The 136,415-nt window shown below is 37.8% G+C and overlaps 3 protein-coding genes across 3 annotated transcripts; 2 read left to right on the top strand and 1 right to left on the bottom strand.

The window, feature by feature from the left end:
* The first annotated feature begins 26,061 nt into the window (after window positions 1-26,061).
* Window positions 26,062-49,395, top strand: RpL13 (ribosomal protein L13). Its single transcript, XM_090383729.1, has 4 exons — window positions 26,062-26,163; window positions 31,453-31,706; window positions 45,907-46,080; window positions 49,118-49,395. Exons 2-4 carry the CDS (start codon window positions 31,461-31,463, stop codon window positions 49,343-49,345), a joined length of 648 nt encoding a protein of 215 aa, XP_090239855.1. The 5' UTR covers window positions 26,062-26,163; window positions 31,453-31,460; the 3' UTR covers window positions 49,346-49,395.
* Window positions 49,396-55,860: 6,465 nt separating this feature from the next.
* Window positions 55,861-96,016, bottom strand: LOC150078613 (phenylalanine--tRNA ligase, mitochondrial-like). Its single transcript, XM_090382735.1, has 5 exons — window positions 95,323-96,016; window positions 85,055-85,214; window positions 64,398-64,529; window positions 63,651-63,811; window positions 55,861-56,186 (listed from the first exon to the last, which is right to left on the bottom strand). Exons 1-5 carry the CDS (start codon window positions 95,923-95,925, stop codon window positions 55,902-55,904), a joined length of 1,341 nt encoding a protein of 446 aa, XP_090238861.1. The 5' UTR covers window positions 95,926-96,016; the 3' UTR covers window positions 55,861-55,901.
* Window positions 96,017-99,650: 3,634 nt separating this feature from the next.
* Window positions 99,651-120,880, top strand: bcn92 (LYR motif-containing protein bcn92). Its single transcript, XM_090384075.1, has 3 exons — window positions 99,651-99,831; window positions 115,793-115,920; window positions 120,783-120,880. Exons 1-3 carry the CDS (start codon window positions 99,752-99,754, stop codon window positions 120,878-120,880), a joined length of 306 nt encoding a protein of 101 aa, XP_090240201.1. The 5' UTR covers window positions 99,651-99,751.
* Window positions 120,881-136,415: the final 15,535 nt, after the last annotated feature.

Raw genomic sequence — 136,415 nt, 5'->3', positions numbered from 1 at the left:
CCATCCCTAGTTCAAGCAGGAATAAGTAGAGTTTTTTGCTCGATAATGTGATCTGCGAACCAAAAAAATTTGAGAAATACTAGTAGCACATCTGCTTCTCAAAATAAATTCAAATATAGTGAAAAATAACTGCAAGGACAGATGCAAAATAAGTGGAAAAAATTTGATGGTTCTGATAGAAAAGGTGGTTGTTATTTGGTTTTTTGGAGCATTAGCAACTAAGGCCACATTGCTCTGGGATATGTGGTGGTCATTCCCTGACCTTTCCGCATCCTCCGTATTTGGTGGTTAAGGGCTCGAACCCCGGTCTAATCAAGAAGCGTGTGCTACGCACTGCTGCTCCTGCCCACCTGGCTACAGAGGCACCGATAGAAAAGGTATGGAATCTTGTACATGACAAACTTGGTTGTAGTAACCACTTTTCAATTGGGTAGCATGATTACTTTGAATGGATTGTTCTGGTTTTCCAAATTGCTAGAGTTAGAAATCTATTGGAGAATTTAAATGTTATTTATTTATTATTATTTTTGTTTTATTTTATACTTGCCCATTTTTGAGATAAGTAATAATATTAATTACTTGTATTTTACCTTTTGCATTGGCTATATTCTGGGGCTCTACAACTGCCTTAGTTAGGAAGTTGCGGAATATCAATAAAATACAGGTAATTAAATATTTAAGTGTCTTTATTTGACTGACAATGAAGCATTGAAACAATTATTGGAAAGTACTTTTCTCTACCAGCCGCTCCACTTCTTCTACCCTTAATCCCTTTTACCTTCTACCCTTTTCTAAATTATTCAAAATTTCTTTTGTAAGTTCGGCAGCAGTCTTTCTAACAATGGGGAAGAAGCCTAAAAATGACTCAACTTCAACCTTGTCACCTACAATGTCAACATATCTAATTACTTTCCACACATTTGGTCAGTGTGGGGTACGTCTGCTATACTGTCAAATGGAATTCTAAAATATTTCACTTGTTTTATATTATCAGCTACTATGTATTCTCTTGCATAATTTCTTAAAATGTTAAACTCATTTTGAATCTCTGCGATAAATATGAAGGTTCTTACCTATCATATGAACGTTAACTTTATAAAGTACTGTTTTTTCAAAACAGGAGATCATACTTTGATAGCAACTGTACCATTTCTCTAAAATTTCCTTTATTTGTAGAAAATATGGATTCATCATGTCCATCAAAAGGAAGAGTCTGACGAGCCAGAAAGAAGATTACATCTAAAAGCCTATGTAAAACCTCTCCATTTCTTTATCTGATGAATGTGGAAAATAGTTTGTTGAAACTTCAACCCTGCACTTAGGGTTTTCCACTTCATTAAGCAGGAGAGATGCTGTCCACTATTTTCTTGGTCAGAAACCTTTGGGTTTAATTTCCACCAAGTTTTAAATCCCGTGATAAAGTTTGATGTTTTGATTTCTTTAATCTCTAGTGAAAATAGTTTGCAGCAAAAACAAAATAAATTTCATGATAATGGTGAATAAATCATCCAGACTTAACTTTTTCTCTACTTGGCAGTGTCTTATAAAACCAGGAAGTTGTTAGCTGTCTGCATTTCCCTTTAATTTTTTTCTCCTACTCTTTCAACAGTGTCAAAAGGTCCGTCCTTATTTTGAAAATATTCACTGCCTTTCTTAATAAAAGGCCTCTGTAGCCGAGTGGTCAGGAGTGGGAGTGCAGTAGCACACTCTCCTTGAGTAGACCAAGGTTCAAGCCCCTGACTGCTAAATACGGTCAATCTGCACTGGACCAGCATGGCAGATTATGGTCCATTTCCGTCAGCATGAATTGTTGAGGAGGCTTCCACCCTACAGTGGGTTGATAATGGCTGCAGTTTACCTTTTTTTTTTTTTTTTTTTTTTTTTTTAATAAAATAAATTCTCAAGTTATCTGGTACCAGGATAGTGATGTCGGGATACTTAAAAGTATGTTTATCTCCTCTTCCTTTTCAGAATCTTTCTATCTGTTCATGTGTATTTTCACTAGATTCTTCATCTAGTGGATGAATAACTTTCTCTGTTAGATCCTCTTGGGAAGATGACTCTTGTACTTGTTGTTCTGTTTCTCATGCTGAATATCTCTTACATTAGATGTTGAAGGTGTAACCTACTTAAACAATGATGTAGACATTGCTTGAATAACTTCTCTGTTGAAATCCGCTGAGTCGATTTCTCTTCATTTTGTACCTTTGTGTAGAGACTTATATAAAGTTCATTAGAAAACCTGAAAATATCTGTAAAATAAGTAGAAATCAAAATGAAAAATGAGTTTTCTGGAAATAAAGGCAGGTCTTGCCTGACCAATATAAGGGCAAATATAAGGGCAGGTCTTGCCTGACCAATTTGATTGGATACTATGATGTAGTCACAAAAGAACTGGATGCAGGGAATAACTTTGATATTATATATTTGGATCTTAGAAAGGCTTTTGATACTGTTGCACATGGAAGACTGCTGCACAAATTGGAGCAGTGTGGCATTGGAGGCAAATTGCTGCTATGGATAAGGGGATGGTTGAGTGGCAGAAGACAGAGTGGTAATCAATGGACACTGCTCAACCTGTACTAATGTTATTAGTGGAGTTCCTCAAGGTTCAGTGTTGGGTCCGTTGTTGTTTTCGGTGTTTATGAATGATATTGATGATGGGATATCAAGTTTAATGTCCAAGTTTGCAGATGATACAAAGGTTGGCAGGGTCGTTAAGGAGAATACTGACGCTATGCTGCTGCAACAGGATCTGGAAAGGTTGAACAGATGGGCTGAGAGGTGGCAAATGAGGTTTAACATCGACAAATGTAAAGTGCTGCATATGGGAAACAGTAACCCCAGAGCAACGTATCAACTCTGCGGTGCTACACTGACAGTGGTGGAGAATGAAAAGGACCTGGGGGTAATTGTGCAGGCAGATATGAAGTTCTCTGAGCAGTGCAGACGAGCTGCAAGAGTAGCTCATGGTGTCTTGTCAATGATATACAGGAATTTTTCTAGCAGGGATAAGGAGGTAATTATTCCCTTGTATAAGGCAATGGTAAGGCCACATCTTGAGTACTGTATACAGGTCTGGAGGCCTCATTTCAAGAAGGATGTAGAGCTGCTGGAACGGGTACAGAGAAGGGCAACAAGATTAGTAAATGGAACAAAGGGTTGCTCTTACAAAGAAAGGCTTAAGTTTTGCAAATTACAGAGTTTGGAGACTAGGCACCGGCGAGGTGATCTGATAGAGGTGTATAAGGCTTTGAATGGTTTGAGCATGCTCAATGCCAATGGGATTCTTCATCTTTCTCAGAATAATCACCTCAGAGGGCATAAATTCAAATTGAGGAAGGACGGATGTCGGATAGATGTGCGGAAATTTGCCTTTGTCCAGCGGGTGGTTGGTTGGTGGAACCGACTTCCATCACTTGTTGTTGAAGTTGATAGCCTAAACAAATTTAAAGCTCAACTGGACAGGCATTTCGAACAAACGGAGGGGTGAAATGGGAGTGGGTTTTTTTTTTTTTTTTGGCTGATGCTGAATAAGCTTGCTTTCTTGCATCATATGCCTATGCTAATGCTAAAGGCTCGCCTGTATGCTTTGTATAAATCCGCTCACCAAAAATATGGTGCTAACTTAAGGATTTATAAGACGAACTTTGCAAAAAAAATGTGGTTAAACTAAATGCGTTTGTAAAGCCTGAATATTGTTTTGATCCCCAGTTTTATGAGCCTTAATAACATACCAAAAATTCAATCCAAGTATTACAATCAAAGTCGAATATAAAAATCAAAGTATTGTCGTTAATTAAATTGTGACAAATATAAATTTCAACTAACAACTATAAATTGAAGTGGAGAAAGCTAAATTTTAAAAAAAGTTTGAAATTATTTTGTTAAAGTTAATACTTCTTGTATTTTCAAGTGAAGGCAATCCCTTTCTGGCTGGCACCCAGGATGGACCACCCCGCTGCCTCCTCCTTGTTATGTCACTGCTGTCTATGCCTGAGACTGACTAACTTGGCCACAGAGTGAAAAAAGCCCATAAGAAGGGTGGACGGTGATGATACCACTGCTTAACCGCAAAGGGAAAAAATTGGCTAAGTACTAAAAGATTAAAAAACAAAGAAAACTGCCGCAGCAGTATAGTTCATTGCTGATTACATTGTACATGTAATCTCTGCAAACTATGCTGTGTCATTGTGGAAAAACTGCAGTGGCTACATGGTGAATTTCTGAATTGCAAGGTTTTCCTTATGCAAATTTCGGTAACCTAACCTTAATATAAAAACACCTGTATATGGTATGGAAATTAGCTAAAGTATGAAATTAAAATAAACCGAAATTAGTTAAATAAACGCCTGCCGAAAAGTTCAGAATCACAGCATATTGACAACAGTTTTCTTTAATTTTTTTTGAATTTAATTGTGACTAAGGTTTAATATAAAAAAACCAATAACCTACAAAGTATTTTGAGATTTTTATTAAGTATTGAAAAATTTACAGGGAAAAAAATGAAATCATTAATATTAACTAACTATACTGGTTTTTCATCAAAATATCCACAACATTTTATCACTGCCTTGATGTGGCATCCTTGTGATTAACAATGTCTCTGCTTAGTGTCTAATAGTATTTTTACTAACATTCCAAGCGATCTATAGTTTCATAAATTTTATGAAGATGGGCAGACTTGTTGGTCTAGCTGATGCCATAAAAGCTCTATTGGTTTTAAAACAGGCGATTTGTGTGGTCACATCATAATTTGCGATACCCTCCTGTTATTTAGTTGTTTGAAAGTCCCTGCACTGCTTAGTCATCTTGTTCTAATATTAAATTTTTTTCCATAAAGTCGAATTCCAGCGGATATTGCATTGTTATACCTTTTTTTTAAAAACATTATTACTAGCCATATATGCAAGGAAGCCTGAGGCTTATGCTGCACCAGCTAAAAAAAAAAATATTTCTGCTTTTTTTTTTATGAAAACCCCAAACACGAAAGGTATCAAAACCTATAGTACTTAGTACCGTGCATGGGTTGAAGGAGAAGTATGGGCGGGGGAAACTTTGCTCTAGAGACTAAACATGGGTTTCACCACTTCAAGCCTCCAATAAGCAAAGTGGTTTTATTTCACCGGTTGATGAAAGTCATCTACCACCTCCAAGAGGTGGTAGATGACTTTCATCAACCGGTGAAGCTTCTCTCTGAGAGAGAGAGGGGGGGGGGAAATCACCAAGAAAGAGAAGAATGATGATATCCAGCTCAGGACCCTGGGTGTGCCAAGCCTACAGTTCTGACAATCTCACCCATTCTAAATAAACAAGCAACTCCAGATTATGACTGAACCGCTGCCATGCTCAACTAGGCACTATACGATGTCGCATCATTTTTGATTCAGTTGAGTGTCAAATTCTATGGATGGATACAGAAATTTCAAATACGGGTTTTCTTCAGTTTTCCAGTGTTCGTGGCTCTTAGCCCAAACCAACTGTTTCAATTTTCCAGTTTAATAAGGACTGCTACACGATAATGAAGTTCTGTTTATTTAATACAAAGTTTTACAGATGTAGATAAGGGAGTTTCTTTGTTAGTATTTGACTGAGCTTGTATTTCAAGTGCAATAAAATATTGCAATTGTATTTAGAAATCAATATTATAGTCTTACTTGTGATTCCACTCATGCGTGTGCATCCTGATCATGGATTGTCCTTCAAATTGCCAGTCTCCTTGAATCATCGGATAGTAGTATGTGCTCCTTTTAAATGAAACATAGATTTTTGCAAATACTTCTCGTGGAATAACTTTCTTTATACAGTTATAATTGCACCTCTTTTTTTCAACACTCATTTCCTTATTTTTTGTCATGTTTATCACGAAACACGCCAAACACCTTTCTGAATGACGGGTGCTTAATGTCATAAGTTATAACTCTTACTTCTCAATTTACACTGGTGTGCAAAACTTAAGGGCCAATACTATATCTAAAGGTTACAACCACAAAAATCAAATGAAATAGCCTGTGGTGATTTGCATAACTGTGGCTGTTCAGTAGAAAGCTGGTGCACATGCAAAAAAATTAATCGTGATGAGAGGGCTTTCATAAACATAAAAGCAGCAGTTATGTGCAAATTACTGAATGGTGAGCACGATTGTTACAGATTTCCGATTGGTTTCATACAGTACTACAGACAACGAAATGGCCAATATACAGGGTGTCTCAAAAATATTGGTACAGACGTTTAGGGGAGGTAGGGAACATCTAAAGGAATGTGAATCGCATAGGAACCCATAACCGGAAACGTCGCGGGAAAGTAGTAGCAGAGGCACAAAAGCAGAAATGACACAAGACAGTAATTAATGGCAAACATTTATTTGACAATATTAACAATGGAGTATGAAATGGGAGCATTTCATGATGTTGCAACAGATGTTCCACCATGAGATGGGATGCATATGTGGCACCGACGCAGCAAGATGGCGGACATGGCAAACACTTGGAGTTTCTTTGACAGTTGCAGTAGCGCAGACGAGTCTCTCCACAAGATCCATTTCCGTCTCCACAGGCGATTCATACATGATAGATTTGAGGGGCCCCCCCACAGAAAGAAATCAAGGCTTGATAAATCAGGTGTGCGTGGGGGCCAGGCAATGGGTACACCACGGCCAATCCATCTACACCCAAAACACCTGTTCAAATGGTCATGAACACACCTTCCATAATGGCCAGATGCCCTGTCACGTTGACAACAAATGTTGCGTCTCACATTTGCTGGAACATTGTCAAGTAACCCTGGTAGAACTTGTTCAAGAAAGATCCGATATTTAGCGGAGTTCATGCGGAATAGTAAGAGGTATGGGCCGACTAAGCAGTCACTGACCATACCTGCCCGCACATTTATTGAGAAGCGATGTTGTGCTACATGGGGGTGCACACAGTGTGGGCCCTCTGCTAATCCATACACTAGGTGCATGTCTGCCAGCTCACAGTTCGTATATCCATGTCTTATATCGATGCATGCTCTTTGTGCGGAAACTACTGCTTGAATGAGTAAACCAGAAATTTTCCCTCTTGCCAACTGATAAACGGCGGCGTGTATCGACTTACGGTGACGTTTCCGGTTATGGGTTCCTATGCAATTCGCATTCCTTTAGGTGTTACCTACCTCCCCTAAACGTTTGTACTAATATTTTTCAGACACCCTGTATAACATCTGGATGATATTACCTGGGGTCGAATAATTGGGAAGGTCGAAGTGCGAGGATTGTGGCTGCAGAGTTCGGTTTTGCCCATAGCATTGTCTCACATGCTATGGGTGAAACAGAGTGGTCGGTCTTTGGAACGACAGGTACAGCTATTCGAAGGACCGGTGGTGGTCCTCGAAAAACAACGCCCAATGATGACCGCTGTATACTCCTACATGCCAAGAGGGACCGAAGCCAGACAACGGGATCCATTGGAAACCAGCTGCACAGGACGTAGGATATCGTGGGTTATTGTGGCCAGGTGACTCCACAAAGATGGACTGCTTGCCCGACGGACCGTATGCTGTGTCCGTTTAACACCTGCCCATCAGAGACACTGTTCAGTGGTGAATCGAAGGACTGGACAGCAGCGCAATGTTGTAAGGTTCTCTTTACTGATTAGAGTAGATTGTCTCAGCAGTGATTCTGGACGCTAATCTGGCGAGGAGTCGGCACACAGTATCACCCCACAAACGTCACTGAAAGGGGTCGATTTGTTCTCATCTGGGGAGGTGTTATCTTGGATGGACATATACAGCTCCAGAAACTGAAAGGTGGTACTGTAACTGGTGCACGTTACTGTACTGAGATAATCTTTCTTATGGATTATAACGCCACACCCCATCACACTGCTACTGTTGATATGCTTTTGGAAAGTGACATTGTTCATATGGATTGGCTTGCCCATTCTTCCGCTGATCTAAATCCCATCGAACACATGGGATCCTCTATGAAGATGCCTAGCGGCACATCCACACTCATCAGGAAATGTTACCACAAGAACTTATCAACAACATTGTTCTAAGTATGAACAGGTGGTGCAAAGCCTGCATCGACATTAGGGGTGGCCATATCTCCTACTGATCCTCTTCCCTTTGTTCCATCTTTGGTAGTGATGCATCTGTATCATGGCAGCCAGTGCTATGTTGCCATTTTTGAATAAAGTTCCTCTGTACTGTTTTGTTTCCGTTGTGTCGGTGTTTCCTTCATCATTTCTGTACCTCATGAGGTTCCTTTGTTATTCTTTTCCCATATTCAGGCCACTCCTATGAGAAGCTACAGGTGAAAACCTGACTGGTCCTTAATTTGCACACCATGTATATTATTTCAAGACACTCTGGAATCATCTACATTCTTCTATAATAATACTCCCAATTTCTAGAATATTGTATAATCATCTACACTGCTTGACAAACTTAACAGAAAATGTAGACAATGTAACTTGTGCAGTTTGTGATGAAGCCAGACAAAATTTGGTATGGTGATGTACCGAGCAACTTCAGATAGGTATAAGGGATATTTATAGGGGTTGTATAGGAATTATCGAAGAGATTACATTACGGAAGTCGGTACAAGGTGCTCGAGGCGCCTCCGTAGCGAGGTTGGAAGGAGCAGCAGTGTGTAGCGCACGCTTCTTGATTAGACCGCGATTCGAGCCCAACACCACCAAATACGGAGAATGCGGAAATGTCAGGGAATGAGCACAGCATATCCCGGAGCAATACTTGCTAATCCTCCTAAAAAAAAAAAAAGCTGCTCGAAAATATGGTTACATGACATCAGTACAGTGTATGTTATTGCCTCCAAAGGCAAAACAGGACTGACAGTGGACTGACTATGTTTGATATAAGGGAGTTTATAAGATTCTGGAGCAAGAAATCCCACCATTTTATCAGTGCAAAACTTGGCTTACCAAGTGACCAAGAAATTGGCTGACGGTATTTATAGGGACTATCCCACGCACATTTGATCGGATTTTAAATCAGCCGATCGTGCTGGCCATGGCAGTCGTTGGATATCTTCAGTTTTAAGGTATTTCTCTACCACTTGACCTCTGGGCAGTGGCGTTTTCGTGCATGAAAAAGAAAACCAGCGCCAACTGCACTCACATAAAAGTCTCACATCGGGTTTGAGGATCTGTTCTCGGTGCCTCTGCACAGTTATGGTAACTCTGACAAAAACATCTTGAGAGGTGCGGCTGTTGATCTTTATTCTCCTTCATCCGAGAACACCGCCTCCAATATAAGTGTTCCTTTCTCTGATGTTGGAGGTATGGTACCATATTCCTTTTGTCTCCGGATGAAATTACGTCTAGAGAATGTTTGTAGGCTCAAACGAGTCTTATCAAAGAACAGAACTGTACCCCATTTGCCACGGCTCTAAGTCACATGTTCATGTCACCAGTTTCGAGAAACTCTGTGGTGGTTTGGTTTTAATGGGACACTTTTTTTTTTTTTTTACATTTTTACATTTTTATTTTATTCATTTATACAAACACTTTCTTTGTACAGTGATGGGATTCTGTGTAAGAAACTCAATTATAAAGCTTCACTTACAAACTGAAACAATAAAACATATACCATGCCTGTATGTGTACTTGTTTTGGTTGGCACCTTGACGTTTAGTCTAACTACACCTTAAAAAATCTGTTAAACTAACACTCTTCAGGCCTGAATATGTTGTGTGATGCGTAGGTTTATGTTGTTTCAGGTCTTTTTGCCACCAGTGAGTGATCAGCACCCGTTTGATCGCGGTCTAGTGCCCATTCCTATGCACGAGGAGGTGTGCATGGATCTAGTGCTGCTGCACAAATTTGTCGTCTAGCGGAAGGAGTTCAGGAGCCCTCAGGCTACCCAAACAGAAAAATTAAATAAAATCGTAATAATGATTAAATTCTTGTCAAATCTGTACAGGTCTGCAAGTCTCAAAATAAATTATATAGGGTTGATCAGTTCATCCACAACTGTACAAACAACAGACAAACACTGCCAAACTATCAGAATGATCTCTTTTTATGACATTCACTGTGACAAGATGTGGCCTATAACAAATTGGGTATAGACGCAGTCAAGGAAGTTAACTTAAATCCTAGTGATTGATTTCCAGAAGCTTCGATCTCCTAAGCCAATAATACATTACAGGAAAATTAATTTAAAATATTTACAGTATATAGAATTTCCTCTTCAATTCGTATTCAATAACTAGGAGCCACAGTGATTCAATCAGGCACTAAAAAGTTAATCTTCAGCTTGAGATCGAACTATCAAACTATATTCTTTTTTTTTTTTTTTTTTATGAAAACCCCAAACACGAGAGGTATTAGAACCTATAATACTTAGTACCCTGCTTGGGTAGGAGATTGAGAAGACGAAAGAAGATATTTGTTGACATTAGACTGGAACTTCTGTAGACTAATTTTCAGGAAATACGTTTGAAGGAAGGTTGTTCCACAAGACGGCAGTTGAATGAATAAACGAGGAAGATGAAAAGTTGGTTCTGTGAGTGAAGTTGGACAGTAAGTGGATGTTGGCTAGTGGCGGCACGTGTTCAGACAGTTTTGAAAGAGAGAGCGGGAATTATAAAAGCCAATTCAGAAGAACAGTGTCCACGAAAGTATCTGTAGAAAAGGCATGCAGCAGTATGGCTATAAGATAGCGAGTGGAGAGACTGATGCCATTAATTAACTAACTCCCCTCTTCTGAATGGAAACCAGAAGCCTGAACGAGGTTTTGGGGAAACTGCCCCGGATGTTGGAACAATATTCCATGGTAGGACGGATTTGCAATTTGTACAGAGTGAACAGCTGTTTGTAAGAAAAGTAACGCCGAGCGCGAAAGAGAAAACCAAGTTTTTTAGATACAGAGGAAGAAATGTGTTCTCATGTGCTTGTGCCAAGAGAGATTAAAAGTCAGGGTAATCCCCAAAGGAAATATATCGTTTTGCTTAGAAATCGGAGTGTCACCAAAGATAAGAATAGGAGCAGAAAAATTCTTTTTGCGAGATATAAGACAAGACTGAGTTTTAGAAGGATTGAAATCAACTAAGTTGTCTTTGCCCCACTGCAGAATTACCTGGAGATCGGCATTTAAGGAATTGGTGGCAGATATTCGAGAAGTTGAAGCTGATTCAGCAGGGCAAAGTTTCTCAAAATGGAAATCTATGGATAGGATTTCCAGTCAATAGAAGGTCATTAACACAAGAGGAAAAGAGTCGGGGAAAAACTGAACCTTGTGAAACACCAGCATTAGTGCAGACGTTAGGCCAAAGAGAGCCATCTGCCATCACCGTCAGTGAGCGGTCAGAGAGAAAACTGATAAACAATAACAAAAAACAGTTGAAAACCATAAGATGGAAGCTTGTTTAGAAGATCTTTATGCCAAATAAGATTGAAAGCCTTTGAGATATCAAGAGTAACTGCTTGTGCTTCACAGAACTTATCCATTGAATTTGTCAATAAATGGGTAACGTTAGCCAGAATATAACAAGTGGATCGACACTGATGGAATCCATACTCGTGATCGTTGATCAGACGGAAGGTTTCGAAGTAGTTCATGAGTTGGCGGTTGATTGATTCCTCCATTACTTTAGAAAGAGTAGAAGTAATTGAATGGGAGAGATTTTTTACCCTTTTTAGGAACTGTCTGGACGTGAGTAAATTTCCAAGCAAAAGGAAAAACACCTTTGGATTATGAAATTGAAAAAAGGCGGCAAAGAATAGGAGTAAGTTTAGGAGCACAGGTTTTGAGTACAAGTGGAGAAACACCATCAGAACTTGGAGCTTTCTTAGCATCAAGATTCGTCAAAATCCTCACGAAAAACCACAGGAGGCATTGAATGGAGCATGATGGGAATGGTGGGAGGTGTTTTTCCAAGGTACTAGTAGTAGTAGTGGCATATGATGCAAGAAAACAAGTGTATGAGCTTATGCAGCATCAGCCAAAAAAAAAAAAATAATAATAAAATATCACACCATTCCATCCAAATTCTTGTCCAGTTCCTCCTTTAATTTATTCAACCTATCAACTCCACAACGACAGATGGAAGTTTGTTCCAGCAATTAACCACCCGCTGGCTAAAGGCAAATTTCCGCACAACTATCCAACATCTGTCCTTTCTTAATTTGAATTTGTGCCCCCTTAGGTTCGTAATCTCAACAAGTGGAAGGATCCCATCAGAATTCAACGTGCTCAACTCATTCAAGGCCTTATACACCCCAATCAGATCACCGCGCAGGTGCCTAGTCTCCAGCCACTGCAATTTGTAGAACTTAACCTTCTCTTGGCAAGAGGATCCCTTCATTCCTCTCGCTAATCTTGTTGCCCTTCTCTGTACACGCTCAAGTAAATCTACATCCTTCCTAAAATGAGGCCTCCAGACCTGTACGCAGTACTCAAGGCGTGGCCTGACCATTGCCTTATACAGAGGCACAGTCACCTCCTATTCCCTGCTAGCAAATTTCCTATATATCATTGACAAAACCCCATGACCTGCCCTGGCAGCCTGTCTGCATTGCTCAGAACACTTCATATCTGACTGCACAATTACTAGATATTTTTCATTTTCTACCACCTTAATGTGTAGTACCATACAGTTGGTATGTTTCTCTGGGGTTACTTCTACCCATATGCAGTACTTTGCATTTGTCAAGGTTAAACTTCAGTTGCCACTTCTTAGCCTATCTGCCCGAATTATATAGATCCTGTTGCAGTAGCACACTGTCATTAACAACCCTGCCAACTTTTCTGTCATCTGCAAACTTCGACATTAAGCCTGATATACCTTCATCAATATCATTGATAAATATACAAAACAGCAGTCTACCCAACACCGAACCCTGTGGGACTCCACTAATAACAGTCCACGAAGAGCAGCACCCATTGATCACCACCCTCTGTCTTCTCTCACTTAACCATCCTTTTATCCATTGTAGCAACTTCCCCTTAATACCATTCTGCTCCAATTTGTACAATAGCCTTCCATGCGCAACAGTGTCAAAAGCTTTCTTTAAATCCAAATATATGATATCAAAATTATTTTTTGCATACAGTTCCTTTGTAACCACATCATAATACCTATCAAATTTGTCAGACAAGACTTTCGCTTAACAAATCCATACTCTGTCTGAATTATTGCTGCAGTCATGTCTAGATGATCCTGCAATGCATCTTTAACCAGTTACTCCATTATTTTACCTGGAACAGAAGTTAAACTAACTGGTCTGTAATTACTCGTGTCACCCTTAGATTCCCCTTTGTGAATTAGGGATACATTTGCACATCTCCAGTCCGTGGGAACCTCCCCTGAGTCCAAGGATGCTCTCATAATTATGGCTAAGGGTTTGCTTAGTTGCCGTCTCCTTTAATATAACTGGATAGATCCCATCCGCCCCAGGTGATTTTCTTAAGTTTAACTTCAACAATTTCTCCTCCACTTTGCTCTCAGTTATTACAAAATCGTTAAGTACCCTGCTACAATTTGATAACCTTCTGCCATTTTCATACCTTAATAATTCCTCATGTGTAAATGTAGATGCAAAATACTCATTCAGTTTGTTTGCTATCTGAGCAGGATCATCAACAGTCGAATCATCCATGTCAAGTGGACCAATCAGATTCATCCCCTTCCTTTTAGAGTTTATATAAGTAAAGGATTCCTTGCTATTTTTCTTGGCATCTTTTGCCAAGGATTTCTCGTAATCTGCCTTTGCCTGCCTAACCTCCTTTGTGACATGATTACAGACTAGTTTATATCTGCCATAGGAGTCTGAGACGCTTGATAATTTATATGCATCCCTTGCATTTTTCTTCTCTGTTACGGGTCTCATTAGTTCATTAGATAACCATTTAGGCCTAAACCTTGAACAATATTTCTTAATAGGTATGAAACTTTTAGTAGCATCCACGATTAATTCCTTGAATGCTTCCCACTTAGAACTTGCTGTTGGTAACATCATCAGTTGATCCCACTGTACAGAATTTAAAAACTTTCTGAGACCACTGTACTCACCTTTGCGGAAGCAAAAACCCTTTCCTTTACTCCTGATGGTAATTAAATCTTTTAAGTAAATCCCACATCAGTACACTGTGATCACTGCTACCTATTGGTTCCTTTATCTGCAAATTATTAATACACGAATGATCACTGCTGATAACCAGATCAAGAGTATGACTCTCTGTGGTTGCCATTAATACATGAGTTGGAAGAAAAATGGGATGCTAGAAGTCAGCTGTATCTTTAACTGAAGTGACAATAGAACCATCTGGATTTGATAGATTTGGGAGCAGAGATGGCAAACTCTGCGGCCAATAGCTTTGGCTAGAGACCAAAATACTCCACTACCATTAGAGCAAGTAGCAAATTTCAACTCAGCCTGTTCAAAATCTTGTTTGGACTCTTTTATAACTGCTTCAAAATTGTTGCGAGCTTTGGTGTACGCAGAAAATGAAAACGGAGAATTGGAAACAAGCCATTTACGATATGCATCGTTCTTCTCTTGAACAGCCTTAGCTTATTCATTGGAAAATCAAAGTTTAGATAAATGACGAAATTTTAAAGTGCAGTGTAGAATAAAGGATTCCATTCCTACAAGAATAATTTCACTGACACGATCTGAGCAAACATTGACATCGGAAGGTTTGAAACAGTAATCCAGCCAAGGAAAAGAAATTTCGCAGATCATCCCATTTTGCATTCTTGTAATGCCAAACAATACGAGGTTGGGAATAGCCATGAGATAAAGACTCCATGGAAGAAGATACAATCACCAAGTTGTGATCTGAGGTGCCTAAAGGATCACTCTCTTCGACCGTGTAATTGGAAGGGTTTTTTGTAAGAAAAAGATCAAGCGTGTTGGCTGTGTTTAGTAGTATTCGGATTCTGGTAGGTAAATGAACAATCTGTGCAAGGTCATTAGTAATTGCAAAAGCCCTAGCATCTCGATCAGCTTGGTCGTTGTGCCTAGAAAACGGAAGCCAGCTGGAGTTGTGAAAATTAAAATCACCAAGGAAAATTACCTCACTGTTAGGAAAGTTGGACTGGAGAAAGTCAATTTGCAAAAGAGAGGAAGTCAAAGAGCAAGTGATTAGTGGAGTTGAGAGAACGGTGGAGACAACAGATGAATTGAACAGAATGAGGTAGAGAGATTTTAAGCCAGAGAAGATCAAAAAGAGGAGATTCCAAATTATCATGTCTCTTATGGAATATTAAAAGTTGTATATTAGCATTAGCATTAGTAGAGGCATTTGATGCAAGAAAGCAAGCTTATGCAGCATCAGCCAAAAAAAAAAAAAAAAAAACCACTTCCACTTCACCCCTCTGTTCGTTCAAAATACCTGTCCAGCTGAGCCTTAAACTTATTTAGGCTATCAACCTCCACCACAAGGGATGGAAGTCTGTTCCACCAACCAACCACCCGCTGGCTAAAGGCAAATTTCCGCACGTCTATCCTACATCTGTCTTTCCTCAATTTGAATTTATGCCCTCTCAGGTGATTATTCTGAGCTAGAGGAAGAATCCCATCAGCATTGAGCATGCTTAAACCATTCAAGGCTTTATACACCTCTATCAGATCACCTCGCTGGTGCCTAGTCTCCAGACACTGTAATTTGCAAAACTTAAGACTTTCTTCGTAAGAGCACCCCTTTGTTCCATTCACTAATCTTGTTGCCCTTCTCTGTACTCGTTCCAGCAGCTCTACATCCTTCTTGAAATGAGGCCTCCAGACCTGTATACAGTACTCTAGGTGTGGCCTGACCATCGCCTTATACAATGGAATAATCACCTCCTTATCCCTGCTGGAAAACTTCCTGTATATCATTGACAATACTCCATGAGCTACTCTTGCAGCCCGTCTGCACTACTCAGAGAACTTCATATCTGCCTGCACAACCACCCCCAAGTCCCTTTCATTCTCTACCACTGTCAGTGTTGTACCACAGAGTTGATACGTTGCTCTGGGGTTGCTGTTTCCCATGTGTAGTACTTTACATTTGTCAATGTTAAACTTCATTTGCCACCTCTCAGCCCATCTGCTCAACCTTTCCAGATCCTGTTGCAGCAGCATATTGTCAGTAGTGTCCTTGACAACCTTGCCAACCTTTGTATCATCTGCAAACTTGGACATTAATCCCGATATACCATCATCAATATCATTTATAAATACAGAAAACAATAATGGACCCAACACTGAGCCCTGAGAGACTCCACTAATAACATCAGTCCACGATGAGCAGTGTCCATTGATTACCACTCTCTGTCTTCTCCCCCTCAACCACCCCTTTACCCATAGCAACAATTTGCCTCCAACGTCACACTGCTCCAATTTGTGTAGCAGTCTTCCATGTGCAACAGTATCAAAAGCCTTTCTAAGATCCAAGTATATAATATCAAAGTTATTCCCTGCATCCAGTTCTTTTGTGACTGCATCATAGTATCCAATCAAGTTGGTCAGGCAAGACTTCCCCTTAACAAAACCATGCTGTGTCTGAGCTATAACTGAGTCTTGTCTAAATGATCCTGCAGTGCTTCTTTAACCAGTGCCTCCATTAATTTTCCTGGAACAGAAGTTAAGCTCACAGGTCTATAATTACTTGTGTCAGCCTTTGATCCTCCTTTGTGAATTGGGGTCACATTTGCACATTTCCAGTCTATGGGTACCTCCCCTGAGTCCAAGGAAGCTCTCATAATTATGGCTAAGGGTTTGCTTACTTTCTTTGCTGCCTCCTTTAATATAACTGGATAGATCCCATCCACCCCAGGTGCCTTTCTTGTGTTTATCTTCAACAGTTTCTCCTCCACTTTACTCCCAGTTATTTCAAGATTCTGTAGCTTACTGCTAGAGTTGAATACACCTCTGGCATTCCCCTCGCTGAATAACTCCTCATGTGTGAATGTCGATGCAAAATATTCATTTAGTTTGTTAGCTACCTGAGCAGGATCATCAACACTTGACCCATCAATATCAAGTGGAGCAATCTGATTCATCCCTTTCCTTCTAGAGTTTACATAAGTAAAGAACTCTTTGCTGTTTTTCTTTGCATCCCTTGCCAAGGATTTCTCGTAATCTGCCTTCGCCTGCCTAACCTCCTTTGTAACTTGGTTGCATATCAACTTGTCTCTATCATAGGCTTCTGTGTCATGTGTTAATTTGTAAGTATCCCATGCATTTTTCTTCTCTGCCATATGCCTCATTAGTTCATCTGACATCCATTTTGGCCTAAACCTTGAACAATATTTCTTAGTTGGTATGTAAAGCCTAGTAGCTTCCAAGATAAGTTCTTTGAATGCTTCCCATTTTGAATTTGCTGTTGGTAACATCATCAGTTGGTCCCACTGTATAGAATTTAAATAGTCTCAGTCCCTCGTAGTCGCCTTTACGGAAGCAATAACCCTTCCCTTTACCTCTAATGGTAGTTACCTCTTTGAGTAAATCCCACTTCAGCACACTGTGATCACTGCCACCTAGTGGTTCATTTATCTGCAGATTCTTAATGCATGAAGAATCACTGCTGATAATCAAATCAAGAGTATTACACCCTCTAGTTGCCTCCCGAACATGCTGATGTAGAAAACAATCATCCAATAAATCCACAAAAGCCCTGCTAGTGTGTGAGTATCCAGCCCCCAAATTCCAGTCAATATCTGGGAAATTAAAATCTCCCATTATAAGACACTCTGATTTACTGGCCCACTCTATTTCCCTGTACAGTTCCTTATTATACTCATCAGATATAGCACACTCCTACTCTCAATTTTGATCTCCCAATGTTTATGTCACACCAAACTGACTCCACACTGCTCTGTCCAGCGATGTCGACTGGCTTCACTTCCTTGGTTTTTATGTGTTTCTTAACTAATAGCATAACACCTCCCCCCTTCCTATCCTGTCTCTCCTTTCTGTAGACGTTGTACTCCCCAAATTGCAGTTCCGCATCCCTTATATCTGTGTGACACCATGTCTCTGATATCCCAACAATATCTGCCTTCGATGTTTTGAGCAATACCTCAAATTCATCAAATTTATTTACTAAACTCCTAGCATTGGTGTACACGCAAGTATACCTGCACCTGTTTCTATTCTTAGCTACCCTAACACAACCCATGTGTTTACTTGTACCGCAATGGCTCCCAGCAGTCTCTGAAATACCATGCATCTTGTTTTTCAGGCTTCTGCTCATTCTAATAGAAGCAGTGCAAGAATCTCTTTCACCTCTGCCAGTGGCTACTGTCAATCTATTGGTCTTTGTCTCCCCCCAAGCTAGCAGTTTTCCGACCCAGCTAACACTGCCTCGATAGCATCAGCAAATATTCTTGCACCCTTTCTATTTAAGTGTATCCCATCCCTGTAGAAGCAATCTCTCCTGTTAACAAGTACAGTCCAGGCTGAAAAAAATTCTACTCCTTGAGCCTTGCACAATCTTTCCAGGGCCGAATTGATCGACAAGGCTCTCATCATATAATCCCTCCTATCGTGTCTGTGCAGAATTGCAGACACTTTCAAATTCAACCCTAATTCTCGGCTTTTGTTCAACAGTGACCTGTACTTGTTAAGTAATTCTGCCGGTCTCCTACTCTTAATATTATTAGTTGCCAACGTGTACAACTATATCACCTTTTGTGCCCTTAAAAGATGATATTCGCTCTACAACGTCATCAACCTTTGCCCCTGGCAGACATACCCTGGTCCTCTTCCACCTATCTTTTTTACAAAGCATGTTCCCCGTTTCCCTGACAATAGAGTCACCAACAACTACTAGTTCCTCGGGACCAGCGCATTCTGCCTTGGGGGTTGTCTCTGTGTCACGCGATGCCCAAGTGCAAGCTCTGGCGTTGATGTGGGCAGCTGAGAGCCTGATGGGCCCCTCAATTTAGTTTCTTCGAGGGCATCCAGCCTGTCCTTCAAGCTCTCATATAGGCCCATAAGAACGCCGAGTTGTTGCCTGATATCGATACACTCCTTGCATCGCGCACACACAAAGACATCCCCCTTGGCAGTATCATGTCCCGTACCCGATTGCTCTGCAAACATCAAGCAAACAGTGCATCAAGCAAACAGTGCATATATTCGCCTTCGGCCATGCTGATCACTATAAATATTCATGAAAACATTTAGCTTTGTTAATTTTTTAAAGTGGTCTACAACATTCTACCACATCCAGGAATGCACTATATCTTTTTCCCCCCTCTGGAATGGGGCCCCAGAGGATACTGGCCTACCTTCTGACAACAGCAGGTGGGTCAGATTCTCTCTGGAGACAGTACGTGCTTTACATGGACTGGCCCACCTTCCCGCGGTGTGGACGAGTACCCAGAATCATCCGTCCAGGTGACTGATGCTTCTGTGTAGCCAAGAGGTCAGAACATAACAACAGAACACACACAGAATACACACAAACCGACGTCACATACATATCTGGCCCATTTGTAGCGATACTTCTTCGCAGAGATACTAGGCGGAGTTGAACAAACGTTCTAGGAGCCGCCCTTTACATATACACATGTCCACATGTCCATACTCTATATCTTTCAGGAATATTCTAGACATTTCTTAAATATTTAAGTTTTTTGATATTTTTATGCATACTATTTTAAAATATTTTAATAAAATTAGTCAACAAGTCAGTAGTGTTTTAATAAAAATTTTGGAAATTAATCAAAAATGAAACACGATTTCAAAATTTTAGATGTGAGTGTATATAGTGTCTAAATTACTTCGCGGAAAGATCGTCTAGGATAACCTATATACCGAGAGGTACCGGTGACGGTACCGGGATAATTTTTTCACTTTCGTAATCGTCTGTAGTAGCGACCTCTATTCGATTTTTATCTTTATTTTGACCTTCTGGCCACTTCAAAGGAAATATTTCCACGATAGTATGATGAAAAGGAATGAAAAAAAAAAAAAAAAAAATAATAAATAAATAATAATAATAAATAAATAATAATTAAAAACGCAATTACCACAGCTTTTGAATTTGTAAAAGGCCTGAGTTAGAACTGCGTTCTTGCCAAGAGGACCTTTCGGAAACTTTTTTGTAACCGAGTTATTCTATCTCGTGTGAGGTTGCATAAATTTATGTTTCCTGAACTCGGGATTTTCATCTACCAAACAGTAAATCGATTGAAGAATTCGCGCTATTACGGGCATGATATACTGACACAAAAAAAGGAAAGTTTCAAAATTTCTACCTTCAAAGGGAAATTTAGCAGGAAGTGAAACTATAATACTGGATATGTCCGTGCACAGTGGTTATAATGTCCGCCCGCGGTACATCAGGTAAAAAAAAAGGATTCGGAGGAATTTTTATGAATTTTTCCCTAATTTGGCTGAGCTAATCGTTCTCAGGAGAGAGTAACATAGTATTTTTTTCTCCCGAAAACTTGGGTGTTTCGTCAAACACAAATAAACCACAGAGTACACGCAATTTAGTGATATTATGCACGGCGCATGATGGCCTAATTTCATGATGCACCTGAAAGCATGCAACAACAACTTACAGCATTCAACCACCCACTGGCTAAAGGATGTTCCGCCCATCTATCCTGCAACTATCCTTCCTCGATTTGAATTTATGACCCTGCATGTGAGTAGTCTGAGCAAGAGGAAGAATCCCATCAGCACGGAGCCTATTTAATCTTTTCAAATCTATAAACACCTCAATCAGATCACCTCGCAGGTGCCTAGATCCTAGATGGTGCAGTTTGCAGAAAAGCCTTTCTTGGTAAGAGGACCCTTTCGTTACCCTTCTCTGCACCCGTTACAGCAGTTCCAAATCCTTCATATAATGTGGCCTCCAGAACTCAAGATGCAACCTAGCCATGGTCGATAGCTTTGATGGGATCCTTCCTCTTTCTCAGACTAAACTCACATGAGGGGCGCAAATTTAAATTGGGGAAGTATGGCGACAGAATAGGTGTGCAGTTGTTTGCCTTTAGCTAGCAGGTGGTTGATTCCTGGAACAAATTTGCATCTGTTGTTGTGAAAGTTGATAGCTAAAATAAATTCAAGGAAGAACTAGGGAGTTTAAGAACAAGGGTAGCTTGTGCGGACGTGGCTTATTGCCGCTCCTGGAACAGAGAACTTTTTCCTGATTTATTTTCTGTTTTATTAGCTTAAATTGGCATATTAACTTATTTTCTAGAGTAGCTTTATATTCCTATTTACGATACTTAGTTCAAAGTAACTTAGATAGAGATTTTGTAGGTATTACTTAGTATCGGTAAGGGAATCAAATCCACGTGTTACAAGTTGCAGCTCCGTTGAACGAGAGGTTTTTTTAACATAATTAGCCGATTTATTAACCAATTGTTATATCAAATTATTTTCTATAAGTAGCTAGTCAGGATCCTTAGTTTATTCTGAATTGAGACAGCGAGATTTGGAAGTTAATCGATACATAAGTGTCCGTAGATTTACCGTTCGAAATTTGCCGACATTGTTACGCGATACAAAATATCTCGAACTAGATAGATTAAGCTTAGTATAGCAGAGTACATAATATAATATTGTCAATTAATCAGTAAATCTATTAATCTTGTTGAACTTCATTGTCAATTAAATAATACTTTTAACTATATACATATAACGACTTAGATTACGTAACATAAATAATTAGCAAAAATAAATAATTAATACTTAACTTGATACGGAAGTTATATAAAGGGATTTCGTAGATAACACTCGATACTGAAACATAAGTATAGCGTTATAACTGTGTTGGGATACAAGTTTAGGGTTTTAATTTTCTACTAGAATTGAAATTTTATAGAAATTAAATCGAAATCGTGACTCAGACCACAGCAGCAAAGCAAAAGGCTCAAGCTAATGGGAGTGCTGTGGCTCAGGGGAGAACCGTTGGGGGCAGTTGCCCTCTGAATCACAGCCTTTTAAAATGCACTATTTGCTTGATGTTTGTGGATCAGTCAGGTACCGGACATGATACTGCCATGGGGGATGTCTTTATGTGTGCGCGATGCAAGGAGTGTAAGGAAATCATGCGAGACCTCAGCGTGGTTATGGGCCTATTTGAGAGCTTGAAGGACAGGGTGGATGACCTCGAAGGATTAAAAGTGAGGGGCCCATCAAGCTCTCAGCTGCCCACACCAAAGCCAGAGCTTGCACTTGGTCATCACGCAACACAGCGGGAACCCCCAAGGCCGAATACGCTGGTCCCAAAGGAACTAGTAGTTGTTGGTGACTCTATTGTCTGGGAAACGGGAAACATGCTTTGTAAAATGGATAGGTGGAACAGAACCAGGGTATGTCTGCCAGGGGCAAAGGTTGATGACGTTGTAGAGCGGATATCATCTTTTAAGGGCACAAAAGTTGATATAGTTGTACACGTTGTCACTAATGATATTAAGAGTAGGAGACCAGCAGAATTACTTAACAAGTACAGGTCACTGTTGAAAAAAAGCCGCGAATTAGGGTTCAATTTGAAAGTGTCTGCAATTCTGCCCAGACACGATAGGAGGGAGTATATGATGAGAGCCCTGTCGATCAATTCGGCCCTGGAAAGATTGTGCAAGGCTCAAGGAGTAGAATTTTTTTCAGCCTGGCCTGTACGTGTTAACAGGAGAGACTGCTTGTACAGGGATGGGATACACTTAAATAGAAAGGGTGCAAGAATGTTTGCTGATGCTATCGTGGCAGTGTTAGGTGGGTCCGAAAACTGATAGAGTGGGGGGATACAAAGACTAATAGATTAACAGTAGCCACTGGCAGAGGTGAAATTGATTCTTGTACTGCTTCTATTGGAATGAGCAGCAGCCTGGAAAATAAGATGCAGGATATTTCAAAGACTGCTGGGAATAATTGGGGTACAAGTAAACACATGCGGTGTGTTAGGGTAGCTAAGAAAAAGACAGGTGCATGTATACTTGCGTGTACACCAATGTTAGGAGTTTGGTAAATAAATTTGATGAATTTGAGTTATTGCTCAAAGCATCAAAGGCGGATATTGTTGGGATATCAGAGACGTGGTGTCACACAGAAATAAGTAATGCAGAACTGGAATTTGGGGAGTACAACGTCTACAGAAAGGATAGACAGGATAGGAAGGGTGCAGGTGTTATGATACAAAAAGTTTGTATTAGTTAGGAAACACATAAAATCCAAGGAAGTGAAGCCAGTGGACATCGCTGGACAGTGCAGTGTCGAGTCAGTTTGGTGTGACATAAGGATTGGGAGATCAAAATTGAGAGTAGCAGTATGCTATAGGCCTAATGACTCTGATGAGTATAATAAGAAACTGTACAGGGAAATAGAGTGGGCCAGTAAATCAGAGAGTCTTATAATGGGGGATTTTAATTTCCCAGATATTGACTGGAATTTGTGGATTGGTCACTCACACACTAGCAAGGCTTTTGTGGATTTATTGGATGATTGTTTTCTAAATCAGCATGTTCGGGAGGTAACCAGAGGGAACAATACTCTTGATTTCATTATCAGTAGTGATTTTTCATGCATTAAGAATCTGCAGATACAGGAACCACTAGGTGGCAGTGATCACAGTGTGCTGAAGTGGGATTTACTCAAGGAGGTAACTACCATCAGGGGTAAAGGGAAGGGATATTGCTTTCGTAAAGGCGACTACTATGGTCTGAGACAGTATTTAAGTTCTATACAGTGGGACCAACTGATGATATTACCAAGAGCAAACTCAAAATGGGAAGCATTCAAAGAACTTATCTTGGAAGCTACTAGGCTATACATACCAACTAAGAAATATTGTTCAAGGTTCAGGCCTAAATGGATGTCAGATGAACTAATGAGACGTATGGCAGAGAAGAAAAATGCATGGGATACATATAATTTAACACACGACACAAAAGCCTATGATAGATATAAGTTGATCTGTAACAAAGTTACAAAGCGGTTAGGCAGACGAAGGCGGATTACGAGAAATCTTTGGCAAGGGATGCAAAGAAAAACAGCAAGGTTGGATGAATCAGATTGGTCTACTTGATATCGATGGTTCAACTGTTCATGATCCTGCTCAGGTAGCTAACAAACTAAATCAATATTTTGCACCTACATTCATACATGAGGAGTTATTCTGGAAGGGGAATGCCATAGATGAAGTAAACACTGGCAGTGAGCTAGATGATCTTGGAATAATTGAGAGTCAAGTGGAGGAGAAATTGTTGAAGATAAATACAAGAAAGGCACCTGGGGCGGGTGGGATCTATCCAGTTGTATTCAAGGAGGCGTCAAATGAAGTAAGCAATCCGTTAGCCGTAATTATGAGAGCTTCCTTGTTCTCAGGGAAGGTACCCATAGACTGGAGATGTGCAAATGTAACCCCAATTCACAAAGGAGGATCAAAGGCCGCCACCGGTAATTATAGACCTGTTAGTTTAACTTCTGTTCCAGGGAAATTAATAGAGGCACTGGTTAAAGAAGCACTGCAGGATCATCTTGACAAGACTTCAGTTATAGCTCAGACACAGCATGGTTTTGTTAAGGTAAGGTCTTGCTTTATCAATTTGATTGGATACTATGATGTGGTCACAAAAGAATTGGATTCAGGGATTATCTTTGATATTATATATTTGGATCTTAGAAAGGCTTTTGATACTGTTGCACATGGAAGACTGCTGAACAAATTGGAGCAGTGTGGCATTGGTGGCAAATTGTTGCTATGGATAAAGGGATGTTTTTTTTTTTTTTTTGGTAGTTGTTGGCGCATCGGTTTCTGTTGCCATAATGCACCTCCCAGAGTTTTTGTAGTACTCTGATCCAAGCCCGAGGCGGGATTCGAACCCGCGACCTTTGGGTTGCTAGGCAGCATAAAGGGATGGTTGAGTGGCAGAAGACAGAGAGTGGTAATCAGTGGACACTGCTCATCGTGGACTAATGTTATTAGTGGAGTCCCTCAGGGCTCAGTGTTGCGTCCATTATTGTTTTCTGTATTTATAAATGATATTGATGATGGTATATCAAGCTTAATGTCCAAGTTTGCAGACGATACAAAGGTTGGCAGGGTTGTCAAGGACACTACTGACACTATGCTGCTGCAACAGGATCTGGAAAGGTTGAGCAGATGGGCTGAGAGGTGGCAAATGAAGTTTAACATTGACAAATGTAAAATCCTACACATGGGAAACAGCAACCCCAGAGCAACGTATCAACTCTGTGGTACTACATTGACAGTGGTAGAGAATGAAAGGGACCTGGGGGTGGTTGTGCAGGCAGGTATGAAGTTCTCTGAGCAGTGCAGACGGGCTGCAAGAGTAGCTCATGGAGTATTGTCAGTGATATACAGGAATTTTTCCAGTAGGGTTAAGGAGGTGATTATTCCCTTGTATAAGGCAATGGTCAGGCCACACCTAGAGTACTGTATACAAGTCTGGAGGCCTCATTTCAAGAAGGATGTAGAGCTGCTGGAACGAGTACAGAGAAGGGCAACAAGATTAGTGAATGGAACAAAGGGGTACTCTTACGAAGAAAGGCTTAAGTTTTGCAAATTACAGTGTCTGGAGACTAGGCACCAGTGAGGTGATCTGATAGAGGTGTACAAAGCCTTGAATTGTTTGAGCATGCTCAATGCTGATGGGATACTGCCTCTTGTTCAGAATAATTACCTGAGAGGGCATAATTCAAATTGAGGAAAGACATGTAGGATAGATGTGCGGAAATTTGCCTTTAGCCAGCGGGTAGTTGGTTGGTGGAACAGACTTCCATCCCTTGTTGTGGAGGTTGATAGCCTAAATAAATTTAAGGCTCAGCTGGACAGGTATTTCGATCGAATGGAGGGATGAAGTGGAAGGTGTTTTTTTTTTTTTTTTAGCTGATGCTGCATAAGCTTGCTTTCTTGGATCATATGCCTCTACTAATGCTTAATGCTAATGCTAGACAAACTATTGGGGAGAATAAATAGGTGAAATGGGAGGTGTATTTTTTTTTAATTTTTGGCTGTTGTTGTATAAGCTTGCTTTCTTCATCGCATCTTTTGTTACTTCTAATGCTTATTTCTTTTTGTAAGTCGGTTCCCCCTCTCTTTATTATACATTTCACGTCCCAAACTTTATATTAATAGTTATATTTAGCGCCCTCTATTCTAAATTACCTCTAAAATAACACCATCTTTTGAAACCCCTATTGGCGTATGTCGTAAATCGTTTGCGGTTACAAGGTAGAAAGAAATAAGGTAAGGTTTGCTAAATGGTAATCTCCTTAATCTTGAATTAAGATTGTTGAGTTAATCATAAATATGATACTGAGATATTAATTATGACGATCGAATATGTGTAACGGTGGTATTTTGTGGCAACCTATAATGATTCGTATGTAGTGATGTGTCAGTCATGTATGTTATTATTGGTTACATGGCTCTCAGAAAGTAATGTTTAGTTAAATTTTTACGACAGTGAATTACGGATGAATTAAAGAACGTAAGTAATGTTTCGCTGCTGATTTACACACATTTCCTAGTAAAGCTGCTCCTTTTTTACCCATTTAGTAGTTGAGGAAATTGTTATGCACGTGACTTGCTTCCACTTGGGAATGCATTTGAGCACCCAGTTAAAATTCAATTATTTTTGTAAATAATCGAAAATATAGTGATTGAAAATTTTATGCAATTTTTGGTTATATACACACAAAAAAATTCCTAGGGTAAAAAAGTTACTAGATGAAAAGTTGCTTTTACAGTTGTGAAAAAAAAAAAATGGTAGTTCGCGCAAAAAAAAAAAAAAAAAAAACTGGATGAAACTTAAATTACGTTTAAAACACAATGGATGATACAGAATTTTGCCTAATATATTAGCTTATGTATCCTAGATATTGATGCACCCATTAAAAAAGAACATCTGACTGGAAATGTGCCATTAAAAATAAGGTTAATCAACTCTGATTGGACTTTTGTGCTATATTTTCTTTCTTTGTAATTTTGACCTTTCTCTTTTCATTTCCAAATTTTGTGATGCACTGTTAATTAAACTTTGTTTTATTCATTTTGCTGAAATTTGTTTTGGTTTCTTAATGGAATTTAATATTTTCCTGTATGAAGTGTATAAATAATGGGAGGCATCACAACCTCAAAAGTCATCAATCATACTGCATGATGGAAGAGATGGGGAAGGGTTACCGGAACTTAGCTCTAGAGACTAAACATGGGTTCCACCACTTCAAGCCCCCAATAAGCAAAGTGGTGGTATTGCACCGGTTGATGAGAGTCATCTACTGCCTGGTAACATAGAGGGGCGGCATTCCTCCCTGTGGTGTGGGTGCCACATCTCAACCCCTGCTTACGTTGGTTCACACCTGGATGGTCACCCACCATGTACTTGTGCATGGAGGTTATACCCAGGATTACTAACAGTCCCACCATCGTGAAGGTGCAAGCAGAGGATTTGGCTGTCACAGACTGTCCGGACTTCGCCGAAATTGGGTCCACATGACTTGAGTGTTACCCGAATATCAGTTCCATCAGCATTTTAGACTCACAGGTAGCAAGTACAGCTTGTCTGGCCTATCTGAGAGAATGTCTGTGACAACCTCAAGGACCAAATATTCTTTTACCGTGAAATATTTGCCATTTCATAAATGTGTTCATATTTTGTAAATAGTGATTTAGGTTATATTTAAATAACATTTGTTTTCTTTAGATTTTGTAGTAAAATATACTCTTTACCATCTTCAATGTTTATCTGATTCTAATCAAAACTTGAACATTATGAAATCTCATGGACAATAATATAATTTTGTCATTATTTTGTAAATTTATTGTGTGTTTAAACACCAGTTCATATGTTAGACTGACTGGACATTAATTATTGGACTGGATATTTATTAGCTTTAATGGTTAATTCCTTTATTTATTTTTTTTGAATATGTAATAATTCTGTATATTTTTGTAATATTTTGTATCTATATAATTCCTATTGTTTCAAACAGTTGTGGTGCCTTTGTTTAACTATTTCCGGTTATCTATCTCTAAATGGTTCTCCTAGTTTTAAAGAAAATCTGACTAAACAAAATTTCCTTCAAATTGAATTCTTAATTTAACCTGCAGTAGTTTATTTCATTCAGTAGCAAATTTAAAATTGAGAAAGTTTGGCATGGAGACAATATCTGAATTTGTTTACTGCTGCCCTTGAGGAAGCTTTCAGAAGATTGGACTGGTCACAGAAAGGAGTCAATGTGAATGGAGAATATCTAAACTATTTACGATTTGCAGATGACATTGTGATCATAAGCCACAACCCCAAAGAATTAGAAGAAAACCTTAATCAGTTAGGCAGAGTTAGTAAGGATTTCATACTAAAGTATATGGCTAAAACAAAAGTAATGATGAACAAGTATGCTGCAGGAAAGGATAGAATCGTTGGAGTAGAAATTGAAAAGGTGGATTCATATATTTATCTTGGATAAGTCATTAGCTGTAACAATGATAAATGGCTGGAAGTCAAGAGAAGAATAAATTTTGGATGGATAGCATTCAGGAAATATAGTCACTTAGTGAGGAGCAATATCCCAATTTGTCTGAAACGTAAAATAGTGAACCAGTGTCTCCCCACGATGATGACTTCTAGAAGTGAAACTTGGGCACTCATCAAAAGAATGGAAGAGAAGCTGAAAACTACGTGGCAAAGAATGGAACGAATTATATTAGGAATCAGACTGTTGGATAAGAAGAGAAACACATGGATTAGGCAGCAAACACGAGTAAAGGACATTCTTATCAAAACTAGAGTGGAAATGGACTTTGGCAGAAAACAACTCAAAGACATGATGACAGATGGACTAAGAAAATAACAGAATGGTATCCAAGAGGAGCTAAAAGAAAACGTGGACAACAACGGAGATGGACAGATGAAATTCAAGAGTTTGCGGGTAGTAGATGTTATGGCCACTGCACAAAACAGAAGAGACTCCAGCAAAACAGAGTTGAATGACGTTCCAGGTGCCACTGTTCAGACTGCTATGCTATACCCTCCCCTGGTGGTTCTGTTGCCACTTCAGCCAGAGGTAAGCTGAAGTGGTGACAGAACATCCTAGAACCTGCTGGCATTCTACCTTTGGTGCTACAATAGTGTCTGGTAGACTGGACGCTATAGTATCAGAATATACAACTGCATGCAGGCTACTGGCAGTATAGCATGTGGTCTACCGGATGCTAAAAATATGATATATGAATAAATAGGAATGTGATAAAAACACAAAATTGTGTACTAAATGATTTTTTTATGAAGACTAAATATTAAATTATGTTAAATAGTATACTTTATGAATGATACACCAGCAGGTTAAATTTAAATTAATGACTTGCACTTCTTATACTTTTTAACTATATATACTTTGAATATTGTTTAAAAATGTCACAAATAAGGCACTTTTCAGCAAAAGTGATCGGGGTGAGATTGAAAAGGCTTTCTGTTAACGCCTCTGATTTTCTTTAAATACATGTTTTGGAATCCAGCCATGACCATTCAGTTGCTTCCTATCACTAAATCCACATAATTTTCTTGATGGATAAAATGGAAGTAACCTATGGTATATAGACTGGTATATGCAGGCCATTCATTGGAATGAATTACTGAACCAGGTTCACATTCCTGTTCAATGATGGGGGTGAAAGTGCCTCTGTCACGGCATTGCACATAAAAATACTGACAATCAGAGCCTTGCTTTATACCAAAACCCAAGGCCCATCAATTCTTGGTCTATAGTTACTGTTGTTTTGTACAACTGCATTATTACTATCCTTGGAGAGAGGAGCTTGGTCACCATTTAGCATTTTCCCGTGATTATATTTCTGTCAACCAGCCAATCTTGTTTTGTCAATTTGAAGGGTTAAGCTCTGTGCATTGTGAGAAACAGTGGCTTCATACACTTCTGCACATGTTATACCAGTCAGTTATAGTATTGTAAGACTTTCCCGTTACTGCTATTTCCAGTATGAAAAAGAACACTAGTTCTAAAGTTTTGCACTAACTTTGATTGCAGGGAATTTGTTGTTCGTGTCCGTTTACTGGAAGCTTGCATTGACTTTCTGGACAGAATGCGAAGTTTGCCACCCTTTATGCAGACAACGAAGTATAGGCCTATATTCTCCACCTCCATCACTTTTTTTTCTTGCATGATTCTACCACACTGATGATAAGGCCCTACATCTTAGGGTTCGTCCAGAAGATGGTATTTACGCAGAAATGCAACCGCAGTGTCTTCTGTCAAAATGACTCTTCTGTAGAAATCTTCCAACAGCATTGCCGAGGGTAAAATTTTTAGACTTCTATTCTCAAACTTCAGGAGGATGCTAATGTTTGTCTTCATTGATCCTCCTTTTATAATGTCAGTTAGTGTACTGGTTAGGTTCAGGGATTAAAAGGATTAGTATGATTAATTGGTCAGCGATTTCCTTCCCTCCCAGTTTTGTGTTTTTATTAAAAATCATTTAACACATGATTTTGTTTTTATCGCATTCATATATCATAAACTGCATGCTGTAGTGCCGGGCTGCCGTGTTTGTGTAATTGGGTATCCAGTTTTCTCTCTGACTGCTCACTGTAGGTGCTGGTAGATGGCTCTGTCAGCTTTTCCACCAATGTAGGTGTTCCTCAAGGTTCAGTTTCTTTCTTCCACTCTTTTCCTCTCGTATATTAATGTCCTTTCATTGACCAGAAATCCTATGCATGATTTTGATGATGATCGTTGCATTGCACCTTCCAGTTTGAGAAATCTTGCCATGCACAAACAGCTTAAATTTTTTGAATATCCACCACTAGTTCCTTAAATGCTGATCTCCGGGTAATTGTCTAGTCGGGCAAAAATAACTTAGTTGATTCAAATCCTTCTAGAAGTCAGTCCTCTCATATATCAAGGAAAGGGGGGAGGTTGCAAATATGAAGCAAACTCAGTGTGAATTGATTTTTTAGAGCATTTCATATTTATCATTTATGCTTACAATTGTAATAGCTGATTCCTCCCCCCAAATGTAACAAACCAGATTTGCATAAAGACTTTCCATAGTACTTGTTTGGTTTTTTGTTTTTTTTTTTATTAACCATCTCTCTTAATTTTGGCAATAGCATCTCGTTTGACAATATTATTGCCTTGTTCTTCTAAGTGGTGAGTGTATTGTACAGTCTATGCCATTAGTAACCAGTATTCATCACAAATGGAATTAATGTGAATATTACTGTAATAACACATGCATATTACCAGCAGTGAACATTGTTGATCCCAAATATTACCCTTGAAAGAATCTAATTATCCCATCCAGTGATATTGAAATACAAAAAGGATACCTATTAAAGTATCCAATTCCATAATTGAGAGGTTTAACGTTTAATTTCTAATACTCTTCTGGCTGGGATCCAAGCATGAGGTGTACATATAGAAAGTTATATTTGGGAGGGATCGGAATAATTTTCTGATCCATTGATACCTTTATTACTGTATTATTTATTCATTTTTATTTATTGGTCACTTTTAGTCACTGGGATGGCACCAAAACGAAACAACATGGTGCCCAATGGGCACTTTCACAAGGACTGGCAGAGGTATGTTAAGACATGGTTTAATCAACCAATGCGCAAGAAAAGGCGCCATATGAAGAGGATAAAGAAGGCTCATTTCATTGCACCCATGCCCGTTGGTGGCCCCGTTCGTCCCATTGTCCGTTGTCCCACATTTCGATACAACACTAAAGTGCGATTAGGCAGGGGCTTCAGTTTGGAAGAACTTAAGGTGATGTTAAATTTATTTAATATTTTTATCATTGTTTTCTTTAATTTAGTTTAATTTTTCTAGTAATGTATTTCTTTATCAGATTATTTTATAACATTCTTATAGAAAGGGTATTTTGTAGCTATTACATTTGTTTGTGCATTCTGTTTGTTCCTCAGTTATAAACAAATGTAATTTGTACAGGTTGAAGTGCTTATTTTCCATTTCATGAGCAGAACATACTAAACTTATAATTAGGAGTCTCCAAGACATGTGATGCTAGGGGTGACATCTTTGTGGTAAAAAAAATATGCAATTACACAGAGGCCTTGCTTGATATTGAGTCATCTCTGTAAAATCTAATGTTAACTGAATTTATGCTTACATTTATTCCTATGCATGATTTTGATGATGATCATTGCATTGCACCTTCCAGTTTGAAAAAATCAAATCGTGAATACTGTGTTGCAAGAATTACATTGTCTGTCAATAAGTAAAAAGGCCCCCTATTTAAAGAGTGCTCATGGAGGTAGTGAACATCAATTTAACCCCTCTATCATACCTGTACTTAAGACGTGGCATTTAGTGATTTTTGGGAAAGGTGGCTCAGCTTAGTTCAAAAGTAGCAGTCAGTGGGGGGGGGGGTCTAACGGTAGGAGATGAAAAGGTTCCGTGGTAAGGGAAACAAAAGTTGGTGTTAGTAATGTATGAGAAGAATAAGTTTAAAAAATAATATAGTGATTGGGTCTATACAAATTAGTTAGGCAGAGATATGCAAATAAGAGGGAATTAGTAGGGTTTTCATGTGGAAAAACACCCCTCTCATAAGTTCAATTGCTGTCAACTTTTGTTTCTCAAATTGTAAGTTGTATTTTTAAAATACAGTATAAATTTAAAGAAAAGTCTGAAACTTCAAAAAAACAGCAGAAGTTTACTATAGAAGAAAATATTGTTGCACTTGTCAGAATCAAATCTAGAATCCAGCAAATTCAAGTGGCTAGAGACCTTGGAGTGAATGAATCTAGAGTGTGTGTGTGTGTGTGGATGGAAGAAAGAGGAGAAACTTTGTGATGCAGCCAAGTCTATGGAAACAAGCAATGGGCTGCAATGAAAATGCCTGCCTCAAAATGAACAATTAGATCAAGTTGTGTTTCAGTGGTTTGTTAAATAATAATCTGAAGGCACACCTCTATCTGGACCCCATCTTGCAGACCCAAGCTAAAAAATGACCTTGGAAATGAATCCACAGCATTCACTGCAAGTAATGGATAGTTAACACGTTTTAAAAAGTGGCGTGGCGCACTATGGCCACATTAAATTTTTTCCATTTATAATATTAATACATGCAGTTTACATACGTTCATATATATACAAAATTTACATAGATTTATATACAGTTATATATACACATTTCCATTCACATCATCCAGGGAATGTGTGTTTGTGTATCATGGTGGCTCCAAGGCAGTAGCCCATCTCCACCTTTGTTCTCTGTGATGCCATAGAAACTCTAGGCCACTTCGCCACCAGGGAGCAGCTAACACCTGGTGCCTGTCCCCAGGCACAATGAAACCGGCCTGGGTACTATCCTATATGTGCTTATGTAACGGAAAGGAGTTTTGCTTCCGTAAAGGTGACTACAGTGGTCTCAGACAGTTTTTAAATTCTGTACAATGGAACCAACTGATGTTACCAACGGCAAATTCTAAGTGGGAAGCATTCAAGGAATTATTTGTGGAAGCTACTAGACATTTCATACCTGTTAAGAAATATTGTTCAAGGTTTAGGCCTAAATTGTCAAATGAACTAATCGGACTTGTGGCTGAGAAGAAAAATGCAAGTGATGCATATAAATTATTAGCCGACACAGATGCCTATGGCAGATATAAGCTAGTCTGTAATCAAGTCACAAAGGAGATTAGGCAAGCGAAGGCAGATTACGAGAAATCCTTGGCAAGGCATGCGAAGGAAAACAGGAAAGATTTCTTTACTTATATAAACTCTAAAAGGAAAGGGATTAATCAGATTGGTTCTGCTCAGGTAGCAAACAAACCGAATGAGTATTTTGCATCTACATTCACACATGAGGAGTTATTAAGGAAGGAAAATGCTAGAAGGTTATCAAATTGTAGCAGGGTGTTTAATGATTTTGTAATAACTGAGAGCAAAGTGGAGGAGAAATTGTTGAAGTTAAAACATAAAGGCAGCTGGGGTGGATGGGATCTAACCAGTTACATTAAAGGAGGTGGCAAGGGAACTAAGCAACCCCTTAGCCATAATTATGAGAGCATTATTGGACTCGGGGAAGGTCCCCATGGACTGGAGATGTGCACATTTTTCCCTAATTCACAAAGGGGAATTGAAGGGTGACACGAGTAATTACAAACTGGTTAGTTTAAGAAGGTGCATTGCAGGATCATCTAGACAAGACTGCAGCAATAAATAGACACAGCATGGGTTTGTTAAGGGAAAGTCTTGTATGAAAAATTTGATGGGATACTGTTATTTGGTTACGAAGGAACTGAATGCAAAAAATAATTTTGATTTCATATACTTGGATTTTAGGAAGGCTTTTGACACTGTTGTGCATAGAAGACTACTGTACAAATTGGGGCAGAATGCTTTTAAGGGTAAGTTGCTACAGTGGATAAAAGGATGGTTGGGTGGGAGAAGACAGAGGGTGGTAATCAACGGATGCTGCTCTTTGTGTACTAATGTTATTAGCCTAGTTCCACAGGGTTCAGTGTTGGGCCCACTGTTGTTTTGTATATTTATCAATGATATTGATGAAGGTATATATATCAGGCTTAGTGTCGAAGCTTGCAGTGATACAAAGGTTGGCAGTGTTGTTAATGACAGTAATGGCAGTGTGCTACTGCAACAGGATCTAGAAAATTTGGGCAGATGGGCTGAGAAGTGGCGACTGAAATTTAACATTGACAAATGCAAAGTACTGCATATGGGTAGAAGTAACCCCAGAGAAACGTAACAACTGTGTGGTACTACACTTATTTGTAGACCTGGGTGTAATTGTGCAGTCAGATATGAAGTTTTCTGATCAATGCAGACAGGCTGCAAGAGCAGATCATGGGATTTTTCAATGATATACAGGAATTTTGCTAGTAGGGAAAAGGAGGAGATTATCCCTTTGTATAAGGCAATGGTCGTGCCATGCCTTTAGTACTGCATACAGGTGGAGGCCTCATTTTAGGAAGGATGATGATTTGTTTGAGCGTGTGTAGAGAAGGGCAACACGATTGGTGAGGGGAATGAAAGGATCATCTTACCAAGAGAAGCTTAAGTTCTGCAAATTGCAGCAGCTGGAGACCAAGCACCTGCAAGGTGATCTGATTGAGGTGTATAAGGCCTTTAGTGGGTTGAGCGTGCTGAAATCTAATGGGATTCTTCCATTGCTCAGATTACAAACATAGGGAGGCATAAACTCAAATTGAGGAAAGACAGTTGTAGAATAATGTGTAAAAATTTGCCTTTAGCCAGCAGTTGGAACAAACTTCCATCTGTTGTGGAAGTTGATAGCTTAAATAAATTCAAGGAGTAACTGGACAAACATTTAGAGGGAATGGTTGTGTGAATTATTATTTTTTTTATTATTTTTTTTTTTAGCTGATGCTACATAAGTTCATATGCTTGCTTTCTTTCATCACGTATCTATTACTATTATGTGCACAAAATCCTGTGCCCATCAGAGGTAGTGCAATACTGGTGGGTGCACAGATGCTACTGCACCTAATAAATCCCCAAACAAACAACAAGCAGCATGGAATAACCAAAATTGTGGCAGGTGAGATATGTTCAGCTGATAATGAAGCTGCATGCTCTTACCCTGCCTAGTTTCAGAAAATAATTGAAGATTGTGGCTGTGCTGCAGAAAAGTTACCCAATTTCACTTTGGCTTGTAAGAATGACGCTCCAAGAACACAAGGCTCCAAGCAAATGAAAGACAGAGTAACTGTACTTCCATCATGTGAACAGGCCTCTATGCCATTTGCCTGTGACTTTAGCAAAAATGCATGGGTGACTTCCAATATTTTTGAAAACTGGTTTCATAAGCAATTTGTACATGATGTACCTAAACACTTACAGCAATGTGCTAGATACGAAAGCTCTCTTACTGCTGGGTAACTGCCCTATCCATCTTCCTGCCAATAAACCTGATAAGCAGAGATGGTAATATCCGAGTGAGCTACTTACTGAAAAACACCACATCAAAGGTACAGCCTCTGGATCAAGGGATTATATCAACATTTAAAATGAACTTCCGCAAGATGTTGATACAGCGAATAATCACTAGTGAGGATTCTGTTACTTCGTTTTTTAAGAAACCAAACTTAAAGGAAGTTTTTTACATTGGTGGCAAAGTGGGAAACTGTAATGAAAAGGTGTATATTAAAATGTTGGAGAAAGATATTGGGTGCAAGTCTGAACCTGGATAACTCCCAAGTAGCCAGTGACAACGATGCAGAGAATGATTTTGAGACTTTATACAGGGTGTCTCAAAAATATTGGTACAAACGTTTAGGGTAGGTAGGTAGGTAACATCTAAAGGAATGTGAATCACTTAGGAACCCATAACCGGAAACATCACCGTAAGTCAGGCAGCGCTGTTCATCAGTTCGCGAGAGGGAAAATTTCAATGTTTTGCTCACGGATGAGGCTTATTTCACTCAGGAAGGCTTATTCAATCAGCACAATGGTCATGTGTGGGCTCACGACAACCCACACGGTGTGCATCCCCATGCAGCACAACATTGCTTCACAATAAATGTGTCGGCAGGTATGGTCGGCGACTGCTTAGTCGGCCCAAACCTGTTACCATCCTGCATGAACTCCACTAAATATCGGATCTTTCTTGAACAAGTTCTACCAGGGTTACTTGACGATGTTCCAGCAAATGTGAGACGCAACATTTGGTTTCAACATGACGGGGTGCCTGCCCATTATGGAAGGTGTGTTTGTGACCATTTGAACAGGTGTTTTGGGCGTCGATGGATTGGCTGTGGTGGACCCATTGCCTGGCCCCCACACTCACCTGATTTATCGAGCCTTGATTTCTTTCTGTGGGGGAGCCCTCAAATCTATCGTGTATAAATCGCCTGTGGAGACGGAAATGGATCTCGTGGCGAGACTCGTCTACGCTGCTGCTACTGTCAAAGAAACTCCGGGTGTGTTCGACCATGTCCGCCAATCCATGCTGCGTCGGTATCACGCATGCATCGCGTCTCATGGTGGAACCTTCGAACATCTGTTGTAACATCATGAAATGCATCCATCTCGTACTCCATTGTTAATATTATGTCAAATAAATGTTTGCCACTAATTAGTCTTGTCATTTCTGCTTCTTGTGCCTCTGCTACTACTTTCCCGTGACGTTTCCGGTTATGGGTTCCTATGCGATTCACATTCCTTCAGGTGTTACCTACCTCCCCTAAACGTTTGTACCAATATTTTTGAGACACCCTGTAGAGGAAGATGACCCTGCCTGCTGACTAGTTATTAGAATGGTACACTAATGAAGGCCTGACAGAAGATGACGTGGCCAATGCCAAGTGAGTACTGGCACAGTTCGTTGATTGAGAAAGAGGAACCTCAGTAAAACTTTAGGTAGATGGGAACAACTGTCCTACATATGAGCACATGACTGACTCTGAAATAATCGAAAACGTTACTGGCAAAAGTCATGATCCAGATACAACAGAAGATGAGGAGCTAGAGCCACTGCCTAAGATCACAGAGGCACTTGCTGGTTTGCAAACTGGACTTAAATTTCTTGAAACAGAAAAGGCAGATTCCCTTTCAATTTTACAGTTAAAATTCCTTATTGACATTGTAAAAAAGAATGATGAAACAGTTAACCCTTGATTGTTTTTTATACAATGAAAGACTTGAAAGTAACAACTAAAAGGTGCAAAGGTTTGTTCGCTATTCTCTACTTAGTAGTTGAAAAAATATGGAGTGCAGTATGTTTTCCTTTTTCGACTGTTTGCTAATTTCAAAACACGAACGTCAGTACGACGAGGTGGAAAAGCAGTTTTGGAGAATATTGATTTGTTTTTATGACAAAAGTGTGTTTATGTATATGTAACATGAATATTGTTTTTTTTAAATACTTTATTGTACAGTGCATCAATAAAAGATTGAAACAATGCAATTGTCTCACAAAAACAGATGATCAAAATTGATAGTACATTGTCATCACCATCAGCAGTTTTCAATGCACTGCAGGATGAAGGCCTCCAGCAACTTTCCAGTTCCATCTGTTTTGTGCAGTGGCCATCCATTTACTACCTATGAACTCTTTTCGTCTGTCCATCTCCATTGTCTTCCAGGTTTTCTTTTAGCTCCTCTTGGATAATATTCTGTTATTTTCTTAGTCTGTCATTGTGTTTGAGCTATGTGTCCTGCCCAAGTCCATTTCAGTTCTTTAATTTTGATAAGAATGTCCTTTATTTGTGTTTCACTTCCATAAGTCATCTTGGGGAGTATACATTGGTTCATTATTTAACGTTTCAGACAAATTGGGATATTGCTCCTCAGTATGTGACTATATTTCCTGAATGGTATCTATCCAAGATTTATTCTTCTCTTGACTTTCAGCCATTTATCATTGTTACAACGAATGACTTGTCCAAGATAAATATATAAATCCACCTATTCAATTTCTACTCCAACGATTCTATCCCTTCCTGCAGCATACCTGTTCATCATTACCTTTGTTTTAGCCATATTCATCTTTAGTATGATATCCTTACTAACTGCATAACTGATTAAGATTTTCCTCTAATTCTTTGGGATCATGGCTTATGACCACAATGTCATCTGCAAATTGTAAATGGTTTAGATACTCTCCATTCACATTAACTCCTTTCTGTGACTAATCTAATCTTCTGAACGCTTCGAGTGCAGCAGTAAACAACTTTGGAGATATTGTGTCTCCATGTCAAACTCATTTCTCAATTTTAAATATGCTGTCTTTGTCTAGTCTAATAAAGGAGGTAGTGTTCTCATATTTTCTTCAAAATCATGTGTAGGGTGACTATGCCTTGTCTTTCCAGTGCCCGAAACATTGCCTTATGCTATGTGGAGTCAAATGCCTTTTCATAATCCACAAATGCCAGGCATAATGGTGTTTTATATCCATTTGCTTTCTCCATTAGCTGTGACATTACGTGAAGGTGAGATCTATAGTTGAGAATCCTATACTAAAGCCAGCTTGCACTTTCGGTTGATTCTCATCAAGTATTCTTTCTAATCTGTTAGTAATGATCCTTGAGAACAACTTGTAGGTGTGGGATAACAAGCTAATTGGTCTATAGTTTCTAAATTATCTCCTTTCTTATGCAGCAAAATTATGATTGCATTATTCCACTCCTTAGGTGTCACGCCTTTCCTAATGTATTTTGTGAAGTCTTGCCAGTTTCTGTTATGTCACTTCCTTCCAATTTTAACAACTCTGTGGTAACTTCACCTTCAAATGGGGCTTTTTGATTCTTTATTTTCTTCAATGCATGTTCTACCTCATCAGGAAGGATATCTAGTATGTCGTACATGTTGCTAATTTGTGATCCATCTTCCCCATTACTGGCATCATTCCCTTGCTCCTTATATAATTCTTTGTAGTAGTCTTCTGCTATTTTTTTTGAATTATACCTTCTCTGCTATTTATAAGTTTCAGTATCTTTCTGTATTACTGCTCATGACTGCTATTTAAGTCCTCATGACTGCTATTTAAGTCCTTTGTTTTCCCTTAATGCTTGTTCTGCTTTTCTTGTGTTAAATCTTTTGATCTCTCTGAGTCTCTTTCTAATGGTTTTGCATAACTCAGAATACTAAATTTTGTCCTTGTCAATGTTTATCTTGCTCTTCATTTGTCTTTTTTGGTTCATCATGACAAGTGTTTCTTCACTAATTTTTTTCCTTTGGATTTTTTTTTTTTTTTTTTTTTTTTTTTTTTATCTATAGGTTTCCCTGGCTTTATCACTTTCAGAAAGTTCTTTCTTTGTTGATATCTTGGTCCTGAAAGGTCTGCAGAAGCTTAAACTTGTTAAGTTCCAGTACATACTGCTTTTTCTTCCCTTCTGTTATCTCAAAGACATTTGTATTATTTACTCGAGTCAGTTTTTCCTTTCTTTTCTTATATCTTCTGTTAGTGAGGATGAAGTCGATTTCATTAGTTGTTAATCCATTTGGACTCTTCCATGTCCATTTTCTGTTCACCATTTTATTGAAAAAAGTGTTCATTACTGACATTCCCTGAGATTCTGAAAATTCCACAAGTCTTTCATTTCTTTCACCAATTCCAAAATTTCCTATAGTTCCCTTTCTGTGCTGTTTTGTCCCTTTCCAATCTTAGTATTGAAGTACCCCACCATAATAAAGGTGTAGTGAGTTTTCTGTTCATCTAGAAGTCTCTCAATTTCAGTGTACATTTCTTCAAGTTCTTCATCATCGCGTGGCTCGATGTTGGTGCATAAATCATTATAACCTTCAGTTTGTACCTGTTTAGAATTCCTGAGATAGTACGTTTGAAGTTTGAATTCCAAAAAAAGACTAGAATTTGTTAATGTGATCCTGTTTATATCATGATGTGATTCTTGGGATCCAGCATCACGTAATAGTGGGTTTCACCTGTATTATTATTTATTTTTTCCAAGTTAAAGTACTGTGAAATTTTACATCTAGTATTGAGATATGAACTTTTTGAAAATTTCACTGAAAATAAAAATTTTTAAAATTTAACTACTTCAAAGTGACTGCATTGAGTTTTTTTGCTTTGGCCGTTGTAAATTATATTACCACAGGAACCTTTCCTATGTTTTCACAATGTAGTGTGTTCATTAGTGTATATAAAAAGCCAATTTTTTAATCAGTGTCTGGATATGTTAATGAGAGTGCTGCGGCTCAGAGGAGAACTGAGGGGGGGGGGGCAGTTGCCCTCCGAATCACAGCCTTTTAAAATGCACTGCTTGCATGATGTTTGTGGATAAATCGGGTACGGGACATGATATTGCCGTGGGGGGTGTCTTTGTGTGTGCACGTGATGCAAGGAGTGTAACGAAATCAGGCTACAACTCAGCGTTGTTATGGGCCTATATGAGAGCTTGAAGGACAGGGTGGATGCCCTCGAATGATCTAAAGTGAGGGCCCATCAAGCTCTCGGCAGCCGACATCAACGCCAGACCTAGCACTTGGTCATCACGCATAGCGGCAACCCCCAAGGCAGAACGTGCCAGTCCCACAGGAACTAGTAGTTGTTGGTGACTATTTTCAGGGAAACGGGGAACATGCTTTGTTAAAAGGATAGGTGGAACAGGACCAGGGGATGTCTGCCAGGGGCAAAGGTTGATGATGTAGAGCGGATATCATCTTTTAAGGGCACAAAAGGTGATATAGTTGTACACGTTGGCACTAATGATATTAAGAGTAGGAGACTGGCAGAATTACTTAACAAGTATAGGTCACTGTTGAAAAAAAAGTTGTGAATTAGGGTTGAATTTGAAAGTGTCTCCAATTCTCCCAAGACACAATAGGAGGGAGTATATGATGAGAGCCTTGTCGATCAATTCGGCCCTGGAAAGATTGTGCAAGGCCCAAGGGGTAGAGTTTTTTTTTTTTTTTTTTTTTTTCAGCCTGGTCTGTACTTGTTAACAGAAGGGCTGCTTCTACAGGGATGGGATACACTTAAATAGAAATGGTGCAAGAATATTTGCTGATGCTATCGAGGCAGTGTTAGGTGGGATGGAAGACCGCTAGCTTGGGGGGATACAAGGACTAATAGATTAACAGTAGCCACTGGCAGAGGTGAAAGTGATTCTTGCACTGCTTCTATTGGAATGAGCAGATGCCTGGAAAACATGCAGGATATTTCAGAGACTGCTGGGAGTCATTGCGGTACAAGTAAACACTTGGGTTGTGTTAGGGTAGCTAAGAAAAAGAACAGGTGCATGTATACAATGCTAGGAGTTTTGTAAATAAATTTGATGAATTTGAGGTATTGCTCAAAGCATCAAAGGCGAATATCGTTGGGATATCAGAGACGTGGTGTCACACAGATATAAGGAATGCAGAACTGGAATTTGGGGAGTACAACGTCTACAGGGAGGAGGGGTTATGCTATTAGTTAAGAAACACATAAAATCCAAGGAAGTGAAGCCAGTCAACATCGCTGGACAGTGCAGTGTCGAGTCAGTTTGGTGTGACATAAGCATTGGGAGATCAAAATTAAGAGGAGTGTGCTATAGGCCTAATGACTGATGAGTATAATAAGAAACTGTACAGGGAAATAGTGGGCCAGTAAATCAGAGTCTTATAATGGGGGATTTTAATTTCCCAGATATCGACTGGAATTTGTAGGTTGGTCACTCGTACACTAGCCAGGCTTTTGTGGATTTATTGATGATTGTTTTCTACATCAGCATGTTCGGGAGGCAACTAGAGGGAGTAATACTCTTGATTTGTTTATCAGTAGTGATTCTTCATGCATTAAGAATCTGCAGATAGAGGAACCACTAGGTGGCAGTGATCACAGTGTTCTGAAGTGGGATTTACTCAAAGGTAACTACCATTGGGGGTAGTAGTAGTAGTAGTGGCATGTGTTGCAAGAAAGCAAGTGTATGAGCTTATGCAGCATCAGCCAAAAAAAAAAAAAAAATCACACCATTCAATCCAAATGCTTGTCCAGTTCTTCCTTAAATTTATTCAACCTATCAACTTCCACAACGACAGATGGAAGTTTGTTCCAGCAATTAATCATCCGCTGGCTAAAGGCAAATTTCCGCACATCTATTCTACATCTGTCCTTTCTTAATTCGGATTTATGCCCCCTTGGATTCGTAATCTGAACAAGTGGAAGGATCCCATCAGAATTCAGCTTGCTCAACCCATTCAAGGCTTTATACACCTCTATCAGGTCACCGTGCAGGTGCCTAGTCTCCCGCCACTGCAATTTGCAGAACTTAAGCCTCTCTTGGTAAGATGATCCCTTCATTCCGCTCACCAATCTTGTTGCCCTTCTCTGCACACACTCAAGCAAATCTACATCCTTCCTAAAATGAGGCCTCCAGACCTGTTCGCAGTACTCAAGGTGTGGCCTGACCATTGCCTTATGCAGAGGGACAATCAACTCGTTTTCCCTGCTAGCAGAATTCCTATATATCATTGACAAAACCCCATTACCTGCCCTGGCAACCTATCTGCATTGCTCAGAAAACTTCATATCTGACTGCACAATTACTTCCAGGTCTTTTTCATTTTCTACCACCTTAAGTGTAGTACCACACAGTTGGTACTTTTCTCTCGGGTTTCTTCTACCCATATGCAGTTCTTTGCATTTGTCAAGGTTAAAATTCAGTTGCCACTTCTTAGCCCATCTACCCAAATTATCTAGATCCTGTTGCAGTAGCACACTGCCATTACTGTCATTAACAACCCTGCCAACCTTTATATCATCTGCAAACTTCGATACTGTCTGATATACCTTCATCAGTGTCATTGATAAATATACAAAACAAAAGTGAACCCAACACCGAACCCTCTGAGTCGCTTGATAATTTATATGCGTCCCATGCATTTTTCATTAGTTCATTTGATAACCATTTAGTCTCATTAGTTCATTTGATAACCATTTAGGCCTAAACCTTGAACAATATTTCTTAATAGGTATGAAACTTTTAGTAGCATCCACGATTAATTCCTTGAATGCTTCCCACTTAGAATTTACTGTTGGTAACGTCGTCAGTTGATCCCACTTTACTGAATTGAAAAACTTTCTGAGACCACTCTTTGGCAAGGGATGCAAAGAAAAACAGCAAAGAGTTCTTTACTTATGTAAACTCTAGAAGGAAGGGGGATGAATCAGATTGGTCTACTTGATATCGATGGTTCAACTTTTGATGATCCTGCTCAGGTAGCTAACAAACTAAATGAATATTTTGCATCGACATTCACACATGAGGAGTTATTCAGCATGGGGAATGCCAGAGGTGTATTAAACTCTGGCAGTAAGCTAGATAATCTTGTAATAACTGAGAGTAAAGTGGAGGAGAAATTGTTGAAGATAAACACAAGAAAGGCACCTGGGGTGGATGGGAGCTATCCAGTTATATTAAAGGAGGCAGCAAAGGAAGTAAGCAAACCCTTAGCCATAATTATGAGAGCTTCCTTGGACTCAGGGGAGGTACCCATGGACTGGAGATGAGCAAATGTAACCCCAATTCACAAAGGAGGATCAAAGGCTGACACAAGTAATTATAGACCTGTGAGTTTAACTTCTGTTCCACGAAAATTAATGGAGGCACTGGTTAAAGAAGCACTGCAGGATCATCTAGACAAGACTTCAGTTATAGCTCGGACACAGCATAGTTTTGTTAAGGGGAAGTATTGCCTGACCAATTTGATTGAATACTATGATGCAGTCACAAAACAACTGGATGCAAGGAATCACTTTGATATTATATACTTGGATCTCAGAAATGCTTTTGATACTGTTGCACATGGAAGACTGCTGCACAAATTGGAGCAGTGTGGCATTGTAGGCAAATTGCTGCTATGGATAAAGAGGTGGTTGAGGGGGAGAAGACAGAGAGGGGTAATCAATGGACACTGCTCATCGTGGTCTAATGTTATTAGTGGAGTCCCTCAGGGTTAAGTGTCCATTGTTGTTTTCTGTATTTATAAATAATATTGATGATGGTATATCAAGCGTAATGTCCAAGTTTGCAGATGATACAAAGGTTGGCAGGGTTGTTAAGGACACTACTGACGCAACAGGATCTGGAAAGGTCGAGCAGATGGGCTGAGAGGTGGCAAATGAAATTTAACATTGACAAATGCAAAGTACTACATATGGGAAACAGCAATCCCAGAGCAACGTATCAAGTCTGTGGCACTACACTGACAGTGGTAGAGAATGAAATGGACCTGGGGGTAGTTGTGCAGGCAGATATGAAGTTTTCTGAGCCGTGCAGATGGGCTGCAAGAGTAGCTCATGGTGTATTGTTGATGATATATAGGAATTTTTCTAGCAGGGATAAGGAGGTGATTATTCCCTTGTATAAGGCAATGGTCAGGCCACACCTAGAGTACTGTATACCGGTCTGGAGGCCTGATTTCAAGAAGGATGTAGAGATGCTGGAACGAGTACAGAGAAGGGCAACAAGATTGGTGAATGGAACAAAGGGGTGCTCTTACGAAGAAAGGCTTAAGTTTTGCAAATTGCAGTGTCTGGAGACTAGGTACCAGCAAGGTGATCTAATAGAGGTGTATAAAGCCTTGAATGGTTTGAGCATGCTCAATGCTGATGGGATTCTGCCTCTTGCTCAGAATAATCACCTGAGAGGGCATAAATTCAAATTGAGGAAAGACAGATGTAGGATAGATGTGCAGAAGTTTGCCTTTAGCCAGCATGTAGTTGATTGGTGGAACAGGCTTCCATCTTTTGTTGTGGAAGTTGATAGCCTAAATAAATTTAAGGCTCAGCTCGCTGGACAGGTATTTCGAACAAACGGAGGGGTGAAGTGGAAGTTTTTTTTTTTTTTTTTTTTTTGGCTGATGCTGCATTAGCTTGCTTTCTTGCATCATATGCCTATGCTAATGTGAAGCTAGTATATTAGGGACTGCATTTTAGGCATGTGAATATACATTGTTTTTTGTTACTTATTTAAAAAATTACTTTCTATTATTTGATTAAGTTACTGGCCAGAGTACAGTTCTGTTTTTTAACTGATAGCACTGTTATATTAAAATTAATATAGAATTAACTTTGTGGTTAACTATTAAACTAACAATCCATATTCAGAAATAGTAAACAATTTTAAATATAAAAAATGAATAATTAAATTATCACAGAATATTTGAGAGTAATCTGTAAGCCTTTAAGAAATTAAAGATGGATTTACACCCCAGAGAACTTGAAGTACTTATTTTTCATTTAACGTACAGATTTTATTAATTTATTTGAATGTTGATTTTCAGTATATAAAAAGGATATAGAAGAATGACATGATAAAAAAGTGAAAATGAATATTTGATAAATGAATGGATTTTAAACAAAAAATTTCAATTGATGCAGTTCTTGCTGGGTTGAAATCATCAAGAACTGAATGAAGTTTTTATGTTTAAAATCTGATCATTCATTGCATTATTCTTCTGTATCCTTTTTATTTACTGAAAATATTAGAGATTTTTCTTTTGTTTGTTATTATAGGCTGCCGGTATTCATAAAAGAGAAGCCAAAACAATCGGGATTGCTGTTGACTACCGTAGAAGGAATAAAAGTGTTGAGTCTCTTCAACAAAATGTTCAACGGCTGAAAGAATACAAGTCCAAGTTAATTATTTTCCCACGTCGTGTGTCAAAACCAAAGAAAGGAGATGCTACGGTGGGTGCCATTTATAATTTACGTTTCAAGATTTAGTTAATTTATGTTGTAAAGTACTACAATAACTTACTGGAGGAAGTATGGCATAAGTATAAAGAATTCCTTCAATTTTATAATTGAAGGAATTATAGAGTTTGAGCAGAATATATTGGTGTGTGCTTAGAATACAGGCACATTTACTGTATGTACACCGTCCTACCATTAATATCCAGAACCAGCCTTTAGACAAAAAAAAGAGCTTTTATTGTGTCATTTAATATTTTATGTTGGAACCTTTTGCTTTTATGACGGCCTTCAATCTTTGCGGCATACTCTCAACCAGCATTTTTATAAATGTCAGGTGATATGTTCCTCCACTCAGCCTTTAACCCAGCCACCAGTTTGACCTTGTTCTTTGGGCAATCATGACAATCCAGTACATCAATATCAGCACTCTGGGCTAGCCAATCCAACTTTTCCACATGCATGTCCTCAAACCACTGTTACAACCTGAGCAGTATGGCATGCCGTGTTGTCTTGCTGATGCAAGTATGGGCCTTCCCCCAAGTGTTGCCATATTGTTGGAAGTGCATAATTGTCCAGAAAAACCTGGTATTGCACAGCATTCATGGTTTTGTCGATAACGTCTCTGGGCCCAAGCTAAACCATGAAAGGATCCCCCATACCATGACACTGCCTCCACCAAACTTCATTGTTGGGAGGATACAATCAAGAAGGAACTGTTCCCCTGGTATTTATAAGAATCAATCCATTATAAGAATCAATTTTGAATGCCTTTGTGATCTTTTTCCTAAAACATATTTCTGAAGTTCATTGCCATAAAACAAAACGCAATGTGCACTTTCCAGTTTATTCGGTTTTACTGTTAGTGAAATATATTATAAACGGGTAGTAAACTCTATCTTATTGCATTTGCAATAATCCAAATAACTGGAATTGTGTGGGTTTTTACGTTATTATGGTGAAATGTTTCCCCCTTCACTGAAATCTTCAATCATAAAAAAAAAAAACTTTACTTTTCAGAATCTTCTCTTCAGTCCTATTTACTTATTACAATGATGAAGGGAAAGTGCAAGTGCTGGCAGTGCTAGGAAATGAAACGAAACAAAATTGATTTAGAAAGGAAGATGATTAATTAAGGAGCATGAAGCAGGTCAAAGTTTGTCATCTGTTGCATGGAATTAGGTATCACTGCTTCAACAGTGAATACTATTTTAAGGGACGTGCATGTACAAAAGAACATGCCAAAGATCAGCGTTCAGGTGCTATATCGAAGATGGAAAAGCTATTAATAATATGGATGGAAAATCAGAAGCGAGTGCCCCTGAATCTAACGGCCATTCAAGCAAGAAGTATATATAAAGATAACGATGAGTATGGCAAACACCAATCCAAGTTCACGGCAAGGAACAGGTGGTTTAATAGGTTCAAGCAACACGCTGGTTTCCAAAACATTACGGTATGCAGTGAAGTTGCTAGTGCGGATTCTGCAGCTGCAGAGAAATTTTGTGGTGTTGGAAAAAACCCCTTCTAAATCTCCACAGCAGTACCGTGCTTATCAGCTGGAGTGTTAATTCTGGCAACGATGCTCAAAAGGTAAAACTTGCTGGCGTTATGCCTGTCTCCTCTCTTTCTGTAATTTTATAATTTTGTAATTTTTCCTGTGCATGAGATTAAAAAAAAATTGAATAATTCTATTTACATGTTCTTTGAACATTTCTTTTTTGCTTCTATCAAATTCGGCGTGCATAGTTGCGAGTGCAGAATTTCCCTAAGTGCTTTAGAGAAATTCCGACTTACATAAAATTCAACTTGCGTATCATTCCATGGAGCACAACCCTTGCGTTAGTCTGGGAGTGTGGCTGAGTTACATTCTGGATCAGGAACCCCCTTCCCCCAAATGTACTACTTATTATGCTACAGTAAAATTCATCCTCAAAGAATTCGCGTGTTTAAAAATTAAAAAATATATGTATATATGACATCTTAAAAATATGGTAGCTGGTTTCCTTCTCAGAGCTAAATGTTTGGTTTTGTGAGCATCCATCCAGTTTCATAAAAGTGTCTTGTACATCTGCAGTAAGTGCTCTTGGATAACTGTGATTTAAAAAAATTTAATCATCTAATTAAGCGAATTTGCTATGGAAATCATCGGAATAGACAGTTCCCTTCTGTAAGGTACAGAGGCAAGTTCTACTAATATATGTGAAATTCATGTTTTGCCATAAGTTGCTTCTTATCTTTTTATTTTTTATTATTATTTATTTTTTTAAAAATTTTATTATTTTTTTCATGTTGCTCAACACACTTGTGTTCTATCTGAAACTGCAGTATAACCAGGTGGGGTATGTTAATGTTGTACTGTATATTAAAAGCAGAATGAAACATTTTTAAGAGCTGATCTAAACAGAGGATATCTTTTTATGTCTCAGAAAGATGCTATTTGGAATCACATTCATTTGTTTGCTTGTAACTATGTGACTTTTTTTTGTGGTTGTGTTTTTTTTTTTTTTTTTTTTAACAAGCACTAATCTTTAGAAAAGGAATACTTTTAATAAAGCTTTTTACTTAATTAAGCAATTTGTTTATTCATGTAGTTATCTAAATATTTAGGAAGCTAAAGCTGTAGTGTTGTGTGAATTTTATACATATATTGCTGTAGTGGCTGAGAATAACATAGTGCTGGCATATAACATAGCATTAGTTTAGTGCTGTAGGACTAGACTGGCAGCAAAGCAAGGTGCCTCTGTAGACAGGTGGGAAGGAGCAGCAGTGCATAACACACACTTCTTGATTAGAGCGGGGTTCGAGCCCACATCACCACCAAATACGGAGGATGCGGAAAGGTCAGGGAATGACCACCACATATCCCGGAGCAATATGACCTTAGTTGCTAATGCTCCTAAAAACCAAATAACTAACTAATTTAATCCCTTAGGCTTATTGACTCTGTTTTTGAGATCATTTGTAATTAGTCTGGGCTCGAATTTTTTTTATTTTTTTATTTGTATGTAATTTTTTCCATTATTCTTTCTAGGCTGAGGAAATCAAGATGGCCACACAGTTATCAGGTATTGTCATGCCAGTATCACAACCAGTAAAACGTGAAAAGGCCCGTGTACCATCAGAAGAAGAAAAGAAATTTAGTGCTTTTATTGCTTTGCGTCAGGCACGAGCTCATGCTAGACTTTGGGGTAAAAGGCAAAAGAAGGCAAAGGAAGCAGCAGAGAGTTTAGAGGTGGCACCTAAAAAAGGTGGTGATTAGACTAGTTGGAATGTAAATTGTTTTTCTGCCAATAAATATTTGGAGAAGTGGTTTATGCTTAATTTACTTAATCTTCCAATTTATATTCATTTAGATCATTGTTTCTCAACCTTTTTTTTTTAATTATTGCTCCCCTTACGGGCTTTTTTAGACAAATTTTCTTTTTTTTTTCTTCCTAATCGTTCCCCCATGAAATTTTAAACAAGAAAATGCTTTATACTTGCTCTTTATTCAATGGAATCCTGAACCTGATGCTTCTTAGCTAAAAGTTCAGTGTTTGGTATGATGTAAGTAAGTTTAATTCTAATGTCTCCTCTTGAACATATATCAATTCTGTTTCTTTCCTTTGTTAATATTTTATTTATTGAACCAAAACCACTTTCAATCATATAAGACATTGGAAAAAAAAAGTAGTACTTGGCCATTTCAGACCACATCATTTGATCCCCATAACTCAGCCATTCTATCTTTTTCGAATTTATATTTGCATTCTTCGTTACATTTTAATTTGCTGAGTTCTTGAATTTCTTCACTAGCAGACTCAGCATCACATTCAATTGGATCTAACATCCATGGCTTCACTTCAAAAGAAAAATCTATTTTTCATTTCGCCTTTTAAAGAACACAAATGATCTGAATATCTCGGTGAGAAATTCAATGATTTCAGCTAATTCTTCCATACCATGAAATTTTCTCATTAAGTTTTCAAAAATCCAAGCCATATAGTATGTGTTGTTTTTGTCTTTGCTAAATCTGTCTCCTTCATTTTCTAAAAAACTAATTATATCAAAAAAAGTTTAAATCTGGTTAGACAGTTTCCTTTGGAAAACCATCTGACTCCTTTATGTAAAAGAAACCTTGCATGCTGTTCTTCATTATCAACACAAAATTTTCTGAAAAGGTGATCATATTAGCTATGTGACTTTATTTTATTGATGGTTTTAATAACTGTACTTGAGAGATTGATAAAGAACTGGACTAATACTTTTTGCAACCAGATGATGTCGGTGCACAATGCAGTGTATTGCAAGAACTTCGGGACACACTTCCTTTAGGTGGGCTCCTTTGTCTTCCAAACATGGAGGTAACACCATTCTTCTTCTTTGGTCCTTAGCTAGCAGCTGGGGGGAGGCGGTTGGCCACGCAACCAGTATGCTGCTGTAGGTGCCGCAGGGTTTCGGACTTGCTCTGTGATGTTCTTCCATACCTTACGATCCATGGCGTCAGTCCTGGCTTGGTTAAGGTCGAGACGTCGGCTCTTCAAGTCATTTTCCACTTGCTTGGCCCACGTTTTCCTAGGCGCGGTCCGTTGGATGCTCCATTGGGTGGGTCGTTGTCTCCAAAGGAGTGTGGATGGTATTCTGTTCGTGCCCATTCTACATACGTGGCCAAACCATCTAAGCCTTCGCTTCTGGATTTGGTCGGCAATGGTTGGTTGCTGTTGGCATCTGGCACGGATGGTATCATTAGTGATGCGGTCGCGAAGAGAGATGTCCAAGATCTGCCACAGGCATCGCATTTGGAATACCTCAAGTTTGTTCAAATCTAACTTGAGACAAATCCATGTTTCCGATCCGTAAAGAAGAATGGACAGGATCGAAGTCCGGAAGAGTCGGATTTTAGTCTTTGTGGAAATGTTGGTCCTCTTCCACAGACACCATTTGAGCGAGGCGAACGCAGTGGCTGCCTGTCCAATTCTGCTAGATTTCCATGGTGGATGCAACTTTCTTCTCCTGGACCAGCAACCCAAGGTATTTAAAGTCCTGCACTTGCTCGATCTGGACGCCTTCGCCACTTCCCGTGCCACTAACACCATTAGTGGCACGGGATACCAAATTTTCCAATGGTACTCGTTTTTCATCAAACCATGTTTTTACAGCAGCAAAAATGGATGCTCCAATGGATCTCTTGCAATTTACAATAAACATCTAAGTTTTTCTCATTTTTAGTTTGTCAATTAACCTACTGGAAGGATTTTGGTGCATCACTGTTGAAATTGTGCAGTCTCTAATGCAGGTCATATCAGTCTCAGCAACTATATGAGCAATATCAGTTTTTGCAATGATTTCTTCTATTTTAAGAGTCAAATGGGCTTTCAATAAAACCATAAGCTAGATATTCATCCAGATACTATGGACACTTTCTTTTCAGCACTTGACAATTCAATGATGGGGTGAATAACTACAAAGAATTAAATAATAAAATAAACTATTTTTATTTAACTCTCATAGCTTGTGTCACTCACAAAAGCACTGTGGATCAAAAATAAACAATTTCCATATGGAAACAATAAATCAATAATTGTTGCTTAGAAATCAGAAACAATAGACTGAAATATTTCCCTGTCCCATCCATGCCTCATATATTGACCAATGAAACAAAAGAATAAATGCACAAACCATGCCACTACCAAGATCGCAGCTGTTGGAGAGCCGCAAATGCCAGGGATTGCGGAGACATTACCTTTGAAAGCACTTGGGCATTTAATGCTTATGAAACGCAAAGGTGGTTGAATTAAATCATGCCCACTATCTTCCTTTTATCAAAATTTCTCACTCACTCTTAATATAATATACCTGTTTGTTAAAAATCGGTTGTCTCAGGGGAAAAGAAACCCCAATGAGAGAAATTAAATATTAAGGAATAAGATTTTGTCGGGTAGGGTTGAACTTTGGAGGCCCATGGGCCGTTGTAATACCCATGATTTTTTCCCCTCATTGAGAATCCTTGATTCAGATTGATTGGTAAAAAGTGAGCCATTTTGCAGTTATAATTGAAATATCCTACTAGATAAGTGGTTCTCAAATGTGGCTACCAGACAATTTTCATAAATTTCAACATTAAAAAAAATTTAATTTATGTACAATAAAATATTGTATTAACTTTTTTAAAAGTGATATTCAACAGTATGAGACATGATTGTTCATCCAAAACATGGTACTCTGCTTCTTAGCTGACTTCAGGATAGAATCTTATTACATAAATTCTTATTATTCCTATGTTATATGCATATAAATTCCATCTGACTATCATTGTTATCGGGAAAAGAAATGTCTTGGTATAAAAGGAATTGTGCGGCCACCAGCCGAATCTTGTGGTCACTGGGAAAAAACTCTTGAAAACAACTGTACTAGATCAATTTGTTTTATTAACCTGATTTGTGACTGAGAATCAAATAGTTTCAACATTTACGTATTTAACCTATATTTTGCAAACATGTATAATATGGCACGGTGTGTTTGTAAAATTGTTGCTATTACAGTATTCACATTTTCTTATTGATTACCATCAGCACAAAATTTTGAGATAAATTTTCACTCTAGGTCACGAATAATTGTATTTATTCAGTATTATTTAACAATGCATATGCAGTCATTTGCCATTTTAATGACTTTCCTGATATTCATTATGCAGTACCGTACATCATTGTACTGAACTTTCAAAAAAATAAATATAACATTTGCTCTCAAATCTGACAAATGTGGGGTTATTGCCGATTTTGGGATGAAACCTCATACTTGTAACTGTCTTACCATAGTATTACATAATAAATCACTGTGTATTACCCCACCTTTTGGCTTGAAGAGCTGGTGGTTAGGTAAAATACACATTTCATATTAAAATAAGTCATAGAATTGTTTATCAGTAGAGTATGTAGAGTGTGCTTTAAAATATTAGCTTACCTAGCATTTTCTGTTAAACAACTGATTATATTGGTTCAAAGAAAGGTACTGTAGAAGACTGTCCGTCTTTGTAAATGTTGAGTCAAAGTTTTGTTCATAACAGCATCAGCACTGCTGTTCAGTCTTTGATATCAAGAGCATTTCCAAAATTGCACAAGAAATGTCTTAATTCAGTTTTTATTTTCACCTGGTTGAATATTCTCTGACATCAGCTATGAGGAATAAAAAAAAAAAAAGGCAAGAATAACTTAATATATTAATAACTTGTTATATGTCAAGTTATGCTTCCTTGTGCACTTATAAGTGCCGAGGAACACTGTGCATAATTCCTTTTTCTTTCATACCAGCATCTGTTAGGGTTCTCAAAATAAAATTAACAGAATTGAACTGAATCTGTTTTTTTATTTTCTCTGAAAATTTCTCCATTTATTCTTGATATAACTGGGAGAAGAAGAGTTTCATTGGGGTAGATCCTAAATGGACTGCAATATAGGGAAAATCTTGATGAACTGCTGTGTAACCTAGTCAGTAGAATGCAAGAAAGAATTTTGACACTGGAAGCAAGACAAAATGAATGCTGGAAGGATTTCCTTCACATTGAAATGGGACAACTTATTGGGAGAGAACTAACAGACCAGATCTCAGGAAGTTTAAGCTTGGTCAAAAACTCGAATAGGCCGCCTCCTTGGGTGGCCGAGGGGTGAATGTTTTGTGAACTGGTACCTTCTGGAAGAGTATGATAACAGTGGATAGAAGATTGTATAGACAAGTTGGATTTTTGCTGATTCAGCCAGAAAAACAAACTTCCTGACATCTTTTGGCCTTTACAATATCAAAAGGGTATGCAAAGAATTAAAATATTTCTATGAATGACACCATATGATGGAGGGGGGGGGGGGATGTTTGTGGCACTTTTATTGTGTCAAGTTGTAATAGAAATCGGCTTTTAGTGCATACTGTGCAGTGTATCCAAGTGGGGGAAAACAGTTGTGTGTAATATTGTTACCTAACTTGGATGCTAAAAATGCTTTATAGTTATGAACATCTTATAAAATTATATCTCTCAACCCCAATGACCTTGGCAAGGAATTTATTCAAGCCTGTTAGTAACTGACTAAAGATAATGAGATTGTCTTTTGTTACTTCCTTTCAGTTTATATCTTCTTAATCTTGTCTCTCCTACCAGTGAGAATATGCCATACTCATTCACTTTACTATAGCCTTATATCTAAAGGAGATAACTCCTTTAGGATTTATGTACCTCAATCACTCTGCATCCACCTCTCAAATTAAGAGTAGGTAATAATAGAAAAACATTTTTCTTTATTTTCACTATAACTTATTTTATATATATATACAGTATTTAGAAAGAGTTTTGTGGATATAAAGTGAAATAACACACTTGTAAGCTCATTTGCAAAATTTTTCAATAAAAGGATGGAATGAAATGTGGTAACAGTGCTGCCAAGTGTGCGGAACAGTTGCAAAGTGACTGCACAGTTCTACTAGTTGGCCAAATGTCAGATATGTGCAGTCATTTGCATGCCTTTAAGGCAGCAGAGTGCACATGAACAAGCCAGGCAAATTGGTGTCTCAAGGTGCTTGAAGTCGGAAGTATTCCTGGGTCAAAAGAGGTCACCTGCATTGGTCTGTAGGAAACATGGTGCATTACCATACCAAACTGCCTCATGGTGGATTTTTTTTTTTTTTTTTTTTATGTGAAAGTATTTTGTCAAGGTTAAAACTACAAAATGACCTGCTATCTTGGACAAGCAGGCACAGTTTGTAAAGTCACTGTTGGAAGCAATCAGGTGATAGATATGTCAATTGACTATAGAGGTTGGGACCAATTCACATTATCACATCATTAAAGATATTGTTGGAATACATAAAATTGCAGCAGTACACAACAAAGGGGAAAACATTCCTGTGCCATATCAGTGCTTGACAAAATCTGCATATGGGCTTAAGAGCATGAATGGTGCCATCTAGGTCCTCCATATGTAAAAAAACTTTTCCAGAAGAGGCAAAGTGATGCTAATTGTTTCTTACAGTATTGTGTCATTCTCCAGTGTGCAGTTCCAGAGAGCTGGACTTTTAATGCTGAGTACTACGGAGCATCATTTACACCTGGTGGTGCTTTGAAAGTGTCTGCATTTCATCACTGGTGTTCTGTAACTTTTGCTACATATTGGAAACTAGAACGTCCTTTCCAATTCCTTGACCTGTTCCTGACGATGGAGGAATCCCCTCCAGGACAAGTTTCTCACTTTGGAGAAGGTAATTGGAAAACAGGCAGCCTTTTTTAACAGGAATCAATCTTCTGATAGCATGCTGTCTGTCACGTGGCAGGTGAGAATACTAAAGGTACATAATATTTTAGCATTAGTAAAGGCATATTTCTTGGTATGAGCAATCCTTTGTTCACCTCAGAAAGAAAGGGTTGCTCAATTAAAAACTTTATTATTTCACTGAAAAAGAATTGATGTTTCCACTGCTTTTCATTACACCCCTTTTTCTTCTTTTTTTTTTTTTTTTTTTAATCTTTATTTGATAAGTTATTCTAAATATGGGTCCATTTTTGGAAGTAGTTCAGACCCACTGACTGGTTGACTATTTGGAATTAAAAAAAAAAAAAAAAAAAAAATGAGCACATTATTAAGATTATTAGCCAGCTAATTAAGAATGGAACGATCTCAATTTTTAATTAGTTGTGAATATATATGGTACTTCAGGTTCAACCATTAAAGTAATCCTTGACCTGATATGGATCCATTAATTATAGCAGTAACAAAAAAAAGCAGGGTTTTATAGTTTGTATTAACCCATAACCATTCTAAAAATGCCCAACTTTATTTAAAATTATAACAATGTTATCTTATTTCAACATTCATTTCTTGTGCTGCTGCTGTTTCTATTAACTTGTGCACACTGTTCACCTCTTCTTTGGTTAGCGTTTTTTCCATGTGCCTGTATATAATGCGAAAACAACGGCTTTGCCGTCCAGTTTTAGGATGACAAAAAGTATCAACTAAAGTGACTTGCTCCACAATGTCACCCCCGATATTACGTACAAGGTCATAAAAGCTATTCTCTTCAAAAGACTCTGGGATCCAAAATGATATATCACTCTTTGCTTGAGGATACACACTGATGGGCTATGAAGGAGAGAGAGAAAAAACATTAAGAAAAACAAATACAACAAATGTAATTATTAAAAACTTTTAATGAAAACAATACATGTAATTCTACAGTATCAATTTCTGATGTTAATTTGTTGTACTGGATGCCACTAATATCTGGCAATTGTTGGTAAAATTTTATTTTTATTTGTAAAAGATTTGGCTAATTAACAATTTAAAAGTTCCATCTTATCAAACTGTAGTTCACCTAAGGGGAAGCTCTCCATGAATTAATAAACAACTTGTGGGTTTGAAGAGGTATTTCTATACAGGGTATCAGTGTGATAAGAAAATGTCCTGTGCTCAGTGAAGACCTTCTCTAAAGAAGATCCTTGGTAGTATGAACAGAGGTGCATAACACAAAAATGTGGAGTAGAGTCATACTGTTAGTAAAGAAAAATGTAACTGTCTGGAGCACTGGTCAGTTCAGAGGTGAAAGAGAAATGGTTTTTCTTTAACTATGTGCCAAAAGATGGAGTTTGTGATGTCCTACAAGAATGCCTGACCTAGTTGCCTTTTGTTACTATTGATTGTCATAGTTCTATGCACTGAGTGCTATTTTGGATGTTTCTGGGGAAGGTTCAACTAATTAGCTTTCCCAAGGACAGGCTGGGGCAAAAAACTGATCATCTCTAAACTGACCAGAGTTGACTGCAAATTTCTTTTCTTTACCATGTGACATGGTGCAAGGAAGACTGAAGCTTCTGCTGCACTAGCCAAAAAAATAAAATAAAAGTATCTGACTTCTTCCTCGTGTAGCTGACCTTTGAATTCACCAAGGTTTCAACGTCAACTTAATTACCGAAATAACTTGCATGGGGTGACTTATTCCAGTAATTAGCTCACTGGCTCTTCTCCCATAATTTGAGTTTGTTGCACCTTTATGGAATCAGTGGCAAGAGTGACAATTTCTCCCCTCATACACTCCCCCCCACCAAGAAACCTGGTTACCAAACTTTGTTACTATTGTTTGTCATAGTCTTCCAATAAGCTGAACTTTTTTTAAGATGCAGTCTTCATAATTAGTGCAGTATTACAGTACAGTGGAATTATGGACTATCTCAACAAGAAAATGTCTGGTAAATTATTGACTGAAACACCATGGGGTTTTCCTTACTGCCCATCTACACTGCTTGAATTTCTTGTCCAAATGACACTGGAGATGGCCATGAGAGAGGGCATTGGAGAATAGGTCGTTACCAAATTGTAATCTCAGGTACTTGTAGGGCTACTAACAATAACTGCGAGTCTGCATTGACTTTATTAGCGGGAGACAAACAAGTAACACATCTTCTTTCGATGGTTGATGGAACACACTGAGGTGGGCAGCAGGCAAACGTTTGTTTATTGCCTGTCCAACGTGCCGTAAGCTTAACATACGATTCAGATCTTTTTCAACTATCACACATAAAAAAAATAATAAAGATCGCGTTAACTGGAAATTTGCATCATGTAAAGGAAAAAGTGGTATAATTTTTTCAAACAGCGGTAACTGAAAAACGTGTTAATCGAACTTGCGTTATGCCAGGCCTGGCTGTACTACCATACTGGCAGGTCCAGTATGTATTTGATTATCTCTTTGGATAATCCACATGGAACCTTTATTTATTTATTTTTTTTTTTATGTTATTTAATATTTTTTTCTTGCTAGCATCATTACTTATGGATTTTCTTAGAAGCTGGTGGAAAATTGAATTTTGGTTTGCTGTAAAGGGAAAAATAATGAAATTACATTATTTATATCTATCAAAATAAATGTACCAATGTCTGAAATGGGCAAAAGTTTTCTCCATATACCTTGTGTAGTTTGTTTTCATTTAAACCACAGGCAAGTGTTACGCTTTTTCATACTTTGTACAGATATTTTTACTATAAAATGTTAACTAACCATAAAAATGTGTCATTTTAAATTTATAGAAAATTAAAACCAATATACATGAAAACAGTTTGGGGAAGGGGAAAACAAAGCTAATATCAAATTACTTCTTGTAAATAGATTTTACCTTCTTTTCTTGTTTTAAAAAATGTATAATTAAATTGCGAAAAAAAATTGCTCATGTGGTAAGCGTACACAGTACTATGCATACAGAACGGGAATTTCCTGTGAATAAATTGTATTTTTTGATTAATTCGCATCCCACATCCCCAACATTAACACAGATAATTCAGCCAACGACAAGAATGTCGTTGGCTGAATGTTTTCTGGCTATTGAACCATTCTTGGTTACCCTGCTAGGATGCTAAACATGCAGAGTATGCCAAGAATGCTTCACTCTAGACCCGGTGATACTTACACTGGCAAATCTGGTACTGACTATCATATCAGTTCAAAGTTACTTTGGTTGGCTCATCTCTCACTACACTGTATGTACATCCATGCAATGCAGAGAGACAGATGTCCAACTACCTGCTCTATGTAGCACGATATGTATGCATATATGAGTACATTCAAAAAATTCCCGGAATTTTATAATAAGTTTATTTAGTGAACAGCTGGGCTTACTAACCTAATTACCTACAGAGTACGATTCTTCTGCACACATACACACGCTTCATCAGTCTTCCCAAGGTTTGAAACATTCCTTAGACCAAGTTTAAAGAATTTGGTGTTAACATACTGTTCAAATTGTGATATTCCACAATTAGCTGTAACACATTAGCATTAATAGTAGCAAATTATGCAAGAAACCAAGCTTACACAGCATCAGCCAAAAAAAAAGGACCACTCCCATTTCACTTATTCATTCCCTCCAATAGTTTGCCTAGTTCTTTCACTTTAAGCTATTTGTCTAGACCAAATTCCATCCTAATATCTTTGCTGAATTCTTCGGTGATCCACAGTAGTTGCTTCTTGGTTGCCGTGTAGAGCTTGATGTCATCCATGTACATCAGGTGGGTAAGGGTGTACAGGTTCCTTCTTCCTTCTTTGAGCTATCAACTTCCACAACAAAAGATGAAAGTCACTGGCTAAAGACAAACATCATCACATCTATTCTGCAACCATCCTTCCTCAATTTGAATTTGTGTCCCCTAATGAGTTTAGTCTGAGCAAGAGGAAGAATCCCATCAGCACTGAGCTAGCTGAATCATTCAACACTATCTCAATCGGATCATGCATGTGCCTAGTCTCCAGACATGGCATTTGCAGAACTGAAGCTTTTCTTGGTAAGAGTACCCCTTTGTTCCCCTCACCAATCTAGTACTCGTTCCACAAGCTCCTTCTTAAAATGAGGCCTCCAGACCTGTATGCAGTGCTCAAGATATGGCCTGACCATTGCCTTATACGACGTAATAATCATCTCCTTATCCCTGCTAACAAAATTCTTGTATATCATTGACAAAACCCCAGACTGTCCTGGCAGCCTGTCTACACTGTTTAGAGAACTTCAGTCAGACTGCAGAATTACACCCAGGTAATTTTTGTTTTCTGCTATCCCGAGTATACTACCACAGAGTTGATATGTTACTCTGGGATTACTCTACCCATAAGCAGTATCTTGCATTTGTTAATGTTCAACTTCAGTTGTCATTTCTTAGCCCATTCTGCATAATGTTTCTAGATCTTGTTGTAGCAGCATAGCTTCATTACTCTAATTAACCACCCTGCCAACCTTTGTATCAGCTGCAAACTTGGACATTAAGCCTGATATGCTTTCATCAATATCATTAATAAATATAGAAAACAATGGGATCAACACCAAACCCTGGAGAACTCCAAGAAGAACAATGTTCACTGATTACCACTCTCTATCTTCTCCCACTCAACCAACCCTTTATCCATAGCAGTAACTTGCCTTTAATGCCACACTGCTACAATTTGTACAGCAATCTTTTATGTGCAACAGTATAAAAAGCTTTCCTGAAATCCAAGTATGGGATATTAAAATTATTTTTTGCATCAGTTCCTTTGTGACCATATTGCAGTATCCAGTCAAATTGGTCGGACTTTTCCCCTTAACAAACCCATGCTGTGTCTGAAGTATAACTGCAGCCTTGTCTCAATGATCCTGCATTACTTTTTTTTACCAGTGACACCATTATTTTCCCTGGAACAGAAGTTAAACTAACAGGTCTGTAATCACTTGAGTCACCCTTTGTGAATTGGAAATACATTAGCATTAGCAGAAGCATACGATGCAAGAAAGCAAGCTTATGCAGAATCAATCAAAAAAAAAATGCCCATTACCCCCCCCCCCCATTCATTCATTCCAAATGCCTGTCCAGCTCAGTCTTAAATTTATTTAGGCTATCAACTTCGACAACAAAGGATGCAAGTCTGTTCCACCAATCAACTATCTGCTGGCTAAAGACAAATTTCCGCACATCTATTCTACAACTGTCTTTACTCAATTTGAATCTATGCCCCCTCAGGTTCTTAATCTGAGCAAGAAGAAGAATCTCATCAGCATTCAGCTTGGGGATCAAAGGGTGACTGAAGTACACAAGTCACCCATTGTCAATTGAGAATACATTAGCATTAATGTATTCTCATACAATACAATATAATACATTAGCATTAGTAGAGGCATACGATGCAAGAAAGCAAGCTTATGCAGCATCAGCCAAAAAAATACCTCCCGTTTCACCCCTCTATTCATTCCAAATGCCTGTCCAGCTCAGCCTTAAATTTATTTAGGCTATCAATGTCCACAACAAAAGATGTAAGTCTGTTCCATCAATCAACTATCCACTGGCTAAAGACAAATTTCCGCACATCAATTCTACAACTGTCTTTACTCAATTTGAATCTATGCCCCCTCAGGTTCTTAATCTGAGCAAGAGGAAGAATCTCATCAGCATTCAGCTTGCTCAACCCATTCAAGGCCTCATACACTTCACATGTGCTTACTCTCCAGGTGCTGCAATTTGCAGAACTTCAGCCTTTCTTGGTAAGAGCACCCCTTTGTTTCCCTCGCCAATCTTGTTGCCCTTCTTTGTACTCATTCTAGCATCTCTACATCCTTCCTAAAATGAGGCCTCCAGACCTGTACACAGTACTCAAGGTTCGGCCTTACCGTTGCCTTGTACAACAGGATAATCACCTCCCTGTCCCTTCTAGCAAAATTCCTATTATCATTGACAAGGCTCCATGACCTGCACTGCTCAGCAAGTACATGAGTGAAGTGGTCGAGTCACTTTGCATGCATGTGCACCAAGGTCAATGTCGATATCCCAGGAAACCCTACAGCCATAGCACAAACCATTTAAGTACCAGCATGTACTATATATGAATTCTGATGGAGAGGCCTATTCCTTGGATAATGGAGTACACCTAAAAACTGCTACAATTAATTTATTTTTGATTTTGATATATTAAACTTAAATTTTTACTTGCTGATATAGGAAAGGGTGCATTGTCCCAGTACAGCCATCCTTCCATTTTTGAGGTTGTCTTCATCCCACATTCTCATGCAGTGAAGAATTTATTTATTTTAAGGATTAAGCAACTTTCAAGAGAAGCAGCACTGTCATCACTATAACCTCAATAAAGTTTCTTGAGCAATAATTATATAAGGGTGGTTCAAAAGAGATTTGTATTCGACCAAAAGTAGTTGTGACAGAAGATTGAAACAAACATCACACTTTTTAAACATATTCACCAGACAAAATGACATATTTTTGCCACCTCGCAATACACTTCTGCCAGTTTTGTAGGAGCCCTCTGACTGTCCTTCAAACCATGACTTGGCAGCAGAAATCATCTCATCACCAGCAGCAAAGTGTTTTTTCACAAAGAAAGGACTTCGGAGCAGAAAAGGAGAAGAAATCCAAGGGTGCATGGTTGGGGGAATAAGTAAGATGTGGCAATGTTTCAAACCCACATCCATGGGCACACTTCACTGCAGCATGTGAGGAATGCACAGGGGCATTATTATGAACCAGATGCACACTTTTGACAGCTTTCCCCATATTTTTTCTCTTATAGTAGTACATAGCTTTATGAGGAGATTGAAATAATACTTTTAATACTGTGCCATCACAATACAATCCTTTTGAAAGTAAACTGTTAGTATTACACCATGCTGATCCCAAAAAACTGGCAGCATCACCTTGCTGGCACTAGGTTGCACCTTTGCCTTATTTTTTGTGGATGAAGGCTAATTCTGCATACCTCTACTGTTTTGACATTTGTTTAGTTTTGCGGTCACAGCGATGGATCCAATTTTCATCTAAGGCGACTAACTGTGAAAAACTTGCTTTTTCTGTCACATCAACAACATTTCATACGCATGTTGTGCCCTTTCCTCCTTCTAGTAAGGGGTCAGAAGTCGGAACACATCTAGCAGACATATGCAACTGTTGATGGATAACGTTCTCCACAGATCCTACACTAATTTTGAGCTCTACAGCTAGTTTTTGATGCTAATGTGGCTATCTTCTAGAATTACTGCCGCAATTTTTGCAACTCTCTCTTTTATTACAGCAGTTGCTGGGATTTCTTCATCATGCAATGAGGTTCTTCAAAATTTGAATTGTTTATACCAATGTGCAATAACACTAACCTGGGCAGTCTTCTCCATAAACAGCAACCATTTCTTTGTGGTGTTTTCTCTTGCAGAAAGAGGAACTGAATCACCGCTCTGTATTCCACTTTATCCATTGTGGCTTCACGCCACTTCATTCAGAGGCGACTCCGTAGCCAGGTGGGAAGGAGCAACAGTGCATTGCACACGCTTCTTGATTAGACCGGGGTTCGAGCCCGTCACCACCAAATACGGACGATGCGGAAAGGTCAGGGAATGACCACAGCATATCCCAGAGCAATATGGCCTTAGTTGCTAATGCTCCTAAAAAAAAAAAAATAAATAAAATAACAAATAACTTCATTCAGTGCTGCAAAGAAAAAAAAATTGTCAGATAGAAACCAAAATTTGTGTAGTTACTACAGAGATTTGAAGATATCAAACAAAGAAAATATTGATCTTTCTATTACAACTACTACTGGGCAAATACAAATCTTTTTTGAACTCCCCCTCATATTATGACCATGGGAAACTTTGCCACAGCTTCCCAAAGCAGCACATTTTCCTCATACCAATTCTGTCCTAATATATGGATGCTATCTAGGAGTACATGTAACTTTCTCTTTATATGAATAAATAATAATAGCAAACTCATGCTATAATATGATTGAATGGTTTTTTGATAATCAAACAACATGACATATCTCTTCTTGGTTCCTAATTATGTCTGACAAAGAGCATTCAAACTGCATTCCTATGGCTGCTAGCTATATTACAATAACAGGATAATAAGTATGATTTAAATGTCTACTGAAGCTACCTATACTTAACATTAATGTAGATAGTCTCTGCGATAATTTTTAGACCTGTTTTTTGAGGGGGATGGAGTGGAATGTTTTCATGTTCTTGAATATGATATTATTTTCAGACAATTGAAATACCACTTAAAAATTATTACTAAATTTTGACCATTCACCTTATATGTAATGTTCTCTTCTGGATTTTCAATATGGAACTGATGGAGAAAACCAGTATCTAAGCTCCAGAATAATCGAATGTCAGGTATGCTGTAGAGTTTCATTGCAATTCTTTCAAGTCCAAGACCAAAAGCCCAACCTATTTTGGCATTTGCTCCTCCTAAGTAATAACATAAGAGTACTGCAGGTTAGATGTATTTATTTAATGAATTAATAATAATTTATTAATTAATAGATATATCAAAAACTGAGCAAATCTACTTTTCTATCGCATTTATGCTTCTCTACAGAAGCATATATGTCCTCCTAAATCCACACTTTTTAAATTTAAAACCCTTTAAATTTCTGTTTTCCTCATAGAGTGAAGTGCTTCATTTTATGTATGCTAGTTTATATTGTGGTTAGGAATATGTAGTGTTAGAAATATGTGGTGTTAGAAATACATAGATGGTAAAACAAATTTTACCATCTATATATTTCTAACATGACACTGGACACACACACCCCTATCCATTAAATTTATTACAAATTTAATGCTTTACTGCCTACCTAGAGGTTTCTCAGGTCATTACCTGAATACACTAATTAGAGATTTTACATTAGATAAAAGTATTTTATCTAATGTAAAAAAATTTTTTTTTGCTTGAAAAAAAATAATAAAAGCAGCAATTCTATAATTGTTAATTCCAGATTTAGGCAGAAACTATAACGATGTAAAGTAGAAAGCATAAAACTGACTTTATTACCATTATTCAGAATATCCTGCTTCATAATACCACAACCAAGTATTTCCATCCAGCTGCCATTAAGATATATTTCTAGTTCCCATGAAGGATGAGTGAAAGGAAAATAGGCCTCTGTCCACCTGTATTGAATATCTGCATCAAAGAATGAAAATGCAGTGTCATCGCTATCAATTTAACAATAAAAATAAGAACAAAGTCGCATTATTAAGATAAAATTAAAAAGACACTTGATCCTTGACATTTAATTATGAAATTTCTAAACAATGAATTATGAAAATTATTTGCTATATCTGTGAGTTCACAAACAAAACTGCGATAATTATGTAATCTAGACATCATACGATCATAGAAAGAAAATACATTAAATAAATCATTTCTAGTCACATGTAACATAACTAGTGACAGAATAATAAAAAGATTAGCCTCATTAGAATAGTAACAGGTGCATGTATACTTGCATGTACAACAATGCTAGGAGTGTGATTAATAAATTTGATGAGCTTGGAGTGCTAGTCAAGACATCAAAGGCAGATACTGTTGAGATATCAGAGACGTGGTGTCACACAGACGTAAGCAGTGCAGATTTGGAATTTCGGGAGTACAATGTGTACACATAGGATAGACAGGGCAGGAACAGAGGAGGGGTTATGCTGTTAGTTAAGAAACACAAAATCTAAGGAAGTGCATCCAATCGATTTTGGTGGACAATACAGTATTGAGTCTGTTTGGTGTGAAACAAGCACTGGGAAAGGAAAAATGAGAGTAGGTGTGTGTGTGTGTTATAGGCCTAATGAATCTGATGAGTAAAATGAGCAATTGTACAGAGAAATAGAGTGGGCCAGTAAATCAGAATGTCTTATAATGGGGGATTTTAACTTTGCAGATATTGACTGGAACTTGTTGGTCACTCGCACACTAGCAAGACTTTTGTGGATTTATTGGATGACTGTTTTCTACAGCAACATGTTCGAGAGGCAACCAGAGGGAGTAATAGTCTTGATCTGATTATCAGCAGTGATTATTCATGAATTAAGAATTTGCAGATAAAGGAACCACTGGATGACAGTGATCACAATGTATTGATGTGGGAATTACTTAAAGATGTAACTACAATTAAGGCTAAAGGGAAGGGCTTTTGTAAAGGTGGGATCAACTGATGATGTTACCAACGTTGAATTCTAAATGGGAAGCCTTCAGGGACTTAATTTTGGAGGCTACTAGGTTTTCATTCCAAATAAGAAATACTGTTCAAGGTTTAGGCATAAATGGATGTTATATGAATTAATTAGGCTCATGGCAGAGAAGAAGAATGTATGGGATGCATATAAAGTATCAGGTGACACAGAAGCCTATGGCAGGTATAAACTAGTCTGTAATCATGTCACAAAGGAAATCTTTGGCAAAGGATGCAAAGAAAAACAGCAAAGTGTTCTTTACTTATGTAAACTCTAGAAGGAAAGGGATGAATCAGATTGGACCACTTAACATAGATGGGTTGACTGTTGATGATCATGCTCAGGTAGCTGATAAACTGAATGAGTATTTTTAGCATTAGTAGAGGCATATGATGCAAGAAAGCAAGCTTATTCAGCATCAGCCAAAAAAAAAAAAAAAACCCTCTCCCATTTCACCCCTCCGTTCGTTCGAAATACCTGTCCAGTTGAGCTTTAAATTTGTTTAGGCTATCAACTTCAACAAGTGATGGAAGTCGGTTCCACCAACCAACCACCCACTGGCCAAAGGCAAATTTCCGCACATCTATCCGACATCCGTCCTTCCTCAATTTGAATTTATGCCCTCTCAGGTGATTATTCTGAGAAAGATGAAGAATCCCATTGGCATTGAGCATGCTCAAACCATTCAAAGCCTTATACACCTCTATCAGATCACCTCGCCGGTGCCTAGTCTCCAGACTCTGTAATTTGCAAAACTTAAGCCTTTCTTTGTAAGAGCAACCCTTTGTTCCATTTACTAATCTTGTTGCCCTTCTCTGTACCCGTTCCAGCAGCTCTACATCCTTCTTGAAATGAGGCCTCCAGACCTGTATACAGTACTCAAGATGTGGCCTAACCATTGCCTTATACAAGGGAATAATCACCTCCTTATCCCTGCTAGAAAAATTCCTGTATATCATTGACAAGACACCATGAGCTACTCTTGCAGCTCGTCTGCACTGCTCAGAGAACTTCATATCTGCCTGCACAATTACCCCCAGGTCCTTTTCATTCTCCACCACTGTCAGTGTAGTACCGCAGAGTTGATACGTTGCTCTGGGGTTACTGTTTCCCATATGTAGTACTTTACATTTGTCAATGTTAAACTTCATTTGCCACCTCTCAGCCCATCTGTTCAACCTTTCCAGATCCTGTTGCAGCAGCATAGCGTCAGTAGTGTCCTTAACGACGCTGCCAACCTTTGTATCATCTGCAAACTTAGACATTAAACTTGATATCCCATCATCAATATCATTCATAAACACCGAAAACAACAATGGACCCAACACTGAACCTTGAGGAACTCCACTAATAACATTAGTCCACGTTGAGCAGTGTCCATTGATTACCACTCTTTGTCTTCTGCCACTCAACCATCCCCTTATCCATAGCAGCAATTTGCCTCCAATGCCACACTGCTCCAATTCGTGCAGCAGTCTTCCATGTGCAACAGTATCAAAAGCCTTTCTAAGATCCAAATATATAATATCAAAGTTATTCCCTGCATCCAGTTCTTTTGTGACTACATCATAGTATCCAATCAAATTGGTCAGGCAAGACCTGCCCTTAACAAAACCATGCTGCGTCTGAGCTATAACTGAATTCTTGTCTAGATGATCCTGCAGTGCTTCTTTAACCAGTGCCTCCATTAATTTACCTGGAACAGAAGTTAAACTAACAGGTCTATAATTACTTGTGTCAGCCTTTGATCCTCCTTTGTGAATTGGGGTTACATTTGCACATCTCCAGTCTATGGGTACCTCCCCTGAGTCCAAAGAAGCTCTCATAATTATGGCTAGGGGTTTGCATACTTCCTTTGCTGCCTCCTTTAATATAACCGGATAGATCCCATCCACCCCAGGTGCCTTTTTTATGTTTATCCTCAACAATCTCTCCTCCACTTTCCTCTCAGTTATTACAAAAACATCCAGCTCACTGCCAATGTTTACTTTACCTACATCATTCTCCTTCCTGAATAACTCCTCATGCGTGAATGTAGATGCAAAATACTCGTTTAGATTGTTAGCCACCTGAGCAGGATCCTCAACTGTTGAACCATCAATATCCAGTGGACCAATCTGATTCATCCCTTTCCTTCTCGAGTTCAAGTATGTAAAGAACTCTTTTCTGTTTTTCTTTGCATCCTTTGCCAAGGATTTTTCGTAGTCTGCCTTTGCCTGCCTAATCTCCTTTGTGACTTGGTTACAGACCAACTTATATCTATCATAGGCTTCCATGTCACCCATTAATTTGTATGTATCCCATGCATTTTTCTTCTCTGCCACATGTCTCATTAGTTCATCTGACAACCATTTAGGCCTAAACCTTGAACAATATTTCTTAGTTGGTATGTAAAGCCTGGTAGCCTCCAAGATTAGTTCCTTGAATGCTTCCCATTTTGAGTTTGCTGTTGGTAACATCATCAGTTGGTCCCACTGTATAGAATTTAAATACTGTCTCAGACCATCATAGTCGCCTTTACGAAAACAAAAATCCTTCCCTTTACCTCTGATGGTAGTTACCTCCTTGAGTAAATCCCACTTCAACACACTGTGATCACTGCCACCTAGTGGTTCATTTATCTGCAGGTTCTTAATGCATGAAGAATCACTACTGATAATCAGATCAAGAGTATTGCTCCCTCTTGTTGCCTCACGAACATGCTGATGTAGAAAACAATCATCCAATAAATCCACAAAAGCCTTGCTAGTATGCGAGTGACCAACCCACAAATTCCAGTCAATATCTGGGAAATTAAAATCCCCCATTATAAGACTCTCTGATTTACTGGCCCACTCTATTTCCCTGTACAATATATTATTATACTCATCAGAGTCATTAGGCCTATAGCACACTCCTACTCTCAATTTTGATTTCCCTATGCTTATGTCACACCAAACTGACTCTACACTGCCCTGTCCATCGATGTCGACTGGCTTCACTTCCTTGGACTTTATGTGTTTCTTAATTAATAGCATAACCCCTCCTCCCCTCCTGTCCTGTCTATCCTTTCTATACACATTGTATTCCCCAAATTCCAGTTCCGCATTACTTATATCTGTGTGACACCAACGTCTCTGATATCCCAACAATATCTGCCTTTTATGTTTTGAGCAATACCTCAAATTCATCAAATTTATTTACCAAACTCCTAGCATTGGTGTACATGCAGGTATAAATGCACCTGTTTCTATTCTTAGCTACCCTAACACAACCCATGTGTTTACTTGTAACGCAATGACTACCAGCAGTCTCTGAAATATCCTGCATCTTGTTTTTCAGACTTCTGCTCATTTGAATAGAAGCAGTGCAAGAATCACTTCCACCTCTGCCAGTGGCTACTGTTAATCTATTAGTCCTTGTATCCCCCCCAACTAGCAGTTTTCCGACCCACCTAACACTGCCTCGACAGCATCAGCAAAAATTCTTGCACCCTTTCTATTTAAGTGTATCCCATCCCTGTAGAAGCAATCTCTCCTGTTATCAAGTACAGTCCAGGCTGAAAAAATTCTACCCCTTGAGCCTTGCACAATCCCTCCAGGGCCGAATTGATCGACAAGGCTCTCATCATATACTCCCTCCTATCGTGTCTGGGAAGAATTGCAGACACTTTCAAGTTCAACCCTAATTCACGGCTTTTTTTCAACAGTGACCTGTACTTGCTAAGTAATTCCGCCGGTCTCCTACTCTTAATATCATTAGTGCCAACGTGTACAACTATATCACCTTTTGTGCCCTTAAAAGATGATATCCGCTCTACAACGTCATCAACCTTTGCCCCTGGCAGACATACCCTGGTCCTATTCCACCTATCCTTTTTACAAAGCATGTTCCCCGTTTCCCTGACAATAGAGTTACCAACAACTACTAGTTCCTGTGGGACCAGCGCATTCTGCCTAGGGGGCTGCTTCTGTGTTGCCTGATGACCAAGTGCAAACTCTGGCGTTGATGTGGGCAGCTGAGAGCTTGATGGGCCCCTCAATTTATTTCCTTCGAGAGCATCCACCCTGTCCTTCAAGGTCTCATAAAGGCCCATAACAACGCTGAGTTGTCGCCTGATTTCCTTGCACTCCTTACATCGTGCACACACAAAGACATCCCCCTTGGCAGTATCATGTCCCGTACCCGATGCTCCGCAAACATCAAGCAAACAGTGCATTTTAATAGACTGTGATTCAGAGGGCAACTGCCCCCCTCAGTTCTCCCCTGAACCACAGCACTCCCATTAGCTTGAGCCTTTTGCTTTGCTGCTCTTGATTCCAATTTAATTCAATAAAATTTAAAACAAAAATTAAATCCTTAAGTTATATCCCAAAACAGTTATGTTATATATATATATATATTTTTTTTTTTTTTTCGGTATCTAGTGTTCCCTTTATACAACTTCCGTGTCACGTGTACCACTATAGTTATGTATTAATTATTTGTTACGATTAAGTCGTTATATATATTTATAGAGTTAAAAATACAATTGAATTGACAATAAAGTTTATCAAGATTAATAGATTTACTGATTAATTGACAATATTATATTATGCACTATACTACACTAAGCTTATGCTGTCGTGTAAAAATGGCGGGAATTCACGAACGGTATTTCTACGGACTCGTAAGTATTGATTAGCTTCCAAATCTCGCTATCTCAATTTAGAATAAACTAAGGATCCTGACTAGGTCTATAATCTACTTATAGAAGATAATTTGATATAACAATTGGTTAATAAATCGACTAAATTTGGTTAAAAAAAAAAAAAAGACCTCTCGTTCAATTTGTGACACGTGGATTTGATACCGTTACCGATACTAAGTAATATCTACAAAATCTCTGTCTAAGTTAAACTTTAAACTAAGTATCGTAACTAGGAATATAAAGCTACTCTAGAAAAAAGTTAATATGACAATTTAAACTAATAAAGCAGAAAATAAATCAGGAAAAACTTCTCTGTTTGAAGAGCTTTAAGGAGCAACGTCTGCACAGGCTAACCTCGCACCCAGCTTCATCTGCATTCACATACGAGAAGTTATTCAATGAGGGGAGTGCCAGAAGTTTATCAAATTCTAACAGGAAGCTAAGTGATTTTGTAATAACTGAGAGCAAAGTGGAGAAGAAATTGTTGAAGATAAACATAAGGCACCTGGGGTGGACGGGATCTATCCAGTTATATTAAAGTAGGCAGCAAAGGAAGTAAGTTATCCATAATTATGAGAGCTTCCTTGGACTCAGGGAAGGTCCCCATGGACTGGAGGTGTGCAAATGTATCACCAATTCACAAAGGTGGTTCAAAAGGTGACACAAGTAACTACAGACCTGTTAGTTTAACTTGTGTTCCGGGAAAAATAATAATGGTTAAAGAAGCATTGCAGGATCATCTAGACCAGTGGTCTCAAACTCAAATTGCATGCGGGCTGAATGCACGATCTGAAAGCAGCTGACGGGCCGTACGTTAGTTTGTCTCCGTCTATATAGCAATATGAACTGTGCAGCTGTGCATCCAGCTAACCAACTAGTGACTGACTCAAGGAAAATATATATCAGAAGTACCAACTCAATAGAAAAAATCGGAAACACCAGAATACTGAAGCGCCACCAACTGTCGGCTGTCAAACTAAATTTACTGATTGTATCGACGTGGGAAGTTCTCCCACCTTACCCCAGTCATGTGGCCTGGCATACAAGCATACAGTGACAAAGACAAAGCTCCAACCTATTCATTCTATCTCTTTTTCCTTCAATAGCAGTCGCACACATAAGCTCAGTCCATATCTCTATGTCTCTAAAAGTTTAAGCACTGTATTTACAACAAATACATAATTGAAATGTATTTGTGGGCCGTGTAAAATTGCTTCGGGGGCCACCAGTTTGAGAACACTGATCTAGACAAGACTGCAGTAATAGTTAAGACACAGAATGGGTTTGTTAAAGGGAAGTCTTGTCTGACCAATCTGATTGGATACTACGATGTGTTATTATGTTTATTTGGTTTTTTAAGGAGCATTAGCAACTAAGGCCATATTGCTCAGGGGATATGGGGTGGTCATTCTCTGACCTTTCCACATGCTCCATATTTGGTGGGCATGGGCTCGAACCCCGGTCTAATCAAGAAGCGTGTGCTACGCACTGCTGCTCCTGCCCACCTGGCTACGGAGGTGCCTACTATGATGTATGTGGTCACAAAGAAACTGAATGCCAAAAATAATTTTGATATCATATACTTGGATTTCAGGAAAGTTTTTGATAATGTTGCAAATGGAAGACTGCTGTACAAATTAGAGAGGTATGGCATTAAGGGTAAGTTGCAACAATAGTTAAAGGGATGGTTGAGTGGGAGACGACAGAGAATGGTAATCAATGGACACTGCTCTTCGTGGACAAATGCTATTAGTGGAGTTCCCCAGGGTTCGGTGTTCGGCCCATTGTTGTTTTGTATATTTATCAATGATATTGATGAAGGTATATCAGGTTTATTGTCTAAGTTTGCAGATGATACAAAGGTTGGCAGGGTTGTTAAAGACAGTATGCTACTCCAACTGGATCTAGATAAGTTGGGAAAATGGGCTGAGAAGTGGCAAATGAAGTTTAACATTGACAAATGCAAAGTACTGCATATGGGTAGCAATAACCAAAGAGAAACCTATCAACTTAGTGGTACTACACTCAGGGAAGTGGAAAAGACCTGGGGGTAATTGTGCAGTCAAATATGAAGTTTGCTGAGCAGTGCAGACAGGATGCCAGGGCAGGTCATGGTGTCTTGTCAATGATATATAGGAATTTTGTTAGCAAGGACAGGGAGGTGATTATCCAGTTATACAAGGCAATGGTCAGACCACACCTAGAGTGCTGTGTACAGGTCTGGAGGCCTAATTTTAGGAAGGATGTAGAGTTGCTAGAACGAGTACAAAGAAGGGCAACAAGATTGGTGAGGGGAACAAAAGGATCTTATACACCTCAATCAGATTTGATTGAGATGTATAAGGCCTTGAATGGGTTGAGCAAGCTGAATGCTGATGGGGCATTTCAAATTGAGGAAAGATAGTTGTAGAATATATGTGTAAAAATTTGCCTTTAGCCAGCAGGTAGTTGATTGGTGGAACAGCCTTCCATCTTTTGTTGTGGAAGTTAATAGCCTAAATAAATTTAAGGCTGAGCTGGACAGGCATTTAGAACAAATGGAGGGATGAAATAGGAGGGTTTTTTTTTTTTTGGCTGATGCTGCATAAGCTCGCTTTCTTGCATTGTATGCGTCTACTAATGCTAATGAACAAAATTTTCATATCAAAAATCTCATCTCAGTACTTTTATCTTGTAACACTTACAATAATTCGATATAGCTTAGCGTTACCATTAGTTGAATTATATGATGCAAGAAAGCAAGCTTATATAGCATCAGCCAAAAAAAAAAAAAAAAAACCCATCTCATTTCACCCATCCAGTCAGTCAAAATGTTTGTCTAGTTTAGCCTTAAATTTATTTAAGCTATCAGCTTCCACAACAACAGATGGAAGTCTGTTCCAGCAATCAACTACCCGCTGGCTAAAGGCAAACTTATCATTAGCATTAGTTGAGGCATATGATGCAAGAAAGCAAGCTTATAACAGCATAAGCCAAAAAAAAAAAAAAAAAAAAACCATAGGATAAACAATTTATTTGAAATTAGGAGTCCTTGAAAACTGTATTACAGAATCACTAAAATACTTTCATAAATAAGTTACTATGTCACTAGCTGAGGTTGCACCCAAAACTGCCTGAATGGCACTGCATTCAATTTCATTTGCTCATCCACAGCCAAGGACCCATCAAAAACATCAGGCAGCACATAGTATTTTAATTTCAATGTGGATCCTTGAAGTATATATTGAAAATTATTACTCACCCTCTGCATACCCTTTATATGAAATAAGAAAAATATTGGATCTCCTGTGCCAGTGTTAAAAAATATTCAACACTGGCACCAGTGATACCAAACTAGAAAGAACTTAACACCCAAGCTTCTACACTTCAGTGAACCGTGTGCATCACTACTAAAAGGTTGCTGACCCTTTCACTATGCTAATCTAGTCATTATATTTAATTTTTAATAAATGTGCACTGCTAAATCTACTCAAAATAACTTTCTTTTTTAAAAATACATTGCTTTAACTAATGTGACAAAAGCAAGTTTTTCTTTTTATACCTTTATTTGACTAGTACCAATATTATTTTGTTGATAGAAAACTGAACACAACATTGACAAGAGTCTTCAGTTTCGCATACCAATATTTTTATACTGAGCAAATTTCTTTCAAATATAATAAAGCCTGGTGAGCCACTGATATGCAGTGGTACTGTGCATAACACAAACAAATTAAAACATACTTAAGCTTCAGCAAGTGTGGGCTAGGGCCGCACTTTCTATGAATTCCTCCAGAACGTTTATAAAAAGCACATTTCACCATGTGTGATGTGAAAAACTCTGATTTGGAAAACTATCAAAATCATTTAAAATTTAAGTAATTTTAATAATATTTTGATTCAAAGTTTAAATTTTAAACAGTATCAATCGTACCAATATGATTTTGGAGGGCAAAATAATAGTAGTAGTAGTAGTAGTGGCATGTCATGCAAGAAAGCAAGCGTATGACCTTATGCATCATCAGCCAAAAAAAAAAAATTACAAAACAATCCCCTCTAAATATTTGTCCAGTTCCTCCTTAAATTGAACCTATCAACTTCCACAACGACAGATGGAAGTTTGTTCCAGCAATTAACCACCCGCTGGCTAAAGGCAAATTTCCACACATCTGTTCTACATCTGTCCTTCCTCAATTTCAATTTATGCCCCCTTAGGTTCGTAATCTGAACAAGTGGAAGAATCCCATCAGAATTCAGCGTGCTCAACCCATTCAAGGCCTTATACACCTCAATCAGATCACCGCACAGGTGCCTAGTCTCCAGCCACTGCAATTTGCAGAACTTAAGCCTCTCTTGGTAAGAGGATCCCTTCATTCCCCTCACCAAGCTTGTTGCCCTTCTCTGTACACGCTCAAGCAAATCTACATCCTTCCTAAAATGAGGCCTCCAGACCTGCACACAGTACTCAAGGCATGGCCTGACCATTGCCTCCTTTTCCCTGCTAACAAAATTTCTGTATATCATTGACAACATCCCATGACCTGCTCTGGCAGCCTGTCTGCATTGCTCAGAAAACTTCACTTCATATCTCACTGCACAATTACTCCCAGGTCTTTTTCATTTTCTACCACCTTAAGTGTAATACCACACATTTGGTACATTTCTCTGCGGTTACTTCTACCCATATTCAGTACTTTGCATTTTTCAATGTTAAACTTCAGTTGCCACTTCTCAGCCCACTCTAACACACTACCTTTACTGTCATTAACATCCCTGCCAACCTTTGCATCATCTGCAAACTTCGATACTAAGCCTGATATACCTTCATCAATATCACTGATAAATATCTGCAATAAGGCCTCTGAGGTTGGGATTATTCATACTACCAATTTTAAACACGCACACCAACCGTTTATGACTGGTTGAATAATGAAATAAAATAAAATAAAATGATAGAAAAGACTGTAAAATAATATTTACAAAAAACTTTTAGTCATTTACAAAAAACTAAACTATAACAAAAGTAAAATAAGTAAATAAGTTAAAATGCATTAAAATATAAATATAAAAGCGATAAAAAGACGATAAAAAACACTAGAGCTTTCGGAGGTGTCTTCCTCCTTCCTCAGTAATAGTGAGACTTAAAAGACACATCCTTAAATACCAGGTTCACGGCACACGTGGATGACCAGGCGCATACTCAGCATTCCTTTCACTTGTACCGGAAGTGGACTGGACACGTGGAAAATTAAAACGTTTGTCTCTTGTCAAAACCACCGCCTCAAAAAGGGGGTGAAGCCTAACTCCCCTGTCTCTGTTTATACTATTGTTACCAGAGGATCCAATCCACAGACTTTCCAGCCACTTGCGGTCCCAGAATCTATGCGCCCGGTCAAGGATGACAGCGTTGTCGGGGGAGATCTGGTGTTGTTTTTCCCAATAGTGCTCGGCAATGGCGGATTTGTTGAGCTCTGAGGTCCGTATCGCTTGTGAATGTTCTCCCAGACGGTCCTTGAGACGCCGTCCTGTCTCCCCCACGTAACATTCCCCACAATCCGGGCATGTGATCTCATACACGACCCCACTACTAGAATCCCTAGTAATGGGGTCTTTGACCTGTGACACTACTGTGTGCAACCTCCGGCCCGGAAGCTGCACACAGCGTGTCTGAAAGTCGCGAAGCATCCTCGCAATGCGATCTGACAGGCCCGGATAGTAGGGAACATACACTGTGGTAAGCGGTACAGGCGGAACTACCCGATTGGGCTCTTCCTCTCTGTTGTATTCATCAATGACCCTCTGGGGGTAACCGCACCTCATAAGATCCGTCGTGATTTGCCTAATTTCCTTCTCCCCCTCCTCAGGGGTACTACAATGCATTCTCACCCTACCCAAAAGTGCTCTGGCCACACTATTTTTATGTTGGACAGTCTGTGCCGTCCTATAACGTGTGTACTGGCCCCTACACATTGGTTTCCTATAAACCTTAGTTCTAAGTCTGGGGCCTTCCCTATATACCATTATGTCCAGAAATGGGAGGGTACCATCTATTTCTACCTCCGAGGTAAATTTTATGAAGGGGGAGAAACCATTGAGAAACGAGACCACATCTTCCTCTCTCCCCTTCCTTACAATAGTAAACGTGTCATCAACATATCGTTTCCACTTACGCATAGGGAACTCCAATCTTGCGAAAACCCTATTCTCAAATTCCTCCATAGCCAGATTTGCAACAATGGCACTGATTGGAGAACCCATGGCTGTACCGTGAACCTGTTTATACATCACTCCTTGGAAAACCAAGGTTGTACTAGAAAGACATAATTCAACAGCACCACATATATCTTCTATGTTTAGGTGGGATCTAGCACTTAAAGTATTATCCTTTTGTAAAGCCAACTTTACACATTCTACCCCATGGGCTATGGGGATACAAGTAAATAATGATATGACATCTAATGACATCATCATCTCGTCCTCCCCTATTTCTTGACTCCTCACAAAGTTCACAAATTCCGCACTGTCTCCAATGACCAACGCGGACCGCCCCACAACCGGGGAAATCAGCTGCGCCAGATATTTTGATAAAGCATACGTAGGGCTACCAATGAAGGAAACTATGGGCCGTAATGGAACATTCTCCTTGTGTGTCTTAGGTAACCCATAAAATCTGGGCAGTCGACACCCTGTTGCATGCATGGACCAATACTTGTCCTTTGGAATCTTTTCCATCTTTAGCCAGGAAAGTAGCATCTTATTTACACACTGTTCTAAGCTAGCCAAGGGGTTTCTGTGAACAATCTTATACGTACAGTTATCACCTAATAAGTCTAACGCTTTCTTGTGGTAATCTTCTTTGTTTAATACCACAGTTGATCTGCCTTTATCTGCTGGTAGGATTATAATATCTTCGTCCCGTTTAAGTTCTTCTAGCGCTTTCTTCTGTTTCGGAGTAAGATTTGCAGCAATCATTTTTGCTTGGCCCAGGATTTTCCACGTTTTAATTTTCCACGTGTCCAGTCCACTTCCGGTTCCGGTACAAGTGAAAGGAATGCTGAGTATGCGCCTGGTCATCCACGTGTGCCGTGAACCTGGTATTTAAGGATGTGTCATTTAAGTCTCACTATTACTGAGGAAGGAGGAAGACACCTCCGAAAGCTCTGGTGTTTTTTATCGTCTTTTTATCGCTTTTATATTTATATTTTAATGCATTTTAACTTATTTACTTATTTTACTTTTGTTATAGTTTAGTTTTTTGTAAATGACTAAAAGTTTTTTGTAAATATTATTTTACAGTCTTTTCTATCATTTTATTTTATTTTATTTCATTATTCAACCAGTCATAAACGGTTGGTGTGTGTGTTTAAAATTGGTATCACTGATAAATATACAAAACAACAGGGGACCCAACACCGAACCCTGTGGGACTCCACTAATAACATTAGTCCACGAAGAGAAGCACCCATTGATTACCACCCTCTATCTTCTCCCACTCAACCATCCTTTTATCCATTGTAGCAACTTACTCTTAATACTATTCTGCTCCAATTTGTACAGTAGTCTTCCATGCGCAACAGTGTCAAAAGCTTTCCTGAAATCCAAGTATATGATATCAAACTTATTTTTTGCATCCAGTTCCTTTGTAACCACATCATAATAACCAATCAAATTTGTCAGACAAGACTTTCCCTTAACAAACATCAGGCAGCACAAACATCAAACCCATGCTGTGTCTGAATTATTGCTGCAGTCTTGTCTAGATGATCCTGCAATGCATCTTTAACCAGTGACTCCATTATTTTACCCGGAACAGAAGTTAAACTGACTGGTCTGTAATTACTCGTGCCACTCTTCGATCCCCCTTTGTGAATTGGGGACACATTTGTACATCTCCAGTCCATGGGGACCGCCCGAGTCCAACGATGCTCTCATAATTATGGCTAAGGTTTGCTTACTTCCTTTGCTGCCTCCTTTAATATAACTGGATAGATCCCATCCACCCCAGGTGCCTTTCTTATGTTTAACTTCAACAATTTCTCCCCCACTTTGTTCTCAGTTATTACAAAATCATTAAGCACCCTGTTACAATTTGATAACCTTGTGGCATTTTCAAACCTTAATAACTCCTCATAATGACTAAGACTTGTAGAGCCTAGGGGATTAAGTCAACCTTTTATGGTACCTTTGGTGGTAATGTTTAAACCATTCATAACCTTTCACACTGTTAAATATGTTTATGTAAAGTTGAATTTATATTTCCACATTTTTATTATACTGAAAATGATAACGTTGTTTTCAACACTTGGGATGAGACACAATTTGACACGATCTCTTGCATTAAGTCTGTTAGACATATTTCGAAGGAACTGTTTTGAAGTGACAAACCAGAATGTCATAGTGAATTATGAAAAATTATTGTCTATGAGAATATGTTACCACTCTGAAAATGTTAAGGAGCCCTTCTCTTAGGTGGAACTAAATTATGCCATAAATCGGGTAAAGGATGGCAAAGCTCCAGGTCTCAACTTTTTGGAAAAGCATATCATCGAATCCTTCCATTCTGGGTACCCAGGTGTGATGCTGGACTTTATAACAAGCCAAAGGAAGATTTCCTGAGGTTTGGCAGAAGGCCATTCTGAGAGTGATCTTAAAAAAAGTCTGGAAGCCCTTGAATGAGCCAAACCTGATATCACCCTATTACTCATACTAGGGAAAATATTTGAAATATTGATTATGGCAAGATTCATGTTATTATTTGGTTTTTAGGAGCATTAGCAACTAAGGCCATATTGCTCCAGGGATATGTGGTGGTCATTCCCTGACCTTTCTGCATACTCTGTATTTGGTAGCTCACGGGCTCGAATCCTGGTCTAATCAAAAAGCGTGTGCTATGCACTGCTGCTCCTGCCCACCTGGCTACTGAGGCGCCGCAATATTCATGAAAAGGCATAATGATTTAAAAGGTTAAAATTTTAAAAGTTGAAAAAAGGAAACTCTACTGAAGATGCCATTAGACAATTGATGAATGTCGTGGAAAATTATTCAAAGTGGTATGTACTTGGCTTGTTCATGAACTTTAAGGATGTATTTGATGCTCTGTGGTGGTGGATATTTTGAGCATATATGGGGACGTCTTAGGTGAGTTTTTGGAGAGTGGCACAGAGTACACTCGAGCCATTGCTTACACTGATGACTTATTTTTTTTATAGTTTTCGGACAGTCCAGAAAAGAAATAGAAACTAAAGCAAGTGCAGCCTTAAAACAACTTATGAAATGGAGTGAAATACACAAGTTGCAGATTTCATCTAATAAGACTGTAACTATGCTGCTAAAAGGCAAGCTGAGTTTAACAAGACCAACCCTCGTTAGACATGGGGGGTGTCTCTTAGGTATGTGAGCAGCATCAGATACTTGGGTCTATGCTTAGAAGAGAGCCTCTATTTTACTGAGTATTCAAAATATTTAAAGCAAAAAATTTAAGATGTACGCAAAGCTCTGTAGAGTGGTACAGGTCAAGTGGAAAATAAAAGGGTGTGCTTTAAACCGTTTATATGAATGTATTTGTTCCCATACTGACTTATGCCTTCAGAGCATGGTTTCCATGAGCAACAAATTCTTTAATTCGAAAATATCTTTTATTGGCTTAGAGATTTGCTTTTCTGAGCATAACCTACGTCTTTTGCACATTATTGACAGATGCAGCACAGGTAATATCAGCAAAGTTTCAGGAACGGAAAATAATTTATGATGAGATTAATGAGTTATGGTAGGAAAGAAGGATGCACTCTGATAAAGGTAGGAAGACTTTTGTCTGTTTCCCAACCATTTCCATTGTAAAGTATAGAAGGAAACTGAGGCTGCAGTTTGGTCCGTATACTTCCTTTCTGCTGAATAGACATGGCCTGATACTCGGATTAAGTCAGTTCAACTTGGTTGATTCTGTATTGTGTGCTTGTGGAACATTGAAGACGAGCCTCCATATCATTCTCCATTGCAGTTTTTACCTCAAACTAAGATCTGCTCTTGAGATGGGGGCACCCTTATTTGGAGGAAGAAAACTTAAAAGAACTGTTTATTAGCATTAGCACATGATGTAAGAAAGCAAGCTTATGTAGCATCAGCCAAAAAAAACTTTACTTCACCCATCCCCTCGCTCCAAATGTTTGTCAAGTTCTGCCTTGAATCTATTTAAGCTATCAACTTCTACAATAACAGATGGAAGTTTGTTCCAGCAATCAACCACCTCAAATCACCCCAAACATTCCTTATGACAAGGAACTGGTATATGGCTTGTGTGGATAGTTTTTAAAAGACATTCACAAATTCAGAGAGCGTCTAGATAATAGTTTGCCTAATTCCAAGATGGAAGGGATGGTAATTGGAGCCACTGGACAGCATTTAGGTGTTCACTGGTGAGAGGCTGAGTGGCCATGCTCTCTAAATTCTTAGTTCATGTTTTAGTTGTGTTGAATTTTGTTAACTGATTTGCTTTGAAATAAAATACAAAGAAACATAGTCAAAATTTAAATGATATTGGTTTAATGTGCATATTGATGATGACCCTTGGTGGTACTCAAAAGTTAGTTTTCTAACATGAACATGTTTATTATACTATTTCCATACTAATTTTTTGTCAAAATTATGAACAGGTTTGCCACACCAGGAAAAATGAGTTTTAAAGCCTAAAATTTGGGATGATTAAAAAAAAAAAAAAAAAACAATGAGAACGTCACTATGTTCTGTAATATGTTCTATAAAATTGAAACTGAAATATTTTCAAAAGAGAAAATATCATTTAATATATCATAAAATAATTACATTAATGTATTTGAGGAATAATTAAGCATTATCAATAAAATAAATCAGAAGCCAATGACTACTCAATCACATTTTATTGAAATTATTCTTTTTTGTCTCAATGAAACATTATGCAATCATATTCAAGCATACGTCTCCAGAAGCAGGAGACTAGGCACCTGTGAGGTGTATAAGGAATTGAATGGTTTGAGCAAGCTCAATGCTAATTGGGATTCTATCTCTTGCTCAGATTACTCATCTGAGGAAACATAAATTCAAACTGAGGAAAGACAATTGTAGAATAGATGTGTGGAAATTTGCCTTTAGCCAGCAGGTGGTTAATAGTTGGAACAAACTTCCATTTTTTGTAATGGAGGTTAACAACTTAAATAAGTTGGAAGAACTAAAACATTTGGAGTGAATGGATGGGGAAAATGGGAGGCTTTTTTTTTTTTTTTGGCTGATGCTATATAAGCTTGCTTTCTTGCATCATATGCCTCTACTAATGCTAATGTGTTACTGAAATCCTTTCTGCCCTAATGTATTTTGATTAATAAAAAAATCCTTTAGGTTGACGGCTACTTCTGTTTCTTGTCTTAATGAAACTGATGAGATGAAAGGTTATCAAAGTTTGCTGATTATTTAAAGGTAGAAAGGTTAGGTTAACATCCAGAACCAAGCCATTCTGTTTAAAAATGACTAAGATCAGTTGCACAAATGGTCTGCTTAATGGATCACAGCACGGGTTAGAAATGGTCTAACAAATGGCAATTGAACTTTTAATGTTCAAAAATGTTAAGGTTTTGAAGAGAAATCAAGAAATCAATTGTACTCCCTTGCTTGTAAGTGAAGCTTACAAGCAAGGGAGTACAATTCAGTAAAACATTAAATTTTTCAAGCAGTGCAAACAGGTAGCTATGAAGGCAAATGGTGTTGTGCCTATGATATATAGGACCATTACAAGTAGGGAAAAGGATGTTTTTATCTCTTTTTATAAGAGGATAATGAAACTGCATTTAGAATATGGTGGTCACATCTGGAGCACACTTGAAAGAACAAAGAAGTTGTACAAAGGATTCAAAGAAGGGTAATCAGTCCATTTAAAGCTTTAAATGGATTGGGTAAACTAAATGTTGATGGTATCGTCCCTTATTTGGGGGAAATAAATTTAAATTGAAAAAGGATGGTTGCAGGATGTGTGTAAAATTTTTCTTTCAACCAGAGTGACTGTTGGAACAAACTTCCATCTGGTATTGTGGAAGTGGGGTAATATGAATGAATTTAAGGAAGAATTAGACAAATTATGCTGGCCAAGATAATTTAAGAAGAATTGAATGACTTAGTTTGTGCTTTTAACTTATCTAAAGAGCAAGCAGAACTCCTTAGTTCTAGGTTACAACAGTGGAAGTTACTTGAAGCAGGAACTAAAATTACAGTATACCGAAAATGTCACAAAGTGTTTTCAAAATATAATTTCTATATTTTCAATACAGACAATTATGTTAGTGGACTTCTGGCCACTAATTTAAAGGATATTAGAGGTTTTCTGAATGAAATGGGTACTGAACACAATCCTAATAAATGGAATGTATTTATTGATGACTTAAAATTAAGTTCAAAAGCAGTTCTGCTGCACAAGAGAAATGCATTCCATCGGTTCCTCTACTTCGTGCTGTTGGCTTGAAAGAAACATATTAAAGTATGTCCAAGATCCTGAGTGCAGTAAAGTGCCATGACTTTGCTTAGAATGTCTTGGTGATCTTAAGATACCATACAGACCAGTGGATTACTCACTGGCCTGTATGGAGGTTTCACAAAATACTTTTGTTTTCTATGTTTGTGGGGCAGTAGTGCAACAGAGAAACATTATTCTTTATTCACAAAATTTTTACAAGGATACAATTCCCATTACAGGCATCCAGAGGAATTTTTGCAGCAGTGGGAAAAGAGGGAGGAATTTTTACCAGGGAACAAGTAATATAAAATATGTTCCACTGGTTGAACCAAAAAAAGCTTATTCTTTCACCTATGCATATAAAGCTTGGATTAATGAAGAATTCTGTAAAGGCTCTGGATAAAAAAAAGGAAGTGAATTCTGCTACCTAAGGGAAGTGTTTCCAATTTAACAGATACAAAACTGAAAGAAGGAATTTTCACTGGGCCTCAAATAAAGAGATGACCTACATAAAGGGATGGTCAGAAAATGGCAGCTTTGCTTTAATCCAGCAAAGTGCAAGGTGTAACCTTGGAAAAGGTTAACCCCATCTGGGAAAGTGTAACCCAAAAATAACTTATACACTTGGTGAAGTTTAACTAAAGTCAGTAGTGGAAGAAAGGGACTTGGGAGTTATGATACGGTCGGACATGAAGTTGTCCAAGCATTGTAGACAGGTTGAAAGGAAAGCCCGAGGTGTCCTATCGATGATTTATTGAACATTTGCTAGTAGAGATAAGGATGTCATAATCCCATTATATAAGGCTATTGTTGGACCACACTTGGAATACTGTATTCAAACATGCAGATTGCACCTAAAAAAAGACTGAGCTTCTTGAAAGGGTCCAAAGAGTAACTCATCTGGTGAGATTGGCAAAAGGGCATCCATATGAGGAAAGACTTTGAATATGTGGGTTGCAGAGCTTGAAAAATAGGCACCTTAGAGGAGACTTGAGTGAGGTGCTTAAGGCTCTGAGAGGCAAAAGTAAAATGAATGAGGGCAAAATTTTCGTTGTTATAAATTATTCTAGAACTGGGGGCCATAAATTCAATATCATAAATTATCCATAAATTCAAATTTATTATTATTAAATAATTTTACTATTTTTTTTTTTTTTTTTTGGCTGGTGCAGCATAAGCCTTAGGCTCCTTGCACCATATATGGCCATTACTAATACTAACTACTCAGAGATGATGCATTTGAAAGAAAGCTACAGGATACTGAACTAGCAGCCTGGGAATCACTTAAAGTAGTTGTGCACTCTTGGAAGATGGAAAGAAGATAATTATGAACTCCGGTGTCAACTTTACACTAACAGTAGAAAGATAGGGCTGCTGAATGTCTTTGAAAATTCATTTTATTCTGATACCCATCTGAGTTTTCTTTGGAAATTTAGTGATGAGCACAGGGAATGCTTTCCACAGGACATACCTATGATGGAAAGGCAGTACCAGGATGCTGCCACAATGGGAGATTACTGCTGGTTTCTTAAAAGGGAAAGTAAATGAACTATAAGAAAAATCTGAGTGGCAAATACTTCTAAGGAAATAGAATGTATGTAGTACATCATATAATTGATTAAAGTATTTTAAAAGGAAAAGACTCATTTTTAAGAAGGCAATATGTATTATTGAATGACATTTGAAATTGACCATTCATTAAGATACTAAAATTTCTGTATATCTTTCAAGGAGATGTGACAGTATTATGTAAAGGGGGGGAGGGGGTGGAAAGATGAGATTGGAGTAGGTTGTTTTTGCCATGCTGTATAAGTTTGCTTCCTTGCTGGGTTTTTGGAAAACCAGAACATTTACATCCTGAAAAGAAAAACTTTGGGACATTGGAACAAATCCCAGAAAACAAGATCATCTGATCACACTAGTAAAATCCATTTCATACAATAAAAATAGATTTCAATTTTTGTTTTTCAAGGTCTATGAGCTTTTTCAGGCATGCATTATTCATATTAATTGAGCCAAATGTTTTTTTTTTGAGCACCCTAAAAAAAACAGTTAAAAATATGATTTAGCTAAGTAATTTAATTACTAATTAGCATGTCAATTAGTAATTATCTATTTTGTCACACAATATATTAGGCACTTTTTGACTATGCATAAAACTCATTTAATTTCTATTGATGGACAAAACATCATTATTTGCATATAAACTGCTAAGCAGATTGTGTCTTTTATACTTAAATATGTCATATGATAAAAAAATAAGCACAGGCTGATATGATAAAAAAATAAGCACATTTTTTTACTGCAGAAGTACTCGTAAATATAATTAATGACTGTTTACCACCATGGAATTTAAACTCACTTTCTCCAAAAAGTGTTCTGGCAATTTCTTCTAAGCATGATTTCAGATTCTGTTCTACTAATTTTGTTGCCTCCAGAGTATGACATTCCTGCTTATCTGAACTGAAAACACCACACTCAAAAAGTTTTAGTGAGCTTGTTTCTTCATTGCCTTGAAATAGCTATGAATATAAATACAGAGAAGTCCACTATATAATGAAAGCTGAGGAAATAAGAAAAAATACTCATTAAAATGGTTTCTCATTACAAGTTAAAAAATGTATTAGTGCCCAAGAAAAATTTTTCTTGGGCATTAATGTAATTTCCCAAAAAATTTTTCAGTACTTTAGTAGTGGAAAATGATGCAAGAAAGGAAGCTTATATAGCATCATCCAAAAAAAAAGAAAGAAAGAAAGACCTCTCCCATTTCACTTATCCATTCCCTCCAATAGTTTATCTAGTTCTTCCTTGAATTTATTTAAGCTATCAACTTTCACAACAGATGGAAGCGTGTTCCAATGAAATAAACAGGGTTTTTCATTTGGTATCTTATACAGTGAAACTTCCCTTTAACGGACATCCATGGGGAACGAAAATGTGTCCGTTAGAGAGAAGTGTCCGCTAACAAGAAGTCTGATGGAGAAAAACAAAAAAAAAAAAAAAGAAAAATCGTTAAACCGATTTTTCTTTTTTAATGTAAAATTAAATTAAAATATATACAGATTTTGAACAATATTTTTGTAAATAATATACATACAATTGTGCTATGCATATTATGACTTTATCTTAAGAAAAATGCATACAGTAATCACTTATTTTCTTCTGCACCTTCTTCCGGCTGATAATTTTGTTTTCAACATTTGTTTGGAGTGAAGAAACCATCGAAAGTCCTTCAGTATCTTCTTCAGCGGCGAAAAACATTTTTAAACGATTGATTTGTATGAGCGCTTCTATTTTCATTGGTGGTTCACCGTTAATATGTTCTTCGACAGAATGACCTCCTTCCATTTCTTCATCCTCATGAGGAACTTCTTGAAAAATATCGATGACAATGTCGTTGATATCTAGAGCACCATCTTCTGTAGTGAGGTTCGAGTCTATATCTTTGTAGCCAGGGTCACTTGTAGCGGAAGTATCGTACATTATCAATAGATGTTGAACTTCTTGTTCTTCTTGGTGCTCCACAACTTCAATTTTTGCGTTTGAGAAGCCAGACTTTAAAAAACAGTTCACGACAGTTTGTTTTCTAATTGCGTTTACTGAAGAGGTAATCCACTGAATCGCATCTAGGATGCTGATTTTCTTTGCAAGGTCACTCGCACATGTTACATCGTTCATGTTTGCAATGAGATGTCTTAAAACACGTTTTCTGTAGCGAAGTTTAAAATTTTTTATTATCCCTCGATCCAAGGGCTGACACTCTGCAGATGTGTTTGGTGGCAGAAAAACGATTTGAATGTTGGACAATTCAATGTGCGGGTGAGATGCAGCATTATCCATGAAAAGAATAATTTTTCTGTTTTGACGAATCATGTTTTGGTTAAAGTGACTTATCCATTCGCTCATGATATCTCATGTCATCCACGCCTTTTTATTAGACTTCCAGTCAACATTCAAAAGATTCAACTTTATGCCCTTGAAACAACGAGGATTTTGTGGGTTTCCTATAACAAGAGGTTGTTCAAAGTCTCCCAGCATATTTGTACACAATAGTACAGTCAAGCGTTCCTTAAGAAATTTTTCCGCCCTGGCACTTTTCGTTTTTTAGACTCATTGTTTTTTCAGGAAGAGCTTTAAAAAACAACCCTGTTTCGTCACAGTTGTAAATATCCTTAGTTTCAAAATCACGACATAAATCTTCCAGTTTGACGGTCCACTCTGTTACAACCCCAGTATCAACAGATCCACCTTCACCACTTACGGTTTTACAAGAAATTTTATGCCGAGTTTTGAACTTGTCTAGCCATCCCACAGAAGCTTTGAACTCATTTACTCCCATAGATTTCGCAACCTCCAAAGCCTTTTCCCTAATAATAGGCCCATTAATGGGAATTTTTTTAGCATGTTCGCGGCAAAACCATTTATACGTAACATTGTCAATTTGAAGTCCAACAGTTTTCGGGAATGATTTTTGAACCTGATCATTTCTGTGTTGCCAAAATTGTTTGAGCAGTTCATTTTTTTTTTTTTTCTTTAGGATGTCGCTTACCTGCGCTCTTCCCGATTTTGAATTTTGCAGCGAGATTGCAAACACTATTTTTTTGACGATCATACGCATTAATGAGTTCGACTTTATCTTTTAAAGTTAAATGTTTACGAGAAGACATTGTGCACTTCACACGACACTGAACAAAACTGAAAACTGAAACTGAAAAGACGAAAGGCCGACCATATCCCCCCCCCCCGCACACATTGAATTCATCAGAAGTTTTACACGTGCCTTAAAATTCTTGAAAAAGGGTTTAGAACCGCGACGTAAACCTTGATAAAATTCAGAGAATCGGAAATATAAAATAAACACACAATTGAGGCAATACTTGGAAGAAAAGTTCCTAGAAAAAGGGCCGTGAGCTCTCCCGCAGTCCGTTATGGGGAGATCAAATTAAGTGCTAATCTAAACGAAACAGTGCAGATTGCCTGTCCGCATCCGTTACAGAGAATGTCCGCTAGACAGAAGCTGCAAACATGTTAAAACCAATGGAGGTGAGTTGGGGAATTTGAAAATGTCCGTTGTAGAGAGATGTCCGTTAACGAGAGGTGTCCGTTAGGAGAAGTTTCACTGTATATATGAATAGCATAAAATTAATATTTTTACAAGAACTGATCAGCATTTTACAATTTCTCTTCAAGGATAGAAAATGGCATCTAATTTTTATTCTTACTAATTGAACAAGGTTAAAAGAGATATGTAAAAAAAAAAAAAACTCCTCCCAGCCAGTTTCACTTTTGCTAACACTTCTTTTACATTACACTGAATGAGTATTTTGCATCTACATTCACACATGAGGAATTATTAAGGTTTCAAAATGGCAGAAGGTTATCAAATTGTAGCAGGATACTTAATGATTTTGTAATAACTGAAAGCAAAGTGGAGGAGAAATTGTTGAAGTTAAACATAAGAAAATCACCTGGGGTGGATGGGATCTATCCAGTTATATTAAAGGAGGCGGCAAAGCAACTAAGCAAACCCTTAGCCATAATTATGAGAGCATCCTTGGACTCAGGGGAGGTTCCCACGGACTAGAGATGTGCAAATGTATCCCCAATTCACAAAGGGGGATCGAAGGGTGACACGAGTAATTACAGACCAGTTAAACTTCTGTTCCGGGTAAAATAATGGAGTCACTGGTTAAAGATGCATTGCAGGATCATCTAGACAAGACTGCAGCAATAATTCAGACACAGCATGGGTTTGTTAAGGGAAAGTCTTGTCTGACAAATTTGATAGGATATTATGATGTGGTTACAAAGGAACTGGATGCAAAAAATAATTTTGATATCATATATTTGGATTTCAGGAAAGCTTTTGACACTGTTGCGCATGAAAGACAATTGTACAAATTGGAGCAGAATGGTATTAAGGGTAAGTTGCTACAATGGATAAAAGGATGGTTAAGTGGGAGAAGACAGAGGGTGGTAATCAATGGGTGGTGCTCTTCTTGGGCTAATGTTATTAGTGGAGTCCCACAGGGTTCGGTGTTAGGTCCACTGTTGTTTTGTATATTTATCAATGATATTGATGAAGGTATATCAGGCTTAATGTCGAAGTTTGCAGATGATACAAAGGTTGGCAGGGTTGGTAATGGCAGTGTGCTACTGCAACAGGATCTAGATAATTTGGGCAGATGGGCTAAGAAATGGCAACTGAGGTTTAACCTTGACAAATGCAAAGTACTGCATATGGGTAGAAGTTTTTTTTTTGTTATTTGGTTTTTAGGAGCATTAGCAACTAAGGCCATATTGGGGGATATGCAGGGATATGCAGTGGTCATTCCCTGCATATCCCCCATATCCGGGGATATGCAGTGGTCATTCCCTGACATTTCCGCATCCTCTGTATTTGGTGGTGACGGGCTCGAACCCCGGTCTAATCAAGAAGCGTGTGCTATGCACTACTGCTCCTTCACACCTGGCTACGGAGGGGCCATGGGCAGAAGTAACTTCAGAGAAATGTACCAACTCTGTGGTACTACACTTAAGGTGGTAGAAAATGAAAAAGACCTGGGAGTAATTGTGCAGTCAGATATGAAGTTTTCTGAGCAATGCAGACAGGCTGCCAGGGCAGGTAATGGGGTTTTGTCAATGATATATAGGAATTTTGCTAGCAGGGAGAAGGAGGTGATTGTCCCTCTGTATAAGGCAATGGTCAGGCCACGCCTTGAGTACTGTATACAGGTCTGGAGGCCTCATTTTAGGAAGGATGTAGATTTACTTGAGAGTGTACAGAGAAGGGCAACGAGATTGGTGAGGGGAATGAAGGGATCCTCTTACCAAGAGAGGCTTAAGTTCTGCAAATTGCAGTGGCTGGAGACTAGGCACCTGCACGGTGATCTGACTGAGATGTATAAGGCCTTGAATGGGTTGAGCACACTGAATTCTGATGGGATCCTTCCACTTGTTCAGATTACGAACCTAAGGGGGCATAAATTCAAATTAAGAAAAGACAGATGTAGAATAGATGTGCGGAAATTTGCCTTTAGCCAGCGGGTGGTTAATTGCTGGAACAAACTTCCATCTGTCGTTGTGGAAGTTGATAGGTTGAATAAATTTAAGGAGGAACTGGACAGGCATTTGGAGGGAATGGTGTGATTTTTTTTTTTTTTTGTTTGGCTGATGCTGCATAAGCTTATACACTTGCTTTCTTGCATCACATGCCACTACTACTACATTACACAACTCTCGCAGCATCTCTCATTTTATTTATTTATTTTTAAATTTTATTTTATTTAAAGTTTGTTTCCTTGCATTATTCTATCATTTTAATACTAATACATTTTAATGATTATCAACAGTGGTGCTCCCAGAATTTTCTGAAAAGTGGGGGGGGGGGAAGTAAAGCAATTTATGATATTTTGGTTTGTTCTTTTCCTGGAGAACATTTTGTTGCTCATAAAAATCATTTCTTTTGGGAAAATGAATGAGCTTTAATCTCATGTAGGAATAAAAAAAATCATATTATTTTATCGTGGGGCTGGATATAACCATATTAGCTCATATTTGGAATCACAACTGATTGTGAATGGGCAAAATCAGGAACTAGGAAGTAAGCCTTCCACAAATCTACAGGCTAATGCTCAAGTACTGAAGAATTGAGCATTAGTAGTGGCAAATGATTGAAGAAAACAAGCTTATATAGCATACAGCAAAGAAAAAAAAAAAAAAAAAAAGACACCTCCCATTGTACCTATTCATTCCCTCCAATAGTTTGTCTAGTTCTTCCTTGAATTTATTTAAGCTATCAACTTTCACAACAGATGGGAGCTTGTTCCAATGAACAACCAACCACTGGCTAAAGGCAAACTTCTGCACATCTATTCTGAAACCGTCCTTCCTCAATTTGAATCTGTGCCCCCTCAGGTTCTTAAACTGAGCAAGAGGAAGAATCCCATCAGCTTGTTCAATCCATTCAAAGCCTTCAACACCTCAATCAGATCACCTTGCAGGTGCCTAGTCTCCAGATGCTGCAATTTGCTGAACTGAAGTTTTCTTGGGCGAGAAAGTCTTTTTTTTTTTTTTTTCTTTTCTTTTCTTTTCATTTCTTTATGATTTTTCACTAATAACATTTTAAATAAAAAATTGGCAATAATTGCAGCACTAAAGCCTTTCTTGTTAAGAGCACCCCTTTGTTCCCCTCACCAATCTCATTGCCCTTCTCTGTACTTGTTCCAGTGGCTCCACATCCTTGCTTAAATGAGGCTTCCAGACCTGTATGCAGTACTCAAGATGTGGCCTGACGATTGCCTTATATAATAGGATAATCACCTACTTATCCTTGCTAACAAAATTCCTGTATATCATTGATCCCATGAGCTGTTCTGGTAGCCTGTCTGCACTGCTCACAGATTTTCATATCCCTCAAGTTCTTTTGCATTTTCCACTACCGTGAGTATAATTCCGCACAGTTGGTACAATACTTTGGGGTTACTACTAATCATAGGCAGTACTTTGCATTTGTCAATATTAAACAGTTGACATTGCCTTGTCTATTATCCTCCCACCAATGTAAGTCACAGGTAATTTTAATGTAATGTAACCTAACCTGTGTATATTTATGTTTATATATTTATATTACAAATATACAGTGGTTAGGTTATGTTAGATTAGACTTACTTGTAACTTACACTGGTAGGAAGGTAAACTAAAAAGAACCAAATTTTCAATCTATTTGTATTTTTTAAAATGTACAGTTCTATTTAAAATTTCTACTCTAATTCTTAATAATGCTTACCCATACAAGTTATTGTTCTTGTTACTATGTAAAATGTCAACTTCCATTTTTTAAGAAACCACTGAATCCACACTGGTGTGCAAAACTTAAGGACCAACACTATTTCTAAAGGTTACAACCACAAAATCAAATGAAACAGCCTGTGGCGATTTGCATAACTGTGGCTGTTCAGTAGAAAGCTGGTGCACGTGCAAAAATTTGAATCATGATGAGAGGGCTCACATAAACAGATAAAAGCAGTAGTTCAGCAGTTATGTGCACATTGCAGAATGGTGAGCATGATTGTTACAGATGTTCGATTGGTTTCATACAGTGCTACAGACATCAAAATGGTTAGTAGACAACATCTGGATGACTTTACCCTGAGTCGAATAATTGGAAAGATCGAAGTGTGAGGAGTGTGGCTGCAGAGTTCGATATCACCCATAACATCATCTCATGCGTGGTCGGCCTTCAGAACGATATGTACAGCTGTTCGAAGGACCAGTGGTGGTCGTCCACGAAAAACAACGCTCAATGACGACTATATACTCCTACAGGCCAAGAGGGACCGACACTAGACAGCGGGATCCATTGCAAACCAGCTGCACAGGACGCAGGATATCGTAGTTTACTGTGGCCAGGCAACTCCACAAAGGTGGACTTTGCCCAATGGCCAGTACGCTGTGTCCCTTTAATACTTCCCCATCGGCAACACCGTTTACAGTGGTGCATCGAACACAAGGACCGGACAGCAGTGCAATGGGGTAACGTACTCTTTACTGATGAGCCTAGATTCAGTCTCAGCAGTGATTCTGGATGTCAGCTAATCTGGCGAGAGGTTGGCACACGGTATCACCCCTGCAAACATCACTGAAAGGGATCGATATGGCGGTCGAGGTGTTATCTTGGATGGACGTACACAACTCCAGATACTGGAAGACAGTACTGTAACTGGTGCACGTTACTGTACTGCGGTAATCCTTCCCCATGTGCATCTGTTCCCGAGGTGCCATTGGCCCCGAGTTTGTGTTTATGGAGAGATGCCTAGCGACATGTCCACACCCACCAGAAAATGTTCACCAGCTGAAGATGGCGCTGACAGAGGAATGGATGATGTTACCGCAAGAACTGATCAACAACATTGTTCTAAATATGGACAGGCGGTGCAAAGCCTGCATTGACATTAGGGGTGGCCGTATCTCCAACTGAGGACCACCTCTTCCCTTTGTTCCATCTTTGGCAGTGATGCATCTGTATCATGGCAGCCAGTGCTATGGTGCCATTTTTAAATAAAGTCCCTCTGTACCGTTTTGTTTCCATTGTTGTTGTTGTTTCCTTCATCATTTCTGTATCTCACGAGGTTCCTTTGGTATGCTTTTCCCATATCCAGGCCACTCCTGAGAAGCTACAGGTGAAAACCTGACTGGTCCTTAAATTTTGCACACCAGTGTATATATATATATATATATATATATATAAATAAATTAGAATGATGATTAAAAAAATAAAAATAATTCTAATTCTAATTTATTTTTATATTTCAAGCCTCGTGTAGAGGAATATGCTTTTTGCTGCCTCTGATGTTTGCTTTACCTTTTTATTTTTTATTAATTAAAGATTCAGTTTTCAACTATTTCAAACATTATTCAAATATATGTATAAGTTTATATATATATATATATTTTTTTTTTTTTTTTTTTTTTGTTTTAAAAAAAAAAAAAACTACACATTGCCACTTAAATATTTGTGGCAACTCTACACAAATATTTTGTTTTCTCCAGGATTGCCACTTTGCTTTCAGATTATAAATGGATTATATTTACCGAAATATAGAAGGAAAAAAAAATACAGGAGAAAAACGCAAAAATAAAAATTGACCATCATTAATAAACAGAAAAATGAAGTGTTGTCAAACATCTACCCAAACCACTTTCTGTTTCACCTGCTGGTTACCTGTTGGCACATCTACTACTGAACTGGTTTTACACAATGATTTTCATCATTCATTCTCTAACATACTGAAAGTGGCATTACTTCCAAAACTGATCCAGGGGTTGTGAATGTGAATACTGGACATGGCAATAAAATATTCATCATCATAATTAAATGCTTACCATAATTGTATTGTACTGGTCTGGAAGAATTATAGGAGCACATAGATGTGAATGAATAAGTACAAAGTGCAACAAGATGTGTCAGGGATGCAAAAGGCTCCACTTACCAACAAAGACCAGTTCTGCAAATTGCAGCATCTGAAGCCTAGGCACTTGCAAAGAGACCTCATCAAAATGCTTAAGACTTTAAAATATAAAACAGAGCTACAAGGCTCAATAGATCCTATGTTATATCGATATTTAAAAAATATAAGAGATTACCTCATTCAGCTTTGTAGGATATCTTCAATACGACACTCTCCAAGTATAACTAACTAAAAATGACTTAAAATAATAATTTTAATGCATTCTTCACTCATTGCTCATGAATGATTCGACACACCGGGATCACAAATGAAGGCGCCAACCCAAACATATCAAACCCCCACAAAACTCTGAGTGATAGAAGACATTGCGTAAAATTTCTTAAAGTATAAATATATATCTTGACAATGATATAACTTAAAATTACGATGGTGAAATGGGAATTTTTTTTTTTTTTCATTTCACGAATTTGACATAACGTTTTCTATCACTCAGAGTTTTGTGGCAGTTTGATATGTTTGGGGTTGGGTTGGGGCCTTCATCTGCGATCCTGATGTGTTGAATCATTCATGAGCAATGAGTGTAAGAATGCATTAAAATTATTTTAAGTCATTTTTTTGTCAGTTATACTTGGAGAGTGTCATATTGAAGATATTCTACAAAGCTGCATCCTACAAAGCTGAATGAGGTAATCTCTTATATTTTTTTTAAATTAAGACTTTAAAGGATGGTTGCAGGTAGGACATGTGAAAATTTGCTTTCAGCCAGAAAATAATTGATTATTGGAACAAACTTTTACATCCGGTGTTGTGGAAATGAGTTGTTTGAATAAATTGAAGGAAAGAGTACTCAAATTATTGGAGAGAATGGACAGATGATTTGATAGGCAGTGTTCTCTTTTTTATTTTATTTTATTTTTTTGCTGATGCTGTATGAGTTGGCTTCTTTGCATCATTTACCTTATTAATACTAATATTATTTATATTTAATTACAGTATATTTTTTTTATCCACAAGCTTTTAATTTTATGGAGATATTAATTATTATACGTGTTTTCTATTATTATTACTTATTATTACTAGCCACATAGTGCAAGGAAGCCTGAGGCTTATGCTGCACCAGCCAAAAAAATTTCCAAGTTATCCTGGGGGAAAGGGAGAGAGAGAGAGAGAGAGAGAAGTGGAAGGGAATCAATAAGAAAGAGAAGAATGATGATATCCAGCTCAGGACCCTGGGTGTGCCAGGGTCCTGAGCTGGATATCATCATTATTCTCTTTACTCACCAGATGTGAGACACACTAATCAAAATATGTGACAAAGCTTAAGCTCAGTTATGTGTTCCAATCATTTCGTCCCACCCACAAATTATGCACGGGCCATAGTGTATAGTTACTGTATCAGGCCTGACGTAGCCCAGTGGTCAGGAGCGAGGGTGCATAGCACGCGTTCCTTGAGTGGACCGGGGTTCAAGCTCCTGACTACTAAATACGGTAAATATTTGTATTGACGATTTATTGTAAACTCTACTGACTTGGTTGTCGTGCTGGAGTATAAACAGAAAATTTTTTTTTAACAATAAAATTAGCTCATGACTGTCCGACTGTTTAAACAAATACATAAATTAAAATGCTGTAACATATTAGTGCATCAACAAAAATTTACTTGATGCGAGGCGAATAGTTTTACTCCTTCCAGTTGATGAAACACAGGGTAGTGAGTAGAATCAACAGAGTCGCGTCGATACACATCACCAATAACCAAAAAGTTATCTAAGCCACTCAAAATGAGTTCATGCTGGTGAGCTGATGTATGGGCCCGAAGCATAAAACGCCGGTTCAGATAGTAACTATCACTGTGCTTATGACTAGGGTGATCTTTGGGTACAAGAAGGCTGTCAAAGTTTTGTTCTAGAGTAACTACAGGGCTCAAACGTTCATAAACAGAAAACAGAGGATTTCCCCTCCGATTCACATACTTCGAGTACATATAATTGATAATTCTTTGCTTTACTAAACAAAGTGGATGGTATTTTTGCAAATGCAGATTACGCCCAATAAAAGATAAAATACGAGGTGTGACGTTAGTCATTTCATCTCGTTTATATTCAACATTCTCGATTATATTATTATAGTTATTCTCGTGGCTGACTTGATCATATATTTCAGATAAATATCTCACGTGCCTACATTTGAACTTGTTTATGTTCATAGCGTAGTGATAGATTGAAAATGAGTGGGGCATCTTGAAAAAACATCTGGAATTCATCAGCGAGCTAACACCTTAACGCATCTATTCGCAGAATCGAATGAAAACTATAGACTTATTCGAAACAATCAAATAAATTCGGGGATAAACAACGATTGAAATGCACGATAACACAAAATAATAACACAAGGTGCACATGTGATACTATATTTTTCCATAGTTTACAAAAACACTCTGGAGTTATGTGTATAGAGGGCGCTACCCATATAATGAATTGCTAATAAATAAACAGATGCAAACACATGAAATGCTTATTATTATTATTATTATTATTATTATTATTATTATTAGCCATATGGTGCAAGGAAGCCTGAGGCTTATGCTGCAACAGCAAAAAAAAAAAAAAAAAAATATTCCCCGAGTTACACTGAGAGAAAGAGAGAGTCAGAAGTAGAAAGGAATCACCAAGAAAGAGAAGAATGATAATATCCAGCCCTGGGTTTGCCAAGCCCATAAATACGATCCCAGCTTAAGCCGGTTTTATAAAATAAGGTTACAACTTAAACCCAAGGTCCATAAGGTGATCGGCCACCAGGCTGTGAAAAGTCATTATTTCAAAACTTTCATAACGATAAAGATTATATTATTAAAATCAATGCTGCACTGAGTCACACCGCACTGAGAAACAAATGGTTCAGCAGTATTTATTTAGGAAAATGTGGCACATACCAATATGAAGTATGGCCTTCATGAAGAGGGATGGAAGCGAACAAATCGCGTTAGCGAAATGTAGACATACATGTTTTGTATCTTAGTAGGACAACTCCTGAACTCATTTAACTCTATGGTGGTATATAATTCTGTAAAATGGCCAGAAATTGTCCATTGATCGTTGCTTCCCAGTACCATCCACACCTTTAGGCCACAACTATCCATGTAATGTCCTTAGTGGACTGAATCCTGCGCTCGTAAATGGAAGCTCAAGTCCTTTGGATGCCAACAAGCGTATCATGTGTAAACGTAGACATTAAGCCTAATATACCTTCATTAGTATCATTAATAAATATTGAACACAATACTAGGCCCAGCACAGAACCGTTAGGACTCAACTAATAACATTACTGTAGTTTATGAAAAAGAGTGTCCATTAATAACCATTCTCTGTCTTCTCCCAGTCAACCATCCATTTGTCCATAGCAGTAACTTGAACTCAAAGCCAAATTGCTCCAGTTTGTACAGCAGCCTTTTATGTGTAACAGTATCAAAAGCTTATCTGAAATACAAGTACATGATATAAAATTATTTTTGCATCCGATTACTGCATCACAGTATCCAATCAAATTGGATAGAGAAGATTTCCCCTTAAAAAATCTAGGCTGTGACTACAATATAACTACATTCCATCAGTAACTTAAACCATTGTGCGCTGGATATGATATAACTGTAAATTGCGTGTGTTCTGTGGTCGAAAAACCGGAGTTTTCAGGAGAAAAAGCATGTTATCCTCACCTGAGATCGAATAATTCCATGTTGGAACACGATTGTGAATGTAAGATGGTGCGATCGATGAAGTGAACAGAGTTCCAGCATGGAATGATAATAGGGTGCCATATAAGCAGTCCGGCTGTACATGACAGCTCAACGGCATCGAAGGTCTGTAGGTCCAAAATTGGTTAGATGAATCGCATATGGAAGCAGACTGATGCTGAACCGTCACGAAACGATCCAGAAAACCTATGGAGATGCAAACCGTGACAGGAGTCACGCAAGGAATCATTTGAGTGTAACTCAGGGTTACGTTGTGCCAGCACGAACAGACTGTCAGTGAGACGATTAGGACACGTTTCAACACCAGTACTGTGCTCATGGCGCTGCATAATATGAATTACCACGATCGTACATCCCTTCACAAGCCCTTAATCGCCCCCACCAAAACCACATTCTTTCAAGCATATTGTAAGACCGGCGTCCTTGTCACGTAAATCAATGAAACGCTGTGCTTTGGAGTAACGAGTCATGGTCTAGCAATCTGATGGTCGTGCCTGGGTGTGGCAGATCCTGAGAGAAAGCTACCTGTTGGATTGTATCGCGCTGATTGAAGTTTGATGGAGGCAGCTTGATGGTCTTGTGCTGTATTTTATGTTTTGGCCTTGGACCACTTTTTTTTTTGAACAGAACCACAATTGCTGAGGTCAATCTAGGCATTATTGTTGAGTCAATCTAAACATTGATAAATGCAAAGTACTGGATTTGTCAATGGGTAGCAGTAACCGAAGAGAAATGTACCAACTGCGTAGTATTACAGGGAAGTAGAGAATGAAAAAGACCTATGGGTAATTGTGCAATCAGATATGCAGACGGGATGGCAGAGCAGGTCATGGAGTCTTGTCAATGATATATAGGAATTTTGCGTCAATGGGTAGCAGTAACCGAAGAGAAATGTACCAACTGCGTAGTATTACAGGGAAGTAGAGAATGAAAAAGACCTATGGGTAATTGTGCAATCAGATATGCAGACGGGATGGCAGAGCAGGTCATGGAGTCTTGTCAATGATATATAGGAATTTTGCTAGCAGAGATAAGGAGGCGATTATCCCTTTGTATAAGGCAATGGTCAGGCCACACCTTGAGTACTGCGTACAGGTCTGGAGGCCTCATTTTAGGAGGGATGTAGAGTTGCTAGAACGAGTACAGAGAAGGGCAACAAGATTTGTGAGAAGAACAAAGGGGTACTCTTACCAAGAAAGGCTTATGTGCTGCAAGTTGTAGCTTCTGGAGACTAGGCACCTTCGAGGCGATCTGATTGAGATGTGTAAGACCTTGAATGGTCTGAGTAGGCTCAGTGTTGATGAGATTCTTCCGCTTGCTCAGATTACGAACCTGCCACCTCATACTGCATATGAGGGGGACATGGATTCAAACTGAGGAAAGACAGTTGTCGAATAGATATGCGGAAGTTTGCCTTTAGCCAGCAGGTGGTTGACTGCTGGAACAGACTTCCATTTGTTGTTGTGGAAGTTGATAGCTTAAATAAATTTAAGGCTAAACTATACAAATATTTGGAGTGGCTGGATGGGTGAAATGGGAAGTTTTTTTTTTTTTTTTGGCTGAAGCTGTATAAGCTTTTTTCTTGCATCATATGCCTCAACTAATGCTAATGATAATTATGGACAATAATACATTATCTGCGTTGTGGCTACACGTCGGGAAACGCTCGTGCCTGTACGACAAGACAATGTCCCGTGTCATCCTATTCGGCTAACTCGGCCACGTTGTGAAAAATACCCACAAAAATTCCTCGCGTCATTGAAGTGATTTGAACTCAGGTCCATACACTAATGTGGAGAGGTTGATGATTATACTAACTGTTCTACTCACGATGGCATAAGAAACAAGGACGGCATTCCGGTGCGGTCCGATTCATTACGAGCCCTGGTGATAAGATTTTTAATTTTCATCTTTGAATGTCATCAAAGCTTGAGTTTAAGCTTTGTAGTACATGATAAAATTATTAAACAGTTTTGTAAGTTATGTACAATCTAAAAAAAACAAAAGCATGTAATAATATACAATATCATATTTTCCTCAAAATGACGGGGATTTGTTTCCCAGTGTTTTATTTTACCACTCGCAGGAATCAGCCGAAACCCGAAAGCAGGATGTTTTTCAACTCTCGTGTATATTAAGGTTTGGCCTTACACCGGATATTATTTCTGACGGAGTTAAAAATTGCAGGTGGCAGCATTCACTGAAAACATGTACTGTAGATGGGAAATTGTCACATGCGACGGTGGTGTGGTTCAGAGGGAGCTGTTGTTATGGTAAACTTTCAGTGCACCATGTGCGCGTTTCGAGTTTGAAAATTCCCCGTGGGTTATTTCTAGTGATGGCGGTGACGGGTGAGGTATTGCAATTATATAAGCAACTTCTAAAGGAGTCCCGTTGTTTTACAAGCTATATGTACAGGTAGGTTAATATTTTTTGCGGAATTCTGCTAAAAGAGCTTAGATTCTTGGAAGATGAGAATTGCATCAGCTTGTGAAGACTACGTTTAATAGTAGGTAATTGTGTAAACCAGCGGCTCCCAAACTACTGAGATCTACGGACCCCTTTACAAATCAAAAAAAAGTTTGCGGACCCCTACATATATATAACCACATATTACTTGATACCCCTTCTGAACGCGTCGCGGATCCCCTGGAACTAGTCTACAGACCCCAGTTTGAGAAACGCCGGTGTAAGCAGTTGTTGCGAGAAAATGTTAGCATTAGTAAAGGCACATGATGCAAGAAAGCAAGCTTATATAGCATCAGCCATAAACAAAAAAAAAAAAAAAAAAAAAACCTTCTCGTTTCACCCATTCACTCACTCCAAATGTTTGTCTAGTTCTGCTCTGAATCTATTTAAGCTATCAATTCAAAAGTGGGCCGTCAGAATAATTAATGACCCATCTCTTACACTCTGTCTCATAAATGTTGTTTCAACTGCATGCCTTTTCTGTTGACGGGCGTTGTTCTGAATTGGCGTCTATAATACTGTAACAGGATCTGGAAAAGTTGAGCAGATGAGTTTAGAGGAGGTGGCAACTGAAGTTTAATATTGACAAATGTAAAGTACTGCATATGGGTAGCAGTAACCCCAGAGTAACATATCAGTTGGGTAGTACTACACTCAGGGTAGTGGAGAATGAAAAGGACCTGGGGGTAATCATCCAGTCAGATATAAAGTTTTCTGAGCACTGCAGACAGGCTGCAAGAGTAGCTCATGGTTCTTGTCAATGATATACAGGAATTTTGCTAGCAAGGATAAGGAGGTGATTGTCCCCTTGTATATAAGGCAGTGGTCAGGCCACACCTTGAGTACTGCATACAGGTCTGGAGGCATCACTTTAGGAAGGATGTAGAGCTGATGGAATGAGTACAGAGAAGGACGAGATTGGCGAGTGGAACAAAGGGTTGCTGTTACCAAAAAAAGGCTTATGTACTGCAAATGGCAGCTTCTGGAGACTAGTTGATCTAATTGAAGGTGATCTAGTTGATGTGTATAAGGCCGTGAATGCTTTGAGCAAACTCAATGCTGATGAGATTCTTCCTCCAACTGAGATTACACACCTGAGAGGACATAAAGACAATTGTATAATAGATGTTGCAAAATTTGCATTTAGCCAGCGGGTGGTTGATAGTTGGAATAAACTTCCATCTGTTGTAGTGGAAGTCAACAACTTAAATAGGTTCAAGGCAGAACTAGACAAACATTTGGAGTGAATGGATGGGTGAAATGGCAAGTTTTATTTATTTTTTTTTTTTTTGGCCGATGCTATATAAGATTGCTTTCTTGTATTATATGCCTATGCTAATGCTAAATAATTCCTCTTCATTTTTTCAAAACTAGTCTGAACACATGTCGCAACCATCAGCATCGATGGCTGGTTGTGACACGTGTTCACAGACTCACTGAACTAACTTTTCTCCTTATTGAAGCAAAACCTTTTTAGGCCCTCTCCAGGCAGTTTTCACCTGGGAGTAACTTGCGTTAGTGGAAATTGCAATGAAAATGTGACATGGCAATCTAAGCCATAAGTAAACACATTACAGGTGCTCTGAACAGCCAACTATCATACTAGGCTGAATGTGCCGGTTCTCATCTGATCACCGAAGTTAAGCAGCGTTAGCATTAGAACCGTTTAGTGTTTGGGAGGGTGACCACCTGGGAATACCGGGTGTAGTTGGCACTTTACTAGTTAGTACTATTAATAAAACTTTACAGATGTCATGTTTTCTCTGAAATATTTTTACAGTGGAATTGCTGCTTCATATCCTGTAAACATGAACTCTTAATGGGGCAGTTATTGCAAGCTGTAAATAAATAAATTAATTATTAATAGATTGATTGTTGATGCAGCAAAAAAGAAGAAACTTTGACATTCACAAATGAACTTAGTATTATCGTAAATTATGATGCTAGTGAAATTCCTTTGGAGAATTGAATGAAGTAGTCAGTATCATATATTAATGGAACCTGTTAAATTAATCTAAGACAGATTTAAATTGCCAAATGGAGAGCGGAATAATTACGAAATGTTTAGATCCAGTGAAAATGTCACAATTAATGACTGCATTACCATTTATGGTAACTATTGAAAGAGTGAAGTATATCAAATGCACAACCTGATGGTCGCCATCACATTTTATTAAAAAGTTAAACCTTCACATTCACTAGGATAGAGTATAAAAATGTTTGAAGTTGATATTCAGTTATATCTTTGTTAGAGAAATCAGTCATCACAGATCGTAAGAAGTAATATTAACTCTATTATATAACGATAGTTGGAATACAGTAAATTAGTATGATGGTTTTATTGATTTGACACATGAACAACCACAATATAATCTATTAGTCTTTGCGATCTGAGAACAGGATAGTTGTATTTGAGCAGATTGGAGAGAAAACTTTATTTATTGAAAATCTGTCCAACCACATATTTGAAGCTTAAAATACTCTGATCAATATTCGAACAGGATTCCGTGAATATGTGGTTGTGTGATTTTCTTCGTTTTCTCAAAGGTAAGAGAAGACTGATTCCTTTTTGAAGTGAAACTTCTTTAAGTGCACCCCAGGCAGTTTTCACATGGCAGTAACTTGCATCCATGGATTGACAAAAATCGCCACGAAAATGCGACACAAAATGACGTACGCAGTACATAGCAGCGACTCATGATGATGCAATCAGTACCCCTACAGTGTGGCCACACTGTTAACTCGGACGTGTCATTTTTACATTTTATATCTCGGCTTCTAGCAGTCCGATTTTAAAAACCAAATTTCATCATTCTCTGCCATATTTCATAAAAAAATTTAATGGAAAAAAATTTAAAATTCGACATGCCAAAGACTAATAGTGAGTGTTGTAAGGTGTATAGAGCACATATATGTGCAGTGCTAAAGGAGAGATCTGTAAAAACTTTGCAATAATCATTTCAAAAGATTCTAAAGAAGTTTCACTTAACTTCCACTATGCATGCTCGGCACATGCGCACACAATTTTTTTTTATCCTTCAACTTTCATGTTCTGAAACAACCTTTTTCACATGTATTTCCTAAAAATTGCAATCTACAGAAGTTCAAGTCTAATGTCATCATATTTTCTGTCTTCTCAATCCATGCATTTTTTTCACCCCATACCCAGTACCAAGTATTGTAGGTACTTGGTACCTTTCATGTTTGTAGTTTTTGTGAAAAAAAAAAATAATAATAATAAAAAATAAATCTCCAACCCTTTTGTAGTGGCACACCTTGTGGTGTAGTATTTCACTACTGAAGTACAGGAAAAAAAATTGCTTTCTAATGTCATTCTTTTGCAAAAGTGAAGAATTTTTAAGACTTCATATATCACTTGCCCATCCCCTCTAATAGCTTGTCTGGTTTTTTCTTGAAACTATGCTTCTTAACAACACCAAACGGAAGTTCTGACAATTGACTACTTGTGAGCTGAGGGCAAACTTCTGCACATATATCCTGCAACCGTCCTTCCAATTCTGTCAATTCCAATTTGCAACTGTTCTGTGAATTTAGCCAAAGTAATAATAAACTGTGCAGGAATAATGGAACACAATGAAGAAGTTTAAAAATCAAGGGAATAGTGAAGAAACATATCCATAGAGGTGTCATGCCAAATTGTTTATATCCTTAATAATAACATAACATAACATTTTAATGAAAGATTTACTTCAGAAGGACCCAGTATCAGAAGCAGATTTGCAAAGTACAAAAACATTAATACAGTGTTTACACATAACACTTTTGACATCTTTAATAGCCTGTAAATCAACTATTCATATTTTGCACACAAAAGAAATACAGGATACAGATGATGTTTGAAGATGTATTTACTTATATGACTTTGGAGTTATCCATGTTTGCAATATTAATAAATAACACTTCTCTAGTAGAGAAGACTATATATATATATACATGCGCAGGACAGCAATGATGATGAAGCCCACTAGCTTTGAAACCATCATCTGGGTGGTGGTGGTATCCTCTGAAAATAAATAACAGTAGACTTCTCTACTAGAGAAGTGTTATTTATTTGAAGTAGTGCAATACCAGCTATCTTGTTGTGAAGGCCCCCACAATATGAGATACTGTACTATTAAAACGATGCCTTTCACACTACATACGTAGTTCAAATTTATGGGTTAACTATGGTGTACCTACACTAATATTATATAGATAATTGAACTTATATATGCTTCAAATAAAGCAAAGTTTATAGCAATAGACATCAGAATTTTAAATAATAAAAAACTAAAAATAAAAAATATGAAAATAAAAAATTTATGTATGTTGATGGGAACAGCAAACAGGTTATGTTAAAATTCCATGTTTCATAAGTGAATGGGCAGTAGAAAAATTCACCTGTGAAAATGTTTTTAGGGATGGGAATACCAGAAAACTGAGACAAAAGTGGAAGAGAAATTGTTGAGGCTAAACTCTTGGCTATAATTTATTAGTGCATCCTTGGATTCAAAGGAGGTCCCTATTGATTGAGATATGCAAATATCCCCAATTCACAAAGGGGAATCAAAAGTTTACCTGAGTAATTATAGACTTGTAAACTTGACTTCTGGTCCAGGGAAAATAATGGAGTCATTGGTTAAAGAAGTAATGCAAGACTATCCAAACAGGAATACAGTTATAAGGCAATCAGAACATGGATTTGTTAATGGGTGATCTTGTCTGACCAATCTAATTGTATACTGTAATGTAGTAATAAAGGAATTAGATAGGAACTGGATGCAAAAAATAATTTTGACATCATATATTTAGATTTCAGAAAAGTTTTTTTACTCTTTTCCACATAAAAAAAATTCTGTGTAAATTGGAGCAGTGTGCTATTTAGGGCAAGCTACTGCTATGAATAAAGGGTTAGCCAAGTGGGAAAAGACAGTGATTATGAATAGGCACTGTTTTTCTTGGACTAATGTTCTTAGTGGTCTCCAGATTTCAGTGCTACATAAATATCTTTAATAAATATTGAAAACAGCAATTCCCATTGCTGTTTTCAGTTTATATGAAAGATATTTATGGTGGTATATGAGGCTTAATGTCTAAGTTTTCTGATGATGCGAAGGTTGGAATTGAATAATAATGACAGTAATTGGGGTATGCTACTGCAACAAGATTTGGGAAAATTATGTAGATTATGAGAAGTGGCAGTTGAAGCTTAATATTGAACAAATGCATATGGTAGGCAGTAATCCCAGATTACCATACCAACTGTGTGGTACCACACTGAAGATAGAGAATAAAAAATGCCTAGGGGTAATTGAGCAGTACAGATGGGTTGCTAGGATGGCTCGTGGGTTTTTTTAATGATATACTGGAATTTTGCTGGCAGAGATAAGGAAGTAACTATTCTGCTATGAGGAAATGGTAAGGCCACACGTTGAGTATTGGATACAGTCTGGAAAATTCATTTTATGGAGGATATAGATCTATTGGAACAGGTGCAGAGAAGAGTAACAAGATTAATGAGGGGAACAAAAGGATAATGTTACCAAGGAAGACTTCAATGTCTGGAAACTAGGACTGGCAAGGAGATCTGATTTAGTTGTTTAAGGTACTGAATGAATGTTGATGGCATCCTTACTTTAGCTCCTCAGATCTCCTGTGGTATTTTTCCATTCAGATCCAATCAGATTTCTAATCAGAAGATTTTTTCCAAGAAAAAATCTAACTAAAGAAGTACTAAAGAAAAAATCTTTCCAAGATTTTTTTCTTTAGTTTCTTTCGTACATTTCCTAACCTTTTCACACTTTCTTTATATTCCAATAAGGATTTATTAGTTTTATTTTCCAGAATTTTTTTTTTTTTTTTTTTTTACCCTAACTGCCTGTTTCCCTGAATTTCCTGTCTTTACAGAAAATTCAGAACAAACAAAGCTATCTAATGCCATGTAACTTTTATTTTTGACATATATTATTTTTTATATACTGAATATGTGATGATGCACACTTTCAGTTTCGAATCCTTAAGTCCCCTTTTATCTTCAACTAGTTGTTTAACCCTAGTCATGATGCCCCGTAATTTTTGCAGATGTGATGTGCTACACCTGACTATAAAGTTTCTTTTTAATTTCTGAAAAAGTTTGAGTTTTTTTGAGTTCTGCTTGGAGTATAACAATATTTCGACTTTTCATAATTGATTGCAGTAATTATTGTATACATTTTTTTTTACTTTTTAATTTAAAACATTATACAATATATTTAAAAAATGTTGCAATTTTTCCACCTTTTATTTTCAAAAAAACAAAAATATTAATTCTGTTGAAAATTAAAAAAAAAAAAAATTATACACTTAAAATATAAATATAAAATATAAAAAATATCAGCCTCTTCCATTTTCCAGTTTGTGAGTTTGTTGCTCTCATAGTCAACGAGACAATAGTGGTAGTAATGGCAAATGATGCAAGAAAGCAAGCTTATATAGCATCTTATATAGCAAAAAAAAAAAGTATTTCAGAAATTCATGCTCCTCATCCAACTGAAACTTCTAACAGCTGTTTATGAATATGCTTTCTTCGATTTCCCCACTGAAAATTCCAGAAATCTGTTAATTATCATGCAGTCAGGAAAAATTCAGGAATTAAGTTAAGCCTAATTATACGAATCTAATGTTCAATGGCATCTGTCATGTACAGTTATTGACAGTGAGCTGGCTTTATTGACGTACTTTCCTTCAGTCAGTAATGCTCCCTAGCTTTGTGATATTGAAGCTTCATCTGGAATTAAAACTGTTGATGTGCTTGTTCATGCAGTGGTGCTCCTATTAATGATAGGCTGGTGTCCAAGTGCATATGTTTGTTTATGCTCATGGGTTTTTCAATTTGCATGTTGATCACAAACAGGAGAGAGATCAAAGGAGATCAGAGGGAGAGTTTTAATTTCAAAAATTAATTTAAACTATGTTTTTATGGTTGTGTTCAGAAAAGATTGAAAAGAAAGTTGGCATAAGTAAAGTGAACAATTTTGAATTATTTTTTTCTGATTTTTGAAAGGCATATGTGCAGGTTCGAAGTGACTCCACATGAATAGAAGAACAATCCTTATTGCAACTGGTGACAAGTTAAAAAAACCATTAAATATATGAAATTTAAAACATACACATATGCATATTTTTTAAAATTATATATAATATTAAATATATATTAGATACTGTTATTCACTTCATTTTTAAATTTTTTAAACATTTGAATATTATGTATATTGCTAATTCTCCATCCCGAATGTTAGCATTAGCATTAGTAGGGATATCATGCATGAAAGCAAGCTTTCTTGTATGTAGAATCAGCCAAAAAAAAAAAAAAAAAAACACCCTTCCCATTTTACCCATTCATTCACTCCAAATGTTTGTCTAGTTCTGCCTTGAACTTATTTAAGTTACTGACCTCCACTACAACAAATGGAAGTTTGTTTCAACTATCAACCACCCTCCTGCTAAAGGCAAATTTCTGCACATCTATTCTACAATTGTCTTTCATCAATTTGAATTTATGCCCCCTCAGGTGAGTAATCTGAGCAACAGGAAGAATCCCATTAGCATTGAGCTTGCTCAATCCATTCAAGGCCTTACACACCTCAGTTAGATCACCTCGTAGGCGCCTAGTCTCCAGAAGTTGCAATTTGCAGAACTTAAGCCTTTCTTGGTAACACCAACCCTTTGTTCCACTCACCAATCTCATTGCCCTTCTCTGCACTCGTTCCAGCAGTTCTACATCTTTCCTAAAATGAGGCCTCGAGACCTGTATACAGTACTCAAGGTGTGGCCTAACCATTGCCTTACACAAGGGAACAATCACCCCCTTATTACTGCTAGCAAAATTCCTGTATATCATTGACAAGACGCCATGAGCTACTCTTGCAGCCTTTTTGCACTGCTCAGAAAACTTCATATCTGACTGCACAATTACTCCCAGGTCCTTTTCATTCTCCACTACCCTGAGTGTAGTACCACCCAGTTGATACATTACTGCTACCCATATGCAGTACCAACATCATCATCTTCATACCCCATATGAAGTTTAACATTTGTCAATGTCTCAGCCCATCTGCTCAGCTTTTCCAGATCCTGTTGCAGTAGCATACTGTCATTACTGCCATTAACAACAATGGCAACCTTCGTATTGTCAGCAAACTTAGACATTAAGGAAGGGGATGAATCAGATTGGTCCACTGGATATCGATGGTTCAACTGTTGATGATCCTGCTCAGGGGGCTAACAAACTAAATGAATATTTTGCATCTACATTCACACATGAGGAGTTATTCAGGGAGAGGAATGGCAGAGGTTAACTAAACTCTGGCAGTGAGCTAGATGATTTTGTAATAACTGAGAGGAAAGTGGAGGAGAAATTGTTGGAGATAAACATAAGAAAGTCACCTGGGGTGATTGGGATCTATCCAGTTATATTAAAGGAGGTAGCAAAGGAAGTAAGCAAACCCTTAGCCATAATTATGAGAGCTTCCTTGGACTCAGGGGAGGTACCCATGGACTGGAGATGTGCAAATGTGACCCCAATTCACAAAGGAGGATCAAAGGCTGACACAAGTAATTATAGACCTGTTAGTTTAACTTCTGTTCCAGGGAAATTAATGGAAGCACTGGTTAAAGAAGCACTGCAGGATCATCTAGACAAGACTTCAGTTATAGATCGGACACAGCATGGGTTTGTTAAGGGGAAGTCTTGTCTGACCAATTTGATTGGATACTATGATTTGGTCACAAAGCAACTGGATGCAGGGAATAACTTTGATATCATATATTTGGATCTTAGAAAGGCTTTTGATACTATTGTACATGGAAGACTGCTGCACAAATTGGAGCAGTGTGGCATTGGAGGCAAATTGCTGCTATGGATAAAGGGATGGTTGAGTGGGAGAAGACAGAGTGGTAATCAATGAACACTGCTCTTCATGGACTAATGTTATTAGTGGAGTCCCTCAGGGTTCAGAGTTGGGTTCATTGTTGTTTTCTGTATTTAAAAATGATATTGATGATGGTAAAAAAAAAAAAAAAAAAAAGAAGGTAAAGTGCAGCCATTATCAACCCACTGCAGGATGGAAGCCTCCTCAACAATTCATGCTGAGGGAAATGGACCATAATCTGCCATGCTGGTCCGGTGGGGTGGGCAGATCGACCGTATTCAGCAGTCAAGGGCTTGAACCCTAGTCTACTCAAAGAGTGTGTGCTACTGCACTCCCGCTCCTGACCACTCGGCTACGAAGGCTTAATGTCCAAGTTTGCAGATGATACGAAGATTGGCAGAGTTATTAATGACTGTATGCTGCTGCAACAGGATCTAGAAAAGTTGAGCAGATGGGCTGAGAGGTGGTAAATGAAGTTTAACATTGACAAATTTAAGTACTACATATGGGAAGTAGTAACCCCAGAGTAACGTATCAACTCTGTGGTACTACGCTGACAGTGGTAGAGAATGAAAAGGACCTGGGGTAATTGTGCAGCAGATATGAAGTTTTCTGAGCAGTGCAGACAGTCTGCTAGAGTACTCATGGTGTCAATGATATACAGGAATTTTTCTAGCAGGGATAAGGAGGTGATTATCCTCTTGTATAAGGCGATGGTCAGGCCACACCTTGAGTACTGTATACAGGTCTCGAGGCCTCATTTTAAGGATGTGGAGCTTGTTGGAATGAGTACAGGGAAGGGCAACAAGATCAGTGAATGGAACAAAGGGTTACTCTTATGAAGAAAGGCTTAAGTTTTGCAGATTACATTGTTTGGAGACTAGGCACCTGCGAGGTGATCTGATTGAACTGTATAAAGCCTTGAATGGTTTGAGCATGCTCAATGCTGATGGGATTCTTTCTCTTGCTCAGAATAATCACCTGAGAGGTCATAAATTCAAATTGAGGAAAGAAAGACAGTTGTAAGATAGAATTGCAGAAGTTTGCCTTTAGCCAGCGGGTAGTTGATTGGTGGAACCGGCTTCCATCTTTTGTTGTGGAACTTGATAGCCTAAATAAATTTAAGGCTGAGCTGAGCAGGTATTTGGAACAAATGGAGGGGTGAAATTGGAGCTTTTTTTTTTTTTTTTTTTGGCTGATGCTGCATAAGCTTGCTTTCTTGCATCGTGTGCCTCTACTAATGCTAAAATTAACCCTGATATACTCATCCAACACACAATATCCATTGTTAAAAACAATGGCTATTGTGTGTTGATAATCCCACCAGACACAGTAACAAGGCAAATACTCACATAGTTCTTCCTTACCATAGTGAACTCGCAGCACAATTCCGACGTACATTCAAAGATACCGACATCTCCCTCACCTTCTCCTCTTACAATAAACTAGGTTCCCTATTTAATTCTTATAAAGATACATACAAATATCCCATCAATGATCTCAGTAATATAATATATCTCATAAAATGCCAACCAAACTGCGACACCTGTTACATCGGCAGCACTACCACCAAATTCGGTTCCTCCACAACTTCCAATACCCGCGCATACTACCACTTCAACAGTTTCAGGACAAGTCAATCCTGCACTGAGTTAACAATTCATGCTCAAACCCACAACCACACCCCCCTTGTTGACTCTGCCATCACTATTATTAAACTTAGATCGAGCTACAGAATTCTTCAATATGAAGCCCTCACCATTGAATGGTACCAACACCATTCCGATCTCAACATTATGAACGCTAAACTTCCCTTCAACCTTTCACCGGCTTGGAACCTCTCGCGGCTAAAGTTCCCACGTGTCAAAAAGAGCATCACAAAAGTATAGATAAACTTTAAATACAACACACGCTCACTTCTCTCCCATTTGCAAACTGATGACGGTTTATTCAACGAAAGTCCCTCGTAACGACTATTGGCACCACCAGTCTTCCCTCTTTTTTTCATTTTTTTCATTCGCGTCTTTTAACCTCTTTATGACAACCAAGGATTGGAGATCTGCATTTCTACTTCCTTGCGCTCATTTTAAAATCTGTTTAAAATATTTTCACCCCATTCCCCACCTTAGTTCTTTTTAATGCTTCTTCCAACCTAAATTTAGCCACCATCTACCAAAAAATTTATTGCAGATTTATACAAGGTGAGTACTGTTTTCTAAGCATTTGCTATTCATTTTTTACCCTGATATACCTTCATCAATATCTTTGATAAATACCGAAAACAACAATGGGCCCAGCACCGAATCCTGAGGGACTCCACTAATAACATTAGTCCATGAAGAGCAGTGACCTTCATGGACTAACCACTCTGTCTTCTCCAACTCAACCATCCTTTTATCCATTGTAGCAACTTGCCCATAATGCCATACTGCTCCAATTTGTACAGTAGTCTTCCATGTGCCACAGTATCAAAAGCTTTCCTAAAATCCAAGTATATGATATCAAAATTATTCTTTGCATCCAATTCCCTTGTGACCACATCATAGTATCCAACCAAATTTGTCAGACAAGACTTCCCCTTACCAAACCCATGCTGTGTCTGAACTATAACTGCAGTCTTGTGTAGATGATCCTGCATCACTTCCTTAACCAGTGACTCCATTATTTTCCCTGGAACAGAAGTTAGGCTAACATTTCTGTAATTTCCCGTGTTACCTTTTCATCCCCCTTTGTGAATTGGGGACACATTTGTACATCTCCAGTCCATGACGACCTCCCCTGACTCCAAGGAAGTGTTCATAATTATAGCTAAGGGTTTGCTTACTTCCTTTGCTGTCTCCTGTAATATAACTGGATAGATCCCATCCACCCCAGGTAAATGTTCATTACTTTCCATGTTTATTATTCAAAAATAACAACAAATATTTCAAATGGATCTTTTAAAAAATAGTTTGCAACTATTAGAAATTGTTAATAATTGTTAGATCACATGGGAGAGTTTTATAAATAACCATAATTATGAGAGCGTCCTTGGATTCAGGGAAGGTCTCTATGCAGTGGAGATGTGCAAATGTATCCCCCAATTAATGAAAAAGGATCAAAATGTAACGTGACATGAGTAATTACAGACCTGTTCCAGGGAAAATAATGGAGTCACTTGTTAAAAAAGTAATGTTCGACCAGCCGGACAGTGATGCAGTGACCAAGGAACTGGATGCAAAAAATAATTTTATATCATATACTTGGATTTCAGGAAGGCTTTTGATACTGTTGCACATAAAAGCTATATAAATTTGAGCAATGTGGCATTAAGGGCAAGTTACTGCTATGGATAAAGGGATGGTTAAGTGGAAGAAGAAAAAAGGCTGTTATCAATGGGCACTGTCCTTCATGGATTAATGTTACCAGTGGAGTCCATCAGGGTTCAGTGCTGGGCCCATTGTTGTTTCAATTTTTATTAATAATATTGATGATGGTATATTAGGCTTAATGTCAAAGGTTGGCAGGGTGGTTAATGACAATAATCAGGATGAGCTACTTCAAAAAGATTTAGGAAAATTGGGTCAATGGGCTGAGAAATGGCAGTTGAATTTTAACGTTGACAAATGCAAGATACTGTATATGGGTTGTAGTAATCCCAGAATAACTTATCAACTGTGTGGTACTACACTCAGAGTAGTAGAAAATGTGAAAAAGATCCGGGGGTAATTGTGCAGTCAGATATGAAATTCTTGGAACACTGCAGACATGCTGCCAGAACAGCATGTTAGGTTTTGTCCGTGATAATTTTCCAACAGAAAATTTTCTAGAAGGTATAAGGAGATGATTACCCTTTGTACAAGGCAATGGGTATGCTTCATGTGGTGGCATAACTTTAGGAAGGATGTCATTCTGCTTGAACAGGTGCAGAGAAGGGCAACCAAATTGGTGAAGTGAACAAAAGGGTGCTCTTGTCTAGAAAGGCTTCAGTTCTGCAAATTGCAGCTTCTGGAAGGCACCTGCTGGGTGATCTGATTGAGGTGTTTAAGGATGGATTGAGTAAGCTGAATGAGTCCTTGAATGGATTGAGTAAGCTGAATGCAAATGGCATTTTTCGTCTTGCTGAGACTACACACATGAGGGGGCAATTTAAGTTTGGGAAGGATGGTTACAGGATATATGTGTGGAAGTTGGCCTTCAGCCAGTGGGTGGTTGATTGTTGGAACAGGTTTCCATGTTGTGGAAGTGGATGGTTTGAATAAATTCAAGGAAGAACTAGATAATCATCTCCTTATCCCTGCAAGCAAAGTTTCAGTATATCATTGACAAAATCTAATGAGCTATCCTGGCAGAATGTCTTCACGGCTCAGAGAATTTCATGTCTGACTGCACAATTACCCCCATCTTTTTTTTTCTCCAGTACCCTGAGTGGGGAATGAAAAGTTGATAAGTATGCTTATATTAACAGTAGAAGGAAGGGGTTGAATCACATTGGGCTGCTTGATTCTATGGGTTAACTGTAGATGAACCTGCTTGGGTTGCAGACAAATTGAATAGGTGTTTTGCATCTACATTCACACTAGACAAATTCTTGGAAGGTATGGATGGTAGAATTTTAAGCTTTGTAGTGTCAGTAGCAACCTGTTTCCCATACTAGCTTTACTATGAGTTAAGAGTATAATTAAAATGATGGGAATACCTTTTGGGTGTATTTACAATATAACTCTCAAAAACAGTAAATGAAAATTCAAAAACTATACCAAGTAAAAATGTCTGTATTTAAAAAAGTTCAGATTATCTTCAGCCAACAATTAAGATGATCGGCTTATTATTTTTGAATTACACCTCATCGGTATAGTGACAACGCTGCAGGATTAAGATCCTTTTCTTTAATGATATAATGATTAAAATTTGTAGTCTTTAAAAGAATATAAACAAATGAACTGAGAATGAATAGAGGTAGTAGTAGTAGTAGTGGCACATGATGCAAGAAAGCAAGTGTAGGAGCTTATGCAGCATCAGCCAAAAAAAAAAAAAAAAAAAAAAAATCACACCATTCCTTCCAAATGCCTGTCCAGTTCCTCCTTAAATTTATTTAACCTATCAACTTCCACAACGACAGATGGAAGTTTGTTCCAGCAATTAACCACCCGCTGGCTAAAGGCAAATTTCCGCACATCTATTCTACATCTGTCCTTTCTTAATTTGAACTTATGTCCCCGTAGGTTGGTAATCTGAACAAGTGGAAGGATCCCATCAGAATTCAGCGTGCTCAACCCATTCAAGGCCTTATAGACCTCAATCAGATCACCGCGCAGGTGCCTAGTCTCCAGCCACTGCAATTTGCAGAACTTAAGCCTCTCTTGGTAAGAGAATCCCTTCATTCCCCTCACCAATCGTGTTGCTCTTCTCTGTACACGCTCAAGCAAATCTACATCCTTCCTAAAATGAGGCCTCCAGACCTGTACGCAGTACTCAAGGCGTGGCCTGACCATTGCCTTATACAGAGGGACAATCACCTCCTTTTCCCTGCTAGCAAAATTCCTATATATCATTGACAAAACCCCATGACCCGCCCTAGCAGCCTGTCTGCACTGCTCAGAAAACTTCATATCTGACTGCACAATTACTCCCAGGTCTTTTTCATTTTCTACCACCTTAAGTGTAGTACCACACAGTTGGTACGTTTCTCTGGGGTTACTTCTACCCATATGCAGTACTTTGCATTTGTCAAGGTTGAACTTCAGTTGCCACTTCTTAGCCCATCTGCCCAAATTATCTAGATCCTGTTGCAGTAGCACACTGCCATTACTGTCATTAACAACCCTGCCAACCTTTGTGTCATCTGCAAACTTCGACATTAAGCCTGATATACCTTCATCAATATCATTGATAAATACACAAAACAATAGTGGACCCAACACCGAACCCTGTGGGACTCCACTAATAACATTAGTCCACGAAGAGCAGCACCCATTGATTACCACCCTCTGTCTTCTCCCGCTTAACCATCCTTTTATCCATTGTAGCAACTTACCCTTAATACCATTCTGCTCCAATTTGTACAGTAGTCTTCCATGCGCAACAGTGTCAAAAGCTTTCCTGAAATCCAAGTATATGATATCAAAATTATTTTTTGCATCCAGTTCCTTTGTGACCACATCATAATAACCAATCAAATTTGTCAGACAAGACCTTCCCTTAACAAACCCATGCTGTGTTTGAATTATTGCTGCAGTCTTGTCTAGATGATCCTGCAATGCATCTTTAACCAGCGACTCCATTATTTTACCCGGAACAGAAGTTAAACTAACTGGTCTGTAATTACTCGTGTCACCCTTCGATCCACCTTTGTGAATTGGGGACACATTTGCACATCTCCAGTCCGTGGGAACCTCCCCTGAGTCCAAGGATGCTTTCATAATTATGGCTAAGGGTTTGCTTAGTTGCTTTGCTGCCTCCTTTAAAATAACTGGATAGATCCCATCCACCCCAGGTACCTTTCTTGTGTTTAACTTCAACAATTTCTCCTCCACTTTGCTCTCAGTTATTACAAAATCATTAAGCACACTGCTACAATTTGATAACCTTCTTCCATTTTCAAATTGTAATAATTCCTCACGTGTGAATGTAGATGCAAAATACTCATTCAGTTTGTTTGCTATCTGAGCAGGATCATCAACAGTCGAACCATTGATGTCAAGTGGACCAATCATATTCATCCCCTTCCTTTTAGGGTTTAGGTTCTTAGAAAAATATTAGTACACTTGCTGTTGTCAGGTGGAAGAAATGCAATAATATATATATGTAATTAAATTCATTCCTTAAAGGAAAGATTCAAAAATCTAAATTAGTATGAATCTCTGATTCTGAAAAATTTCTAGGAATTACTGATTTCTGAAATTACATATATAATTTAATTACATATTTACTATATTTCCTCTACTTATCTATACACTAAAGCACTGAAGCATAATTATTATTTTATGTTATATATACTTTTTATATATGTTACATTCCAGAACATATGCTATAAGGAGAGTAAAGGATGCTTTTCGTGAACACAAACATGAAAGTGATCCAGAAAAAATAAAAGAACTTCTGCATTATGGTAGAGAAAATTTAGAAATTATAAAACGACAGGTAAGGAGTATAGTCATATGTTAAGTGTTTTTTTCAGAATTACCGTACCTTTTTTTAAAAAAAGAGTAACACTGAAGAAGAATTTAAACCTGTTACCAACAGGTTCAGTGAGCCATTCCATCCACTCATATGGCATCTGTTTCCTGCAATAAAAAAAATGCTAGTGGCACATTAGCTGATTGATTATATGTTATTATTAATGCAATTAAAAGATCACTAAAATTATATATTTGGTTTTTCAGGCTTGTATACATTTCAACCTCTGTGTGCGTGCATATGCGCGCATGCCTAAACAGTAACTTCTCTTTTAAGTTAGCAGTAAGAAATTACTGAAAATCACTAGCCCAGTCAGAAAATCTGATAAATTAGCATTAGCATTAGTAGAGGCATTTGATGCAAGAAAGCAAGCTTATGCAGCATCAGCCAAAAAAAAAAAAAAAAAATTCCACTTCACCCGTCTGTTCGTTCAAAATACCTGTCCAGCTGAGCCTTAAACTTATTTAGGCTATCAACCTCCACTACAAGGGATGGAAGTCTGTTCCACCAACCAACCACCCGCTGGCTAAAGGCAAATTTCCGCACATCTATCCTACATCTGTCTTTCCTCAATTTGAATTTATGCCCTCTCAGGTGATTATTCTGAGCGAGAGGAAGAATTCCATCAGCATTGAGCATGCTCAAACCATTCAAGGCTTTATACACCTCTATCAGATCACCTCGCTGGTGCCTAGTCTCCAGACACTGTAATTTGCAAAACTTAAGCCTTTCTTCGTAAGAGCACCCCTTTGTTCCATTCACTAATCTTGTTGCCCTTCTCTGTACTCGTTCCAGCAGCTCTACATCCTTCTTGAAATGAGGCCTCCAGACCTGTATACAGTACTCTAGATGTGGCCTGACCATTGCCTTATGCCGACCGGGCTAGCCAGGTGGGTAAAGTGCCTGCCTGGCAACCCAAAGGTCGCGGGTTCGATTCCCGCCTCGGGCTTGGATCAAAGTACTGCAAAAACCTTGGGAGGTGCACTATGGCCACAGAAGCCGATGCGCCAACAACTACCAAACCAACCAACCAACCATTGCCTTATACAAGGGAATAATCACCTCCTTATCCCTGCTGGAAAAATTCCTGTATATCATTGACAATACTCCATGAGCTACTCTTGCAGCCCGTCTGCACTGCTCAGAGAACTTCATATCTGCCTGCACAACCATCCCCAAGTCCCTTTCATTCTCTACCACTGTCAGTGTAGTACCACAGAGTTGATACGTTGCTCTGGGGTTGCTGTTTCCCATATGTAGTACTTTACATTTGTCAATGTTAAACTTCATTTGCCACCTCTCAGTCCATCTGCTCAACCTTTCCAGATCCTGTTGCAGCAACATAGTGTCAGTAGTGTCCTTGACAACCCTGTCAACCTTTGTATCGTCTGCAAACTTGGACATTAGCTTGATATACCATCATCAATATCATTTATAAATACAGAAAACAATAATGGACCCAACACTGAGCCCTGAGGGACTCCACTAATAACATTAGTCCACGATGAGCAGTGTCCATTGATTACCACTCTCTGTCTTCTCCCCCTCAACCACCCCTTTATCCATAGCAGCAATTTGCCTCCAATGTCACACTGCTCCAATTTGTGTAGCAGTCTTCCATGTGCAACAGTATCAAAAGCCTTTCTAAGATCCAAGTATTATAATATCAAAGCTATTCCCTGCATCCAGTTCTTTTGTGACTGCATCATAGTATCCAATCAAATTGGTCAGGCAAGACTTCCCCTTAACAAAACCATGCTGTGTCCGAGCTATAACTGAAGTCTTGTCTAAATGATCCTGCAGTGCTTCTTTAACCAGTGCCTCCATTAATTTTCCTGGAACAGGAGTTAAGCTCACAGGTCTATAATTACTTGTGTCAGCCTTTGATCCTCCTTTGTGAATTGGGGTCACATTTGCACATTTCCAGTCTATGGGTACCTCCCCTGAGTCCAAGGAAGCTCTCATAATTATGGCTAAGGGTTTGCTTACTTCCTTTGCTGCCTCCTTTAATATAACTGGATAGATCCCATCCACCCCGGGTGCCTTTCTTGTGTTTATCTTCAACAGTTTCTCCTCCACTTTACTCCCAGTTATTTCAAGATTCTGTAGCTTACTGCTAGAGTTGAATACACCTCTGGCATTCCCCTCGCTGAATAACTCCTCATGTGTGAATGTCGATGCAAAATATTCATTTAGTTTGTTAGCTACCTGAGCAGGATCATCAACAGTTTACCCATCAATATCAAGTGGACCAATCTGATTCATCCCCTTCCTTCTAGAGTTTACATAAGTAAAGAACTCTTTGCTGTTTTTCTTTGCATCCCTTGCCAAGGATTTCTCGTAATCTGTCTTCGCCTGCCTAACCTCCTTTGTAACTTGGTTGCATATCAACTTGTATCTATCATAGGCTTCTGTGTCATGTGTTAATTTGTAAGTATCCCATGCATTTTTCTTCTCTGCCATATGCCTCATTAGTTCATCTGACATCCATTTTGGCCTAAACCTTGAACAATATTTCTTAGTTGGTATGTAAAGCCTAGTAGCTTCCAAGATAAGTTCTTTGAATGCTTCCCATTTTGAATTTGCTGTTGGTAACATCATCAGTTGGTCCCACTGTATAGAATTTAAATACTGTCTCAGTCCATCGTAGTCGCCTTTATGGAAGCAATAACCCTTCCCTTTACCCCTAATGGTAGTTACCTCTTTGAGTAAATCCCACTTCAGCACACTGTGATCACTGCCACCTAGTGGTTCATTTATCTGCAGATTCTTAATGCATGAAGAATCACTGCTGATAATCAAATCAAGAGTATTACTCCCTCTAGTTGCCTCTCGAACATGCTTATGTAGAAAACAATCATCCAATAAATCCACAAAAGCCCTGCTAGTGTGTGAGTGACCAGCCCCCAAATTCCAGTCAATATCTGCGAAATTAAAATCTCCCAATATAAGACTCTCTGATTTACTGGCCCACTCTATTTCCCTGTACAGTTTCTTATTATACTCATCAGAGTCATTAGGCCTATAGCACACTCCTACTCTCAATTTTGATCTCCCAATGCTTATGTCACACCAAACTGACTGAACACTGCACTGTCCAGCGATGTCGACTGGCTTCACTTCCTTGGTTTTTATGTGTTTCTTAACTAATAGCATAACCCCTCCCCCCTTCCTATACTGTCTATCCTTTCTGTAGACGTTGTACTCCCCAAATTCCAGTTCTGCATCCCTTATATCTGTGTGACACCACGTCTCTGATATCCCAACAATATCTGCCTTTGATGTTTTGAGCAATACCTCAAATTCATCAAATTTATTTACTAAACTCCTAGCATTGGTGTACACGCAAGTATACCTGCACCTGTTTCTATTCTTAGCTACCCTAACACAGCCCATGTGTTTACTTGTACCGCAATGGCTCCCAGCAGTCTCTGAAATATCATGCATCTTGTTTTTCAGGCTTCTGCTCATTCTAATAGAAGCAGTGCAAGAATCTCTTTCACCTCTGCCAGTGGCTACTGTCAATCTATTGGTCTTTGTCTCCCCCCAATCTAGCAGTTTTCCGACCCACCTAACACTGCCTCGATAGCATCAGCAGATATTCTTGCACCCTTTCTATTTAAGTGTATCCCATCCCTGTAGAAGCAATCTCTCCTGTTAACAAGTACAGTCCAGGCTGAAAAAAATTCTACCCCTTGAGCCTTGCACAATCTTTCCAGGGCCGAATTGAACAGGTACTCCACATTAATCATTACAGATGCATCATTCTTTTTCCTCTATAGATTGGAGAGGCTGTATGAGTGAGACTGTATGAAATTAGAAGTGTTGAAATTACAGAATACTGTTTATTAGAAAAACCTTGAAGCCTAATGGAAAGTAAGACTCCTGTAATTGATAGTATATGCTGAGTGATTTTGAGAGAGAAAGAAAGAAAATGTATTTGAATCATTTAGGTTAATTTTGAGGGCATCATAGTATTTGTATAGGAGATCCCTTTGGGTTGAAGTGTCACCGTGTCACCAATACATAAAGGCAGTTCTAAGAAAAGATTGAAGTGGATTGATTATGGACTAATCAATCTAATTATAGTTGTGGGGAAAATTACAGCTGCTCAGCTAGAGAGTCCACAGTCTTATAATTCTAATAAATAAGTGTACAAGGTTATGCAATAATTTACATATAGATTACCTGATATGTAGTAAAAAAAAAAATATATATATATGGATAAAATTATAAATATAAGGCAAAAAGTTAATTGAGTGATAAAAGTTACATGACAGTTGTACCTAAGTGTGCAAAGGATACAAAAGTATATGCAGTGGACCCCCACTGTACAATTGGTTCACTGTATGATCAAATCACTTTACGATGGACTCCATAATAAAATACCATTCACTGTGATATGCAGTAAGTGCTGGTCATTGTGACCACGTTTGTGAATTGAATTTTTAATTCTATTAAATGGCGATTCAAATAAGCAAAAATAGGAGGAATATTATCCACAGGCTATAAAAGTAAAGATATAAACCAAATATTTGCACTTTATTACCTTACCAATTAACAAAATTAAATGTGTGTGAAAATCAAAAGAATATTTTCCACAGGTTAGCAAAATAAAAATAAACTTATGCTTATGTACACAGCTTAATTAATACTGTACATACTAATTGATATTTCTGTTCACTGACTGTTTTTTTTTTTTTTTGGGGAGGGGGATTGTAAAATTTAAACCAGTGAAAAGATAAGCAATCAATAACAAAGGACACACACACACACACACACACACACATTTCAACTAACAAGATACATGCAAGTGAGATACGGAATAACAAGTTTATGAAGCTTCAAAAGTAGGAATAAAGAGAAGATTCTTAAAATTTGTGTTTTTATATGATCGAAAATTTTCATGGAAGGGGAAACATATTATGTAAAAAACCCCACAATTCCAGCTATTGGTATTATTGCAAATGTAGTAAGATCGAGTTTACTACCCATTTATATTAGATTACATTAACAGAAAAGCCCAATAAACCAGAAATTGTTTTTATTTTGTTGCTGCAAATTGTTTTTATTGTTTTTGGTAGTGACCTCCACAGATGTGCTTTAGAAAAATATCACAAATGCATTCAAAATTGATTCTTATAACCAAACCTATGATAATGATGAAAGTGTAGTGCCATTTAATTAATGATTTGAATTGGTTTTTGTAATTTATTTCTATAAAGCAGCTAATTCTACTAACCGGTGATCATGTTAACCGCGCCTACTTATTTCACTTATCACTTTAAACAACATTATCAATTATCACTTTAAACAACATTTGGGGGGGGATAAGAAAAAAGATAGAGGAAAAAATAAAAATTGAAGGTGGAAGATAGATAGAAAGAATGAGAATATGCTATATAATATGATGAATTAAATCAAATCATAGGCTGAATTAGTAAGCCAATTAAAGAGGAGGGAACTGCAAAGCAAATGTAATTAGTTAAATGTTATTTAACTAATTTTAACTTTTAAATTTTAGTTAAGATTAATTTAATTACTTCTACTACATATATATTAGTTTTTATTAGTTTTATAACTTCTACACATATATATTATTTTTTTTCTGCTTCAAGTAAATTCAGCTAGGTTTTGCATTTCAGAAATTGTCCATACCTCACCCCACACAAATTCACAGGGTAGTGTAGCAGCAGCAGCAGCAGATGAGCATAAATCCATTACAATTCCCAATAAACACTCAAATTGTGAATTGGTAAGGCTTCTACTAATGTCCACTTACAGCCACAGATCATATCCGCTTTTTCAGCACTTCAAGCAGTCAGGAATAGTCAGTTACCAAGTGTAGATCAGGAGCAATAGCAATAGGCCAAGACATTCCACACACCACTATATTAGTGCAGATGCTAACTCTATTCTGACCTGCTAGATTTTCAGTGCACAGAGAGTCTTGGACAGAATCCTCACTCAATATGATTTGTTGCTATAAAATATTTCAGCATCAGTTCCTAATGAATTAAATATTTAAAAAGAGTTGTGGAAATATTTTTTCCATTACTGCAGGAGTTCCTGTTATGCCTACCTTCATTGAGTCCTACCTTATAGTTGATTCATCAGTGAGAAATAACTTCAGTATTTTATATACTACCTTTGTTTTTGTTCATCTGTGTATAATGAATGGGCTTTGTCTGTATATATGAGAAATTATGGGAGTGAAGTTGAAAAAAATGTAATTAATAATATGAAATTTCACATGTTTATTTTATGAAAAAACTTTCGAGCCTACAGGCCAGTAAGGCTCCTGGGGTTGATGGCATATACCCTATAATCTTAAGGGAGGCAGCAAGGGAGTGCATTCAACCATTGAGGCTAATTATGAGAGAATCACTGAACTGATTGATTCAGTTGGATTGGAAAAGTGCCATGTATCTCCAATACATAAGGGCAGTTCTAAGGGTGAAGTAGGAAATTACCAGCCGGCCAGTCTAACTTCAGTAGTAGGGAAAATCATGGAGACAATGATCAAGGTGGAATTCAGGATCATTTAGATAGAAATGGAATTCTGAAGGATACTCTGCATGGTTTTGTAAAGGGAAAATCATGTTTAACTAACCGTTAGTTATTTTGACAGGGTCACTCAAGAGCTGGATTAGGGAATAATTTCAACATTGTTTATTTGGATTTCAGCAAAGCATTTGATTCAGTCCCACATGAGCGGTTACTTTATAAGCTGGAACAGGTTGGAATCAGGGAAAATCCTTAGGTGGATAGCTGGATGGCTTCAGGGCAGGGGGAAGAGGGTTCTGATAAATGGATATTCCTCAGATTGGGTTGATGTTAGAAGTGGTATTTCCCAAGGATCAGTATTAGGACCACTGTTGTTTTTGATTTTCATAAATGACATCAATGAAGGGATAGAAGGTGTGATGTCTAAATTTACAAATGGTATAAAGATTAGTTAATGATCACTGCTAATACAGGAACTCCAAGACTTACATAAGGGTTGCATTCCATGGAACGTGCCATGTATCTCCAATTGGAAAAGTGTTATGTGAGTTGGAATTACCCCCATGCTTGTGCAGCACTCGCAGCTGTGCCCGCTGAATTGATTAAATCAAAAAAGAAATGTTTGATGAACATGTAAATAGAATTATTTATTGTATTTATTAAATTTTTTATCTCATGCGCAGGAAAAATTACAAAAGCGTGCAATTTAAAAAATTTTCAAAATTATAAAATTACAAAAAAAGAGAGAGAGGCATGATGTCAGTAAGTTTTACTTCTCGAGCATCGCTGCCAAAATCGACGTCTTCAGCTGGTAAGTACGCAGCTGCTGAGGTCGAGGGCTGTGGAGATTTAGAAAGGGTTGGCTGCTCAACCGTAATGGATGACTGGATGGTGGCTTTTTTTTTTTTTTCATCGTAGATGTCTTTGTAGCAAGCAAGCATATCATTCACCCCTCTGTTAACTTTTAAGAATCATTCGCTGTCAGGATCCATCTTCTAAAACCTCGCCATTGCTGATGCAATTTCACGAAATGCCATTGCCATCTCTCTGGTGATGAAGCGTCTCGGCTCCTCGTTTGGTTCATCTTGAGCTTCGTCAGCATTTTCTTTCACTGTCGCTGTCTGCAAGTCAATAAGTTCTTCATTAGATAATTCCTTCTCTTCTTCCTCTATTAACTCCTTCACGTGTTTGGCATCAACCTCCAACTGAAGTAGCTCTGCAAAGTTTACAATCTTATCTGAAACCTCTTCATATGATTCGTCTTTTTCAAATCCTTCCAACCCTTTTACGTGCCATGGGCATATTTTCTTCCATACGCCATTTAAACAACAATTAGAAATTTCTGCCCAGGCCTTATTAATATTTAAGATGGCGTGGTAAATAATGTAAGATTTCCAAGTCTCAACGTAAAATTTTTCTCACTGTCTACTGCAGACAATGCTTGAGCAAATGTGCGTAAATAGTATGCTTTTAAATTTGAAATAACACCCTCATCCATAGGTTGGATGAGTGAAGTCGTGTTTGGTGGTAGAAATATGACTCTCACATTTGAATTGAAATCATCTAGATGCGTAGGATGTCCAGGAGCATTATCTAATAGAAGCAAAATCTTGAAAGGAACGTCGTTGTCTTTACAATATTTTTCAATCTCGGGAATGAAGCAGCATTTAAACCAGTCCTCAAAGAGAGATATTGTTATCCATGCTCTCTGTTTTGATCGGAAATGCACAGGTAGGGTGGCTTTATTGATGTGCTTAAATGCATGAGGATTTCCAGAATGGTACACAAGCAGTGGTTTTAATCTGTAATATCCCGCTGCATTAGCCCCAAGAGCGTGGCCCTATCTTTCGATATCTTGAAACCTAGCATTGTATTTTCCTCTTTGGCAATGTATGTTTGATCCGCAATTTTTTTCCAATATAGAGCAGTCTCGCCAACGTTAAAAATTTGCTGCGTTGAATTGCCGCCTTCATCAATAATTTTTTCCAACATATCATTAAAATTCTCTGTAGCTGCAGAATCGGCACTGGCGACTTCACCGCATACTTTTAACATTGTGGAAACCAGCATGATGCTTAAACCTATTAAACCACCCATTGCTTGCCACGAACTTGGGTTGGGGTTTGCCGTACTTATCCTTAATATCTTTTTAAATACTTGTTGCTTTTTCTTGAATGGCCATTAGACTCAGGGGCACTCGCTTCTGAATCTGATTTTCCATCGATATTATTAACAGCTGTTCCATCTTCAATATAGCACCTGAATGCTGTTTTCTGATCACTGTTGATCTTAAGTGTGTTGATCCTTTGACATGTTCCTTTATACGCGCACTCTCCTTCAAAACAGTATTCACTGTTTAAGCAGCTAGATCTAATTCCCTTGCAATAGATGACAAACTTTGTCCTGCTTCGTACTTCTTAATCATTTTCATCTTCATTTCTAAATCAATTTTGTTTCGTTTCCTGGCACTGCCAGCACTTGCACTTTCCGTTGGTCCCTTTCCCTTCATCATTGTAATACATAAATAGGAAAGAAGAGAGGTTTCTGAAAATTTGTTTTTTATATAATTGAAGACTTCAGTGAAGGGGGAACTCGTTTCACCATAATACCGTAACGTAAAATCCCACAGAATTGCAGTTATTGGTATTATCGCAAATGCAATAAGATAGAGTTTACCACCCATTTATAATTAGACGAACTAACAGAAAAGCCCAATAAATCGGAAAGTGCAAATTGTTTTTATTGTTTTTTGGTCGTGACCTCCAGAAACGTGCTTTAGAAAAATATCACAAAGCCATTCAAAATTGATTCTTATAATGGGAACATATTATAACGATGAAAGGGTAGTGCAATTTCCTTTATAAATATGACCTTTTAGAGAGAGATAAATAGCTTTTTATCTATCTCGAAATTTTCAACTTTCAAGGACTTGAATTACAAAAAAAAAAAACAGTGTTATTGAGTTCACATTACAGTATTTTCACAATACCTCCATTTATTCCTATGGGATGCAAAATACGTTTCCACAATTTTTTTAAGTTTGCACGGGCTGGGAAAAACTTACATGAAGTCAAATTTCCGTAAGTCAGGGTTTTCCTGTATTTACAACAAGATTTATTAAATTCAGAATGGATGTACTTATAACATTGTTTAATAAGTGCTTAACATAGGGTACCTTTCCATCCATTTGGAAAACGGCCATGCTTAAGCTAATCTGTAAGCCTAATAAACCTGTAATGGAACCTAGATCATATAGACTGATAGCATTGCTATCTAATTTAGGAAAACTGTTGGAAAGACTTATGACTTTACGTTTACTGGAAGTTTTACAAACACAATTTACTTTCTCCTAATCAATTTTGGATTTTGAGCTGGCAAGTCATGCGAGGATGCACTGGTGGAATTAGTTTCCCATATCAAGAATTCGGCATCTAAATATATACTTGCAATTTTTATTCACTTTTAGGGTGCTTTCGATTCCCTCTGGTTGGAAAGTGCCCTCAAAATTCTTCATTTGGTGCATTGTCCTCTACATCTGTACTGTCTTTTTAGGAGTTATTTTTCTGGTAGATAAGTTGTAGTGAAATCTAAACACATGCAGATCTTTCAGGAAGTTTCTAGAGAATGTCCTCAGGGGTCAATTTTAAGCCCTTATATTTGGAATATGGTACTGCAGAATTGGATCTCAAAAGATTTTGATCATACTAAAATAATTGCTTACATGGATGACCTTACCTTGTTGGTAAGTGGAAATTCTCGTCTCGCCTTAGAAAACAGTGCTAATTCAGTTCTTTCTGATCTGCTAGCTTGGGCCGAGGCAAATAAATTAACGATTAGTTCTCATAAGAGTAAGGTGATGGTGTTCAGCTCTAAGCTGGACATTAGGTGACCACCTCAAATTAAAATTAACAATAAGCAGATCCCAATGGTTACAGAAATAAAATATTTAGGAGTAATGATTGATGATAAGTTAAATTTTCAATTACATGTACAGCATATAGCTGCTACTAAAGTTAAGAAGTTCACTTGTGCAATGGCTCGGATATCACAGACTGATTGGGGATTATTGAGGAAAACCATGATGTTATACTACGAGGCGATATTCATCCCTATAGTCACATATGCTTCTGGAGCATGGTTTCGTAGAGTGAATACTGTCAGGTTTAAAACTAAGCTAATTTCTATTCGGAGAACTATGCTTTTGATTATGTTGAGAGTTTGTAGAACAGTATCAACATCAGCGTTACTGGTTCTTGTGGGAACCATGCCTCTCGATTTCATGGTGGCTTTTACGGGGTTACGTTATTGCATTCGGAAATGGATGCCAGCAGAAATCTTTGGAATTACTATCAACACTGAAGCTGATATTAAGAGAAAAGGTGAGATGCTATAATAAATTGATACATGTTTGGAAAACCAGGTGGGATCATCCACTACAGGTTTAGTTACTAAAATATTTATCCCTGCAGTGACGTTTCTAACAGATAAAATGAACCAGAGATGGTTCTCTATGGCAGCGTTTCTCAAACTGTGTTCCGTGAGATGTGAACAAGTGTTCTGCGAACAATCGTAATTAATAATTCTGAATGCTCTCCAGAAAGTTCGAGAGACAACCAGAGACGGTAATACTCTTGATCTGGTTATCAGCAGTGATCATTCGAGTATTAAGAATTTGCAGATAAAGGAACCACTAGGTGGCAGTGATCACAGTGTACTGATGTGAGATTTACTTAAAGATATAATTATAATCAGGGGTAAAGGAAAGGGTTTTTGCTTCCTTAAAGGTTAGTAAGTACAGTGGTCTCGGACAGTTTTTAAATTCTGTACAGTGGGATCAACTGACGATGTTACCAACAGTAAATTCTAAGTGGGAAGCATTCAAGGAATTAATCGTGGATGCTACTAAAAGTTTCATACCTATTAAAAAATATTGTTCAAGGTTTAGGCCTAAATGGTTATCAAATGAACTAATGAGACTCGTGACGGAGAAGAAAAATGCATGGGATGCATATAAATTATCAAGCGACTCAGAAGCCTATGGCAGATATAAGCTAGTCTGTAATCAGGTCACAAAGGAGGTTAGGCAGGCGAAGGCAGATTACGAGAAATCTTTGGAAAAAGATGCTAAGAAAAACAGCAAGGATTTCTTTACTTATATAAACTCTAAAAGGAAGGGGATGAATCTGATTGGTCCACTTGCCATCAATGGTTCGACTGTTGATGATCCTGCTCAGATAGCAAACAAACTGAATGAGTAATTTGCATCTACATTCACACATGAGGAATTATTAAGGTTTGAAAATGCAGAAGGTTATCAAATTGTAGCAGGATACTTAATGATTTTGTAATAACTGAGAGCAAAGTGGTGGAGAAATTGTTGAAGTTAAACATAAGAAAAGCACCTGGGGTGGATGGGATCTATCCAGTTATATTAAAGGAGGTGGCAAAGCAACTAAGCAAACCCTTAGCCATGATTATGAGAGCATCCTTGGACTCAGGGGAGGTCCCCATGGACTGGAGATGTGCAAATGTATCCCCAATTCACAAAGGGGGATCGAAGGGTGACACGAGTAATTACAGACCAGTTAGTTTAACTTCTGTTCCGGGTAAAATAATGGAGTCACTGGTTAAAGATGCATTGCAGGATCATCTAGACAAGACTGCAGTAATAATTCAGACACAGCATGGGTTTGTTAAGGGAAAGTCTTGTCTGACAAATTTGATAGGATATTATGATATAATTACAAAGGAACTGGATGCAAAAAATAATTTTGATATCATATATTTGGATTTCAGGAAAGCTTTTGACACTGTTGCGCATGGAAGACTATTGTACAAATTGGAGCAGAATGGTATTAAGGGCAAGTTGCTACAATGGATAAAAGGATGGTTGAGTGGGAGAAGACAGAGGGTGGTAATTAATGGGTGCTGCTCTTCGTGGAGTAATGTTATTAGTGGAGTCCCACAGGGTTCGGTGTTGGGTCCTCTGTTGTTTTGTATATTTATCAATGATATTGATGAAGGTATATCAGGCTTAGTGTCGAAGTTTGCAGATGATACAAAGGTTGGCAGGGTTGTTAATGGCAGTGTTCTACTGTAACAGGATCTAGATAATTTGTGCAGATGGGCTGAGAAGTGGCAACTGAAGTTTAACCTTGACAAATGCAAAGTAATGCATATGGGTAGAAGTAACCCCAGAGAAACATACCAACTGTGTGGTACTACACTTAAGGTGGTAGAAAATGAAAATGACCTGGGAGTAATTGTGCAGTCGATATGAAGTTTTCTGAGCAATGCAGACAGGTTGCCAAGGTAGATCATGGGGTTTTGTCAATGATATATATAGGAATTTTGCTAGCAGGGAAAAGGAGGTGATTGTCCCTCTGTATAAGGCAATGGTCAGGCCATGCCTTGAGTACTGCATACAGGTCTGGAGGCCTCATTTTAGGAAGGATGTAGATTTACTTGAGCATGTACCGAGAAGGGCAACAAGATTGGTGAGGGGAATGAAGGGGTCCTCTTACCAAGGGAGGCTTAAGTTCTGCAAATTGCAGTGGCTGGAGACTAGGCACCTGCGCGGTGATCTGATTGAGGTGTATAAGGTCTTGAATGGATTGAGCACGCTGAATTCTGATGGGATCATTCCACTTGTTCAGATTACAAACCTAAGGGGTCATAAATTCAAATTAAGAAAAGACAGATGTAGAATAGATGTGCGGAAATTTGCCTTTAGCCAGAGGGTGGTTAATTGCTGGAACAAACTTCCATCTGTCGTGGAAGTTGATAGGTTAAATAAATTTAAGGAGGAACTGGACAGGCATTTGGAGGGAATGGTGTGATTTTTTTTTTTTTTTTTTAGCTGATGCTGCATAAGCTCATACACTTGCTTTCTTGCATCACATGCCACTACTACTACTAGTTCTCAGTTTTTTTTTATCTGCAGTCTCCAGACCTGAATATAAGTTCCATATGCAGCCTAACCATATGCCTTTTGAAGAGGAATAATGTTATCCTTCTGTTGTTAAGGTTCAGTAAATCATAGACAAGACAGACTGTTTACACTGCATCTAAAATTTTATCAGATTGAATCATAGCACCCAAGTCTTAAATCTTGAGCCACTTTTAACTCCTCTCTTCTTGACTTATGTGACTTCAGGATTTCCATTCCACAAATGTCTAATACTGGTCCAATCAGAAATGTAACCATTAATCACAATCCTCTGCCTTGTACCCTGCAATTCATGTAATTATTATTTTCTGTGATTTCAAATGTTTTAGCTGTACAGTAACTTCATGGAGGACTGAGTCAAATGCTTTGCTGAAATTCAAGAAAACAATGTCAGTATATATAAATCCCCAGTAATCAATGTCAAGTAAATATTTCCTACATCTGGCTCATGAGTGACTATCAGATTTGTTAACCAAGTTGGTTAAACGTGATTTTCTCTTTACAAAATTATTCTGCACTTCCTTAAGAATTTTATCACTATCCAGTTGATCATGTTGCACTTACGCTTGATCATTGATTCCATGATTTTCTACCACTAAAGTCAGATTAACTGGTCTTTAGTTATACGCTTCACTCTTAGAACCCCCTTTATATATTTGCATTACATTGGCACTTCTCCAGTCCAAGAGAATTTTTCCTGAGTTCATGGATGCCCTCATAATTAACCTTAATAGTTCAATGCACTCTTTTTGCCATCTTCCCTCAAAATAACTGGGTATATGTCATCAACTGGATCCCGTCAGTGTCGACACTGGATCCTGATTCTGGCTTATGTTACCCATTTATGGACAAATTCAATGGAAAAGTTTGATGAAACGCAAGCAGTTGCTCTTGACATCTCAAAGGCTTTCGATCCTGTTTGGATGGAAGCTTGTTTAGAAAACCTAAAGGTTTTCTAAACAAGCTTCCATCTTATGGTTTGCCAACTGTTTTTTGTAATTCGTTATCCAGTTTTCTCTCTGATCGTTCACTGAGGGTGATGGTAGATGGCTCTCTGTCTTCTAACTTCTCCACTAATGCTAGTGTTCCCCAAGGTTCAGTTCTTTCCTCCACTCTTTTCCTCTTGTATATTAATGACCTTCTTCCATTGACTGGAAATCTTATCCATAGTTTTGCCAATGATAGCATATTGCATTCCACTCTCCAGTTTGAGAAAACCTTGCCCTTCTCGATCAGCTTCAACTTCTCAAACATCCGCTACTAATTCTTTAAATGCCAATCTCCAGGTAATTCTCCAGTGGGGCAAAGACAACTTAGTTGATTTCAATCCTTCTTAAACTTAGCCTTGTCCTATATCTCGCAAAAAGGATTCTTCTGCTCCTATGCTTATCTTTGGCCACACTCTGATTTCTAGGCAAGATGCTATATCTCTTTTGGGGATTACCCCGACTTTTAATCTCTCTTGGCACAAGCACATTACAAATATTGCTTCCTTTGCATCTAAAAAACTTTGTTTTATCTTTCGCTCTCGGCATTACTTTTCTTCCAAACAGCTGTTCACCCACAAATCACCCTACTATGGAATATTGTTCCCACATCTGGGGTGGTGCCCCCAAAACCTCTCAGGCTTCTAGATTCCATTCAGAAGAGGGCAGTTAAGTTAATTAATGACTCCTCTCTAACAGAGTCTCTCCACTTGCTGTCGTATAGACGTACTGTTTCTGCTGCATGCCTTTTCTACAGATACTTCCATGGGCACTGTTCTTCTGAATTGGCTTCTGTAATTCCCGCTCTCTCTTTCGAAACAATCTGAACACGTGCTGCTACCAGCTAGCATCCATTTACTCTCCATCTTCAAACTCACAGAACCAACTTTGCATTTTCCTTGATTATTCATTCAACTGCTGTTTTCTGGAACAACCTTCCTTCATACATATTTCCTGAAAATTATAGCCTACAGAAGTTCAAGTCTATTGTCAACAAATATCTTCTTTCGTCTTCTCAACCTCCAACCCTAGCGCGGTACTAAGTACTATAGGTTCTAATGCCTCTCATGTTTGGGGTTTTCATAAAAAAAAAAGGAAAAAAAAACTCCAGGAGCCTTATTTGCCTTTAGACCCAAAAATTTTAGTATTGCTAATTCCATGCTTCCCAGTTTCACTTGCATTATTTCTTCTTACTGTGAAGGTCCTATCTTCTGTAAATATTTATGCAAAGTACCTGTTCAATCATAGATTCTGCAATATCAGCTGTGTTAATTAAGACTTTTCCACATCTATCATGCAAGGGTCTGCTCTGATTTGTTGTTCTCCTCTTTGTATTCACATATGTGAAAAACTCTTTGTTCTTTTCTCTACGTGTCAACTTGTAGCTGCTGTAAGTTTCATTACTTTTTTGCCTCTCTAACTGTACCATGCCCTTTTTTTTTTTTTTTTTTTTTCTATTATAATTTTTTTTCTATTATTATAATTGCAAATAGTGAGCTATTTGCAATGAACGAATAGTGCGATGTCCTAATGGTATATACACTTTCAAGGCTTCTGTAACGGATAACAGCTTTAAAGGTATACCATAATTCTAATTTATTCACATTATGTATGGTATTTCCCCGGTTGATAGAAGCCAGCAGTAGCACTGCAAGCTTTTATAATCTCCTTTCCTGAAATTAAAACCCATTCTTTGCCTTTAAAAACTGCTACCTCTATCCTGATCATCCATCTTAGAATTCTGTAATCACTCCCTGCTAGCAATTCACTGGCTGTCAGCCCAATGGTGTCCTCTGTTTTGTGGGTGATGATCAGATCTAGAATGCTCTCAGCCTAGTACTTTCCTTAACATGCTGATACAAATAACAGTCGTGTAGTTGTAAAAATTTTGTTCCCTATGGTGAGTTTGTCTGCTTTTTTCGTGAGCTGTGTGAAAAGATGGTTGAACTGAACAATATTTAATATTGATATCATAACTCATCAGGCAGTAGTCATAATTAGATTTAATCTGTAGAACTGGATAGAATTCAATGGAACATTGGTTTTTCAAACCAATGTTCCATTGAATTCTATCCAGTTCTACAAATTACAAAAAGGATATAAAGGATTTTAAATAGATTTAGATGGAAAATTTAATAGAATAATATTGGAGACTGCCAAACCGCCATTTTTTAAACTTGATTTTTGGATTGCCAAGATGGATGCTCTTGCATATAGAATTGTAAGTGTAGTTACTGTTTTGATTAATGCCATTTTTAGATGTTGATTTCACTATTATTGAACATTATTTTCTATTTATAGGTGATAATTGGGAAACTGTATAGATCACCAGAACTTATTATTGAACAAAAGATGAAATCTTGGTAAAGGTATACTCACCTGTAAATTTACCTAATGTAATATTGAGTAGGAATTATGTAATACTTATGAAACAGTAGTCCCATTCAAGAATTTTTATCCTTTATTCTAAATCAGTAATAGAAAACAAACAGGTGCAGATTGAAGACATTGAAGTAAAAAAAAAGTAACCAATGAGAAATGAATGAATTGAATTCAGATTAATAAATGGAATAATTAAGGGTTTTTTTTTTTTTAACCTATGTGTTGCAAAGTTTTTTTTTCAAATTAGAATAAGTTAAGTTTTACCTGGAATCTCAGTTTTCACTCTTTTTTTTTTTTTTTTTTATAATATGCAGAAAGAAATTTCTGTTCGTACAGTCTTATTTTCAGGCATGAAAGATTTGCTGTTACCATGCTTAACATCTGAAATGTAAATAAACTGTAAATGAGTGTAAGCTATTTTAATAAATTGTAACAGAAACAAAAAAGTTAAATACTTTAATGAAGAAAAAAATAAAAATTTTAAATAAAATTTTTGTGAATGAATAATTATTACAATGTTTTAACTCGTTTTTTTAGGAAAAGGATTACATTGCATGTGTATTTTTGCAGGATTCTAAAAGAATAAGTTCAGTGTTAATCATTCTAAGCAAAAAGATATCATAGAGTTAGTGAGTCATCATAGAGGCCATTAGATAATTGCTATGTTAATATATTCAACTCGGCCATGTTTGTTACCTACTTTTGCCAGCCATATTTTTACTCATTGAAGGTTTCTTCTCCTTTCCCTCTCCCATCACAAGTCCGATTATATAGATATTTTCATCCTGATTAGCACATCTCATCATTTTTGTCCTCTGCCCCTATTCTACCTTTATGCATGTTTTTTGTGATTGCATTCTGAAAGTTATGAGTACTTATTCCATAATTTACTCATTAAAGTTTGATGTAGTTGAATTACATGTTTTTTCTCCTTTACAACTTATGATGTTTAAGGCTTAAGTCAGTTTACACCTATTATTTATATTGTAGAAAAACCATTTTCGCCTTATAATGTAAGCTTCTATTCCACCAGTATGTTGCTTCCATTATGTGTTTTCTCTCTGGGTTTAGTGTTTTGGTTAAACATGTTATGAAAGTCATTCCAGTGAAAATTGGCTAAGTTACAAATTTAAAATCTACTTTTCAAAGGTACATCAATTGTCAGCCTGTTTGATATGTACACAAAAATATTTTGGTAGTTGCGGTTATATTTCTTTAACTACATTCTTGATTTTATCATTTGAGTGAAACTTGCAACTCTGCTTTTTTTTTTTGCTCAAAGATTGCAAATGGTTGATACAGTAAACCCTTGCTAATCCAGTTTCAGTTAATCTGGATTGAAATATGAAAAATTCTGTTCACAGTTGAGTATTTTGAAAGACACACAGGATTTAGGAAGGCAGATGAGTCGCTGTGACTGCATGCTGATTGGCTGTGCACAGAAAGAGACGGAACATACATTACATTTTCTTTTGTGTTGTTCAGTGTTGTTGTTGACTGTGAGTGACTGAATGTTATTGTTTATATCGCTAGGATTAGGGGGCAGGTGGCGCATAACATTAAATACTGTGCCACTATGCTTATATCGCTTCATTTGCATACTTCTTTATATCTATATATGTATATAAGTTAACATATTTTATATAATTATTGGTTCTAAAGAATTTAAAAGTGGAATAAAAAGAAAACATGTTACTTTAACTACCATTAACAAGCTCAAACTGATACAACAACTTGAAAATGGTGTTCCTGGGGATAAAAAATTTGCTAAAGAATTTGTAAAGACATTTTCCTTCTATAAAGACATTTTCTTTAAAATTCGATATGGGGAGTGATGAAAGCAGTCTATCAAATAGATAGACATATAAAAAGCCAAAAGAAGTGTTGCTGGAGGAAGCTGTACTTAAGTGGTATTCATAGCAATGATCAAGTGGTTGAGGTGCGATGCCAGTGCCACCTGATAAATGTATAAAAAAACAACATTTATCCATATTTTGATGGATAAATGTATATAAATGTATTGCCTTTTCATAGTTTTTAAATAAAGGTCCTACTGTGATTTTTTTAAAATTTATTTTCATCAGCACTACCTATATCATTAAATTTTCCATTTAAGTATTTGTGTTCTGAGTTCTTTTTGTGTTTTAGGGCTATCTTTTGCTTCACTAATCCTGATTATCGTGTAATCCGGATGACCTCTCCCCCCAATTACTCCGGATTAGTGGGGGTTTACTGTAGTTTAAAGGTATCATATCTCAACTGTATAGCCGGTGTTTGAATGCTACCCATCAGAATTCGTTGGGTATCTAAATTGGAAACTTTGCATTATTGTGAACCGGAATCAACCATGCTTATTAGAAAATCCCTCTACGCTTGTATTTAGCACTTTGTGCAAACTAGTCAGTGGCTAACAGTAATGTTCTTCATAGACTTTTTCACTCTGATCCTTTATCCACCATACAGTTAAAATCCATCTGTTGCTTTGCAACTTTTAAAATTTCAGCTAAAGGAATATGTAATTTGAACTAGCAGTCTTTGTGCTACTTCAAAAGCTGGTAGTCTGAACTAGCACAGACCGCTGATATTTCATTTATCATTTGCTGTTCAAAGATTTTCAGCCACTTCAATCATTTCGTATTCAAAGCTTATGTTCGGTTTCAATTTTGTAGTCTATTCTTATTTATTTATTTATTAGATGATTGGATAATCTGAAGTGTACTTGGGATAGAAGATATAAAAGTTGCTATTTTTTAATTGTTTGTTCCACAAGAATTACCAAATTACTTGTCACTAATGTATATGCTATCATTGACCTTGTATTTGGATACTAAAGATAAAAACATCTCATTAGGAAAATGAAATTTTTAATATTATTTTTAATAACATCAGTAAGCCTCTGAAAGACACTTTCTTTTCATCAAATTTTTGATATTTGAATACTGGAATCTTTCTCTACTTAAGTATAGTACTAAAGTACTATACTTAAGAAGACTAAAGTTCTTTCAGTATAGTACTAAAGTACAGTATAGTCAGTTTTTTTTCCCTCTTTAATTTCAGCTTTTGTAAGCCAAGATGTTCAAATAATGACTAACAGGTGCAATAAAAATCAGAACTGTTTTTGTACTGCCATCTATTAAAATTTTGTCTATTATTAGTTGAAAGCACAGATAACAGATGGCGATGTGTATACTGGACAGATTAAGACAATTCAATTCATATATACAGTACATGCTGAAGGTTATCCAGGGATGATTTAATAGGGGACAAAAAAAAAATTGATGAATTAAAAAATCAATTGCAGTACCTACTTACAATAACTTAAATGTTCTTAAAAATAATACGATGGGATCATTTTTCTAAAATATTTGTCACCAAATGTTGACAGCTCTGATACAACCAATAAACCAAGAGTGATTCAAAATTTTAACAAAATTTATAATAAAAAAAATTTAAATACATTAATTAATTACATAAATTAATCAAGGAAGCTTATTTGTTGTCATTTTGGAAACATATCATAGCATTGGATGCAGTTTACGAAATTTCAGTATTGTAAACATCAATCAAAAGCACATTACAAAAATCTTTTTGGAAAATATTACATGTACCTGCAAAAGATGAAGTTCTTAGTAACAAGACTAA

Source organism: Mastigoproctus giganteus, chromosome 10 (genome assembly GCF_048544385.1).
Source record: "Mastigoproctus giganteus isolate SK-2022 chromosome 10, ASM4854438v1, whole genome shotgun sequence".
Lineage (NCBI taxonomy): Eukaryota > Metazoa > Arthropoda > Arachnida > Uropygi > Thelyphonidae > Mastigoproctus > Mastigoproctus giganteus.
This window is presented reverse-complemented; position numbering and strand designations above follow the sequence as displayed.

Coding starts and splice junctions, on each gene's coding strand:
- LOC150078613 (XM_090382735.1), bottom strand. CDS start 95,925: ATGAATTCCAGATGTTTTTTCAAGATGCCCCACTCATTTTCAATCTAT. Junction 85,215..95,322: donor AACTATTCGCCTCGCATCAA/GTAAATTTTTGT, acceptor TTATATTCATAG/CTATTTCAAGGCAATGAAGA. Junction 63,812..64,397: donor GCAGGATATTCTGAATAATG/GTAATAAAGTCA, acceptor GTTATTACTTAG/GAGGAGCAAATGCCAAAATA.
- bcn92 (XM_090384075.1), top strand. CDS start 99,752: ATGGCGGTGACGGGTGAGGTATTGCAATTATATAAGCAACTTCTAAAG. Junction 99,832..115,792: donor TTTACAAGCTATATGTACAG/GTAGGTTAATAT, acceptor GTTACATTCCAG/AACATATGCTATAAGGAGAG. Junction 115,921..120,782: donor TATAAAACGACAGGTAAGGA/GTATAGTCATAT, acceptor CGGAATAACAAG/TTTATGAAGCTTCAAAAGTA.
- RpL13 (XM_090383729.1), top strand. CDS start 31,461: ATGGCACCAAAACGAAACAACATGGTGCCCAATGGGCACTTTCACAAG. Junction 31,707..45,906: donor TCAGTTTGGAAGAACTTAAG/GTGATGTTAAAT, acceptor TTGTTATTATAG/GCTGCCGGTATTCATAAAAG. Junction 46,081..49,117: donor CAAAGAAAGGAGATGCTACG/GTGGGTGCCATT, acceptor TATTCTTTCTAG/GCTGAGGAAATCAAGATGGC.